General features: G+C 47.3%; 1 protein-coding gene and 1 long non-coding RNA gene across 3 annotated transcripts; both read right to left on the bottom strand.

Annotated features, from left to right (window-relative positions):
• Positions 1-71588: 71588 nt before the first annotated feature.
• On the bottom strand, positions 71589-72759 carry LOC120979099. Its single transcript, XR_005774239.1, has 2 exons — positions 72632-72759; positions 71589-71871 (listed from the first exon to the last, which is right to left on the bottom strand). It is a non-coding gene; the product is annotated as an uncharacterized LOC120979099 (long non-coding RNA).
• A 745-nt stretch (positions 72760-73504) lies between these two features.
• On the bottom strand, positions 73505-143442 carry SHQ1 (SHQ1, H/ACA ribonucleoprotein assembly factor). Of its 2 annotated transcripts, none has more exons than XM_040408224.1 (12): positions 143401-143442; positions 141316-141469; positions 140673-140737; positions 139990-140112; positions 133028-133179; positions 124489-124601; positions 119780-119892; positions 115991-116145; positions 114596-114649; positions 103366-103489; positions 101444-101564; positions 73505-74511 (listed from the first exon to the last, which is right to left on the bottom strand). In XM_040408224.1, exons 2-12 carry the CDS (start codon positions 141456-141458, stop codon positions 73875-73877), a joined length of 1800 nt encoding a protein of 599 aa, XP_040264158.1. In that variant the 5' UTR covers positions 141459-141469; positions 143401-143442; the 3' UTR covers positions 73505-73874. The 2 variants fall into 2 exon arrangements, with proteins under 2 accessions (XP_040264158.1, XP_040264160.1); XM_040408226.1 differs by having other exon boundaries at positions 143328-143426.
• Between the last annotated feature and the right edge of the window lie 737 nt (positions 143443-144179).

The raw sequence follows: 144179 nt of genomic DNA, 5'->3' as shown, positions 1-144179 counted from the left end.
CTTTATCATACAGCATACATTCCAACTCTCCCAGAACGTCTGAGAGGCTCCCAGAAAAAGGGGAGACCTCCTCTACTCCCGGATGTGTTGCAAATCTTCTAGATGCCCCAGAAGAGCCCCCCCCCCCAGCACCTCCCAGAAGCCATCCTCAGCTGGGTCTGGTGCCAGGGCGGCCATCAGACACAGCCCCGGTGTCCAAACACACAGGGGGCGAGGCAGCGTAAAGGGGGCAGGGTCTGCCTTTAAAGGGGGCAGCAGTTGTAAAATGGGAGCGTGTCTAGTCCCCAAAAAATTTGCACACAGCAAACCCTTGTGCCAAAAACTGCCATGTAGGTTATAAAGGTGTCACATACCCACTGCTGTGGAGCTAGCACTGGTTACACCCGAGGTATAGTCTGTCATAGGTCATAGACCTAGGCGCAACCCTCTGTGTAAGCAGAGGCTGACATACCGGCGCAAATCAGAGCATGGCACCAGAAGGACAGGAGAACTCAGTCAGATGACGAAGCATGGCAGGGCAAATAGGCAATATCTAGATAGAGGTCAGGGCAGGCAGAGGGCAAAACGGTGGTCAGTCCTTAGGATAGGTCATCAATGTTTGGCCGGTGAAAATCTTACTTCAAGGACCCCTGCCAATCCTACTTTGCTTTAGAGCTGAACTTTTTTAGCATTCCTTGTGGCCCAACGTATGTAAGAAAGCTTTTTCTGATCATTTGCATTCTTGGAAAGCCCATCCTTTACATCGGGTACTGTACTGTATCTCATTTAGGGAAAACAACCTGCCCCCGGTATTCAAGGAGCTCAGCTAAACTGTTAGAGGTGTGTCTGTCAACAGGATTGTCGACTGTTTCCAATGAGGACCAGCAGAAGTGTGAATTTTTGTTACTTCTGTAGACATACCTGTATGTTTTCAAGTTACTCTGAGTCTTTTGAGTTCCTTTCTGTTGCTTCTTCCACCTAAAGATCTCACGTCTCATTCTCTGTATGTAAATGTGGAGCTCTGTTCATGTCAGCGAATAAATAAATTATGGTATTTAGATAGTGGCAATGGGTTATGTCCCATGAGCATCTCCTTGGGAAAACAAGCTACTATAATTTTTTTCTATAACTACAATTTTTTCGCTGTTGACGTCACCCTTGGGGAGCCTACTGACAACTTACGGAAACGTCTTTGTATTTTTCACAGCTTCCAGGTTTATGAGTAGGGAATTTATGAGTCTTCTTGATCGGGTGGTTACTGATCCATAAGAAGAATCTGGACCCCATACACACAAATGCTCTCAGGCGCTCTTCTCTCATTGCCAGCGATACAGCCTCCCGAGACGCCATCTCCAGACCACAGGTACACGCTGTGCGTCCTTTTTATTCCAACAGGCGTGTGGGGTTCTCCCCACTATTGCTTCCAGCGCATTGATCATATATACATATATATACCATCTTCAATATGTACCCAATTTTTTTTCTTTTTTCTTTCTTTATTTTCTTATATGCACCATTACTTATAGTACTTCATGGAGTGTTTAGGTACTAAGGTGATCATCTTCACACTGTATACCAATTCCATATACTTACCTCTTAAAATCATTGATCACACTTTACACTATATGTACCGATTATATCTCTAGCACCACCTACATACTTACCTCCCTTCCAGCTGCAGTCCACCAAAGGGATTCACTTTATAGATGCTATTGCTTGCCTGTTAAGCCACTTCGGCCAATTGATTATTATTTTGTTTGCTTTAAGTTGTATTTAGGTTTTATCTTTAGTCCAGTTTTTGTTTTATTGACACCTAAGCTCAGAGCTATTTCCTCCGCATACAGATTATACCACTGAGGTAGACCCTTCTGTGCCAAAACGAATGGTGACCTTTACTGTGGATGAATTTACTCTATATTTATGTCTGGATCTGAACTTTTTGATGTTTCTGTAAAATAAAGTGACACTATAATTGCATCATATCATTAGAGTACAGCGATTTTTCTCTAAATTCTCTCATTCTACGTCTTGGACCCCATTATTGGGTTTTTGGCGGACACTTGGGGCCAGCATAATCCTTTACAGCATGAAGTTTTATTATCCTATTTTCCATACACAATGGCCCATGGATCCTATGGCTCTCGTGCCACATATTTTGGGAACAGATAAGACTAATTGGGAAATATGCAGATCACATAAACTGCATTCAATTTTAACATAATTGTCACGGTGCAGTTCACTGTGACAGTTGTGGCTGTGTTGGCTGACTGCATGCCCTCTCGCGTACTGGCTGCAGGCTGCCTCCTGTGCAGGCTGGTTGCTTGGGGCTGCGTGCTGGCTACGGTGTCTTCTGTGAACTGCTACCTGTGAATGTTTGCTCTCCCATGTCTGCTTCTCTGTGCAGTTCTTATCACTGTTGCCGTGTAGGCTGGCTGCAGGTTCCCTCGCGTACTGGCTGCAGGCTGACACCTGTGTATGCTGGTTGCATGGGACTGCATGCTGGCGGCGGTGTAGTGTGTGAACTGTGTCCTGTGCTTATGTATTCCAGTGTCTGCATCTCTGTGGCTCATGTCTCCGGTGCCGTGCAGGCTGGCTGCATGCGCCTTGTTTACTGGCTGTGGGTTTCCCCATGCATGCTGGCTCTGCGATGCGTGCTGGCTGCAGCCTTGGGTGTGAACTGGGTCTAAATTTGGATGCTTCTCTGTTTGTCACTGTGACACGGGTTGTTTGTGCTCTGGCGTGCTGGCTGCGGTGGACTCTGTGTATGCTGGTTGCCAGGGGCAACATCCTGTACTGCAACCTGTGTGTTCTGTGGTGATGGTACTCCTGTTCTGATAGGGTTAACATTCCCTGGTCTGTGCCTGTATCAGGTGCCCTCATTATCCAGCTATTTCCATCTGTGATCTGTGGGGCTTGTGGTCAGTCATTCTGGTGTCTTGCTGGGTGTATCACCTCGCTGCTTACCCAGGAAGTCAGTCTATCTTCTATCCTGTGGCTTACTGGGTGTTGCCCCCTGTTTCTGACCCATGGGTGTTTTACTATCTGCCCTTGTTTGTGGTGTCACCTGGTAATGCTTTGTTGCTGCTTTGTCTAATGTTGTTGGTACCTGTTCTGTGATGGTGTTTGGTGTTATGTCCTAGTCCGATCTGTACCTGGCCTATATGATGTTTATGTTATCCTTGTCTGTTCCTTGTTAGCCTAGAAGTGCTCTACTGCATCTGATAGCCTGGCAGTGCTAAACTGCTTCTGATTGTATCCTGTCCTATGTCCTGCCTGGCAGTGCCTACTGCTTCTGATCGTTCTCTGCCTGTAGTTCCTTTTTGCTTCTGTTCCTGTCCCATGTTTGTCCTGCCTTCGTGAGAGGGTCCCTGGCTTCCCCGGAGGGGGAATCTTTAGTCTGTGGAATCTCTAGTCTGTATGCAGCTCTGCATGAGACCGCCATGCTTCCATTCTGCTTAGGGTCCAGGCATCTGCTTCTGTGCTGGTTCCCGTTCGTCTTGCTGTCTGTTCCATGTGCTGTGTTTGCTTGGGTTCCAGTTTTGTTGTCTTTCCGCTGGTGGTTTCACCAGCCTGGTTCTCTGCAGGTAGGGGCCAAGTGTACCCGGACCTTCCTGGAGGTGCGACCAGTGAGCCCTCGGCCCAGTTCATCTCCACCACCAGGGGCTCTGTGAAGAACGGGGCTCACTGGCTCTCCGCTCTCTGGTTGCCTCTGGTCTACTGGTGCACTTGGTTCTGTGGTTGTGCTACCACTATTGCCTAACCTGCTTACTGTCATGTGCTTTTATTACACTTGTAATAAAGTTCTCTATGGGTCCTTGGTCTGTTTTGCCTGTGTCCTGTTTGCTTGACATCCCGGAGGTCTGCCTTGGGCCTCCGGCACGTGACAATAATACTATAAGGGAAAAAAAGCTCATGTGACTTTAAAAACAATGCTGTAGGTATTTTGATCAAAATACAATTTTTTCCCCTCAATTTATTTATTAATATTTCATAACTGTAAAAAAAAACTAATACAGATCCCCATCTGCCACATCCAATGAGGATTGATCAAAATATAATATTTGATTTCTTGGGACCCTAAGAGGTTTCCCATAATATTTTTAAATACCCCCAGCCCCCTAAAAAGGACTTTACCAGCTCCCTGCCTCCCTGTCTGTCTTCACCGGATCTCCAATCCCGGCATGCAAACTTCCTGCACAGAATGGGTCACATGCACTGCTGCAGTCAATGACTGGCCTCAGCTGTGACATTTCCCCAAGTGGCACTTGACCCAGGAGTGAGATGTGGCTTGGGGACTTGTCATCACTGAGGCCAGTCATTGTCTGCAGTGGAGCACGTAACCCCATATGTACAGGTCAAGTGAAGACAGCCTTGTAGCCACTGACCCCGAATGGAGCATCGAGGAGCAGGTAAGTATAGCTCTTCACAGGTCCTACAGGGTAACACATTTAAGACAATTCTATCATCCTGGACAACCCCTTTAAGGTGTTTTCTGGGGGACTAAAAGGGTGAAAACTAAAAAATAACCATTATTCATTGTTCCCCCATATTGCTCCAGTCCCCGCTGGTCTCCTCTTCCTCATCCCAGCTTGAAACACAGGAAATGGTTGTAAATACCTGCTCAGCCAATCACTGGTCCAGTGGTGCCACACCTCAGCCAGTGATTGGCTAAGCGGATATTTCCATCTATTTCCTGGGTGGAGCTGGGACCAGGAACGGCAACGACCATGAGTAATGCTTCTTTCTTATTTTAAACCCTTTCAGGCCCTATTTAATAGTATATCTTTCCTCCTGAAAAACACTTATAAAAAGCTATGTTTGCATCGTAGAAATGTATTAGTATTTACATTATTGAATAAATTAGGTCGACGTTATATGCATTTCATAAAACTGGCAAACATTCTGATTGAATTTTAGTGTGATAGATATTCTGGACATGAATATTGCCTAAAAATATTGACAACTCAAATGATCGAATTTGGAAAACAATTCAAAAAATTTTTTCCCCCCAGGATCCTCTTTTCGAGCACATCCCCCGTTGTTCTAGTTTAAGTAAGCTTGCCACTTGACACTGCAGCTCGCTGAATACGTCTCCTTTCAGCGTATTCTTTGCCTGACACACAAGATCTGTAATCAATTAGGACTTTTTGTATCTATTCTAGGACACTTCCCGCTGAGGACAAAAGTTAGCGCTTACAATCCTATGGGGCTTTGAAGTCGGAGGAGCCGGCTCGGGATGAATAAATCTATTAACCATTCTGTTCTGCTTTCTAGATGCCACAAGGCACCACGAGACAGGCCGCCAAATGTTTACTTGTTATTGGCATATTGGAACTTGTCCAATTTGCAAGCAAAAATTCTTGACTTCTACTTGTGATAAAATATGAAGAACTCACATGATTCAGAGCTTAAGAAAAAAAATGAGTCACATGAGTAATATAAGCGAGGTCGAGGGTCAAATTTATAACGCAGTGAGCCCCATCATCAATGCGTCCATTTGACCATTGTCACGATGCTTGCTCTGTTGATGACTGTAATAATTTTTGTTAATTAATGTCCATAGGCTGAAAAATCCATCCAGACCAAGTCTTACTTGCATACAACTTTAGTTTGTTACAGTGTATCAGCATAAATCAAAGTCCTGCTAAGGAGGCAGTCAACTGGTCAGAAGACAACTATATTATGCTTACCAAAATTCTTTGAGGCATTTATGCTTCCACGAGTTTCTTTTTTCTTTTTTGGGCTAGGACAAGCCAAATTTTCCAAGATTGTGTCTGTAATTTTGAGGCAGTTCTGGAAAATTTGGGACTGTCGGAGCTATGCTATACACTAAGTACTAGGACAAAGGTAGTTCATGAGGCTACAATGGGGCTCTTGATGATCTACTCCTGGATGGTCCCATCCTATTGCAGAAGCTTCCAGAGGAATTGTCTTGATAGCAAGCAAAGAGTGGAATATTGGCCCAAAGATCATGGAAAGGGACAACAACCATCTGTCCTTTGTGACAAAATGCATCACTATAAAAGTAGGGCATTTTATCCTTGATGAGCTCCACCTCTCTTCTACTTTCTGAACACCTTCTTTACTAAAGCATCTCATTTCTAGGGACCGGCTTCTGGAACATGAGGAGGACAGCTGTTAGGGATCCTTTTGGGAAAGGCGGGATTAATTGCCACTCACTGAACTCCACATGAGTGCTCCAGAGCGAGAGGTACTCAATGAAGCATGAGGATCCTCCTCTATGACGTCCATGAACCACAATACCATATGAACAGGGAATGACCTGATGGGGCAACCTTTGTAAAGGGGTTGTCTAATTCGGGCAGCTGATGAGGTACTAGGATCCCTTTTATTTCTGTAGAAACAATGCTCCATGTGAAATAAAAAATCATTAGGGTATCAATGTGATGGACGGACAAGCCGAGTCTTCCAGAAGGTGAGCTGTCCTTAGGGCAGAAAGGTGAGCTGTCCTTAGGGCAGAAAGTTGCAGCTTTCTGCCCTAATAGAGAGGAGAACTTTCCAAATAGGGTTTTAATTTGGTGACCAGAGGCAGACATCTAGCCCAAACATTAAAGGGGTTGTCCGTTCAAGACCCTTACCTATCAGAGAGTGAAGAATTGCTACTAATAAGAGTGTCTTTTGCTCTAGAGGACTCAGCACTTCCATGCATTACACAGACAATCTATTGATTTCAATAGGTGCTGTGTAATGCTTCAGAAAAATTAAACACTTGCTACCACATCACTTTACCATTTACTTTTGGGAAGAGTAGTTTAGTGCTGTTATTAGGAGAAACAAAATAAGAGTCTTGCAGGTTCTTTTTAACGGAGGTAGGCCAAGGGTTTGATGGCGCAGGTTAACAAGAAGTCTGGGAAAAGGGTATGCAAATGAGCTCTGCCTCTAATACCACTAGATGTAAAGTATAAGTATCCTATAAGTCACTGTTTGACCTTTTAAACAGGCCTTGAGACATGACTCGGATATTAAGTAAGCCAGCATCTCATCTGCAGATAGCTGTTTTGGGGTGATTGCCCCTCATCAGCACAGAGCAGAGAGTACTGGCATAACTGGGTGAGAGGCCGTCTAGGTCAGGATTTGGGGAATACAATATCTTCTTATGGAAAGAGACTAAATGGCGTGAGCAGTGTTAGCAGTGTTAGGCCGGGCAACGCCCCGAAACAGCTGTCTGCAGATGAGATGCTGGCTTAATTATTATTCATGTCATGTCTCAAGGCCTGTTTAAAAGGTCAAACATTGACTTATAGGATAACTGCCTTACATCTGGTGGCATTAGAGGCAGAGCTTGCCTTGCTGAGAGCTCATTTGGATACCCACTTCCCAGAATTCCAGAGGAGCGTTGCCCGGCCTATAAGACTCCTCACGGCATTTAGGCCCTTTCCATAGGGAGATATCATATTTCCCATTTACATCTGATCGCTGTAAGTCCAACCAGCTATTCCACGAATAACCCTTCCCATAAAAGGGATTATTTAAAGTGGAAAACCCCTTTAATTCTAGGACTCTCTTCAGCCAAAATCTTTTGGATAGAAGCTTGTAACCTGTATTATCGCACGTAGCATTGTACTATAGCATCTTTATCAGCAACACATGTTCCAGCCTCTGCTCATTTTAATTACACTTCCACTGGGAACTCACAGGTCCTTAGTCACTGACAATAATGATCGCCCCATTTAGAAGGCGCCCCCTCCTCTCCCCCAGCGCCAGTGATCATTACCTCCAAAAGGACTATAAATGTGTGTTTTCCTTTTCCTCATTTACAGAGAATCCAGAGTCAGCAATTTGTACGAGGACTGGATAGAGTCCAATAGATCTGGATTTATTTCTTCTTTTAACTAAATTTATGTACCCCGTGCCCTCCCCCCATTAGCCAGAGGCTCCATGTGTCATAAAGCTCTTGTCAGATACATTGTTTATACCCTGCTATTTTCTTTCCTTCGTGTTCTGCAAAATAGATTGTGAACGGTTGTATGGAGACTAAAAAAGTTCATAGTCGTTTCCTTTAATTTCAGAATTCCATCAGATCTCAGAGCACAGTATGAGCCATTCCCCTGCAGAATACAGTGGCCGAAATACGGTTATTGTAGAATGTGAGGTCTCATACACTTTTGGACTGTGAAAGGACTTGTACGAGATTAGAAGATGGTCTTTTTCTTACATAAAAAGCACCACCTTTGTCCATAGGCTGTGTTTGGTATTGCCGCTCAGTCCCATTTAAATTAGAGGGGTTGGCTCATCTCATACATTGATGGCATATTGCTAGAATACACCATCAGTGCCAGATAGGTAAAGGTCTTGACCAAGTTTTCACCTCCAGTAGAAGAGGGGATGATCCCAACTAAGACTGGGCCCCCTCTTGCCCTGGGTCCCATAGCAGTTGCATGGTCTGCTGCTATGGTAGTTATGCCCCTGGGCCCCACCTCTGGGACCTGCTCCTATGTCCAGAATGGGTCCCCTGAAGCGAACAGAGAGCAGTCGCACATGTACGGCCACCCTCCATTCACTTCTATTGGAGTTCCCAAAATATCTATTTCTACCAGTTCCAAAGCAGTGAACGGGGATGTGGATGCTCTTGCTAAGTGCACAGTCTGTTCACCTCAATGGGACTTCCCAAAATTGCTGAGTGCCTTAAGGGGCCTAGTTCAGGATATAGGAGCAGGTCCCAGAGGTCCTAGTGATATGCCATCAATGCAGGGGCGTTGCTAGGGTCTCAAAGGATCTGTCTACAGCCACCTCCAAAATACAGTCCCATGTAAATAACATCACCCCCTCTCCACTCTCCTCCAACATACAGTCCCATGTAAATAACATCACTCTCTCCCACAGCCACCAAAATACAGTACATGTAAATAACATCACCCCCTCTCTACTCTCCTCCAACATACAGTCCCATGTAAATAACATCACTCCTCCCCCAGCCACCATCAATATACAGTCCCATGTAAATAACATCACTACCTCCCACAGCCACCATCAATATACAGTCCCATGTAAATAACATCACTACCTCCCACAGCCACAATCAACATACAGCCCCATGTAAATAACATCACTCCTGAACATTTAGTCCCAGTAAAATAACCACAACTCCCAGCATTGCTCTGCCTCTCCCTTCACTTACCTCTCATCACATACAGACATTACCACAGCTTCTTCTCCTCTTCACTGCCATCCTCTCCTGCACTGATCACATAATGGTGACATCATCGCAGGTCCTTCTCAACCACTGCCTGTTTTACTGGTCACATGACCTGTGATGTTATCACAGGTCCTTCAGATCTTGCAGTGCATTAGATTCAATTGTATTGCCGTCCTGAGGACAGCAATACAGTTGTATCTAGCTGGCAAGCAGTATATTCGGGGTCTGGGACAAAACATCAGGGGCCCAGGCCCTGAATGTTTTAGCCTAGCAACGCCCCTGCATCAATGTCTGAGATGAGCCAGTCTAAATGAAATATATCCTGACGTTTTGTGTATACAGCTTAGGGTCCATTCACACTTCAGTTATTTGATCAATTATTTCCATCAGTTATTGTGAGCCAAAACCCGTAATGAAGCCTACTCAGAGATAGGGTATAATGGAAAGATCTGCACCTGTTCTGTGTTATTGACCCGCACTTAGTTTTGGCTCACAATAACTGATGGAAATAACCGACCAAATAACTGAAGTATGAACTCTGCAGATCCATGTACCTGCAGTCTACAAAGGAACCCTATCCAGCCATAATTTCTTCCCACTACTTCATGCAACCCTACATTTGATAGGTAAGCAAGAAGTAGTGGACAGATAGAAGGCACTATGCGGTCTGCAAGATCAGACTACACAGGGTTTGTTTGTAGTCTGTTACCATGGAGATGCATAGATGAGAATGGAGAAGCCTGACTGCAATGGTGCTTCCTGTTTGATATTAGATGCACTGGGACAATACAAAATTATAGTAGATAAGGAGGAACTACTTGAACTCGGGAAAAAATAATTTTTGGGAAACACTTTTGGAAACCAATGGTCATTATAGCTTATGTCATGTGAATACATATTTGCTTAAATTATGTTATGTGACAAGAAATAGGAAAAAGCAGGAGGCAGTATTGGGGGGAGGGCATAATGTTCAGTCAGAAGATTTAAATTTTTTTATGTTAAAAAGTCATGACAAAATAAGCAGAAAAACAAAAATCAAATGGTTTTCTTAGGGGGAGTTCACATCTGCGTTTGAATTTCCGTTCTTCTGTTTCATCTCAGGAATAGAAAGAAAAAAACGTTTCCAGTATTATGCCTATTTAAAAGAATAGGACAAAATGTATGTCAGGATGCCTCCGTTTGCAGGACAAAAAAATCCTGCTTGCACCTTTTTTTTCTCCGGCATAAAAAGATGGAATAAAACGGAAAGCGACGGTTCCGTTTTGTTTTACGTTAAAGTCAATGGCATGACGGATACCTCCAATAGCATCTGTCATTTATTCCGTTTAACGGATCCGTTTTTCTTTGCACGCATGCGCAATAGATAGAACAAAAACGGATCCGTTAAAACAAGATCAAAACGGAAGTATAAATAATACTTTGTTTCTCCATTAGGACGGATCCGTTTAAAATAAGAGAAATTGAGTTTCCGTTTTGACGGATCAGTTAGACGGATCCGTATAAAAATGCGGCAAATTTGCTTCCGTTTAGACGGATCCGTTATTACAGATCTACCAATGCAGATGAAAAAGCCCAGATGAAAAGAGGGAGTGTAGAGCTAAAGTCTTTGGAGAATTGCTGTCGCAAAAGGGCCATTGAGTCCCCATTGCCACCAAGCAGCTTGATCACCTCCGTAAGTAAGATATCCACAACCCACCAAGGAAATTGTGGACTTGTATCTCTGGGGTACGGCAACCTGTTCAATAAAAGTGCAGAGCATAGTCTGACCTTTAGGGCTGTTTCACACGAGCGAGTCCATTGCGGGAATCGCGCGCCGTGTGTGAGTGCGATCCTCCGCTCTGGACTTGCAGGAGCGCACGGCATTATCATGATTTATAATGCTATGTGCCTCTGCATGGCCTTATTTCTACAGAATCATAGCGACATAAAGCTGTCAGTATGATTCTGTAGAAATAAGATCAAGCAGAGGCACATAGCATTATAAATCATGATAATGCCGTGCGCTCCTGCAAGTCCAGAGCGGAGGATCGCACTCACACACGGAGCGCAATTCCCGCAATGGACTCGCTCGTGTGAAACAGCCCTTAGGGTCTGCCCTGTGGTTGCATTGCTTAAAAGGGAAGTGTTACCCCCCATGGCTGGATGCTTATGTCAAAGTCAGATAGAGAAGTGCAGCTTTCTGTTCTTCTGATCCGTCAGAAGAAGAGAGAGAGAGGAAAAAAAAACAGGATCCAGTAAAAAAACGGATCCTGTTGCATCAGTTGTCATCCGTTTGAGCCATTTCCGTCTGAGATCCGTTTTTTACACGGGAAAAAACTGCATGCAGTACTTTTGTTTCCATCTAAAAAAAGTGGATCTCAGACGGAAATGGCTCAAACGGATGACAACTGATACAACAGGATCCGTTTTTTTACCGGATCTTGTAAAAAAAACGGATCCTATGCAATCCTATGCATAAGAACTTGCTCACACGAACGTATGTGTTCCGTTCCGTGCATTGGGCACCGCAATTTGCGGTCCCCAATGCACGGAGAACGTTCGTGCAGGCTCCGGGACGGATCCAGACCCATTCAACTTGAATGGGTCCGCATCCTTCCGTCCCGCAAAAAGATAGAGCAAGTTCTATCTTTTTGCTGAATGAAAGTACGTAACGGAACCCCATGGAAGCCCTCCGTAGTGCTTCCGTAGCGTTCCGTTCCGTGCTTCCGTTCCGCATCACTGGATTTGCGGACCCATTGAAGTGAATGGGTCCGCATCCGTGATGCGGAATTCACACGGAACGGTGTCCGTGTATTGCGGATCCTCCTATGCGGTCCGTAATACGGAAATGGAACCCAAACGTTCGTGTGAACAAGCCCTAACTGATGCAACAGGATCCGTTTTTTTTACAGGATCCTGTTTTTTTTTCTTTCTCTCTCTCTTCTTCTGACGGATCACAAGAACAGAAAGCTAAACGGGGATGTGAATGCACCCTTACCAACACCTTGGCCTATTAACAACCTGGGAAACAGTGTCACCTGTAATAACTGCGAAAAGCGCGTTTGTGAACATCTGCCAGTCCATTGCATGCTGAGAACTGTAACTGATATGCTTCAACTTAATCCTTCAGTAAAGAACTGTTCTGCTGTTATCTAGGCCTCATTATGTCCTGCGCCGCTACTCTGCACCAACAGCTGCACCAACAGACCCTGCCTTGCAGCTCAAAACCTTCAAAACTAAGGGCACCTCCACTGACACCAGGCAGGAGAACCCCAAAATCTGAAAGAGTGCCCAGGGGAACTCCTATACTCTCCTCTCATGCAGTACACTGTAGATGAAGATGTGACTTTTAGGACATTATATATAAAAATCCAATTGGTGAGTATGTGACTGCTGGGAAGTAACCCAACTAATCCTGTGTGTAGGGGCGCTCTGTGATTACCTGTTAAATATCAAGGGGTCCATATACTGTTCTTGCAGAGGAGACCTCAGCTTTTTGTGTTGGCACTTGTTTCCAAGTGGTATCAGGTTGCTCGTTCCTTCTTGAGAGTTGGTCACTCTTCTATGGGATTGCGGAAGTATGAAAGCATTAAGCATGATTGGAGTTCTCTATGTCCTGATATATATTTGCTTGAAAAAGAATAATCTCTGGGTAGTCTGGAGGCCAACCCCTGGAGACCTGGGATGGAGCATTGAAACCTCCTGTGATTTGGAATCCACATGTTTCTTCATATCTCACTTTGAAGAGACAGACAGCTATTAATGAGGCAAAACTCAGCCTGAAGGGTGAAGGATATCCGGTGACAGTTGAGATGATGGAAGAAGTACATAGAGCGTCAAAACTACATCTTTTTCAACACTTGGACCTGAAGAATGGACATTGCAACGTACTGACAAGGTTTTCAGACGCTACTCAAACTGTAAACTAACTTGCCTTTTACAAGCCTGCTAGAACCAGAAGCTAGCTCCAATTTCCCTCGGGCATTTCTGTGGGATGGTCATCAAGCTGGTGGGCCTCACACAAGTTAGTGAACATGTCTAGACTATTAGACGGGTTGTTGTGTTTCATTGACCGGATGAAGAGGCTTTTGAGGAGTGAGGTCAGGCTTCCCTTTGTCTCATAAATCTCCTTTGTTCAGAAACTTCACTAATCACTCACACAAAACCTAATAGTCCACATTCAGTTATAGCCCAGAAGACAATGAAATGGTGTGAAACAATCATCTCCATAATGGAAGAGTGGAGGAGAATTACTGCTACTTTCCCATTCACAGATTTTCGGTGGGACCAGTGGACCATCTACGATGGTGGCCCCCTGTCTCTCCCCTGATGGCAGATATAGGGAGAGAGAAGGACTGGGCAGTTGGATTTCAACATGCCTGATCCTTTTATTCTCTGGGTGTGTGTGCCCGAGCACAGCTATCTCATGTGTATGGTTTTCTTAAGACTCAAACTCATGGAAGATTGTAAATGCATAAGAGACAACCATACAATAATTCTTCTGCCCATGAGTGACCTTAAGATTATGATGGACACATGGCGACTTTTCTGGGTCTGTGAATGGGTACACTGGTGCTGTTACTGTTGGCACTTATGGTAATTGTATGGGCAGTATGGGGTAACTATGGCTGGCGCTCACAGGACCAGAGGCAGGAACACATTGGTTTTTGTCAGAATGCTACGGCTTGCACAATGGGGAGAGGGGAGGGAGAACAGAACAGACGACTGACTGGAGTTCACAACGCGTATGTCAACGTAGCCATAGTCTCTGTTCACACTTCTGTTAAAATTAGGAGCAGAAAAACGATCTGTGCTTGGACTACGAATACTTTTGACCCCTTAGTCTTCAGTTGCACTTGAGACTGATGAAGGAGGATCCCTCTCTGTATCGGGAGTGTTGCCCTTCAGTCTCAGCACAGACATTGCCCCCTGAACACTTTCACGCCTCGTTCACCTGCGCAGAGCGTTGCTGCATCTGAGAGACCTCATGACGCCTCCATTAAATAATTAATTGACGGGAAACAAGCCCTGTTGTATCAATGAATTGATTAAGGCAGCATTAATTAAATCTGAGTTCAGACTGATATTTCACAGCTGACATCATTCAGCTCGATCCTACTGCAAATGAGTTTTGACGGATTGTAGAGCATGGCAGCAGGATGAGCTATTATCTATACGTACCATGGAATACATCCAGTCATTACATGATGCTAATCACTAGGGGGGGGGGAGGGGGGGGGGAAACTTCTACTATACAAACCACCCAGTTCTGCCTCCCACAATGATCAGAGGGATTGACGTCCCATGACTGAGCGTCTGTAAGCTCCAGCATCCAGAAGGGCATCAGTATTAGTAAAGGGAGGCTATTAAATGATAATAAGCCCACCGCGGTGGGATGGTTGGTCCTACCTGTCTTGGAGCTACATACCACTAAGTTCTGTCATCTACTCCCTATATGCAGTCACTTGCATCACAAAAACATCTCCAGAACCTATCCCTTCCCAGGGGCGGACTGTCCATAGACTCTAGAGGGAAATAATCTGGTGGGCTGATGCCCAAGGGGCCGCCAAAGCCCTCCTCATGGCCACTGGTCGGGTACATAAAGTAAGAGCATCAGTTACTCATGCACATGACCGTCAGTCACAGGTGATCTTCCTGAATTCAATTGTATCGCCATCCTCAGGACATTGATACAGCTGAATACTCAGAATTGTGTACTGCACTGTGGTATTTGGCTCTGCTGGGGCAGTATTTTGTTCTCACTGTGGTATTAGGTTCTGCTGGGGCAGTATTTTGTTCTCACTGTGGTATTTGGTTCTGCTGGGGCAGTATTTTGTTCTCACTGTGGTATTTGGTTCTGCTGGGGAGATATTTTGTGCTGCACTGTGGCATTTGGTTCTGCTGGGGTGGTATTTTGTTCTTACTGTGGTATTTTGCTCTGCTGGGGCGGTATTTTGTGCTGCACTGTGGTATTTGGTTCTGCTGGAGCGGTATTTTGTGCTGCACTGTGGTATTTGGCTCTGCTGGAGCGGTATTTTGTGCTGCACTGTGGTATTTGGTTCTGCTGGGGCAGTATATTGTGCTGCACTGTGGTATTTGGTTCTGCTGGGGCGGTATTTTGTGCTGCACTGTGGTATTTGGTTCTGCTGGGGCGGTATTTTGTGCTGCACTGTGGTATTTGGTTCTGCTGGGGCGGTATTTTGTGCTGCACTGTGGTATTTGGTTCTGCTGGGGCAGTATATTGTGCTGCACTGTGGTATTTGGTTCTTCTGGGGCGGTATTTTGTGCTGCACTGTGGTATTTGGTTCTGCTGGGGCGATATTTTGTGCTGCACTGTGGTATTTGGTTCTGCTGGGGCGGTATTTTGTGGTGCACTGTGGTATTTGGTTCTGCTGGGGCGGTATTTTGTGCTGCACTGTGGTATTGTTGGCTTTGCCTACTTCTGTTGTCCCTGCCTACTTGTGCTGTCCCTTCTTCCATCAATCTGGACCCGCCTAGAACATGGGGCCACTTTTAGTTTTTTTCCAAGACCACTCTAAGTTCCCAGTCTTCCTTACTTTGTTTCCCTGGTTACAGCCTTCATTATTGCACCCTTAGTTTCTGTCCACCTCCCACCATAATGTTTGGCCGTTGGCCAATCTTTCCTGATCCATCCGTGCACATATCCAGCAGAGCATGCATGTATTCTGGATGGGAGGAGCTGCTGATAGACATCTCTGGTGGTGGCTTACCTCCCCAAGAACAAAAAGATAAGGCATGTTGAAATCTACCAAACCCAATCCTTATCTCCTAAGACATCTGCCATTAGTGAAGAGAGTCAGGAGGCCACCTGTCACCGCCAGATCTCTGAGAAGTTCTGATAGACGTTCTTCAGTACCTCCTGCATGATGTTCTTTTGTTTTGGTTTCGCTTTGACATCTCTTCTCCCTCTCCTAGCTGTCATCTATTAGCAGTGATTGCCTCCCTATATATCTCCTCCCTATATATCTATATGTCTCCTCCCATATTGCTTCATTTTGCGGTTTATACTACTTCCTGGATTCTGTTCACTGCTTGAAGTTGCTATTGCTGGTTCCTCAGATAAGTCTATTTCTATATTTGTGTTTTCCTGTTGGCTTGATCCTAGGTGACCCTGACTCCCTCCGTATTAAGTGTAGGGAGCCGGTGGTCGTGTCCCCTCACTATTATAGGGTGTTCAGGTGTCACACAGTCGAGGTACGTGGATATGCAACTTTCTATCATTGAGATCTTTGCATGGGCTGAGCAGCCAGGGAGAGCTCTAGGGCTTTAATAGGGCTCACCCTTTTGTTACTTAGTTTGGGAACAAGTCAGTCGGATCTTTATTTGTTACTTCTTGTTTTTTGCAACACCATCCGTGACACCATCATACACCATAGTTGGACTGATATCAGCAGAATTTCCTGTAAACAGTAGGTTTGCAAAAAAAATAAAATTTTTTGTCTTTTTGACCCCATTTAATTCTATTCCAGTGCTTGGAGGAGGCTTGGGAAAGATGATGAGATTTCCTGTGGCCATTTCCCTACGTAGGGCATTGAAATTCTCCACTCATGATTAATTTACAGCACAGATGTGTGAAAAATGTGACGCTTGTACGTTTTCCTGAGTCTATTATGTTCAATGCGAGGAGAACATTCTCCTGGGTGGAAGGGGGGGATGACGGGAGCAGCCTCTGGGGTGTTGTCAGTTATATGAAAATAAAGATGTCCAATCATTCTCTAATGGGAAGGTTAGAGCGGGGCACTCTGAAAGCAGAGACTGGGGCCTAGGGGGATTGGATATGATAAAGTGCTGGACTAATTGGGTTGGTTTACACTTTACAATTACATCATGTCGTGAAGCGCAAAATGAAACATAACTCCCGGGGAGCCTGGGCCTAGCCAAAAAATAATTTATATTTGGGTCAGTTTATAAAGAAGGGTCATATCTGGTGGTAAATCACTGATTTGCATGGAAAATGCACGCATGGATTTTCAATTTATAATTTAATTGATTAATAATTGCTCAAATCACAACAGGGACACATAAATTAAAAGAAATAGTAAAAAGGCATAGAAAATAGTTATTTTTTAGATACAGCATGTCCTTTATGCATTGCAGTAGCTTAAAATAAAAACATCTTTAAATATAATTAAAATTAATTTAGAAAAAAAGGACCAGAAATGTAGTTTTAGTTTTAAATATATCATCTGCAATGTGTAAAATGTGCCCTCTAGTAGTGTAAACATTAAGAAAGTTTTGGTAGTTTTTTTCTTTTTTAGATACAGATAGAAGATAAATATAACAAGGTACATAGATAAGTAGATAATAAATATCAGATATATAGATAATAGATAGCAAATAGATAGTAGAAAGATAATTAGATAGATAATTAGATAGATAGCTAAAGATAGACGATAGGTAGATAAATAGATAATATATATATATGAGATAAATAGATAACAGATGTGCAAAATGTGCCCTCAAGTAGTTTAAACTTAAAAAAGTTAGCTTTTTCAAATAGCAGATAGATAGTAGATAGATAGATAGATACAGTAGATGATAGATACAGTAGATGATAGATAGATAGAAAATATGAGATAGATATATGGATAGATAGGAGCTAGATAGATAGATAATATGAAGTAAAAAGTAGAAGAGCAGCACACAATATGTCAGCAGGTGTATGCTTTATAAGCACCTGACTTTGCACTGAACACTATGGCTTGACAAAGGCTCCATAGAGAGAGCTGAAACGTTGCTGTCCACATATGGGTCAATAAACACCCCTTTTTTTCACGGATTACTTGTGTGCTGCCTTGGATTTTTCCTTTTTTATAGATAGATAGATAGATAGATAGATAGATAGATAATAGATAGATAGATAGATAGATAGATAGATAATAGATAGATAGATAGATAGATAGGAGCTAGATAGATACAGTAGATAGATATGAGATAGATGGATGTCTAATGTGCATGGCAAGTCTCAGGGCCCTTTTAAACTGTCTAAGGATCTGGTCAGTTATCGGGAGCAATCTTTCCTGTGAAGATCAATAGATAGATAGATAATAGATAGATACATAGATAGATAAAAGTTTTTAGAATGCCTATGATAATATTGATTAACAATCGGTGCTGGTCACACCAGGTACACATTCTTTAGGGTAGTCCAGAAGATCAAAATGTTTTTAGTAGGTTGCTCTGGGCAATGACCCACTGAGATACTTAGAGGATCACTCCCAATAGAACCGGCAGACTGTGATGACACAGATTAACTCAATCAATTTTTGTTCAACGAGTCCCCAAAAGTTAAGCTGATCAGAATGCGTCTTACTGCTGGGACCCCCAGTGATCTGTAATCTGTGCTGAAACCCTACAGGGTGCTCAGTATCCCTGCAGCACCTCCACAGGGAAAATGATGTATTACAACATTCCTATGGAAATCACTGGGCTGCTTGTTAAATACACCAACTTGCTGGGTCATCCAAAGTGAGAGGCACTCTCTGGAACCATGTTCCACTCTCCAGCCCGGAGACCTTCTCTATTACCCAGTTCCCTAACAGCTTATTAAAACATGGTTTTCCTCGAGCTGACAACCCCTTTAACTCCTCCAACAATGGTCTTCTGTCAACACGATAGATCAATCTACAGTGAGGAACAGAAGTATTTGAACACCCTGCGATTTTGCAAGTTCTCCCACTTAGAAATCATGGAGGGGTCTGAAATTCACATTGTAGGTGCATTCCCACTCTGAGAGAGAGAATAAAATAAAATAAATTCAGGAAATCACATTGTATGATTTTTAAAGAATGTATTTGTCTTGCACTGCTGAACAGAAGTATTTTAACACCTGAGATGCAGCAAGAATTCTGGCTCTCAAAGACCGGTTACTGTGCCTTTAAAAAGTCCTTCTCTACTCCACTCATTAATCTAACTTAGTAGCACCTGTCTGAGCTCTTTAAAGACCCCTGTCCACCCCACAGTCAGTCAGATGCCAACTACTACCATGGGCAAGACCAAAGAGCTGTCAAAAGACACCAGAGACAAAATTGTGGACCTCCACAAGGCTGGGAAGGGCTACGGGGCAATTGCCAAGCAGCTTGGTGAAATTAGATCAACTGTTGGAGCAATTGTTAGAAAATAAAAAAAATAGGCTAAAGACGACTGTCAGTCTCCCTCGAACCTGGGCTCCATGTAAGATCTCACCTTGTGAGGAATCAGCCCAGAACTACAGGGAAAGAGCTGGTCAATGACATGGAGAGCTGGGACCACAGTTTCAAAGGTCACTGTCGGTAGAACACTACTCCGTCATGGTTTCAAATCATGCATTGCACGGAAGGTTCCCCTGCTCAAGTCATCACATGTCCAGGCCCATCTGAAGTTTGCCAATAACCATCTGGATGATCCAGAGGAGGCATGGGAGAAAGTCATGTGGTCAGATGAGACCATAGTAGAACTTTTTGGTCTAAACTTCACTCGTCGTGTTTGGAGGAAAAAGAAGGATGAGTTGCATCCCAAGAACACCATCCCTACTGTGAAGTATGGGGATGGTAGGATCATGCTTTGGGGGTGCTTTTCTGCGAAGGGGACAGGACGACTGCACTGTATTAAGGAGAGGATGAATGGGGCCATTTATTGTGAGATTTTGAGCAACAACCTTCTTCCCTCAGTCAGAGCATTGAAGATGGGTCGTGGCTGGGTCTTCCAACATGACAACGACCCGAAGCACACAGCCAGGATAACCAAGGAGCGGCTCCGTAAGAAGCATATCAAGGGTCTGGAGTGGCCTAGCCAGTCTCCAGACCTAAATCCAATAGAACATCTTTGGAGGAAGCTCAAACTCAGTGTTGCTCAGCGACAGCCCCGAAACCTGACAGATCTAGAGGAGATCTGTGTGGAGGAGTTGGCCAAAATCCCTGCTGCAGTGTGTGCAAACCTGGTCAAGAAGCACAGGAGACGTCTGACCTCTGTAACTGCAAACAAAGGCTTCTCTACCAAATATTAACACTGATTTTATCAGGTGTTCAAATACTTCTGTTCAGCCGTGCAAGACAAATAAACTCTTTAAAAATCATACAATGTGATTTCCTGAATAAAAAATAATAATTCTGTCTCTCAGAGTGGGAATGCACCTACAATGTAAATTTCAGACCCCTCCATGATTCCTAAGTGGGAGAACTTGCAAAATCGCAGGGTGTTCAAATACTTCTGTTCCTCACTGTATATCAATTTCCAATTTACACACTTCAGGACAAGACATCTTCAAAAGCAATTAACCCATCAAATCAGAAACGTAAGCATCAAAATAAGATTGTAATGTAAGATGTCTTCAGGGTGACATCTGCTGCTGGGGGTCGTCATTAGGAATTAAGTCGCGTATTTAGGATATCCTTTAAATAAAGGGGCACTTGACCGTGACAATAATTGGGATCAGCTGTGTATTTACATGGAAATTAGGAAGACTGAAACACATTTGAATGATTTATCTAACCCTGCTGGGACACTTGCCCGGTATGTAGACTGGAAGGTTATTAACACTTTCATGGCCTTTTACATAGACTGACGATTGTGAATGATCATTCCTAAGATCGTTGCTGGTTTCGCCAGTCTGAAAACCCCCCCAGTGCAACTGACAAACCAGCAAATGCTCACGTATAAGATGATCGAATCTTTATTGGAGCTGCAAAAATAATAATTTACATATATGTAAACTATATGGGGAATGAACAGTCATTAATACGATCATTCACCCCCCTTGAAGTTTGCATCGGCCAGGGTCAAGCCCCTTTAATAAATTAGCGGCGGACGACTTCTAATATCGTCAGTCTGTGCTCATTTTGGCCCTGCATCAAGACATGTAAAAGGTCTAAAGGTCTTAAAACTCTATACTAAAGCTGGCCATACACATTAGATTTTTGTTGGCTCCTGCTAGCCATGTTGATGTACCTAACCCAGGGGTGCACCTAACCTTTCTGCCGCCTGAGGCGAAAACTGATACAGCTCCCCCCGATGCCAATTTCTTAACCTAACCCCTTCCCTTCAACCCGTGGCCCTTCCGCTGCCCCTCCTCTTGCCCCTACCTGGTGCTTCCTTAGGAGATCGCCTCACCTGGCCTCATTGGTGGTGCACCCCTGACCTAACCGATCCCATTCTTGACATACATGGTCTTGCCGCCACTTATTACCCTCTTCTGTTGATATGATGGTTGACTGACCCGATTTATTCTCCACTTTCGAGGAAAGAAATCTGCATTATCATCCAAGGAATTTCTGCCACCTGTAAAGAAATTGATCTTCCACTGCATTTAGATTTTTTTTTTTAAAACATACACCTACGGCACATACCCCTATTGCCATGACCTAATAGGTCTGTTTGGGGTGACAGCTCTGGGCTGTAGGATCATCAGCCAATAGATATCTAATGTTTAAAGGGGTAGTTCTCACTTCAGCAAATGGCATTTATCATGTAGAGAAAGTTAATACAAGGCACTTACTAATGTATTGTGATTGTCCCTATTGTTTCCTTCGCTGGCTTGATTCATTTTTCCATCACATTATACCTTGGTCATATCCAGGGGTTACGACCACCCTGCAATTCAGCACTGGTGGTCGTGCTTGCACACTATAGAAAAAAGCGCCAGCCCCTCTGGTGGTCGGGACTGTAAGAGCGCACGTAGGCACGCATGTGCAGCAGCTCCCGCCCCGACCACCTCGTATCTGCACTGCTTTTATGGTCGTAACCCCTGGACACGATCAGTGTATAATGTGATGAAAAAATTAATCCAGCCAGCAAAGGAAGCAATATGGAGAATCACAATACATTAGTGAGGGCCTGGTATTAACTTTCTCTACATGATAAATGACATTTGCTGAAGTGAGACAACCCCTCATAGATATTGTTTACACCAAATGTCCACCTTGATATCATTAATCAGTCTAAGGGCTCATGCACACAAACGTATTTTTTTTATCTGTGTCCATTCCATTTTTTTTTGCAGCCCATATGCGGAACCATTTACTTCAATGGGGCCACAAAAAAAACCAGAAATGACTCTGTGTGCAGTCCATGTCCGCATACCTATTCCACAAAAAAAAAAAAAAACATGTCTTGTTATTGTCCGCATTACTGACAAGGATAGGACTGTTCTATTATGGGCCAGCTGTTCCATGTGTGGAACGCTCATGACCAGTATCCGTAGTTTGCGGACCGCAAAACAACAACGGTCGTCTGCATGAGCCCTACAAAGCTGATGAATCCAACTCGCTGCTCTCCCCATGTTGTGAGACTACAACCTCTAGCATGATCTGACCACTACAGACCGAAGGTTGGAGACCAAGCAGTCTTTTTTATTTAGCCTGTACCTTCTATGTTCTTGAAATGCAAGACTGGAGAATAAAAATCGGGATGTCTGAGGTTTGGTTACCAGACGTCCAGCAGAAGTCATTCCAGGGCAGTTTTTTTTGGGGGGGTAGAATAAAAGAATTCTAACTTCAGAGCCACCTGCTCGGTTGTAAAGAGGAACAAAGGCTTCAAAGTAAAACTTTCCCTTACTTGACCATAAATCCCCTAAGGCTGAAAACCCAACCTCTAGAACATTTTAATTACAAACAGCCCCTGGCCAAGTGAGGGTTAATGTGTATCGCACTCCCGCTTCTCATATGTAAATGCATGCATGGTTTGTCAAAGGACAAAAAACATTTACAATGACTCATTGGGGAATGCATCCTGATTCTGCATACTCTGTTAACCTAGGAGCTGTAGGGCATGACCTCCGGAGGACTAACCTTAGGTCAGGGTAATAGGGGCATGTGCCGCAGGCGTATGTTTAAAAATTAAAATAAAAATCTGAAATGTAGTGGAAGCTCAATTTCTTTACATGTGGCGAAAATTCCTTGAATGATAGTGCAGATTTATTTCCTCTAAAGTGGAGAATAAATCATGGGCAAAGAGCAGAAGAAAATAATGTTGATTTTGAGGACGCAAATGTAACAGTTAATTTTTTTTTACCGGTTTGGATTGCTAAAATCAAATTGGTTAAAATCTTACCGTCAGAATATTTGGATGAAATTAATAAATAAGTGATTGTAAAATTTATATATCTGCTTTTTTGTTTGATTTTGAAAGCTTTCCCACTTTTTGCCAGTTTCCAATTCCCGCTTTCCCACTTTCTTGCTTTGACACTTTCCACTTCCCGCTTTCCCACATATTAACACTATACATTGTGTGACCTGCGATAGTTTGTTGTGATTTAGGAAGGAGCAGGTCCTGCTCCAAAACACATTAGACATTGAGAATATCAAATACATTTTTTTAAAATCAAAATCTCCTGGTTTCCAAGTAGTTTTCCTCCATTTGCTCAGCACCTACAGGTGATACTTTTTATTTCTGCACCTACCTCATCACTACCAAGACCAATTCATTTGGATCAGTCCATGTTGGCAGTTTCTCATCTACTGAAAAAATGATGCCAGAGCAGCACGATATCAGGGGCGTCTCTGCGCCTGGCATTTATTTTTCGGTTCTGTGTGGTCTGTGGCATCCAGGAGAGAAGTGCGGGAACAGGCAAAATAGAGCGTCTGCACAGCTGGTCTCGAGCCTGTATTAGAGGCTGATCTGAGGTCTGTAGCAAAAGGCGTCTGGGTTGGAGTCTGTAAAAGGGAGGTTGGATTAGGCCTGGGGTCTGTAAAGGGAGGGGTCTGAATAAAGGAGGGGGTAGTCTAGGGACTATGTAAACAAGGGGTCTGGTCTGGGGTATCTATAAAGGAAGGTTCTGATCTTGGGTCTGTATAATGGAAGGCATAGTCTGGGGTCTGTATAAAGAAGGGATCTGGTACTGGTCTGTATAAAGGATGGGTCTTGTCTGGGGTCTGCAAAAGGGAAGGAGCTGGTCTTGGGTCTGTATAATGGAGGGCATGTTCTTAGTGTGTATAAAACAGATCTGTTATAGGTTTGCATAAAGAATGGGTCTGTTACAGGTCTATATAAAGGAGGGATCTGGTACAGGGCTGAATAACTAATGGGTCTGGTCTTGTATCTGTATGAGGCCTCATGCACACGACCGTTTTTTTTTTTTTGCGGTCCGCAAAAACGGGATCTGTAGTTCCGTGATCCGTGTCCGTTTTTTCTTCCGTGGGTCTTCCTTGATTTTTGGAGGATCCACGGACATGAAGGAAAAAGTCGTTTTGGTGTCCGCCTGGCCGTGCGGAGCCAAACGGATCCGTCCTGACTTACAATGCAAGTCAATGGGGACGGATCCGTTTGACGTTGACACAATATGGTGCAATTGCAAACGGATCCATCCCACATTGACTTTCAATGTAAAGTCAGGAGTCCCTATTATACCATCGGATCAGAGTTTTCTCAAATCCGATGGTATATTTTAACTTGAAGCGTCCCCATCACCATGGCAACACCTCTATGTTAAAATATACCCTCACCTAACACAGAGGCATTCCCATAGTGATGGGGATGCTTCAATTTAGAATATACTAAGAACTGTGTACATGTATTAAATTCATTGGTGGCCAGTGCGGCCCCCTCCCTCCCTCCCCTGTATTAAATTCATTGGTGGCCAGTGCGGCCCCCTCCCTCCCTCCTCTGTATTAAATTCATTGGTGGCCAGTGCAATCTCCCCTATCCCTCCCTTCCTAATTAAAATCCCCTTCCCCCCATCATCATTGCACTGGCCCCCAATGAACTTAATACAGGGGATGGAGGGAGGGGGCCGCACTGGCCACCAATGAATGTAATACTGGGGAGGGAGGGGGGTCTGCCCCCTCCTGCCTGGCAGCACCTGATCTCTTACAGGGGGCTATGATACGCACAATTAACCCCTCAGGTGCGGCACCTGAGGGGTTAATTGTGCGGATCACAGCCCCCTGTAAGAGATCGGGTGCTGCCAGGCAGCAGGGGGCAGTCATGTACACAGTTCGTAGTATATTCTAACTTGAAGCGTCCCCATCACTATGGGAATGCCTCTGTGTTAGAATATACTGTCGGATCTGAGTTTTCACAAAGTGAAAGTAGCCTACGGACACGGATCACGGACACGGATGACAATCTTGTGTGCATCCGTGTTTTTTCACGGACCCATTGACTTGAATGGGTCCGTGAACCGTTGTCCGTCAAAAAAATAGGACAGGTCCTATTTTTTTGACGGACAGGAAAAACGGATCACGGACGTGGATGAACAACGGAGCATTTTCCGAGTTTTCAACGGACCCATTGAAAGTCAATGGGTCCGCAGAAAATCACGGAAAACGGAACAACGGACACGGATGCACACAACGGTCGTGTGCATGAGGCCTAAAGGAGGGATCTGGTCTTGGGTCTGTATAATGGAAGGGATAGTCTCAGTCTGGGCAAAGGATGAGTCTGGTCTTGGGTCTGTATAACAGAGGGGATAGTGTAGGGTCTATGTAAATCATGAGACTGGTCTGGAGTCTGTGTAAAAGGAGGGAAATAACCTGGGGTCTCTGTATAGGAGGGAAGTAGTCGAGGGTCTCTATATAGGAGGGAAATAATCAGGGGTCTCTTTATAGGAGGGAAATAGTCAGGGGTCTCTTTATAGGAGGGAAATAGTCAGAGGTCTCTATATAGGCGAGAAGTAGTCAAGGATTTCTATACAGGAGGGAAGTAGTTGGGGGTCTCTATATTAGAGGAAAGTAGTATGGGGTCTCTATATAGGAGGGAAGTAGTTGGGGGTCTCTATATAAGAGAAAAGTAGTCTGAGGTCTCTATATAGGAGGGAAGTAGTTGGGGGTCTCTATATAGGAGGGAAGTAGTCTGAGGTCTCTATATAGGAGGGAAGTAGTTGAGGGTCTCTATATAGGAGAGGTACTTGTCAACTATTTAAATCATATACCACTATAATAGAGAGTTTTATAATGAAAAAAAATATATATGGTTATGTTTATTTTAGTGAAAATATTAGGCTCAATGACCTGCACTGGGACAAATACATATTTCAGCACCTGTAAAATCTATAAATCAAGATTTTGCAGCCAAATCATTTATCTATTTCACATGCAGACGGCCTGATACATAATTCTCTATTTGGATGAGAAAACACGCCTTATAGCGCTTTATATATACATGACAGGTTGCATTGACTATCACCACGGCATGGCAGGGTGACGGTGGGGGAGGAAACATCCCAGGACCTAAGAATTCCAGGTTGACATTAACATCAAGATTTTTTGGTGCTCCTTTTAGAAACCCACCTCGTACTCTGCCCGTGACCCGATCTACCCCAACTTGTTTTGTCTGCTTTTCCTAAAATGACAAAAAAAATTGCTCATTTAAGGAACAAAAATAAATGAATCCCATAATTGTGGGCCGGTTATTTGTGTCCTGGACTGAACCGCGGTATGAAAACTGGAATTGTCTAGAGAAGCATGGACATGCAGATACCTGCAGAGAACAGATAGCGGTAAGAGTTTCGTTCATCGCTGTGATGCTGACATGTCGTATGTGACCCCCGCCAGCTCTGATGGGATTAATGGATTTCTCTTCTTGGCTTTGCTACTAAACCTGCCCCCGGTGTTTCAGACGCCATATACTTTCCTTATGAAGTGAGCTCCATACCGGAGAGCGGTATCGCAACATCTCATCTGGGCCAAAGTTGAAGAGCTGAAGTGGCCTTTTAATGACGGCTCTGCCAATCATTGGGAAGTCTTGCAGGCTCTCTAAACATGTTACACCTCTAGCAGGCGCCCCCTGTGGAGCCTGGCGCTGTGGGATCCTCAATTCAATTATCCGGCCCAGCTGCCCGTCAGCGTGCGGGTGGAGGGGGGAAGAGATTTTCACAAGCTGCTATAAAGAGGTCTTAGCCGCTTCTAAACACATTCGTAGACATGAACCAACAGAGCCAATACAAATAATCTTTGTCTTACACAGGCAACCCCTAGGGGCAGGGGAGCCGTAACATGTGTCACATGCTTAGAAAGGGCTCATTGCTGCCTCCATTCCCCCTCGCGCTTCAACCTAGACATATTTCTTAACAGTTTAGGAGCAGCTTCTGTGTGAACTGTGCAAATTTTCTCCTAATTCTAAATGCACAGAGGGGCAAGCGTACAGAAACAGCGCCACCCTTATCCACGGGCTGTGCCTGGCATTGCAGTACAAGAAGCAGGCTATGGACAAGAGTGTGAGCCTTCATGGACATTTTTCAAGATCTGTCACTATTTTTGACCTATAAGGATAAAGGAACACCCCAGCTCCACCAGTAACACCTGCTTCTAGGTATGGTTTGCATAAGGTCCATCCATTTTTGGTGCCAAGACTATCCTGGCAAATTTTGAATTGTTGGCAACTATGTAATTGTAGTGGTCACTTCATTCTACTGACTGCTTTCTAGGGAGATTAACGGGTTATCCCATGAATAATGTGAAAAATGAAAATCAGACATCATATAGTACACGAGAGTCTCTTTATAACAAAGCTAGAACCAGCCCTGTATCTCACAGGGATCCAGAGATCTCCCCATTTACTGCTCTGCTAGATTTATATCAAGCTGACAGCTGAAGGGGTGTGTCTTTTCTGCTGAAACTAAGGGGGCGTGTCCATGCTCTCCCTATCACAGCTCAGGAGGCAGCTGAAGGATGAAACTGAGCATGTGCGGCCATCTCAGTGAGCAGGTCAAAGAAATAATAAGAAAAAAAAACAGCAGGTGGCGCTATAAAGATCCATTTTATTGAATAACTCAGTGGCTGTGCCAAATTTTTAATTGCATGCAATTACAAAAGTATTCAGATCCATATGCTGGTTTGAAAACTGTAGAGTATTTTTGGTGGGACAACCCCTTTAATGTCCCAAATTCTTTCCTGCTGTTAATGCAAATTAAAGGGTTTCTTCAGACTACATATATTAATTTCCTATCCTCCAGCCAGGTCATCAATTTCAAATCGGTTGGGATCTGAAACCCAGCACCCCCACCAATCAGCTGTTTCAGGAAGCCACGGTGCTGGAAACTGTGCACTGGACAAAGTGGAAGCAGAAGGCTCCATGACTGTGTAGTGTCCATGCTCAGCTCCCATTCAAGCCTATTGCTTCCGCAATGTACACTGTTCGTTTCTGCGACAGTGGCAGCCCAAAACAGCTGATCACGGGGGTTGCCAGGTGTCAGATCCCTATCGATCTGATATGGATGACTTTTAGGATCACAACTTAGACTCAGGATGGGAGCTTAAAGGGTCACCCAGATTTTAACGTCAGCCTTCCACTTTGAACCACAGGGCTGCGATAAATCTTCCCCCTTTAGCTATCTGACAGGGGATCTTAGCTGCCACCACTTGTCATATTAAGCAGACAAGATGCCTTAAACTAGGTAACTCAGAATTAGCCACTGCAACCAACTACTCTCTCTAGCATTTACAGGGTTACTACACCAGTGTACACCATGCTTCTTCTGAGGTCAGGAGCGCGTACAAAAAATATAGTTATCAAAATGTAAAAATGCAATGACTTACAAATACAATGCAACAAATGACAGTTTGAAAATAAAAAGAATAAAAGAAACGGAACTTAATACATTACGAGACAGAAGAAGTCCGGTTGCCTGGGGGTAGCAGGAAATTTGGCCAAATCATCGAATTGCCCCCCAAAGAAATAGCAACTTGCTACAGCGACACATACAACTTAAGAAGATCTGAAGATCTGAAGATTCCTCCATTACCCCCCCCCCCCCTCCGCCTATGATGTCAGGAAGAGGCTAGCGTGTATGCTAATTGCCTCTTTTACAACCAAGTTTTATGAGGTCAGTTCTTGGCTCAGAATCTGTCCACTAAGATACATTTTCTTGTAGGCATCATAGCGACTTCATACCACTTTCATCCAACCCGTCATAATGTTCCGCACATGTGCAAATCAAATATGGAGGGGTTAGAGACAGTACAGAATGCGTTCTCTAATTACCACATCTTGCAGATCCCTGATTGAGGTGACATTAACACCAGTGGCGTCTCTAGCTTTCAAATTTTGGGGGGGCACACTGGGGGCCAGGACAAAAGTAGGGGGGGCAGCTATAACAACGATACATTTACACAAGTACGCTTAGAAATGCTGCGATACTTTACCCAATACCTAAAACCGCAACAGGGAAGAAAAGTCCAGCTGTCTGTGGATGACACTTTTATAGAGAGGGGGATCTGTGGATGACACTGCTATGGGGGGATCTGTGGATGCCACATACCGTATATAGCATCTTATGCTATATGTGTCATCCACAGATCCACCCCATGACAGTGTCATCCCCATTTCCCCCTCCATAACAGTGTCATCCACAGATCTCCCTCCCCGCCTCTCACAGGAGTGTACATATATAAAATAAACATATTTCACATGAACACTTACAATTACTTGGCTTGGCCCTTGGGGATCTCGGACGCCACTTCAACACTTTGGCCGGGGGCTCGGCGGCGCTGATGTTGTGTTTTATCCTAATGAGAAGGATTTCATAATAAGGATTTGGAGAAGGGGCAGAGGGATAGCAGAGCAGGGAGAGGCTGGTGCTGCTACTAGGGGGTCATACTATGGGGGAGTAATAACACCCACCATAATGCCCCCCAGTAGAAATAATTCTCCTTATAATGTGCAAAACATACCCCCTTATGCCCCCAGTTGAGCTAATGTCCCCCATAATGTGCCAGTATAAAATACCCCTATATAGTGCCCTCAGTAAATGCCCCCATAATGCTCCTCTCCCCCCTTCCTGCTAGTGCCCCCCATAATGTACCAGTATAAAATGCCCCATATATCGTGCCCCAGTAGATGCCCTCAGTGTCCCCCATAATTTGCAAGTATAAAATACCCCTTCTTAGTGCCCCCCGTAGATGACTCCATAGTACTCCTCTCTCCCCTTCTCCATAGTACCCACCATAATGTGTCCCAGTATAAAATGCTACTGTACAGAGCCCCCCATATAAAACACCCCTTCTTTGTGGCCTCAGTAGATGCCCCTATAGTGCCCACCAATAATGTGCCAGTAATAAGTGCCATCAATAACGTGCCAGTAACAAGAGCCCCCCAATGTGCCAGTAATAAGCCCCCATCACGTGCCAGTAACAAGAGCCCCCATCATGTGCCAGTAATAAGCCCCCCATCACGTGCCAGTAATAAGCCCCCCATCACGTGCCAGTAATAAGCCCCCCATCACGTGCCAGTAATAAGCCCCCATCACGTGCCAGTATTAAGCCCCCCATGTTCCAGTATTAAGTCCCCCCATCATCATGTGCCAGTATTAAGTCCCCCATCATCATGTCCAGTATTAAGTCCCCCCCATCATCATGTGCTAGTATTAAGTCCCCCCCATCATCATGTGCCAGTATTAAGTCCCCCCCATCATGTGCCAGTATTAAGTCCCCCCCATCATGTGCCAGTATTAAGTCCCCCCATCATCATGTGCCAGTATTAAGTCCCCCCATCATCATGTGCCAGTATAAAGTCCCCCGCATCATCATGTGCCAGTATTGTAATAAGCCCCCCCCAAAGTGCCAGTAACACTATTGTAAAAAAAACCCAAAAAAAAAACACTTATACTTACCTCAGTCTCAGCGATGCGATGCAGCCTCTTCCTGTGTCCCACGCTGTAATATAAGGCTCCGGCGGCATGATGACGTCATTGCGCCGGCCTCTGATAGGCTGCCGGCCTAGTGCCTGCAGCCAGGGGCGTCCATAAAAATCACTGGGCCCCATAGCAGGAATCTAAATTGGGTCCCCATTCCCCTTTTATAGCCCCTCCCTTTGTTCCATGAACTATTCTTGCTGCTGCGTTTTATAATTTATGCCATCAGGGCCGGATTGGGATTACAAAACAGCCCTGGCACACAAAAAAGGTATAATAGATGCAGTGTGTACAGATGTATATTATATACAGCAGTGTACAGTTATGTGAGGTACGCGGTATAATATATGCAGTGTGTACAGGTATATAGTATATTCCGTAGTGTACTGATATGTGAGGTACAGGGTATAATAGATGCAGTGTGTACAGGTATATAGTATATACAGCAGTGTACTGATATGTGAGCTACGGGGTATAATATATGCAGTGTATACAGGTATACAATATACAGTAGTGTAATATGTGAGGTACGAGGTATAATAGATGCAGTGTGTACAGGTATATAGTAAATACAGCAGTGTATTGACACCTCGTACCTCAGATATCAGTACACCGTTATATATACTATATATCTGTACACACTGCATCTATTATACCTTGTACCTCACATATATAGTATATACAGAAGTGTACTGATATCTGTACACACAGCATCTATTATACCTCATACCTCACATATCAGTGCACTGCGGTATATACTATATATCTGTACACACTGCATCTATTATACCTCGTACCTCACATATATAGTATATACAGAAGTGTACTGATATCTGTACACACAGCATCTATTATACCTTGTACCTCACATATCAGTGCACTGCGGTATATACTATATATCTGTACATATTTCATGTATAATACTGTGTAATATATGCAGTGTGTGTGCATGTATGTGTGTGTATCTATATATATATATATATATATATATATATATACAGAGCAGTGTATTGATGTGACACATAGAAGGTATAATACTGTAGATGCAGTGTTTATAGAAATATGTGGTCAGTTATACATTATGGTCACTGTGTGTGTGGTACATGAGGTTGTGGTCACTGTAACTGTCTGAAGTATTATACATGAGTGAGCAATGAGTAAAAACAGGGCATGGAGGGGAGGTAAATGATGAGAAGTGGAGGACCTCCTCTTACCTCTCCATTCCAGTCTGTATGGATCAATACAGAGCTGCTTGCGAACTTCTAATACTGGCTATTAGGGGTTGAAGGACCTGTGAAGATGTCATCACAGGTCCTGGCAGATATACCTTTGAAACCTAGGAACTACACCATTTTTGGTGCAGTTCCTTTGCTAGATTCTGCAGGACCTGTGATGTTGAAGATGATGTCATCACAGGTCCTGGCAGATGCACTGTTCTAACCTGGGAACTACACTTTACACTGTGCAGTTCCCTTACAGGACCTGTGATGACATCATCAAAGGTCCTTTAGCTTTAGAAAGATAAACAGGAGCAATTAGGGGGCGGGGCCTCTCCTCCACTTCGGGGCCTGCCTGCAGCCTATCAGAGGAAGGGGAAGGGACACGCCTCTCCCTCCCCTGCACCCTCCGCTGGCACAGGCAGTTTACAATGGAGATGAGCGCAATGGAAGCGCTCATCTCCCTGTGCCCGGCGGCGGCTCACTAGGTGGGGGCATTTTAGTTGGGGGGGCACAGCATGATGTAGGGGGGGCCGTGGCCCGCTCTGGCCCCCCCCCTGGCGACGCCACTGATTAACACAGGTGATGGTGGTGGATGGCCTAATTCCAATCATGAGCAGAACATGGCCAAGTTATGGATTAGGTCCAGTATTTCTTTGATGAATATTCATCTGTATGGTTTTTGATACATGACCCCCTTCCACGGGTCATAATTTCCTCTACCTGACCTTTCAAATCGCTCCACCAGGTTTAGGGAGCTCCAAGAGGATTCTCTACTGCCAGGATAGGGTTTATGATGTGCAATCTCCTGTCTGTGTGAGGTTTGTTCTGCTTCCTTGGTTCTGTTTAGACAGACCTTGTGTTGTAGTTTTGGGAATTCATGATTTTATGGTCGGCCACAAGAATGTCAGGGGAGTTTTCTCCTACTCTGATATCTACAAGTTATTTTGATGTCTAGGCCACCACAATGACCTATCCTGAGGATAGGTTATCAATATCTGTAGCTCGGAGAACCCCTTTAAGTATGGGGGATCAAATTCTATTTGTCATATGCAACTTTTTAGCCAGGCACATGATAGGCAGGGCTGCTAATTAGTTATGACTGCATGTCATTTTTCATACTTGTGTCGATTAATGCACTAAGGGGGTCTTTAGGGCTCTTCAGGCACCAAGTTTGGGCATACGAATACTATTGCACCCCTATAACTATGTTCCTGGCCAGAAAGTCCCTCTGTCTCACCATGTTTCATAGTTGACATGTAACAGGTTTTTCTGCAGGACCCAGGTGCTTCCAGTGACCCCTCTGTGCTCTCGCACCCTGGTCTCCTGCCAAGTGCCAAGATGTGGCACCAATCCCCTTAACTGCATTCATATGGTTTATAGTGGTAGGCCCATCTCACACATTGGTGGCATATCACTTGGATATGCCCCCAATATCAGAGAGGTGCTGGTCCCACCTCTAGGACCTCCACCTATCTCTATATCACTTCTATGGGAGTTCCGAAAAGAGACGAGCGAGCACTGGCTTGGCTATTTCGGAAATTCCCACAGAAGCGAAAAGAGGGTGGCGGGCACTTGCGCGATGTGCCCTCATTCACTTTGGGGGTCCCATTCTAGAGACAAGTGTGGATTGTGCCCCCTAGAGCATTTGGGACTAGCTATAGTTATCCTTACGCCCTGGCACCATCACTCTTACAAGCTTCTAGTATGGCACTGGCTATGACCATAGGAGCAACGTAACACCAGGGCATAGGAATGGGCTCAGCTGTACCAGGTCCTGATGCCTAAGGAGATGCCAGTATTATAAAAAGATGCAAGCCTCTCCTGGAGCTAAGATGCATAAGAAGATACCAGCCTCTCCTGGGGCCAAGATGCATAAGAAGATGCCAGCTTCTCCTGGGGCCAAGATGCATAAGAAGATGTCAACTTCTGCTGGGTACAAGATGCATAAGAAGATGCCAGCGTCTCCTGGGGCCAAGATGCATAAGAAGATGCCAGCCTCTCCTGAGGCAAAGATGTATTAGACAATGCCAACCTCTCCTTGGTGCAAGATGCATAAGAGGATGCCAGCCTCTCCTGGGGAAAAGATGTATTAGACAATGCCAACCTCTCCTAGGTGCAAGATGCATAAGAAGATGCCAACCTTTCCTGGGTGCAAGATGCATAAGACAATGCCAGTGTTATAAATGGCACATGCAAGGCGGGGGCCCTGTTACAGATTTTGCATCGGGCATCAGAGCTTCAAGTGACGTCTCTGACATAAAGTGAAATGTGGCTGAAGAAAATATTTTGTAAAAAAACACATTTGTTTGCTGCAAACATGGCCGACCCTAAATCACAGCAGGGCACTGACACAATCAACAGCTTATGCTGCCTGTCACGTCCTCCGACCAACAGCACGGTGACCTCATTTCATGTCACAGCCACCGGGCCTAGCGCTGCTCAGAGGACATTTGCTGTCGGGGAAACAAACTGCTCTGCGGGGAAATATTACAGGATTTAATACTTTTTCCTTGATTGCTATGAAAATATTATATCACATTCTCCACAGTGAGAGGCAGTTCTGCAAATCTCTGTAACGTATTATGCGCCGCCATAAGTCCCGCTGGCAGGAATGATTCACTAGGAGGATGAGATAGCAGCGCACAAGTAGCTTATTTAATTCATTGTTATGATTCATTATGTCTGAATCTATAGAGGATTCGGAGGCAGATGTTGTGGTCAGAACCGCTCTTGGCAGCCCGAGTCTCCTTGCTCACTCCGTTCCCCTTGCCAAAAACACGAACTGTATTATCCGAACTGACAGTCTACACCGAGACTCCCGTTTAGAGCGTCACAAGCGATCATTGTCACCATCACACCTGAAGTTATAATGGCCGTGACAAACCCTGACAGGGAGTCTCAGCGGTGTCATGTACTGACAATCTGTCAGCGGGACCAAGGAGGAGATGACAAGGCAGGACTAGGGTGGCCGGACAGTCCGGTTTTCTGGCTCCCTGTCCTCCGTCCTGCGCAGGGCCTGGACGGACACAGGGATGTCCACCCTTGCAGTAGCTCACGCTCAGACAGCAGCACTGTGCTGTCTGAGCGTGAGCGGCAGCAACTGACTGAGGCTTCTCTCACCCCCAGTCAGTCACTAGAGCCTCCTCCACCAGTTTTTTTTCCCGGCCGGCGATGGGGGCGTGGCTTCACTGCGGCTGGCGTGGTTTATCAGTTTGGGGACGTGGCCGGTGAGGTCCAGCTTTCTTGGGTGAAGCCAGTGGCCACTCTAGGGACCAGAGAAAAGACCATCTGTGGCATATTAGGATTTTTAGAAGGAATGGTGATAAATCACTGCATAAGGCCGTTGTTGGCCTGTGCTGCAGACTGAAAATTGCGGTCCGCAATGCACGGGCACTGACCATGTGGTCACTGTATGCAGACGCGGACCTGTTCACTTGCATACACTACTTTTTTGCTGTGTGGAGGCACGGACAGAAAACCCACGGAAGCACTCCATAGTGCTTTCGTTGAGTTTCTTGCCTCCGTTCCGCACTGCACCTTCCGGATTGCAGACCCACTCAAGTGAATGGGTCCACTTCTGTGATGCGGTGCACAAACGACCGGTGCCCGTATATTGCAGACTCATTGTTTGCCAACAACGGCCGTGTGCATGAGGCCTAACTAGGTACTTTTGCCAATCAGGGGTCTGGGAAAGAGGGGTGACAGCTGATGAAGACAGATGTAATGACGGCCATGTCAGTTATCGCTCAGCTTTCCCAGAAACAGATATAAGAAATGACAAAATATTAAAAGGCTTTTCATAAGACGATAATTCAAGAATTGAAAGATGTAGGCTACAGATATAGTAATGTCTGGGGTCTATATTGAGAAGGAGTCTGGTCTGGGGTCTGTACTAATGGGGAGTCTGGTCTGGGGTCTGTGTTAATAGAGAGTCTGGTGTCCAGTTTGTGCTAATGGGGAGTGTGGTGAAAGGTTTGTATTAAGGGGGAGTCTGGTGTCAGGTTAGAAGTGTGGTCTAGGGTCTGTATTAATGGAGAACCTTGTGTCAGGTTTGTATTAATGGGAAGTATGGTCTGGGGTCTGTACTAATGGGGAGTCAGATCTGGAGTCTGTACTAATGGGGAGTTTGGTCCGGGGTCTGTACTAATGGGGAGTCTGGTCTGGGTTCTGTACTAATGGGGAGTCTGGTCTGGGGTCTGTACTAATGGGGAGTCTGGTCTGGGTTCTGTACTAATGGGGAGTCTGGTCTGGGGTCTGTACTAATGGGGAGTCTGGTCTGGGGTCTGTACTGATAGGGAGTCTGGTCTAGAGTCTGTATTAATGGGGAGTCTGGTGTCAGGTTTCTTTTAATGGGGAGTTTGGTCTAGGGTCTGTACTAATGGGGAGTCTGGTCTGGGGTCTGTGTTAATGGAGAGTCTGGTGTCCAGTTTGTACTAATGGGGAGTGTGGTGAAAGGTTTGTATTAAGGGGGAGTCTGGTGTCAGGTTATAAGTGTGGTCTAGGGTCTGTATTAATGGAGAGTCTGATTTGGGGTCTGCATTAATGGAGAACCTGGTGTCAGGTTTGTATTAATGGGAAGTATGGTCTGGGGTCTGTATTAAGGGGGAGTCTGAACTGAGGTCTGTATTAATGGGGAGTCTGATCTGGGGTCTGTATTAAGGGGGGAGTCTGATCTGGCGTCTGTATTAAGGGGGAGTCTCATCTGGCATCTGTATTAATGGGGAGTCTAATCTGGGGTCTGAATTAATGGGGAGTCTGATCTGGGATCTGTACTAATGGGGAGTCAGATCTGGAGTATGTACTAATGGGGAGTCAGATCTGGAGTCTGTACTAATGGGGAGTCTGGTTTGGGGTCTGTACTAATAGGGAGTCTGGTCTGGAGTCTGTATTATTAGGGAGTCTGGTGGCAGGTATGTATTAATGAGGAGTTTGGTCTGGGGTCTGTACTAATGGGGAGTCTGGTCTGGGGTCTGTACTAATGGGGAGTCAGATCTGGAGTCTGTACTAATGAGGAGTCTGGTGTCAGGTATGTATTAATGGGGAGTTTGGTCTGGGGACTGTACTAATGGGGAGTCTGGTGTGAGGTCTGTTTTAATAGGGTGTCTGATCTGTAGTCTGTATTTATGGTCTGGAATCTGTTTCAGTTTAAGGTGGTCTGTGTTCAATTTATTGTACGGTATGATGAATGGGGTCAGTTGCATTATTTGGGACTCAAAAGTGAGTCACCTGACCTCAAGGCTTCCCAGTGTTGGAAAAAAGCCTCAAACAACTTAGACAAATAGCAACAGTCCCAAACATGCCTTAGCTTTCAGCATGACCACTGATGTATCACATGAAGCAGAGTTATTCGTCCTTCCCGCCTTTGCCCAGTTTCTATAATTTTCGGGGTGAGATCATCTTCCGCTGTGGTTAAGCGTCTTACTATGAATCACAAGTTGTGCTGTTTTATGTTATATACTGTAAATATGTACCCATCCGTACAGTGAAATGTGTCAGACGTTCACATTCTCACTTAGGATCCAGAGGCCAAATTTTTTACCCAACGGTCAATTCAATGAATTCACATAGGGAAATTTCTACCGTTATTGAGGTCGAAAATTCTCTTTCGTTTCTAGGAATCCAAATGGTGGGTTCACATATGGCAGTTTTTTGCAGAACTTTCTGCCATACATCTGAATGGGGTTTCTGCATAATGCACATGAATATCCTGCAAAGTCCATTCAGATAATTGGGACTGTCAATGATTGTAACAAATCTGCCATGTGTGAACAAACCTTAGCTGCCTATAAATTAAAGGGATTGTCTAGGTGTTTAATATTGATTACCTATCATCGGGAAAGGTTATCAATATCAGATTGGTGGAGGCCTGACTCCAGGCAACCCTGTCGATCATCTGGATGACGGGCCGAGGTGCTCCTATGAGCGCCTCAGTCTCCTCACAGCGTACTAAGCATAGCGCTGTCCATTGGCTAATGGCTGTGCTTGGTATTGCAGCTTATCCCTGTTCACTCTTATGATAGGCCATCAATATGAAAATCCCAGAAAACCACTTCAAAAGGGTCGTCCTTCTAAAGGTAAAAATACATCTCTATGGAAGTCCACCCCACATCCCAAGCTCCCAAGTGGTTAATTGGCTTATGCAGTGTTATATCATCGGTGTAATTAGACAGATTTGTTAGTGAGTAGTCTAGAAAAGCTGGGTGACAAGCCCCATGGGCGGCCATATTGGTTTTAAACTCCAAAATTAATATTTTAAGAGAGCCTGGCTAATTTTATTTTAATTATTTGGCTGAGCAAGGCTTAATTTATTTGGGGGGGGACATGAAGCACCGCTGATTTATTTATTTTGGGGACCCTGAGCACCATTGATTTATTTATTTGGGGGAGACCTGAAGCCCGCATGATATTATTTATTTTGGGGACCCTGAGCACTTCTGATTTATTTATTTGGGGGGACTTGAAGCACCACTGATTTATTTTTTGAGGGGTACCCTGAGCACCACTGATTTATTTATATTTTTTTGGGGAGGGAGGGGGGTACTGTGAGCACCACTGAGTTATTTATTTGAGGGGTACAGTGAGCACCACTGAGTTATTTATTTGAGGGGTGTACTGTGCGCACCACTGATTTATATTTTAGGGGGTATTTGTTGTTTATTATTTATTTAATGTTATTTATTTAGTTTACAAATATTTTGTATTATGCTAAAGTTCTGTGGTATGAATGAATACTTGTGTATTTGAATTAACATTTGGTGTAAAAATGAACCCTAAATAAGAGACAGGAAGTTCTACAGACTTGGGCAGCTCTTGTCTAGACTTTTCAAACGGTCATAAGACAGGTGCATGTACGAGGGAGTAGGAGAGGGGTATCAAACAGTGATCCCACTCCAAAAATAAAGCCGTCCCTTAATCCTGAAGGTTTAACTTTCCTTAACGGGGATTAACAGAGTGACTTGGGAAAATACATGAATGAATGGGGAACAAGGCTGCTCTTTTGGTGGCATTACACACGCCGGGATCTGTAAGTCATCACGTCTTGGCAGCGACAATTCCACTGAGTGTGTTAATGAGGCCGGGATCGTGACATCACACTTTGGGCTGGTGTGTGAACTGACAGTAAGAGAGTGTGAGATTGTGCACCTGCACTACAGAGGGAATGCGGCTTCTAAGCATTGACCTCTCAGGTCATCCTACCCTTGACCCTTCTAAGAGTTGACCTCTCAGGTCATCCTACCTTTGACTCTCAAGAAAAAGAAAGCATTTCAGCTAAAGTTTTTGGAAAGTTAATTGCTGTTTTTAAGTCTAATTTCACTTGAAATGAAAGAAAATTTCTGGGTGGAATGTTCAACCAATTAGCTCCTTCACAATGTTGACTTTTTTGAGGGTCCTACGTTTCCACATGAGAATAGTGGATTCTTTATATGCTGGGCCTTCATAGCAGGGCGTAACTAAAAAATGCTGGGTCCCATAGCATATTTTCGAACAGGTCCCTCCAGCAACCTCCCCTCAACCCCATCCCATGGCTAGTCATGGCCGCCCATGCTTGCCATAAAACCCTCCACCCAGTTGTTCTTCTCCCTTGTACCCCCACACAGTAGTTATGCCTCCTTAGTCCTCCCTCACAGTAGTGCTCACACTTAGTGCCCCCATAATTAGTTATGCCACCTTATTCCTCCTCACAGTAGTGCCTCCCCTTATATTAGTGAACCCCTGTGGTGTAAATAAAATTAAAAATCAGTAATACTCACCTAGCCCCGTTCCTCCAAGCATGGCTAGGGAATGAGGCCCAGGTCATAAGGGATGACAGACAACCACCACGGCCCAGGCCTTGCCTGACTACATACACAGTAGTCAGAACTGCCACTGCAGTCCCTGAAGCAGCTGCTATAGCTGCTTTAGCGGTAGTTCCACCCCTGCTTCATATGATTCTTCATATCATTGAAAAATGAGAAATAGGGACTCCCCCATCCCCCAGAGGCCCTTCACCATTCTCCATACTGAAGATGCTTGTGGAAATTTCCACTACGTTAGGAAATTCTACACGGTGCTGTAGGACAGCTGAAATGTTAGTGAAGGAATGGGAATGGATATACCAAGTACTGAACATTGTGGCATAATAATCTTCCATGTTAAGGAATATCTAAGAAGTTCTCCATAGAATGTCAAGACATTTGGGAACATGAGGGTGCACTTAAGGACTTCTTTAATGGGCTTCTCAGGGATTGCAACCAGTTGCCATATACTTAGGATAGGCCATTAGTGTCGGTTGTTCAGGGGTCTGCTTCACAGCACATCCAATCAACTGAATGAAGGGGCCGTAGCGCTCCAGCAAGTGCATCCCTTTCTTTGTTCACAGCTCCATACTGTTGGTAGCGTCTGTGCCTGGTACAGCAGCTCAGTTCCATCCATTTGAATGGTACCAAGTTGATGTAAGTTGCATTCCCAGGCACAACCACTCCTCGGTGAAGTTTTGGGAGGTATTAGGAACATAATTTTGATATAAGTTTAGGAGGTTCTAATCATGAGCATACATTTCTCAAGAGAAGTGGATCCTGTAACTGGATCTGTCTAAACAGAGGTGTAGAGTCTAATGAATCTTCCCAGTCTTCATGTGAGAACCTCCTCCAAGAGATATTGTCTTTTCTGGTATTTTCAGGTCATGTTATACTGATTAGTCACCAGCTGGTGGTAAGAGTATGGTAGGAATGTCTGGACTGATCCATAATCAGAATCAAAGTAGAGTCAGAGGTCATCAATTGAAGAGCAGTCAGGATGTGACAAACCAGAGGAAAAGACAAAGACATAACCAGAAGACCAGCCAGGAGTCAAAAGCAGGAGATCGAAGAAGATGCTGAAGGTCAAGGAGTAAAACTTGAAAAAAAATTGGCTTAATTTCTAGGCCAGAATATCCATCTAGATTTAAATCTGCACTGGTTGAGGTCATCAGAGCAGGCATGTCATCCTGGAGAACACGGCTGTGAGCAGAAAGCAGGCAGTTCGGAGCGGGAAAATGGTGCTGGATCAGAAACAGGTGAGAAAACAAACCCCAACAAAGGTCAACTCAATATCAGATGCTAGAAGACGTTGCATATCCACCATCTAACACCCTCAGCATTGTCAAATTATATAGCGGGATGCCAATGTCTGTGTAAGGCAGTGTCACGGTCCCTTCAGTGACAGAGGTTAGAAGATCTGAGAGAATGGCTGCACGTTACGTTATCTGAAAGCCTATCTGTTTTCACTTGTTACAGTGCTGTTGTTGGTAATGACCACACCTCTTGTCTCAGGTGTAGCTTTTGGTCATTACTGCTCCTCTATTTAATCAGAAAAAAGGGAAAAAGACCCCAGGAGTGCCGAAAGGAGAAAGGGGGCTGTGCCCACCCAATGTACCCACAACGACACCCCTGAGAAATAACTCGGCACAAGCTCCCGAGTACAATATCAGAACGGCAAAGAAAATGGAGCTCAAGGTGCCAGATATTAAATGTTGTAAATATAGAATTTTATTATAGCATAGCAAAACATAAAAATTACATACATAAGATGCAGGAGGACAGGGAACAAAAGGGGCAGGGAAAGGGAAGAACGGTGCCACCCTGGGAGGGACACTCCGGTCAGAAATACTTGAATGTATAGGATCAACGGGATGTATATGGAATAATAACCTACCCGCAGATCAACTATATGTACATAGTGAAGGGTGAGTCACAAGATAACTACAAAAACCAAGCACAGGCATAAACAAATATAATAATAATAAAGGGCTGTAAGGTGGAAACAGAATAAACACCATGCCGCACTAGGATATAAGCCTAACAGGTAAGTAGACATCCAGATAGGAAGAAACCATGGGGATGGAAATGCAGATGAGACTCACCAAAAACAGACCAGGAGTGGGACAACCAGGATGGCGCTACCCCAACGCGCGTTTCGGCGTGCCTTTGTCAGGGGGTCCCCCTCCCAGGGTGGCACCGTTCTTCCCTTTCCCTGCCCCTTTTGTTCCCTGTCCTCCTGCATCTTATGTATGTAATTTTTATGTTTTGCTATGCTATAATAAAATTCTATATTTACAACATTTACTATCTGGCACCTTGAGCTCCATTTTCTTTGCCGTTCTGCTCCTCTATTTAGTCTGGACTCTATTTAGTCTAGGTCTCAGGGAGATGCTGGTTCGTTCATCTGGGAATGAACTAGTAGTATCAGACCCTGTCACTAATCCTAGGGATTTTCAGGATTACTAGGGCCTAGGTTTCTGGTGTATGAATATTCCCACCTTCAGGGTCTATTCATACTGACAGGAGTCAGGGCTAGGTTTATTGTTTCCTTAGGTTGTCACCTTTTCCCTTTCCCTAGCCTAGAGGCCTAGTTCCTGGTCATTTTCATTCTGTTGTCATTCTGGTGTTCCTCCCCTCCCCCTACACTGTGACACAAAGTCTACCATGAGGCTTGTTTGACGGGACAGTAACACCTGCATGTTGTCTCAAACCACTCTAGCTTATGAGCAGCCAAAAACCATCAATCCCTTTTCTACGAGGTCATGAAGGAGCCATGCTTGATTCAGAGATTTTCTAACTTTTTGTAAAATTTCCTTACAAGAAGGAAGCCTTCTAATTCTCCTAAACTCTCATTATCTACATATACAAGGTCCAAATCTTGACCTGAACAGTATCTCACCAACTTTCTAAGGCCTTCAAGGTCATTGATTTACTAGACACTTTGTAAAATTTAACGATTTGTGCATTGACCAAGACTACTGGATTTTTGCTCATTTGGTTTTAGATTGTTCATCTATGGGCAGATTAATCAAGTATTTGCTTCCATCCAAGAGCTTCCTGTTCTCAGATTTCACTCCTAAACCTGCGGCTGCTACATTATCTTTGCAGGATTTGATTAAGTGCTGGCTTTGTCTTGTAAACAGCATACAGGTGGCTATTACTTGTCAATTTGTCTTGCTTGTGTAAATCATAAAGAGGTGTCACATTTCCAAAGGTCACGTCCCTGGCTTTCCGGATGGCTCATTAAAGCTAATTAGATTGTCACTATTTGCAATATGGGTGCATCAGATGCAGATTATATGGTACGAGGAAATTTACACATTCACCCAAATGTTCTCCCCTATGAAGATTCAGTAGGTCCAATGCTAAACCATCCCCATCATAGGTAGCTTGTGGGCCCTCTAATGCTGACCATTGAATGACTAGTATGACTCTGCCCACCTATTTTATTATGCCAAATTTTCCACCCAGAAGAGAAGGATCACATTTTCTTTACCCTTGGATGAATTCCCCACAAATCACAGAGAGGTTCTTGCTACCCGATAACAAATGTGAAGGAACCAAGCAGAATAGCCTATTTTCTGCGAGGGGTCCATGATCTGCCACTTAAAGTCTCCTGATATTGATAAACTATCCTCATGATAGGTCATTAATATCCAATCACTGGGGGCCTAACACCCCACATCCCCACCGATCAGCTGGTCCCTGATCATCTCCCATTTGCTTCGCTGCGTAACCCAGCACAGCCAGTACACTTTGAACAGAGATGTGCATCTTGCTCCGTTAAAGAGCTAGACCCAGCTCTTCAGGGAACAGCTGATTGTGAGGGTGCAGGGTGTCAGACCCCCAGCGATCGGATATTAATGACCTATCCTGAGAATAGGTCATCAATATCAGGAGCTTGGAAAACCCCTTTGGGGTGCCCATTCACCGAATGCTCATTTTCCAAAATCTATTCTCCTCCACCTTCCCCTGTACACAAGGGGGAAAAGGGGCGTAAGACCAAGACCGACCATACTTAAATTCAATATGCCCATTCCTTTCTTCCCCCCAACATTATTTGTTGGGGGAGAGTCAGGAGGCAACCATACACATGAGAGAGCTGACTTTTATGTCTATGGGGGCCCTTGATACAGAGCAAAGCACTCCCTCTTTTAGTGTACATTCATGCTACCAACCCCCCTCGCCCCCAATATTCCTGGACTGGCAGATCTAGTACTTTTTTGGCTCTTTTCACTTATCGGGCCCATACACACAAGACCCTGGAGGCTGCTGTCTTCTCTTTGTGGTCCTTATGGAAGGAAGAAGGTGCCAACCATGTCTGATTCTCCATGGGCTGACCTCCATGCAGGGGTCCATCTAGCTTTTCTGCTGCCTGAGGCAAAAACTAAAATGACGCCCCCCCCCCCCCCCCCCCCCCATGTAAAAATCTCAGCCTAACCCCTTCCCTCCAGCCTTACTGTTTAAAGACATACTTGGAAAACATTACATATAGTGCTACAAAACACACTGGTTAATATACCGGTACAGTTGAATATGCAGAGATGAACGCTTCCACAATGAAAACACTCATTGCCCAAGGCCTTTCCGCTACCCCCCACTTGTCCCTACCTGGTGCTGCCTCACCTCGCCTCATTGGCGGTGCACCCCCTTCCTCCATGGGACGTGCATCCTTGACTATAACCGAGTCATGAGTAGTGTCAACTGTACCTGAGGTCCCTGTTCTTACGGACAATATAGCGACTGCAAGGGTTGACCTCTATGGTGCATCCACCCATGAATGAAACCTGCAATCATTTAGATGTCACTGACTAGCCCTACCTAATATCATGGCCGACAATGCCCCTGATAACCCTGGTTATTTTCTGTTGGCAGCAACTCGTAGAAAATTGTCTTCTCATCGTAGTCAATCCCACGACTCCCGAGAGACGCTTCCATGTATTCCAGCACCGCGGCAGGAATCCCTTATACTAACCCAAACCTTGCCGTCTCGCATTAGGACTGTGACAGACTGGAGCAGGCAAGAACAGGATGATTGAGGATGGGTACTAATCGCAGCAATTGATATAAATTACTGTGTCAGCTGTAGGATATAGCAGTCTGTAGGATTTACACCTCATTAGCTTCCAAGTGCTAGATGAATCAAAAGGCTTCCGTAGAACAGTTTTAATTAATAGTTGCAGCGACAGGACGGCGGCGCACCGAGGGAGGATTTTCTTCTCTCTGTCGCAGTTTAACATCTGTAGGAAGAATCATTTGCTGGCATCGGAGTGGGGTCAGCGATATGTTCCCGCTGTCATTCTACATAGGGCTGGCAGAGGGTATAGAGGCGTACAGATACTGACTGACACGTGTCGCCCTACCTGGTAAGCGTGCTTCCCCATCCTGTAGCTTTCCAGCTGTTCCAAAAACTACAACTCCCAGCATGCCCTATCAGTAGATGAGCTTCCTATCGATATACTGTATGCATGAACGTCTGCCATTCAGTTGTATGGGAAATCTACGGTGACATCTAAGGGAGGTAGAAGGATGGCCATATTGGTTGTCAGTCAGATTCTATAGGCACATTAGGCTAAACGTTGTCATATCTGATTTTCTGATCCGCCAAAGGAGAACTGTAACCAAAGACGGCGGAATGTAGATCTGTCACATGACACATGCCATTCATGGGGCTCCATCATCCGTCTTAAAGGGGTTTCTCTTTAATAATGATTTTTTTTTAGCAAGTGCCGCAGCGTGCCATCTGAAAGAGCAAATTCATACTTTCCCCCGCAGTCTCCATCTTCCGGTCCCCGCACTGTTTTCTTTCAGCCAATGCCTGGCTTCAGCGGTGACGTGCTGCTTGTGGCAGCGGGTCATTGGCTGGAGCAGCCCATGCACCGCCGGATGTGAACAGTGTGGGACAGCGGAGGCAGCGAGGAGGACCGGAGCGGCGGGTAAGTATGAATCTTCCGTTTCGGGTGGCAGGCTGCGGGCACTTGCTAAAAAAAAACTTTATTACTTGAAAACCCCCTTAAAGGGGTTGTCATATGTCAGCATTTATGGCATATCGCTAGGCCATGCCACAAATGTTAGACAGACATGGATCCCACCTCTGAGACCTGCTCCTATCTCCAGAACAGGGCCCACGAAGTGAAGGAGAGCCCATTGCGCATGCGCAGTGTCCTCTCTGTTCACTGCAATGGTACTTCCAAAAATAGCTGAACGAGTGCACTCGGCTATTTTCGGAAGTCCCATACCAGGCAATGGAGAGCGCACTGCACATGCACGGCCACCTCTCCATTCACCACAATAGAAATTCTGAAAAATAGCCGAGCGCTGGCTCATCGATTTCCATCAGTACAATTGCGGTGAATGCTTAGATGGCTGTGCAGTGTGCTCTCCATCGCCTGCTATGGGACTTCTGAAAATAGCCGTGTGCGCTTGCTCTATTTTTCGGAAGTACCCCAGCAGTGAATGGAGAGGACACTGCACATGTGCGGTGGGCGCTCCTTCACTTCAGGGGGGGTCTGTTCTGGAGATCCCTAAGGGTCTCAGAGGTGGGTTCTGCACCTGTCTGATGTTTGTGCCATAGCCTAGCGCAGGCATGGCCAACCTGCGGCTCTCTATAAAACTACAACTCCCACCATGCCCTGCTGTAGGCTGCCATCAGACGGAAGTCTGGGCATGCTGGGAGTTGTAGTTTTGCAACAGCTGGAGAGCCTCAGGTTGGCCATCCCTGGCCTAGCGATATACCCTTAATACATGAGATGGGACACAACCCCTTTAAAGGGGAATGTCTCCTGAAGACAGCCTCAAATTTAACCTGACCCACTGTTCACACGCCCTAAAACCGCGGGGGAAGCCGTGGCCGGCCATAAAGGTGAGGTGAACCTAACGTCTGCTCGTTGGCTGCAGTCTGTTGGTCTCTGTTATCAGCCATTTCTGGCTTTGCAGCTTTCTTCAATATAACACTCCATGATTAATTCTGATGCAGGAGGATCCTCGCTATCTTATCGGTGTGATTGATGCGAGGCGTCTCGTCCCTGCAGGCCGCCATTGTCAGATCTCGCTATAATACAGGCATCCACTACAGCCTTCATCTTCATCGCGTAAATTAGTGGCCTCAAAAAAAATCTAAAATCCTTGGCTGGAATCAAGACGGGAGAATACAGGGACTTGTATAACGGCGTCTTCGGCAGCGGCGGAGCACATAAATGGGGGCTGTCAGTCAAAGTATTAGCCGACATACAGCAGTGATTTATCCGCGGGTTGTACGAGCAGCACAGTGTGACAGCTCGCCTCCAAATACCGCCGCCTGGTCCTTCATCAGCTCAGGTGTCTGAGGACTGTGGATAGACATGTGAAGTCAGCGCCGGAGCGAAACTGATGGTTACTGCAGCAACCGATTAGGAGGGACGTTTTATAGCGTCTTATGAACGGGAAGTGTCGGTTACGTAGACTCCAGCTGATTGGGGTGGTGCAGACTGGCATAGGCTTGTGGTGCCCGTCTATCAGGTACTGTTTTTTGGAATCAGAGCAAAAAAAGGGAGATGCCGTCAAATGACAGCTGTTCCTTCTCTCTCTTTTCAGCCTTTTTTTGGTGGTCATATGCATTAAGTGACAGCTGGCTGAACCCGCAGACTTTGGCAGGACCAGCTGATGATTTTGGCGTCAGACACATGACCGTATCCATTTTGCAGTCTGCAAATCACAGATCCGCAAAATGCGCATGGGGTCCGTGTTGCACCCTAATTTTTTGCAGCCCCATAGGATCCGTGGTATACATATTGTGGACTATTAGTGGATATGTTCCGCCTCTTTTCGGAACAGACATAAAAGCACATGGATGATCCATGGGCTTTGTGCATCCGTATGTCCATTCCACAAAAACATAGAATATGTCAGCAAAATGTGGACCCCAGGCCCATTGAAAACAATGGTTCTGCAAATAAAATGCAGGCGGCACATGGACTGCATCTGTATTTTGCAAATCTGTGATTTGCCGACTGCAAAATGGATACGGTCGCGTGCATGAGGCCTAAATGTATATTTCAATATGCCCGATCACTTGTTCAGCAGAGCATGCATGTGTACGGGGGAAGGGCCGTCTGGCTCATCTAGTATATTGGTGGCATATCATTAGAATATGCCATCAGTGTCAAAAGGGTGCAGGTCCCACCTCTTAGACCCGTTCCTATCTCTAGAACTGGGTCCCCCAAAATGAAGGAGAAAACACAGCGCATGCTCTCCATTCACTTCTATGGGAGTTTCAAAAATAGCCAAGCGAGTGCGCTCCAATAGCGGTGGATGGAGGGTGGCTGCGTATGTGCCCTGTGCCCTGTTTCACTTCAGGGAGCCCGTTCTGGAGACAGGAGCAGGTGCCACATTGGTGGCATATTGCTTGGATGTCTAAGATGATGCAACCCCCTTAAGTTTGCCCATGCTGAGCAGAATAGTGTCAGCAGTGTATACATGCAGAAAAATATTGTTAATTTTTATATACATTTTTTTCCACACTGGTAGCGCCCCCTGCTGTTTTTCCTTCTGGTCTACCTTTTCTTGCATTCAGTAGTGGACGGACATGCTCAGTAGCTTCCTTGCTCCCTTCCTCCTCTGTGCCACCATATTGATCTCATAGTGAAGCAGCCCAGAGACCTTTCATTCATTCCTCCCTACTTCTAAATTCATAGAAACATCTTGCTACTATATCTTTCTCTAGACAGTGGAGGAGGACATCACCTATCATAGTGCTATTAATTAATGGGATCGCTGGGGTTGGGTGTGAGGGACTACTTATGACAGGCGCGGCACTATGAAGTGCCTTTTGCGCTATGAAATTAGAAAAATTCTGATATCTCTGACTTTTAGTCTAACCAGACTGTCTATTACTCTGTAATTCCTCTAGCGCCGTTCTATGGAAACAGTAGGTTTAAAGAGCACACCAAATTCTTGAAATAACTTCTTTATTAACTTCAACTTTTCTTCATATAACACTGCCGCCTCCGCAGCAGCAGAAAGTCCATGTACATAACACGTGTTGAAAAGATATCACAAAATGGCGGTATGCATAAGATGGTGGTTCAACTGTTCAATCTTGTCATTCAACATAAAATGGTGGATATATTTCTCTCTTCAGTATCTGTACTCTCACTTTAAGTTATTTAAGCACTTTATGATATCTCTGAGAGGTATATATGAGGTCTAACTAATAGTTCACTTGCTGAATTTGGTCACAATTTGCAGTATGCAGTTAGCAGTAACGATTTGCAGATTGGTTGAGTATGATCTGGTATGGTTGTATGCAATTTGCTTTGCAGTATAGAATTTGAATAGTTGCAATTGATATTTGTAGTTTGCAATTGTATGCTTGCAATTTGTAGCTTGCAATTTGTAGCTTGCAATTTGATTTGGTGGAACTGTAAGTAAATACACATATAACTGGTTCAGTATATAGTTCTAATCACTATACTAACAGTAGGAACATTATATAACTGTTTTAAATACCTATATTGGCCTCTTGTTCCCATAAACTCAGCTCTCAGTGGAGTAAATGTCTCTTAAGCTCCTGTCTCTGGTGAATAATGATTCTAGCAGCAGGAGCTGGGGGAATTCCCAGACAGGCTGTGTGTGAGGCTGGCTGTGATTGGTGAAAACTCTTGCTGTGTGAGAAGCTGGCTGTGATTGGTCTAGACTTCTTCCTAGCAACAACAGATTAACACTATGCTTTCTGTTGTTTCTGCTGTGTCACTGAGCTTACCTTACATTACAAAATGAATATTAAAGGCATATTATCTTTTTCTGCTTCTGTGAACACAAAATATACCAGTTATATGACATCCAAAACATGATGTCACAGTAAATAACTCTGCTTTTGTCTTCAACACATAAACATAGGAACTGTATTAAGGTTATTGGCAGGTTTGGCTGTATACACATATAAGCTATACTAGCAACCTAGGACAGGTCTTAGCTGGCCAGCTACACTACTGTCTATGCAAGGGAGGAAGACAAGAGAAGGGGCTAATAAGAGCTGACTGCAATGCACTCCTGGGAGATGCAGGTGCTTGAGGAGTAAATGTGAGGAGCTGCTGCCCACCCACAGAAACTAAAGAGACCAGAGCTGCAGAGGGGTGAATGAAGAAGCTAAAAAGGGGGAAAATGACACTGGAGAGCAGCATTTGTTGCACTGATATTGTTAAAATTATGTTATGTATTACTCTAGATATATATATTTTTTTTTTTTGGGGGGGGGGGGGGGGATAAACCCTTTAAGCTAGCCATGCACCTTGGGACGTCTACTGGATTTTAACTATCCAAACATTTTGTTTCCAGAGAGATTAGTCACCCCTAGAGGTGTCCGGCAGCGGATCATTCCTCTCTCTCATTCACAACACATGCATGCTCAGCTGAGTTGAGCATGCATGTGTATGGGGGCATTCAAAAGATAGGCGTCAGCCGAACGAACCAGCAGCTGGCTTTTATATGTATGGCCACACCGATAGCAGTCTGAAAGGATGGTGCAAAAGCTGTCAGTTTTTTTAGTCCCTCATGCCAGTTCTTCTTCTAGGGCAGGGATTACCAACCTCCATCACTCCAGCTATGGTTAAACCACGACTCCCAGCATGCACACTTGCTTGGCTGTTGTCAGAAGTCCTATAGAAGTGAATGGAGCACGCTGGGGGTTGTAGTTTTACCACAGCTGGAGAACAGGAGGTCCCTGACCCCTGATCTAGGGCGTCTCCTAGAACACAGGTCGTCTCGCTATAGCTATGGAGAAGCAGGATACCTACCACTGGTGTAACCTACTGGAGAACAGCACATCGTGAGGGATTGCTTGCCTCAGCAGAATGTTATTTCAATAGGACAAGTGGATGCAAGGCACAACTGGTGCCGCTTATCCTGGTGGAAACAACAGGATCAGACAGGTTTTCCCACTGGGAAATGGTGGGGCTCTGCTGAGCAATCTCAATACACTTGACATAGATGGATAATACAAAATGCAGACTAGATGGACCTGCTGGGTCTATCCTTGGCATTGATACTGACATGTCAAGCACGCAAGGTCTCACTGAAACCTGGAATGAAGGAATATGTAGAACAATACAAGAGAAATGAGTGGAGAAGTCACGTCTGCAATAACAGCTCAAGTACAATCAATGCAGGAGTTTGATTCAGACCACTAGTGATGACACCGGCACCACCGGCCCGATCAATACACAGCTGGAGACGCCGAGGCTGCGTTCCTGTGGTTCGCTGACTCTCACAGGACGGAAGTGGCTTCTGGTATATAAAAGACACAAAAACTGCACCCCCCAATTGTGTTGACTCTGCAAACCATCCTGAAGAATAAGAAACGACCAGAAGATTCAAGGTCTCAGCATGGAAACCTCTTCCTTAAATGAAACCACCCTGGTGATTAGCTGCTGGCTAGTCGGTGAATCTCCGATATTCCCATAGGAGGTTGCACTTTTACATATGAATGGACCTAATATATGGCCTGGCCGAAATCTGCCAGAATGGTACGAGAGGGTGCATCCTAAGCATGGCATATGGAAAGGGGTTTTCTTCTTGAGACAGTCCCTCAAAAACCTAATTACACACATGCACCAATAACTTTCTTTGACTGCTGGTGGGTCCTCTCTCCACAAGCACTGGCATATTTTCGGTAGGTCCCCAACTGATGACGTAAACGAAAGGGCCATAACATTTGCAAAGCTCAGTCAACTATGGCCTTACTGCCCATCCTGAGCCAGTACTGGGTCAGAATTGGGTCACTGGGTGGAATTTCCTTCAATGGGGTTTAGGTGCACTTCTCGGGACAGTGCCAGGTGGGGTGTGTGTGGCACTCTTTCGGGAAAATGACAGGAGAGCAGTTGACCTTTTGGTCAGGTTAAGGCAGGATTCACAAGTCTAAAGTCCCAGCCCAACTGCAGGTTTTATGACCCGAACTATTACCCTACTTAAAGGCGTTGTGCCATGAACAATATCCTACATTTTTGAAACCAGCGCCTGTATCTGAATACTTTTGTAATTGCATGTAAATAAAAATGTTGCATGACCAATGAGTTATTCAACAAAATGTATCTGTATAGCGCCACCTTCTGTTTGTTCTTTTCCTTATTTCTCTGTCCACCTCACTGAGCTCAGTTTAAATCCTCAACTGCCACCAGCCATATGTTCTGTTAGAAGCTGTGGCAGTTATAGGGTATGTGCTACAGCATAAAGGACACACCACTGAGAAAGAACATGTCCCCTGAGTTGCCAGCTTGAAATAAATCTAGCAGAACAATTGGAGCAATGAATGGGGAGATCTCTGGATCCATGTGAGGTACAGGGCTGGTTCTAGCTTTGTTAGAAAGAGATCGTCATGTACTATATGATGTCTGATTTTCATGTTTTTACATTAATCATGAGATAACTAGTGTTGAGCGAGCATGCTCGGCCGAGTACCGCATGTGCTTGAGCGCAATGCTCGAGTCTCCCGCCCGCACGTTTCGCGGCTGCTAAGCAGCCAATAAACATGCAGGCAAGTACTGCCCTCACTTTAATGCCAGTAGCCATGTTGACTACTGGCATTACAGTGATTGGCTGGCCGGAACGCGTCATCGGTGCTATATAGCACCCGATGTCGCATGTTCGCCCAATTCGTATTCATGGAGAGCTGTGCATAGGAAGAGACAGACAGTGTAGGGAGTGTAATAGGAAGATTTTTATACAAAAAACTTTTCAGAGACCCAAAAGTTATTTTAAGGACTATTGTGTGTGACAGCAGCAATATATATTTTTAGCACATCCTGCGCAAAATACTGTGTAATAGGCCGCTGCGGAAAGTTAAATTATTCCTACCACATCTCGTGTGTAAATTGTGCGCATCCTTAAAATATCAGTGACATCCAGTGCACTTTTTCTGTAGACGGTGTCCACTGCGGACAGTTAAATTATCCACGCTACATCTCATGTTTAAAGTGTGCGCATCCCTAAAATATCAGTAACATTCAGTACACTTTTTCCGTAGACAGTGTCTGCTGCGGACAGTAAAATTATCCGCGCCACATCTCCTGTTTAAAGTGTGCACATCTCTAAAATATCAAAACCTACCCCAATTTGCCTGAGCTATTGGTGAAGGTGCGCCGCTTGTGTGCACATTTCCGCAAGTCACCGACAGCTTCAGCCGGTCTGTCAACGCTGCAGCAGCGCTTGAAATTGCCAGCTCACCGGGTGTTGTGCGACATGAGCACGCGCTGGAACTTGACGTTCCAAATGTTGGCCAGGCTTTGTGAGCAGCAGAGGCAGTAATAGAATACCAGCTGCAACATGGTCGTCGCCTTTCCAGTCAGCTTCCGCTCTTCACAAGCGACGAGTGGGCATGGATGTCTGACCTCTGTGAGGTTTTAAGAAACTTTGAGGAATCAACACAGATGGTGAGCGGCGATAACGCTATTATCAGCGTAACCACCCCACTTCTGTGTCTACTGAAACGCTCGCTTCTCACAATTAAGAACGACGCTTTGCATGTGGAAGAGGTGGAAATGGGAGAAGACATTACACAGGGTGATAGCCAGACCACCCTCAGTTCGTCTTCTCAGCACGAATTGGATGATGAAGAGGAGGAGCAGGAGACGGTTGCCTCCGCTACAGAGGGTAGTACCCATGGAAGTTTAATTCCATCTGTTCAGCGTGGGTGGGCAGAAGAGGAGGAAGAGGATGAGGAGATTGAGAGTGATCCTCCTGATGAGGACAGCGAAGTCTTGCCTCTTTGTACTCTGGCACACATGGCTGACTTCATTTTAGGCTGCCTATCCAGCGACCCGTGCGTTATATGCATTTTAGACAACACAGATTACTGGTTGTTCACCCTTCTCAACCCCCGCTACAAAGAGAACTTCTCATCTGTCATTCCTATGGTGGAGAGGACGAGTAAAACGGTGCAATACCAGAAGGTCCTTGTTGAAAAATTGCTCCTAAAATTTCCAGCTGACAACGCTGGCGGCAAAGTACGTAGTTCCTCGGCCAACCGAAGAGGGGAGACGAGGGGAACACAGCAGTTCCAACAGAGGCAGGGCAAGACTCTCCAAAGCCTGGGACAGTTTCATGACACCCCGCCAGCACCCTCACCCTGATGCACGGCCTAGTGCCACAAGGAGGGAAAAATTTTGGAAGATGGTGAAGGAGTACGTAGCAGACCGTGTCTGCGTCCTCAATGATCCCTCACTGCCTTACAACTACTGGGTGTCCAAGCTGGACACGTGGCACGAACTGGCGCTCTACGCCTTGGAGGTGCTGGCCTGCCCTGCCGCCAGCGTTTTGTCTGAGCGGTTATTTAGTGCTGCTGGGGGCATTATAACAGATAAGCGTATCCGCCTGTCAACTGAAAATGCTGACCGGTTGACTCTTATAAAAATGAACAAGGCCTGGATTGACCCTGACTTCTCGACTCCACCAGAGGCAAGCGGCTGAACATAAAGGCACTTTAAATGTGTTGTTTATAATGTACTGAATACACTGTATTCCCATGCACCCCTTCCACCACAAACAAGGGTATATGGTTGAATCTTCCTTTTCTCATCCTTCTCCTCTTCCATCATATCAACATGCTTATTCGTCACATATAATGCCCTCACATATATTCCCTTCGCATATAATGTTTTACAGGGTCAGCTCAGCTGCAGGCCCTCGCATATAATTATTTATAGAGGGTCAGCTCACCAGCAGGCCTTCACCTACAAACTTTTATTGGGTCAGCTCACTAGCAGGCCCGCACATAAAATCTTTTACAGGGTCAGCTCACCTGAAGGCCCTCACATTAAATTTTTAGAGGGTCAGCTCAGCTGCAGGCCCTCGCATTAAATTTTTTAGAGGGTCAGCTTAGCTGCAGGCCCTTGCATATAATTTTTTAGAGGGTCAGCTCACCAGCGGGCCCTCACCTACACAAGCTGGCCTTCAACTACAAACTTTTACTGGGTCAGATAACCAGCAGGCCCGCACCTCAAATCTTTTACAGGGTCAGCTCACCTGAAGGCTCTCGCATTTACTTTTTTAGAGAGTCAGCTCACCTGCATGCCCTCGCATATAATGTTTTACAGGGTCAGCTCATCTGAAGGCTCCGCATATAATGTTTTAGAGGGTCAACTCACCAGCAGGCCTGCACCTAAAATCTTTTACATGGTCAGCTCACCAGCAGGCCTGCACCTAAAATCTTTTACATGGTCAGCTCACCAGCAGGCCTGCACCTAAAATCTTTTACAGGGTCAGCTCAGCTGCAGGCCCTCGCATATAATTTTTTAGAGGGTCAGCTCCCCAGCAGGCCCTCATATATAATTTTTTACAGGGTCAGCTCACCAGTAGGCCTTCACCTACAATCTTTTACAGGGTCAACTCACCAGCAGTCCCGCACCTAAAATCTTTTATAGGGTCAGCTCACCTGCAGGCCCTCACCTAATTATACCTAATAGGTAATTTGCGCGCATGCTGCCTTGCTTGGATGTGGTAGACCTAACTGTTTCTCAGGCTCCCTCTCCGTAATTGAACCATGATTCCCCCGTTACCCATGGTCTACATGGTTTGGGCTGAAAATAACATCGAAAGTTGATAGGGCAGACATCCAAATGGATCGTCACCGTCACGGGGACGTGCGATCGGCCCCAGGTGTTTTAGATGGTCAAATCAGCAGGACCTTGCTCCAAATGTTTTTGAGGATCACCAGCAGGCCATCAATCATAATTTTTCAAGGCTGTGTATGATGCCGTCCTTTATGTGTAACAAAGGGCGTATTGTAGTGCCTGTTCCTTGTAATTTGTTGGCAGCCCTTTCGCTTAGTGCATAGGCTTTATGAGTGTAGGAGTCCCACTACCTGAACAATTGTACCACAATGTGAATGAGGCCCTCCTTTATGTGATATACAGGCTGTATCGGAGAGCCTCTTCCTTGTAATTTTTGGCAGCACTTGCACTTTATATACAAGTAAATATACAGGAAAGAATGTTTCCTATCAATGTTTCCTCTAAAATCTATTTTTTTTCTTTGGTTTTGTGCGTATTATTGTCTGTAAAAATGGCGCACTATTCGGACAACATCGTTCCCAGCAGGGACCTGGGAGTCCAAGATGCATCCAGACATCCTCCCCGTGCTGTTCCCGAACCATTTCAGTGGTGTTTCCATCAATTTCTGACCTTCTCCTATGAACCAGGCACCCTCCCCTCTTTAGAGCAGGGGGTGCCTGGTTCAATGCTCGGGCTCTCCCATTGACTTTCATTATACTCGGGTGCTCGGTCGAGCACCCGAACATCCCGATGTTTTCGGCCCGAGCCCCCGAGCACTATGGTGCTCGATCAACACTAGAGATAACTCCTTTAATTAAATTACTTACCGCCAAGACCTCCCAGTTTCAGTCTCCTCTGTAAGGGGCTCTTCATGCGCGTGTACTCCGGATCTAGACAGGTTTAACCGACCCAAGCTCCCTATGATGCCAATCCTTACGGATGGATAATGTGTCTGGAATGCACGTGTGTGAATAGCCTGCATAGGTAGACTTGCTGGAACTTGTAGTTTCCCGGTGAAGAAAAGGACGCCGCTAGGTTTGCATTTCTTCCAAGCCAAGAAATGACATAATTAATTGCTATTTAGTGCATCCACTTCAGGAAGCAACGGGGTTAATTAAGCCAAGATCGGAGATTTATGCAACATAAGCTGCGCAGCTCGTTAATGAGAACTACGGGGAGATGATGAGAGAGTGCTGTACAGACCGCTGAAAGAGCAGTGTAATATAGACTCCGCGCACTAAATTGGCCCCTGGGGGGCTCCTCACAACTTTGTATTGCAGCAGTGTAACACCCCAGAGTGGTACCACTTCTCCACATTGCTAATGTCTTTATTAGTCTAACGGTACCTCATCATTTTATGCATTTATTCCAGGTCCTCCACCCTGTGCATTTCAAATGTTATGTAACTGTTCATTTAATATGCCTGGTTCACCGGCAGGTGGCAGCAAACCCGGCAGAGCTATACTTAGATAGAATGGAACCTTACTTTCCATTCTAACCCCCCCCCCCCTCCTCTGGAGAGAGGTGGGCGAGTCCTACTTCCTGCAGGAAGGGTGGGGCAGAAGTTCTAGTCAGTCTAGTTTACCCCCATCTAGGGGAAGGGTGTGCATTCCAGCCAGAGCACCCTAAGCTCTGCTGGTCATTGAGGCCAAAGCTTAAAGCCTCAGGAGCCAGGAGGAAAGTTCCCTGGCATAACCTAGAGTCAGACTACAGAGAGAAAGTGCAGCATACAGAAGAAGCTGAGTTATACAGCCAGCCTGTCAGTACAGCAGAGTGAGAGAGAAACAGAGACATAGCAGAGTTGAGTTTGCCTGCCAGTTTCATGCTAAAGCCTGCTGGAACCAAGACAAAGCCTGTAAACTGTTTGAAGAAACGTTTACTGGGGTAAAGCTGCCATTGAACTTCATCTCAAGGTCTGGACTCAAGTTCTTCCTTAATCCTTTCAATTTTTCCCTTTATTTATTGCTTCAGAGCCAAAGCCTGGGGTCCAACTGTGTCCAGGTTTAGACCGCAACATACCACTCGGCAATTCCTACACCTGGGACACGTGACATAGAGGGCCCTAGGGGGAGGCCCCTGTTTCAGCAGCGCAGTCTTCCGCTGCCACTCCACAGCCGCTATCCACTATTATGTAGTTAGGAACGGTCAGCACTTTCAACCTCGTGGAACGCCCACACGGGAAGGAAGGAATCCACAATATAGCAAAAAAATCCCAGCGGGCGCTAAATCTTCAATTCATTTATGCTGACGAAGGCTGGACGGGCCGAAACGCGTCCATTGTTACAAAGATGAAATAAAAGATACATGAATTGAAGATTTAGCGCCCGCTGAGATTTCTTTGCTATCCACCATTAGACCCCTCCTGGTCTCTTAAAGGAGTAGAGACTTAAATATCTATAACATCATCTATCACCTGGTGCCGCGAATAACTGGAGCCAAGAGAATAAAAGAAGTAATCAGTTCATGATCCGCTTCTAATTGTGCAAATCGATTTGCCACTGGATGCGTCGCTATAGTGATGAGCTAAGTATTAAAAAATTTGAATCGGTTGCTTCGCTGAATTTTGTAAAAAAATTTGCTTTGTGACGAATTACTTTGCAAGGTAGCGCTCCTGTTACTGTACCCTTCAGATGCCGTTTTCATAGCTCATCGCGGCATCTGACAGTAATAACACGGTGCCGCCATCTTGATTGAATATCTAGCGCAAAATCACTGTCATACGTCATCATGTAGCGCAAGGAAATTCGGCTTCTCGGCTAATCGAATTTTCCCTGAAATTCGGAACGAATTACACCCATAGAACTCTATTGTCTGGCGAGTCGGTAGATCTGGTGATTTGATTGGCTTATCTCTAGCAATAACCACAAGTGGAAAGCTCTAACTGGCGGGGACCACTGTTAATGGTACTGGAGGTACTGGTGCTTGTGGTCCAATCCTTTGTTCGTTTCAAAGATAAATGGTGCCAGTGGTGTCTAGAAGCCACTTATCTCCTCTCTATATCACAAACTTCCTTAACATGTCCTGCATGCCGGATCCGGCATTAATGCCAGACAAAAAAAGTTGCATGCACCAGTCTGTGACCAACCAAAACCCGGCATTTATGCCAGAAAGAGGTCGGATCACAGCCAGACCCCATTATAGTCAATGTGGATATGGGGTTGAACTGTAGAATCCAGTGATGCCGGATCCTGAGAAATCCAGCAGACTGCTATCTGCCGGGACAGTCTCCGGATCCTCTGCGGCAGATGTGCACAGCACCTTACAGCATGCATGGTTATGGGGGAATCAGGAGAGAAAGCTGTCTAATTGCCAGCTTAAAGTGAATGCCCACCATATATTTTTTATGACCACCATTTTTTGCCAGTTAGTTTCTTAATATATTATTATTATAGATGAGCGAATCGAAGCTGACGAAGTGGAATTCGATCCGAATTTCAGGAATTATTCGATTTGCACCGAATCCGAATTTCATCACGCTTCGTGGTAACAAATCGCATTTTTTTCTAAAATGGCTGCTGCGCATGTTAGGACATAGAGCAAGGAACTCTGGGAACGAGGGATCACCCACAATGCCATGCATGCAGCCAATCAGCAGCCAGCCAGCCCTGTGATGTCACATCCCTATAAATAGCCTCAGCCATCATGGATTCAGCCATTTTCCAGTGTACTTAGTGCAGGGAGAGACGTCAGCAGGCGCTAGGGACAGTGCTAGGAAAGACTTTAAAACTTTTATTTTGCTCAATAGAAGTTCTGGGTATGAGCATTAGAAGTGTAGGGAAAGGAAAGGGAGGAATTATTCCACAGTATTGAAGCAGAACAGGGTTCAATAGGGGAGTGTACAGCCTGGGTAATAGGAATACTCCTATTACACCTTGCTGCACTGACTGCAGATTCAAATGCCATTATACTGCTGCTCATTTCAGGTTTGCAATACCTCTGTAATTCCAGCAAACCGTTCTTGTAATTGGAGTCTTATTAGCCTTTGTGCGGTGCAGTTATATATATGTTCTAAAGCCTTTTTGTTGTTGTGTATTAGTGGGGGGGGGGGCTTATTAGCCGTTGTGTGTTGAAGTGAGAAAATTACAGCCCTTTTTGGCATGTATTAGTGGCAAAAATAAAACCTTTTATATGTTCTAAAGCCTTTTTTTGGCATGTATTAGTGGGGAAAAAGAAAAAGGGCTTATTAGCCGTTGTGTAGTGAAGTGGGAAAATTACAGCCCTTTTTGGCGTGTATTAGTGGCAAAAAAAAAAAATTATTTGCCGTTCAGTGGTGAAGTTCCATTGTACTACAGCCATTTACAGGATGTATTAATAGAATAGATACGTATATCCTATTAGCCGTGCTGCGGTGAATTGGGTTTGTTATATTTCTTTTTTTGGGGTGTATTAATAGGAAAAAGAATACGTCTTATTAGCCGGTCTGAAGTGAACCGACATTGTTATACAGCCATTGTTGGGGTGTATTAATAGGAAAAATAAGTACGTGTTATTAGCCGTTCTGCGGTGAATTCACATGGTCATTCAGTTGTGAAATTTGTTTGTGATACAGCCTTTTTTGGGAAAATTGGTGTCACGGATGGTGTTGCAGAAAGCTGGAACTTATAAATAAACATCCGACTGGCTTGATCACAAACTAAGGAGCATATGGGTGAGCCCTATAAAACCCCTAGAGCTCTCCCTGACTGCTATGCCCATGCAAAGATCTTTATGGTAGACGATTGCATGCCCACGTACCTTATACTGTGTGACCTGAAAACACTATAATAGTGAGGGGACACGACTACCGGCTCCCTGCACTTAATACGGACGGAGTCAGGGTCACCTAGAATCAAGCCAGCAAGGAAACACAAATAACGGAAAAGGACTTATCTGAGGAATCAGCAGTAGCAGCCTTCAACAGTGAACAACTCATCCAGGAAGAAGTATAAACCGCAAAGTGAGGCAGTATGGGAGGGAATATAAAGGGAGACAATTAGTGTAAATAGGTGACAGCTGGGAGAAGGAAAGGAGATGACAAAGTGAAACCAAAACAAAGAACCTCATGCAAGAGGTAGAGAAGAACGTCTAACAGACCTTCTCACAGAACTGGCGGTGACAATTGGTCGGTGAATGTAGACTTTCTTCTGTAGTGACTGAATAATTGCATCGATTAGCCATTCAGTGGTTAAATATTTTTGTGATACAGCCTTTTTTGGGAAAATTGGTCGGTGAATGTAGACTTTCTTCTGTAGTGACTGAATAATTGCATCGATTAGCCATTCAGTGGTGAAATTTGTTTGGGATACAGCCTTTTTTGGGAAAATTGGTCGGTAGCTGTAACTACGGTCAAGGACAATATATGTCCTTTACAGCCCACTGGGTAAATGTGGTTCCTGCCCAGCCACACCAGCAGTTTGGCCAGGTGACGCCGCTTCCGCCTCCACGTTCTCACGCTGTTGGTCCTGCAACAATGTCCGCCTCTGCCTCCTCATCCTCCACTGTGTCCTCAGCCTCCACTGCAGGGACAATTCACAGTGCCCCTCCAGCATACAACTTGTGCAGGGCATGGCGGTGTCACGCTGTTCTACACCTCGTTTGCCTAGGCGAACTGAGTCACACAGGGGAGGAACTGCTCCGTGTCCTTCATCAAGAAATCAAATCCTGACTTTCTCTGCGACAACTCAAAATCAGAACCATGGTGACCGACAACGGGAAGAACATGGTGTCGGAGCTGCGTCAAGGAAGGCTGAGCCATGGGCCCTGCATGGCGCACGTGTTCAAGCTGGTTGTAAAGCGGTTCCTGAAGTCTTCCACGCATCTGCAAGACATCCTAAAAATAGCCAGTAAACTTTGGAGCCAGTCTTCAGCCACTCGTACACCGCCAAACACACCCTCCTTGAGCTGCAGCGGCAGAAAGGCATCCTCCAACATAGGCAACATTTCCACCCGTTGGAATTCCACCCGCCATATGTTGGACCGACTATACGAACAGAGAAAGGCGATAAACGGTTTCTTAATGATCCAAGCGGACAGAGATACTCCCCTGTGTAACTTCGATGTTAGCCAGTGGCAGTAAATCATCTTTTCCAGGATATGAATCAGTGGAATGACGTTGTTCATCCCATAGTCTTGGCGACTGACAAATAAAGTGGCCTCCTCAAAGGGCACGATTAAACGGGGGGAGACAGAAGTACCAGCTCCATCAGCAGCAGCCTGAGTCTAGAGTCGCTGATGAGCAGCTTTCTTCACCCACATAGTGAAGAAACTACTCACCAGCAGCTAGACATAGAGCAGAACCTGAACCAGCAGGTGGTGGCATACTTGGAGTGCACCCTGCCACCCGTCATCGAAGATCCGCTGGACTACTGGGCAGCCAAACTGGATTTGTGGCCGCAACTGGCAGAGTTTGCCCTGGAAAAGCTGTCCTGCCCGGCCAGTAGTGTGGCATCAGAGTGGGTGTTTAGTGTGGCGGGGGCCATAGTTACCCCAAGGAGAACTCGCTTGTCCACCCAAAATCTGGAGAGACTGACCTTTGTCAAGATGAATCAGCCAAGTGGTTACACCCACCATCGTCAGCAGGTACTGTTATTGCCAACCACCTCCCCACTCTGTCACTGGGTCACTTTGTGGTCTCCTCATGCTGCTGCTGCTGCCACCTCCAAACTATGTCACCTTTCCACTCTGTGGTCTCCTCATGCTGCTTCCACCTCACCACTATGTCATTGGGCCACTTTGTGGACTTCTCATGCTGTTCCCACCCTCCCCACTTCATGAATGGGCCACTATTTTGCCTTTTTAGCCTGGCTGACATCACCATTTATTTGACCCTGATCTCTCAGAAGGAAGGAAAAATGAGACGAACAATGGATCCTATCTGTGTAGCAGCTGTAAGGCCTGTATGGTCCCATCAGAATTGGCTTACGATTTGGTAGCCAAAAGCAGGAGTGGATACAAAACACAGAAGACATGCAAATATTCCATTCACGTGTCATCTCTGTTTTGGATCGACTCCTGTTTTTTTGGGCATTAGCAATACTGATGGATTACTGACCAAATGCTGACCGAGTGAAGGTGGATGCTCCACAGACAGGATCCGTTTTTTTTGGGGGTTCTTGTTCTGACGGATCAGAGGAAGGGCAAAATAATCAGAGACGTCAACACAAATTTACTGCTGACACCCTCTCCACTCTGTCGGGGGGGGGGGCACTACTTGTATAAGCGTTTTATAGAACAGGTTCTGTAGACATCTATGTGTAATCAGCTGACGACGGTGTAAAAGGAGCGCGCTTCTTTTTGGCGCTAACATCGACCTATAAGGAGTTCATGCTTGAGTTATTTGGTCAGTTTTGGCCCCATAACTGGCCAAATAGGTGAAGTGTGCAGTGATTCTGAGTGACACCTGTGATCTGCATGTCATACTGACTCACAGTATTGTTTCACTACCACAGCAGACTCCCTTTGCGTGTTACTCCAAGGCACAGTGTTCTACACCACTATACAGGCTCTCTTCTCAGTTCGAATCGTTTCGGAAAAATTCAGCGAACCGGCCGAATCAAATTTTTGAAAAATTCACTCATCTCTAATTATTATAGTGGCGCATAGACAGAGTTAAATAATAGAAATCTGGATACCTGCAGCCACCACTAGGGGGAGCTCAAGAGCTTGCTGCATACCGTTTTATGTATCGACCTCTATAATAACAAAGTATGCCATGAGTGCCTAAGCTCCCCCTAGTGGTGACTGACAGAACTAATTTAACTCTACATCTATGCTGGAGATTTTGGAGCCGTGCATCAACAGAGCATCAACTGTGAAAGATATTTTCAGAAATGAAATCAGCAGAGAATGTTGGATTTAAAGGTTTTCCAATCTTATCAAATAACAGCTTATTAATATATGCCGTCACTTTGTGATCAGCGAGGGTCTGACCTCGGGGACCCCCACAGGTCCTCAGAATTAAAGGGCCACAAATCTAGACTAGCATTTTGCCTTTTTCCCTGTAAGGAAAAACAGTAAAGGGGACATAGTGCTGTATCAGGGCTGTAGAACATTCATTTTTAGGATCAGTGAGGATCCCAGCAATCAGACCCCCATCGATCATAAAGTGATGGTTTATAGCGGCATATCCTGCGATGGGAATATCTCTTTAAAACATCAGACATATTTTACTTTAAAGTTGTTTTTTTAGGGGCCAACCTTTTGAAGAGCTATCCATAGGATAGGTCATCAATATCAGATTGGCAGTTCTGGAAGTAAACAGTGTATCAGCTGGAACACACCAGCACCATACTGTGACCGCTGCAGTACCCAAGAACGGCCACTACACAGTGTATGGCGCTGTGGCTTCATACACTGTTGACTTGCAGAACTGCGTTTGCTGTTAACCCCTGATCGATGGAGGTTCCAGGGTGGATAGGTCATTTATATGTTAGTCCTCGAAAACCCCCTTCTTCCATAGACATGGGATTTTTGTTGGCCTTCAATCCTTGACCGTCCACTTTGTTGCAAAACTACAACTCTCATCATGCTCCCACAGCCTGTGACTGCCAGAGCTATCGCACTGGATGGCGACTAGAGGTACTGGTCCTGATCCACAGTAGGTACGTGTATACTTCCGCCTTCAGGCTGCAGCACACCCGGTAGATGGTGACATCCTTTCCCCGACACCTGCAGGATCTCCGCTCCGACTTCTGTTTCCCAGAGCTGCGGCGCCCCACGGCTGCGCGCCGAGCTGCACGCTTGTAATACACATAATTAGGGAATTGGGTGGAAAATGAACCAGATCATTGCGGGCTGGTGTTACGTGCTGCGAGGAGTCGAAGGATTGTGCCGGCGGAGGATGGCGGTTTAGGGACCAGGGTGGAAATACAATACAGCATCTTACTGAGCAGAATGCAGACCACAACCACAGCATGAAATACATGAAAGCTTTGACTACAGCATGAAGGCTTAGACCCGGGGAGATGTAAGCTCACGGGACCAGGACATCGGCTCATATTAAAGGGACAGTAAACTGAAGCTGCTCATACCGCAGATATTCGTCGCCAGATCCCATTGATTTCAAGAGGCCGATGATTATCAGATATGCGTAGAAACTGCCCCGCTGTACCCCAACAACACAACATTAACCCCTTCAGTCCTTTGCTTGGAGTTACATTAGTCTTTGTTGCCTCTAGCAACCGATCAGAATGCAACTTCAGAAAGAAATACCGATCTCCGGTTGGTTGCCATGGGCAACAGAAATGTTCTTTTTGTTACATTGTTAATGAACCAAACAGACCTTAGCTTCACTATCTTCAAGGGAGTTTACCATCTTAAAGGGAAAGTGTCTTACTCTAATGTCTGTAAAGTGCTGCGGAATATAGTACCGCTATATAAGTGCATAAAATAATATTAGAAAAAAAATGTTTTAAATTAATTAATTTTGGTCAATGAAAGCTATATTTTTTTTCTGTTTTACAATTTTCTTACACGTTCACCCCATAGTGGAAAAAAATAAAAATAAAATACATATAATAACATTCCCTTAATCCGGCATCAATGACTTCTTAATTATTAGATCCTGATCCATCACAGAACTGTGTGTAAGGAGCTGTTCACACGTGCTCTATTGAGAGACTGCACAGTGTGAACACAACCTAAGGCTACATTCACGCGACCGTATGTGTTTTGTAGTCCGCAATACCCGGATATGCATTTTGCGGAACGCACACTGCCAGCCCTATGATAGAAATGCCTATTCTTGTCCACAATTGCGGACAGGAATAAGACATGCTCCGGCTTTTTTTGCGGGGCAGCGGAACGGAACTACGGATGCGGACGGCACACAGTGTGCTGTCTCTGCATCTTTTGTGGCCCAATTGAAATTAATGTACCCTAAGACTCACTTGGGGTAGAAAGCAGGAACAAGTGCTAGATTATATAAAACGTTCTGGATTATCAGATGCTGGATCAATACTAACACTGATCAGCCATGACGTTAAAAAAGTAAAGCGTGAATATCACTGACGTTGATGTATAGGAAGCAGGAAAAATCTGCAAGCGTCAGGATCTGTGCGACTTTGACTGGGTCAGAGCATCAATAGCCTTGCGGGGTGTTCCCAGTATACAGTAGTTAGTGCCAACCACCCAAAAGTGGTCCAAGGAAGGACAACTGGTGAACTGGTCGGCATCATGGCACACGAGACTCCCTGATGTGCGTCGGATCCCAGGAGACCGCTCTTCATAACTTACAGAACCTCGAGGATCTGCTGCTGGCGTGGAGCCTACGCCTCAGGGCCCGTGCACACGACCGTATGCCCTCTGAGCGGGCCATATGTCCCAGAGCGGCATTGATCGTGTGCAGGGGAGCGCGCAGCATCATAGATTACAATGATGCTGTGCACATCGGGCCGCCCGCAGGGCTATTGTCCCGCACTCATAAGATCCCACGGGCGGCCCGACGTGCACAGCGTCATTGTAATCTATCATGCTGTGCGCACGACCAATGCGGCTCCGGGACATTCGGCCCGCATGTCGCGGAGGGCATACGGTCATGTGCAAGGGCCCTCAATCTGTTTTGGCGGCACAAGGGTGACTTACACAACTTAAGGTTTTAACGTGTAATGGCTAATCGATTATTTCTTCAATTTATCTTAATTTAGATTATTTCTTCATGAATATATTTCATTTTTTGTGAGCTTTTGTTACATTTCTCGGAAAGCGACCAGAAAAAAACACGAAATAATGGTAACATTTTAAATTCAGCATGAAAACAGCCCCAGCGAGAATTCCTCATCCGTTACACATTGGTAACAGTTACAATATAAATTGAAATTGGTTATCAGGAATTGTCCCTGCTGGGTATGAGCGATTGTCCTCGGGCCCGGGAAATGGACTCCTGTGGAGCGGTAGAATAACCAGCTATTTGCAGCCACAGCAGGAGGCCGCTCTTTAGACACACGAGAAGACCAGTAAAGTGATATTGTCTTAAGCTGGGGGCCTGTGTACACAGAACGACAGGTCATGAGACTCGCTCCGTGCAAACGAGATCTAACGACAGGTTAATCGGAGAGTTGATCTCCACACCTGTTGGCCTCGGTGGTCCATCAGTAAAGGACTAATCCTGAAGAACGAACAAATGAATGGAATCATTGTAAGGCCTCATGCACACGACTGTTGTTTGGGTCTGCATCCGAGCCGCCGTTTTGGCGGCTCGGATGCGGACCCATTCACTTCAATGGGGCCGCAAAAGATGCGGACAGCACTCCGTGTGCTGTCCACATCCGTTGCTCCGTTCCGCGGCCCCGCTAAAAAAATATAACATGTCCTATTCTTGTCCGCACTTTGCGGACAAGAATAAGCATTTATATTTCCGGCGCCCGTTCCGCAGATTGCCTTCTGTTTTTTGCGGATCCGCGGTTGGCGGACCGCAAAAAAACGGAACGGTCGTGTGCATGAGGCCTAAATGGCCTTATCTCTGTGTAGGGAAGGGATGAGCGGGGGTTACAAACATAGGGCGCCTCTTATCTCAAAGAAACAAATCACCAAGGTCAAGAGATAAAAATGCAACCTGTCGTATCTGCCATCATTGAGGATCAAGCACGGAGTTTGGCCATAAAAAAATTGCCCAAAACATTTAAGGAATCTTGAAAGTCTTAGGCTGGGTTCAGTCCTGAGCGTATTTGATATGCGGGTTTAACGCGCGTTTTTGTCGCGCGTCTTTTGCAATAGTAAACGCGCGTTTGTGTGATTGACTGCAGTGTCCTATGGCCACAAACGCGCGTCAAAACGCCCCAAAGAAGCTCAAGAACTTGTCTGAGCGTAGGGCGTTTTTCAGCGCGTTCAAACGCGCTGTAAAACGCTCAAGTGAGAACCAGGGCCATAGGGAAGCATTGGTTTTCATGTGTTGAGCGTTTTACAGCGCGTTTGAACGCGCTGTAAAACGCTCAAGTGTGAACCCAGCCTTAGGCCTCTTTCACACGGGCGTTGCGGGAAAATGTGCGGGTGTGTTACGGGAACACCCGCGATTTTTCCGCGCGAGTGCAAAACATTGTAATGCGTTTTGCACTCGCGTGAGAAAAATCGTGCATGTTTGGTACCCAAACCCGAACTTCTTCACAGAAGTTCGGGCCTGGGATCGGTGTTCTGTAGATTGTATTATTTCCCCTTATAACATAGTTATAAGGGAAAATAATAGCACTCTGAATACAGAATGCATAGTAAACTAGCGCTGGAGGGGTTAAAAAAAATAATAATAATTTAACTCACCTTAGTCCACTTGATCGCGATGCCCGGCATCTCCTTCTGTCTCCTTTACTGAACAGGACCTGTGGTGAGCATTCATTACAGGTCAAGGACCTGTGGTGACGTCACTTCGGTCATCACATGATCCATCACCATGGTAAAAGATCATGTGACGTACCATGATGTGATGACCGGAGTGACGTCACCACAGGTCCTTTACCTGTAATGAATGCTCACCACAGGTCCTGTTCAGTAAAGGAGACAGAAGGAGATGCCGGCTCCGCGATCAAGTGGACTAAGGTGAGTTAAATTATTTTTATTTATTTTTTAACCCCTCCAGCGCTAGTTTACTATGCATTCTGTATTCAGAATGCTATTATTTTCCCATATAACCATGTTATAAGGAAAAAAATTATGATCGGGTCTCCATCCCAACCGTGCGTGAAAATCGCACCGCATCCGCACTTGCTTGCGGATGCTTGCGATTTTCACACAACCCCTTATATGGGGCCTGCGTTGCGTGAAAAACGCAGAATATAGAGCATGCTGTGATTTTCACGCAACGCACAAGTGAGGCGTGAAAATCACCGCTCATGTGAACAGCCCCATAGAAATGAATGGGTCGGTATTCAGTGCGGGTGCAATGCGTTCAACTCACGCATCGCATCCGTGCGGAATACTCGTCCGTGTGAAAGGGGCCTTAGGGCCCCATTCACACGTCCGCAACTGTTTTGCGGTCCGCAAATGGCCGGCACTATAATAGAAATGCCTTTTCTTGTCCGTGTCTGCGGACAAGAAGAGGACATGTTCTATTTTTTTGCGGGGCCACTGAAAATTGCGGAACGGATGCGGACCCATTTTGTGGACATGTGACTGGACCCTTAACGGGATTGTCCATTTCATCAGTGAGGTCTTTTGATGGTCCTGGCCAAAAGTGAGTAAATCTGCCCTACCGGTATTTGCCTATTTAAAGGGAGCACACTTCATGTCACTTTGCTTAAAAAGGGGTGTTTCTGGGTGCGGCGGGGGCTGTGGAATGGGGCAGGGGCTTAAAGGGGTATTTCAGCTAAAAACATTTATTCTTTGTTTGCTCATTCTAGCTGCTCCTGGCCATCGCTGTGCTGGGGGGAGGGGCCGGGACTAGAAGGCAAATAACGGAAATTGCCTGGACACCGCACGTTTGACGTAAAGCCAGGAAAAGCCAAATATATCCATAGGCCTCCATTCACCCCGCAGAGGTAAAAAAAACGTCTCAGTAAATCCTCATTCACACGAACGTGTCCAAAACCGTGAAAAGGGAGGTCAGTGATTCCTCCGTGAAGGAGCCGTGTGCAGCTGAAAAATTATTTTCATAAGCTTCTCTTCCTATATAGTATTTAGAGATGAGCGAATTTCATATTTTGAAATTTGTTTGCGCTTTGTTTGGTGGTAAAAGCAGAATTACGTTATGGATTCAGTTACCACGGACCATAATGCAATTCTATGACGGAGTGCCTTTAGGGGCACTCCGTCATAATACAAGTCTATGGGCTGCAAAACGGATCCGTCCCGTTTCAGTTATGCAGGGGAGTCCTCTCCTGCATAATGGAAACCGGACGGATCCGTTTTGCAGCCCATAGACTTCTAACTTCTATTTGGCATTCCGTTATAGAATTGCGTTACGATCCGTGGTAACGGAATCCATAACGCAATTCTGCTTTTACCACCAAACGAATTTTAGAACATGAAATTCGCTCATCCCTAATGACATCCATGTTGCATCCGTAGTTTTCACAGACCCATAGACTATAATGGGCGTGACAAAATAGAGCGTGCATCCGTGCTAAAAACACGGATTGTGGTAAAGCGAATGGGTATGTGCGCTGTGCATGGAGAACACATACGTGGAACACTGTTGTGTGTGAATGAGGCTTAATACAGTACCGTGATAAACACCATATGGCGGCACAGGGAGTCCTCTGTGCGGATTGGCGGCCACTCTACGGGAACTGCAGCATTACATGCCGGTCATAAATAACCAGCCGTGAAATAAACGTACAGGCTAGGTTTCCCAGAGGGCAGGCCGTCCGTTGGCGTCCACTGGTTTGGTTGTCCTTCAGGGGAGCAGCTTATCAAAGAAGGAAATATTACTCACCTGCTACAGGTCTGATCCCGGGGGCTTCCGGTCCCCGTCAGACCAGAAGTGAAGATGTCCTCCCCACTGCTCACATGACCACTCCGCTGAGGTCAGGGGAGCAATGGACATGACATCATCATTTCCTGTCCGAGGGGGGGTGAGAGCGGCAGTGCCGAAATGGAGGGAAACCTAGCAGCTATTGATTTTAGAAGTCCCTCTGCTTCCCTGACTTTTAAAAAAAAATAAACTCCTGGATAATCCCTTTAAAGAAAAGGGAGACCATCTAAAAAAAATAAAAAAATATTTTTTTAAAAGGATGCAAAACAGCCAGAAAATTGATGCAGAAATGGTTTAAAAGGGCCACGAAAAATGGAGAGTGTCAGTTTTTCACTGTCATGTGACTGTAGCCTAACAGTACTGTGACACCTGTCATTCTGATTCTGTTTTTGAAGCCAACAGTGGACTGTAAAGCGATGGAAATTATACAAGAAAGACACTTTTTTTTCTCATCTCAAAAGCATCCTTAAAGGGGTTGTCCCACGAGAAATATTCTAGCTTTCAAACCAGCACCTGAATCCTTTTGTAAATGCATGCAATTAAAAATTTAGCACAGCCACTGAGTTATTCAATAAAAAAAGTATCTGTATAGCGCCACCTGCTGTTTGTTTGTTTCTTATTCCTTCGTCCGGTTCACTGGGAAGGCCGCACATGCTCAGTTTCATCCTTCAACGGCTTCCCGAGTTGTGACAGGGACACGTCCCCTTAGATGCAGCAGAAAGGACGCTCCCCCTGACCTGGCAGCTTGATATAAATCTAGCAGAGCAATGAATGGGGAGATCTCTGGATCCATGCAAGGTCCAGGGCTGGTTCTAGCTTTGTTAGAAATAGGTCGTCATGTATTATAGGAGGTCTGATTTGAATTTTTTACATTAGTCTTGGGATAATCCCTTTAAAGGGTCACTGAGTTTTGAGAAAAATCTTGCTATGCCAAAAAAATTTTCATTGGTGAGCGCTGAAAGCCCCACTGATTGCTAGAATGAGGAGAGAGAGGGGCTCATGTATTGTGCTCTCCTCGCCACAGGAGATGGGCTCATGTATTGTGCTCTCCTCGCCGCAGGAGATGGGCTCAATAGAAAGTCTACGGGATCGTCTCCATTCACTATGCGGGCACTTCTCCTTCGGTGGGGGTCTCAGCACTGCACCAATCAAAACTTTGAACTTGCGTCTCTATGACATATCAAAAGTTTTCTCAAAACTATTTAAAGAGCCGTTAAAGAGACGCTCCCTCTAAGGGGATTAGATAAGAAATGGAAACATTCTGGAATCGGTCATGGTAGATCTAGCGACCGCACAAGAGCCGTTCCTAATTGCCTGCAGCGAGGAGCTGCGTTCACCCCCCTCCGGCTTATCTCGAGTTGCAGCTCCATTGCTTATCTTGCAGACAAATGGCCTGCGCGCACAACTCAAACAGCTCAGGCATTTATCTCTCGGACATGTGTGTCCCTGTTTGTTTTCTGCAGCCTTGAGACATCAGCTCAATCTTCTGCCATTATTTAAGCTGTGTCTGCCGGCAGGGTAATGCTCCCCAGTCGCTTCCTGACGTATTAATCAATTTCCTTGGCGCATTTATCACTGAGCGCAATAAATCCGCGCAGATCAATGTCTATCGCCGGCTCTGACGCCTGCAGAAATCTGCAGGAAAAAATACTCTGAGAAAAAAAACGGAAAAGAGACAAGAGGAATGGCGCTTTAATCCTGTTTGTTACCACGTCGTCGCCCTCCTCGCTTCTGGTGTCAAAGCCGATAAAAAGGGAGTCAATAGCACGGATTCCCTTTCAGACTTTCTTCTCCATGGATTTCCTCTGATTGTGACTGGAAAAAAACACTGTAATATAATTATAGATAAGAATTAACGAGAGTGGTAAAAATCCGATAATCTGGATTGGCAGCACCGTGGCGGTTCAGATTAACCTTTCGCATACACACAGATGTGTCTGCACCAGTTTTACGATGATGTACCAATGCCAGGTAGATCTCCAACAGTGAGTGACGATTTTCAGCACCACATGTATAGCTAAATTCCTTTAATCCAGCAATCTCGATTTATAGACCGTCATGAAAGGTCTATGAAAAACCACATGTAAGGCTATGTTCGCACATCGGCTTAAAATCTGCTGTGAATTCTTCCTGGCAGAAACCCAATCGGACCCACAGATCACCCGAGAGAGTATTCGCCTCATTGTCGTTCAGTTCAGCAGATTCGCAGCTTTTCCAAATAACCACAGGAGGATATCCAGCATCTGTATGAGCGCCACCATGCCAGAGGCACAGCCTGTACTGCAGTATTAAGGTGACCTCAACAGATACCAAGAAGCTGCAGAACCCAAAGTAAAGGGGCACCACCTTGGTGATGTCATCATTGACCAAGCACCACGAGCAGTTTATACTCTGTCAATCGCAATAAGTTTTCCATGTGTTTTTTTTTTTTAGAGAGAAGAGAGAGCGAGCAGTGAGCGAGCGAGGAGAGCGAGCAGTGAGCGAGCGAGAAGAGAGAGCGAGCAGTGAGCGAGCGAGAAGAGAGAGCGAGCAGTGAGCGAGCGAGAAGAGAGAGCGAGCAGTGAGCGAGCGAGAAGAGAGAGCGAGCAGTGAGCGAGCGAGCAGAGAGAGCGAGCAGTGAGCGAGCAGAGAGAGCGAGCAGTGAGCGAGCAGAGAGAGCGAGCAGAGAGAGAGCAGTGAGCGAGAAGAGAGCGAGCAGTGAGCAAGCGAGAAGAGAGCGAGCAGTGAGCAAGCGAGAAGAGAGCGAGCAGTGAGCAAGCGAGAAGAGAGCGAGCAGTGAGCAAGCGAGAAGAGAGCGAGCAGTGAGCAAGCGAGAAGAGAGCGAGCAGTGAGCAAGCGAGAAGAGAGCGAGCAGTGAGCAAGCGAGAAGAGAGCGAGCAGTGAGCAAGCGAGAAGAGAGCGAGCAGTGAGCAAGCGAGAAGAGAGCGATCAGTGAGCAAGCGAGAAGAGAGCGATCAGTGAGCAAGCGAGAAGAGAGAGCGAGCAGTGAGCGAGCAGAGAGAGCGAGCAGTGAGCGAGCGAGAAGAGAGAGAGCAGTGAGCGAGGAGAGCGAGGTGACCTCAACAGATACCAAGAAGCTGCAGAACCCAAAGTAAAGGGGCACCACCTTGGTGATGTCATCATTGACCAAGCACCACGAGCAGTTTATACTCTGTCAATCGCAATAAGTTTTCCATGTGTTTTTTTTTTTTTTTTTTTTAGAGAGAAGAGAGAGCGAGCAGTGAGCGAGCGAGGAGAGCGAGCAGTGAGCGAGCGAGAAGAGAGAGCGAGCAGTGAGCGAGAAGAGAGAGCGAGCAGTGAGCGAGCAGAGAGAGCGAGCAGTGAGCGAGCAGAGAGAGCGAGCAGTGAGCGAGCAGAGAGAGCGAGCAGAGAGAGCGAGCAGTGAGCGAGAAGAGAGCGCGAGCAGTGAGCGAGAAGAGAGCGCGAGCAGTGAGCGAGAAGAGAGCGCGAGCAGTGAGCGAGAAGAGAGCGCGAGCAGTGAGCGAGAAGAGAGCGCGAGCAGTGAGCGAGAAGAGAGCGCGAGCAGTGAGCGAGAAGAGAGCGAGCAGTGAGCGAGAAGAGAGCGAGCAGTGAGCGAGAAGAGAGCGAGCAGTGAGCGAGAAGAGAGCGAGCAGTGAGCGAGAAGAGAGCGAGCAGTGAGCGAGAAGAGAGCGAGCAGTGAGCGAGAAGAGAGCGAGCAGAGAGCGAGAAGAGAGCGAGCAGAGAGCGAGAAGAGAGCGAGCAGTGAGCAAGCGAGAAGAGAGCGAGCAGTGAGCAAGCAAGAAGAGAGCGAGCAGTGAGCAAGTGAGAAGAGAGAGCGAGCAGAGAGAGAGCAGTGAGCGAGGAGAGCGAGCAGAGAGCGAGCGGAGAGCGAGCGAGCAGAGAGCGAGCGGAGAGCGAGCGGTGAGCGAGCGAGAAGAGAGTGAGCGAGCAGAGAGTGAGCGGTGAGCGAGAGAGCGGTGAGCGAGCGAGCAGAGAGAGCGAGCGGTGAGCGAGCGAGAGAGCGGTGAGCGAACGAGAAGAGAGAGCGAGCAGTGAGCAAGTATGAGCGGGCCAGAGGGATGAGCTGTGAGCGAGCGAGGTTAACGAGAAAGACGAGAGATGAGTAAGAGAGAGATGACAGAGAGAGATGAGCGAGCAAGAGAGCGATGAGAAATATTTCTTACTTACAGTGTAATAAATCAGATAGAACATGCTTCGCTCACTAACAGTTCTCAGGTATCCATCTATTTAATAGATAACACTGATTTTGCTGATCTATAAAAAATACGATGAAGCATTAAAATAGTCACAGTATAAATCCATCGTTCATCCAGAGGAGACTAACCCACAGATAGCAGCTTATCATCTCCCTCCTCCTCCTCCTCCTGTACCCCTACAATGTGCAGACGATTCATCATCCCCAGATCCACCTCTAAGAACTCCCTGGTCGGACGCTTTGGTTCAGTACATGGCGTACAGTCTGCTGTGTTCTGGTCTTGGGACTTGTCCGTGGTAACAGCAGGAGCGTGGCGGTGGCTGTTGGGAGTCTCCGGGCTGGTAATTGCCTCTTGCACCTTCTCCTCTGTGCTCATCGGTGCTTGTAAGGGAACAGATGTGACCCCGGGATGAGACTCCGTATCGGCAGCTGTATTGTCCACAACCTGTATGAGAGGTGCCGCCGTCTCCCCTTGGAGGGTCTCAGACGAGTCTTGCAATTCATTTTCCTCACCGCTGCTGCTCTCGTCCTCCTCGTCTGACGAGGTGCATTCAGTCTCTGATGAGTCAGAGCTGCTCGATGCCTCGGATGTAACCTGCGCTGCCGGCTGTCGGGGAGCTTCGTCTAACGCCTCCAGCAGTTTCTCTTCCTCTTGAACCAAAATGGCAGCTTCCTCCAGCTCTTCCAGCTCAAGGCCCAGATCTGCCTTGGAGACGGCCGTCGCTTTCAGGCAATCTAACAAGCCAGACACTTTCTTAGATCTAGTTTAGAAATAGAAGAAAAAAATAAAATAAATGTAAAAATTTTCCAGCAGTCAGTGTTCCAAAAAATAAACATTAAACAACTATAAGACTACCATCACGTTAAAAGTCTTATGGCTGCCAATGTTGTGGAGAACCAGGAATTGGCTGTGTTTTTTCTTAATTCGATGTCTGAAATAGATTTTCCTGAGCATTATGTTATTTTTAGGTCCACACCCCTGCACAGACATAGAATTAAATGATAGATGCCTACAGCCACCACTAGAGGGAGCTCAGTGCATACTGAGCTCAAAGTATAAACCGTATGCAGTAAGCTCTTGAACGCCCCCTAGTGGTGACTGCAGGCAGCAGAAATTATTCTAATTCTAGATCTATGCAGGAGATTTCGAGCTCTATATCAGAAAAAAAAAGGAGCTCTGAGCGCTATCAAGATATATTAGGGAATTGATTAGCGCAGATTTCTGGATCTATTTAGTGTTTCGGTCTAGAAATTTACTCTAAGGGCGGTCATAAATAGGCAGATCTATAATCGACGCAGTTGGGCGACCTATACAAGACTACCTTTTTAGGCGGCCACAACTCCATAATCAGACTCCAATGATTTCTGGCCAAGAGAACCCAACAATGCTCTCTCATCATAGGTCTGGGACCTACCTTTCATGACATAGGTGACTCCTCCATTATACCCCTCCCCACAGGAGATTGCCCCCCACATTTTCTGGACTTCTGATTGTCCTATTCCCTTGAGCAGGTAGAGATACATGCATTGAGTACATGATTAGGTAGACCTGCCAGTTACAATCTGAAAGAAAGGATTGGGGGGGCAATGCACAAGAACCTAACTCAACCGGTTCGGTCACGAGCAAATGCCATAACAGAAACACAGATTTGAATTTTTTTTTTGCTTCCTCCTGGCACATGGGTTCCTCCGCAGGGGTAATTGACAGTTGGCACGTGAGTAGTTGTGAAGGGTGTGAGCCTTAACAAGGTGACGCACCTCGCCCCGGTTATACATTAACCCCCACCATGTGTATACACAAGGACAGCAGGACGCTTCCTGCCCAATGTAAACAGCTGCGGCCTCTGGGGTTTAGTTCACCACATGCGTCTCGTCTCCGATAAGATGTATGAAACACCGACAATCTAAATCTGTCAAAAGCCAAAAAGCAGACGATCGGTTTAAAGGGACACTAAAAACTGTAAAAAAAAATATATATAAAGATGCTAGAAACTCTGTCCGGTCACCTAATGTCATATCATGGCTTTCTGTATCTATCCTCGGCCTCTGGTCTGCCCCTTCCCAGCTTTTAGCCTTGCTGCTGGAGGAACCATTGCCTTCTGCATTGGCAGACCAGAGAAGCCGGGCCCCTGGGGACAAGGAGGAAAGTGCTTTCTCCAAGATGGTTTGCTTTAGAGGCTTGCAGAAGGTGTCACAGGGTAAAAAATACAGGGGTGAAAGGTTTTATTCTCTTCTTATTCTAATTCGTTTAAGGTTTTTGCATCCCTTTAAAGATGTTGTCCTATACAATAGTATGCGACTGACCATACTGGCCAGACCCTCACGCTGATGTTAAAAGCTGAGACTTTCGCCAATATATTCCAGTCAGGAACATATCGGAGCCCTGCGCACCCCGTCAAGGTATCTCAGCGTGGCGTGGGTCCTACCGCTAAACTACCTATCGTGTGTGAACACAGTCTGGTAGGTGCTAAGGACCGACTCACAGCCAAGCACCTACATACCTCCATAGTTCACATGATAGGTAGTTTAGCGGTAGGACACACGCCACACTGAGATACCTTGACGGGGTGCGCAGGGCTCCGATATGTTCCTGACTGGGATATATTGGCTAAAGTCTCATCTTTTAACATCAGCGTGAGGGTCTGGGCAGTCTGGTCAGTCGCATATTATTGTGGTGCACCTTTTTTCAGTGATTTATGTATTCTTATATTTTCATCCGCACATTATTTCATCTTGTGTAGGATGTTTTTGTGGTGCATGTGGTCCGCTGCCGGCATCCTCCATTGTATGCATTTTTGCTGGGGGTTGCAGTTAGCAACGGATCACTTGCGGAGGAATTGCTCCCCCGATTATAAACACGCTACAGTGTTTGGGGTTGAGCATTTCCTCCCATTTAGGCCACTTTACTCAGTGATTTTTCCTATAGGACAACTCCTGGCCTGTAACAGGCCTGCTGGAGAACGCAACGCAACACTTTATTACATGGGCACCCACTGGTTTCCATGGATTTTTACAACTCCATCTGTCACCACTATGTGCGATAGGCTGGAGGCCAGTGTCCGCCACTGTCCTGGGCGGTCGGGGGGGGCTTCGCTCCACTCTCCCTGTGTATATTGGGTTTATAGTATCTAGTAACCAGCAAAGGTGTGATCTCCTGTCTGACTACCCATGTACCGAACCTAGTCTGTTATCTGGAATATGCACGTACTCCGCTTGCCCAGACCTTGGACTGTATTCAGACTACCTCTTTAGCCTGGTCCCCCGGGGGGTCAGCAGCTAACTACACCAGGACCATTCCAGGAGGTAGCGGCCCGGTTGTTTCCCTGCAGCCAAGTCTAGAGAGGTTGAATACCAGGGAATTGCTAGGACAACGCCCTTAAACTAGTTAGTTGGCACAATTACAATGTTTCCGTTACAGTGTGCAACGGTTGGCAGCTGTCCATCCGCACTTTTAAGATGAGTCCCTTGCCCTATCTGGCATCTTCATGCGTTCCGTCAATCCTAAGATACTTTTTATATTATATACAATAAGTTACTCCCTAGGTGCAATAAGGGTGGCACCCAGTGGCTCCCTTCTGTCTATGCCACCCCCCCCCCCCCCCACCTCTGTGCTGTACTGGCCGGATAGTCCCTGAAGTCTTGCGGGGTTGCATTCTGTACATGCGCAGTAGAGAGATGGAGATTACCGGGCAGATGGGCAATCTACCTTCCCTTTACTGCGCATGTACAGAATGCGATTCCGTGAGACTGCCTGCCGGTACATCGGAGGTTGGGGCATGGCAAAGCAGATTGGAGGAGGAGCTTCTGGGTGCACCACCACCACCATCATTGCACCAAGGGGGCAATTTACATATTATAAGAAGTCTGACGGAAGCCATGAAAATGCCAGAGAGGACATGGGACTCATAGGTGCAAATGGACAGTGGTATGTGGTGACAGGTGCCCTTTAAGAATCATTTTGTGTATGCTAATGAGAATTACTATTGATAATTCAGATTATGTAAATGAGCATGTACTTTAAGGGTCCATTCACACGTCCGCAATTTTGTTTCGCATTTTGCGGAACGGAATTGCGGACCCATTTATTTCTATGGGGCAGCACGATGTGCTGCCCGGATACGGAATTGCGGATCCGCACTTCCAATCCCGAAAAAAAATAGAACATGTCCTATTCTTGTCCGCAATTGCGGACAAGAATAGGCATTTTCTATTAAGTGCCGCCGATGTCCGTGTTTTGCGGATCCGCAAAACACACACGGACGTGTGAATGGACCCTAAAGCAGCTGCACACATTAGACAAATGTCAGCCAAACCCGGACAACCATCTAATATGTGAGAGGCTCTCCCAATCTACCGATGTCGGGCGACAGGAGGATCAGGCATATTGGATTTCAACATCCCTGATCATTTTTTATCATGACTTATTCCCCTCTCTCTGTTGGAGAACACATGCATGGGGGGGGAGAAGAGAGGCCTAGTTGTCTACAGAACAGTGCCTTGGTAACGCAAGTTTAAGGTAACGGTTACCATACCGCTGTGTCTACAAAAGCCATTGGTGATGCTGCAGTGCAAAGCATGGGGGAAAGGGAGAGCAGCGGCAAGAGGCAATCATAAGACAGGAGGGAGATTTCATACTACTACGAATTACACATACTGTAAGTTCAAATCTTTACTTGCCGCCCAGGACCTGAAAGAATCTAGTACAGTTCAATGGAATTGGCACAAGAGGAGCCCAAAACGAGGGTTTTTCCCACCTCATTTGCAGGTCGGTGGGGGTCCGGCTGCTGCTCCCCTCTGGACTTTTTCCAGACTCGCTGGCGCTCAGCATGCTCAGATCCCTGGCGGGGGATTATCCACCTCCTGTCAATCTGATACCTAATGTCCTAAACTGCACTTTTCCCCCTCGGCGGGCGAGCGCAGGGATCTGTTTGCACTTATAAGCAGCTGGATGTATCCGCACAATCACAGGCAGCCGCTCCTCCGGGAGAGCGGGGGGGAGCAGGGTTTTCATCTCCCTTCCCTCTCATTCCATTCCTGTGACATTAGTGAATTGGAAATAAAATAAAAATGAACTGAACGGGGAAGAAAACAAACAATGTGCAGCCCCGATCCAGCAAAAGTGAGCGGTTAACCTCTTGTCGGCTGAAAGTGGTGGGGCGGCACCATCGTTACTGCCTGGTCTGAACTAGAAGACCAGCAGTTAAAATATAACAGGGCTGCACCATCTGACCCTTACCCCCATGTACAGATTTCCAAGCAGATCCAGCACCCCCCCCCCCCCCCTCCCAATAACATTAGGTCATTGACAGATCCCATTGCAAACAGCAGGATCTGTCAACAGCAATGTAATGTGCATGGACACGTAGGACAGCACGTCTGACACCAATCAATCTCTGCAGGGAAAAAAAGGGACTGAACAAGAAAAATCCAGTCCAATCTATATATTTGTTTTCATTTTCATCAATACACCTGCTTGCTGTCAATGAACAAAACACTAGAGCAGTGGTTGAGCATGCACACTGCTCCTCCATTCATCTCTATAGGACTGTAGGTGATCTGGGCACAGCGTTCTGCAACATGCATCCCTGTCAGAAGTATTTTCCCATATATAAAAAAAATAAAAATAAGCCCATGGATACATTTAAATGGATTTTACGTTTTTTTTTATATTGATGACCTATCAAGATAGGTCATCGATCCCTGATTGGTGGAGGTCGGACACCCAGCACCCCTGCTGACCAGCGGCGCTTGGGTTGCTGCCTGCTCACAACTTACCAAGCACAGCACCATCCACTGGATAGTGGCTGTGCTTGGTATTGCAGCTCAGTTCCATTCACTTGAATGAGACCGAGCTTCACCTAGGCCATGTGACTAATGAATGTGATGTCACTGGACTAAGAAGAGGGTGCAGCGCTCACAGATCGCCCCAGCCTCTTCAAACAGCGGGTATTGGACCTGCACCGATCAGATACTGATGACCTATTCTGAGAATAGGCCATCAGTATAAGGGCTCACTCACACCGCCGCATGAATGGGTCAGCATCCGCTCTGCAATTTTGCGGAACGGGTGCGGACCCATTCATTTCAATGGGGCCGCAAAAGATGCAGACAGAACACCGTGTGCTATCCGCATTAGTTGCTCTGCAAAATAGATAGAGCATGTCCTATTGTTGTCCGTTTTGCGGACTGCAAAACACCACGCAGTCGTCTGAATGAGCCCTTAAACGCCTGGAAAACCCCTTTAATGCACCCGTCAGGAGCTTGCAGGGGAAATTGCACTGTCCATTTGGATGACCGTTATCTCCCACGACCCCATATAGATGGATGTCTGTTTACTTCAATAGGGAGAGGATAACATGCAGGCACCAGACATCTCTGGCGCCGCTTATCCTCCAGGACCTGCACCCCTACCAAATATACAGACTATACTCATCGACACAGGGGCTGTCATGAAAAATAGTCTACAGATCCTGCCCCTGGATCTGAATGCTTTTCTAATTGGATGTAATCAAACATTTAGTATAGTCAATAAAACGTATCTGTGTAGCGCCACCTGCTGTTTTTTTTTTTTTCTAATTTCTTTGTCCTGCTCACTCACTGAGATGGCCGCACATGCTCCTTTTACCCTTTAACTGCCTCCTAAGCTGTAATAGGGAGAGAGCTGCAACAGAACGGACCCCCCCCCCCCCCGAGCAGCAGCAGAAAGGACATGTCCCTTGAGCTGTCAGCTTGATATAAATCTAGCAGAGCAGTAAATGGGGAGATCTCTGGATCCATGTGAGGGGCAGGGCTGGTTCTAGCTTTGTTAGAAAGAGACTCTCATGTACTGTAGGATGTCTGATTTTCATTCTTTGACATGGGACAACCCCTTTAAGGATGACAAGTGAGTCTCTGGAGTGCGGGAAGAAATCCACATTTGTGATAAGACTGAAGGGAGAAGCAGCCGCCCAGCGCTGACAATAGAAATTCCAGGGCGTCAAAGTAAAAAGTGGTTATTTTTATCTCGCTTATAGTGTGCGAAGGGCAAGGATCTGTTTGTAAAGCTATGGGGGGGGGGCACCTTTCTTAAAAAAACAAAACAAAAAAAACCACAACAACATCCTTGTGAATGCTAAGGCTCAGGCTACAGAAGCCCCTGCATCGCCCCTTCTGTTCTGTTTTTTTTTAAATTAAGGGCGTTTTACAGTGCGTTCGTGCGCGCTGTAAAACGCTCAGGTGAGAACCATGCCCATAGGGAATCATTGGTTCTTGCCTGTTGAGCGTTTTAGAGCGCGTAGGAACGAGCTGTAAAACGCTCAGGTGTGACCCTTTACAGTGGCCAGAGAGGTTGTCACGCGGCTTTCCACTGCCCCTGAAAGGCACGTACGGTACGTTGCCTCTACCTGTGCACTTTTGATGCCACTGACCACAAGAATAAGCCCCATGTGCCCAGTCATCCCCCATTACAACTCTGTTATCTTTGTTTCACCCCGTTTGCAATATCTCAGCTTGCCATCAGTGTATGGAAACATTCTGGTTTGCATCCGGAGGCTGTAAGGATTAGTACTGACATGATGCAGTTTAGGTCGGGCAGAGACACACAGAATTATAAATCCTAACACTGGAGTCCGGCTGAAGGAGTAGAGTTCACTACAGGAATTCACGCCCCCGCACGGAGAGCGTTTCATGCAGAGAACACCCTCGTTTGAAACTGACCGCAGGGGGGGGATTTACTAAGCAAATTGAGCCAAAAATCTGTCGTACATGCCGTTTACCAAATTTATTATGGGTGTTAGACGCCTTACACCTTTGAAAAGTGCCTAAGAAAAGAAGTGTGGTTAAAGGGGTTGTTCAGGGTAAGAAAAACCTGGCTGCTTTATTTCATGGCCCCATTTACTTCAAGGGAGCCGAAAAATAAGAAAAAGCAACCATGTTTTTCTAATTCTGGACAACCCCTTTAAGTGGAGTCATAGCGCAGTTTGTAGCTGGAGCCACGGAAAAGGAGGACACCCAAGTGGACAGGGAGCCAGGAAACCGGACTGTCCGACCCAAAGCCTCATACGTATCTGCCTTCTAAATTTAGGATGATGGTAAGACATGAACATGGCCTATAGGCCGGGGTCACACACTGGGCAAAGCTGTCTAACACAAAAACTGGCTTCGTTGCCCATAGCAACCAATCATAGCTCAGCTTTCACTTCTTAACCTGCTGTGAAAAAATGAAAGCCAAGCTGTGATTGGCTGCTAGGGCCGACAAGGCTAGGCTTTTGAATTCAACAGCTTTAAATCATGGAGGAAATCGAACAAGTGTTATAAGGGGGGCCATAACCTGCCAATATCTGAAAAGCTACTTATAGGAAATGTTCGACTCCGCCCCCAATCTGGTCATGGCCATTTTGGCGTACATTTGTATAAACCATTTCCCCCTGTGGGCAAAAAACATGACGGGTGGGAAAAAGGGTATTAAAACCACAATAAAAAAAAAAGTAGAATAAATCATGCGCAATTTGTAATAAACTTGCTTGGTAACTCTCCCTCCATGTTTCCTATAATCAGGCATGTCCTCCGGCAGAATCTGCGCCGTCGCCGCACGTCGTCTGCCGCCATGTTGCTGCCAGGCACCGGATTCAGATGAAAGAACTGTTTTCTGTGTAGATAATTACCGCACAATGACAACGCTGCCAATCAATGCCCCTGGGTGCCAGGTGGCTTCAGATGAGTCGAAACACGAGGCACGCGCAGGTTGTCTGGTCTCGGCAACGCATCAGGGACCTAAAGAGGATGCAATGTATAGCAATGTCCACAAGAAGATGGCAGCAGTGGTGATGGAGGAAGGAGCCAGCTCTGCAATAATCCATGTATAACAGAACATGATGGGCAATGCCAAGGCAGAGGGATTGTGGGTAATGCTGGGTATACGACACGATCAGGAGAGGCGGTCTGCTTAGTGACGGTAGCGGTAAGGGGGAAGTCATTTTCACAGATGAGTAATATGGCCCATATACTCCTGTCCACCACAGAGCCCAATGGGTCCGGTGTTACTGTCCAAGTGGTATGTATCAGTGGGTTGGTGGAAAGGCCGCCGCCGCCATACTGTTTCACCGATTTGCATCAGCTCGTAGTGGGCCTCCGATCCGGAATCACCAGAAAATAATCTTAGACCCTACATACTTACCAACGTTCCAGTTGGTAAAAACCCGGACATATAAGCCCCGCCCCCGGAAGCGCCCCGAACCTGCCTGGGGTTTGTATTAGCCCCCCCACCATTTTTGACCCGGGACAGCGCAAATTTGGACCCTTTTGTAGCCCTACAGCAGGCACCAGCAGCCTCCCATAGGCCAGCTGTTGAGGAACTACAACACCCAGAATACTACAATCACTTCTATGGGCGTGCTAAGAACAGCAGAGTAAGTGTGCATGCTGGGGGATGTAGTTTACAATGGCTGGAGTACAATATACAGTCGATGCTCCAGTAGCAGAAGCGGAGGCTCTGCACTTGTGCTGGCACAAGACTGTCATGGCCGGCCCTGATGTCAATCGGCAGGGGAAGAGTCTTCAGCTGCGGGTTCACCCTCTAGCAGGTGCGATCGATTCGCTCATTTCTAGTCTGTACAGATCACTTTTCATCATTATAATCCCACGCAGGTTTACAACGACAGGTATCACCTGTCTATAGATAACACAGGATCCACCATTCACATTAGGTGACATCACAGCTTATCTCCTCCCTCCTGACCTCTGCACAGGTCACAGAGCATGCCTAGAAAACTCTCCCTTAGAAGTCAGCGAGGTCCTCTCCTGCCCATGCTGGCTGCCGTAAAGCAATTCTCTAAATGCTGTTAACAGCAGCTCAAACAAGATGGCCGCCCTAATAATCATGTTCAGGAAAAAAAAAAAAAAAAAATCTAAAACCAGAAAATAAAAAAAAAAATGAGAAAAAGGGTATCTGGTTTTAATTGGCAGGAAAAAAATATTCCTAGACGCATTCACTTTGTAATGTGATTTTAAGGTTACGGCTCGTTCTTGCTAAAACGGTGAGCGGATTCAAGGTAAAAAACGGAAACCTCTGTAAGGGCTCATGCACACGAACGTATGTATTTTTGCAGTCCGCCAAAAACAGATCTGCAAAAAATACGGATGACGTCCGTGTGCATTCAGTATTTTGGGGAACGGAACAGCCGGCCCCTAATAGAACAGTACTATCCTTGTCCGTAATGCCGACAATAATAGGACATGCTCTATTTTTTTGCGGAACGGAAATACGGACACATGAAAACAAAATGCACACAGAGTAACTTCCGTTGTTTTTTGAGGACCCCTTGAAATTAGTGGTTCCGCATACAGTCCACAAAAAAACGGAACGGACACGGGAAAGAACATACGCTCGTGTGCATGAGCCCTAAATCAAAGAAATAATAAGGCACGAATGCAGGGAGATGGAAACATTCGCCATATTGATGAAGGCTTATCACCAAGCATTTACGAGACCCGGCCGTACACCGCCACCTGCTGAACGCGCACCCACCTTATACAACTTTCTAATGCAATTCGTTTTCATTGCATCACCGTCTTAATATCTGTGCTTACTACCAGTGAATGCAAACATCCATTGGCTCCTATCGGACCCAATGCGTCTCCCACTTTATTATAACGTGTCCAGTCCAGGCAGCTAAGCCTCCGCTGACACACTGTAGCAAAAAGGACGGATGACAGATTTGTGCCGCTTGATATATGTACTCAGATTAGACTGTCTAGACCAGGGGGTCAGCAACCTTTGGCACTCCAGCTGTTGGGAAACTACAACTCCCAGCATGCTCAATTCACTTCTATGGGAGTTCTGAGAAGGGCCAAGCAATTGTGCATGCTGGGAGTCGTAGTTTCACCGCTGTTGGAGTGCTGAAGGTTGCCGATTCCTGGTCTAGACTCCAAACTCTCAAATGTGAACGCTAGAAGGCAAGACTGGATGCATACAAGTTTTCGCACGCACTGCCGGCAAGCAGAGATCTTGAAAATGGCAATGAATAGAAAGACACAGTATGTTAGAACTTTTTAAGACACGCTGATCAGTGGCAATCACCATATTGCAGCATACTTCTGAACATGTATACGCCAAGTCACATTACGGTTGTCCTCAATGGGTTAATCAGTTACGATGGTGATAAGCGGCGAACAGGAAACCACGTGAGCGGTATTGTAGTAGATAGGGACATCCTGCTTGTGTCTACCGTCCATTGTAACCCACAGACCAAAGACGACGTCCTGCAGCGCCAGATCTCGTTCATTTCCTCTGCAGCAGCCCTCGGTAACCTCCGAGGCGAGGCACGCTGACAGCCGAGCAGTCAGCACATTAAGTAATAGACAAGTCCCGGGAGGACGCGGCGGAGGGGCACGCTCTCTCGGCTGAATGGCTTTTAAAAGCTTCATATTTTTCTCTCCCGGGAGGATAATCATTTTACATTGTCACAAACTTTGCGCTCTACAGTCTAATAGGATTTTTGCTCTTCTCCGCGATCTCGGCTTAGGAGCGCAGCTCTTGCAGCCAGGGTTTATATCAACAGCCGCGCCAAGAAAGGGCATATACGTTAAAGGCACGGTGTCCGCTTGTGGTTTAGCTGGGGTTAAACCGCGAGTGGGTCAGCAGGATTCACACTGAAAAGCTTGGCAAAATCTGCTGTGTGAACGGGGCATAAAATAGACACAAAAAACATCACCATAAAGCCTATAAAGGCAGGTAACGGTCAACTGATCATGCCATCTGGTCTCAAAAGGAAAGTCCGCTTTTCAGGGGCAAAATGATATCACGATTAATTTGTTTGCTAGATTATCAGTCAGAGCTCCACTCTTCTGATACAAAGCTCCAAATCCCCTGCAGAGACAGAATTAAATGATACTATTCTTTCGAGATGCAGCCACCACTAGAGGGAGCTCATTTATAATTCTGGCTGCCTGCAGCCACCACTAGAGGGAGCTCACTTATAATTATGTCTACCTGCCTGCAGCCACCACTAGAGGGAGCTCACTTATAAATCTGTCTGCCTGCAGCCACCACTAGAGGGAGCTCACTTATAATTATGTCTACCTGCCTGCAGCTACCACTAGAGAGAGCTCACTTATAATTCTGTCTGCCTGCAGCCACCACTAGGAGGGAGCTCATTTATAATTCTGGCTGCCTGCAGCCACCACTGGAGGGAGCTCATTTATAATTATGTCTACCTGCATGCTTGCAGCCAACATTTGCTTACAGGAGCTTACCGCATACTGCTTTATTATTGGGTTCAATGCATAAAGGGCATGCAGAGCTCCCTCTAGTGGTGGCTGAATGCAGTCATAATTGATAACTTTTAACTCTGTCTACGCAGAGAATTTGGTGCTGCAGCTCTGACTGCTACAAAGATAAAGTAAGAAATGATGGTAATTGGCACAGAATTTTAGACTTAGACAAAAATGGTGGTGTTAAAAGCCAGAGATTTGGTTTAGCCAAGAATAGGGGCTGTGCAGCGAGAGGGAGCATCGGGGAAAACATGATTTACTTACAGCATAAAGCACAGCTCTTCAAAAGGTACCATGAACATAGGGGGTTACTTCTGGATGGACTTCCCCTTTAACAAGTACATTTTTTCTCTGCATGCTTGCCAAGCAGGCGAGTTCTTCCTGTACTGATGTTAGTGGTGTCCTCCCCTCTGATGCTCCCTCTCCCCTCTCACAGCATAAGGCCTCCTGCACACAAATGTTTTTTTTTTTCAGTTTAAATGGCTCCACAAAAAAAACAGAAGGTACTCCGTATGCCTTCCGTTTCCGTATTTACGTTCAAGGATAGAACATGTCCTATTATTATCCGCATAACGGACAAGGATACTACTGTTCTATTAGGGGCCAGATGTTCTGCTCCACAAGAAATGGAATGCACACGGATGTCATCCGTATTTTTTGCGGATCTGTTTTTTGCAGACCGCAAAATACTGAAAAAGCCGTACGGTCGTGTGAAGGAGGCCTAAGTCTCATACATACGGTGAGGCAAAGAGAATGTAAAGTTATTCACGACCCCCTCATTCTCACACGGACACTGAGGGAGGACTACAGCTGCAGCATATCCCCCTCCTCTCCCCTCCTCCATGGTTTTGGTGACTGAGGAGGTTGCTGAACATTTACAGACAGGCAGGGAAGCGGCGGCACTACAGGCTGCTGGAAGGTGAAGTGAATAAAAGGCTAATAAAACATTATTATATCTTTCCAGTAAAGTAACGTGGACGAGGCTTTTGTGAGCCGTCGGCTGCATCCGTTTTACAGGGATCAGGCCAGGTTATGCTTTTCAGAAACACATCTTATATCATAAAGGGACTGTTCTGGGGGGGGGGGGGAACCTCCCACCATAATCAAATGCAGTTGTTCCTCGGTTTGGCTATTTAATTTGAATTTAATGAGGTTAGGTGAGGACAATGCGAGGTACACATGTAACCAATTTACAATTCTGAATGGTACCTTTTAGCCAGACAGGAAGATATCCCCCCCCCCCCCCAACCCCTTTCTTTTCAGGATAAAAAAAAAAAAAGAAAAAAAAAGAAATCAACCTCATGGCTTCCTCGATAAATCTCTGCCATCACTGATAACAATTTTGCATAAAATCACACGTAATTAAAGGGAAAACACCTTCTTCAGAAAATGTCAATTAAATATAATTTACTATATTTGCCTCAAAATGAAATTGCTAGTTCCACAAAACAAAAATGACAGTGAATATTTACAGTTAATATTTTTATTTATTTTTTTATTTATTTGCTCGGCATAAAAACTAGGTTAGGCTGGGTTCACACATATGCGCTTTGAACTCCGGCAGAGGAACAGACTACCGGAGTTCACCGTGTCCGATACAGCCGGATACCGCCGTACACCGCCAGATCCCCATTCACTTTAGTAGGATCCGTCTGCTTTCCGGCATACATGGCTGTTTTTCGGCTGCTCAAAAAAATGCCGGAACAGACTGCTGACGTTCAAAGCGCGTATGTGAACCCAGCCTTAAAAGGGGTTATCTGATATCTAAAATATTCCCCCCAATGTCTGGGCCCCCCGTATGGAATTATACTTACCTGCTCCCCAGCACCCACGTCACTCCGGATCCCCCCCCCCCAATGCCGGGCCCCTTGTACGAATTATACTTACCTGCTCCCCAGCACCCACGTCGCTCCGGATCCCTGCACAGCCGCCGCTGCATCTCCCCATCACTCGGATCAAAACATCCAGAGGAGGGGGGCAGCCAATAGCAGGCCACCACGGTGACCAGCCTCAAGGGGGCTCGTCCCCGCAGTGGCTTTCTATTGGCTGCTTCCTCTGTCACCGGAGCGATGAAGAGAAGCGGTGGTGGCCGTGCAGGGATCCGGTGCGACACAGGGACTGGGGAGCAGGTAAGTATAATTCTTACAAGGGGCCCGGGCATCGGGGTGGATTTTTCAGATATCGGATAACCCCTTTAATAATACAGGGGGTAAGCCTAAAATTGATTTTCTGTTTTGAAATGAAGCTCCATGGTGAACAATGGCTACACTGTCATCAAAATAATCCTTGTAAATATACAGGTCCTTCTCAAAAATTTAGCATATTGTGATAAAGTTCATTATTTTCTGTAATGTACTGATAAACATTAGACTTTCATATATTTTAGATTCATTACACACAACTGAAGTAGTTCAAGTAGTTTTCTTGTTTTAATATTGATGATTTTGGCATACAGCTCATGAAAACCCAAAATTCCTATCTCAAAAAATTAGCATATCATGAAAAGGTTCTCTAAACGAGCTATTAACCTAATCATCTGAATCAACTAATTAACTCTAAACACCTGCAAAAGATTCCTGAGGCTTTTAAAAACTCCCAGCCTGGTTCATTACTCAAAACCGCAATCATGGGTAAGACTGCCGGCCTGACTGCTGTCCAGAAGGCCATCATTGACACCCTCAAGCAAGAGGGTAAGACACAGAAAGAAATTTCTGAACGAATAGGCTGTTCCCAGAGTGCTGTATCAAGGCACCTCAGTGGGAAGTCTGTGGGAAGGAAAAAGTGTGGCAGAAAACGCTGCACAACGAGAAGAGGTGACCGGACCCTGAGGAAGATTGTGGAGAAGGACCGATTCCAGACCTTGGGGGACCTGCGGAAGCAGTGGACTGAGTCTGGAGTAGAAACATCCAGAGCCACCGTGTACAGGCGTGTGCAGGAAATGGGCTACAGGTGCCGCATTCCCCAGGTCAAGCCACTTTTGAACCAGAAACAGCGGCAGAAGCGCCTGACCTGGGCTACAGAGAAGCTTTTTTCGGATGAAAGCAAGTTTTGCATGTCATTCGGAAATCAAGGTGCCAGAGTCTGGAGGAAAACTGTGGAGAGGGAAATGCCAAAATGCCTGAAGTCCAGTGTCAAGTACCCACAGTCAGTGATGGTCTGGGGTGCCATGTCAGCTGCTGGTGTTGGTCCACTGTGTTTTATCAAGGGCAGGGTCAATGCAGCTAGCTAGCAGGAGATTTTGGAGCACTTCATGCTTCCATCTGCTGAAAAGCTTTATGGAGATGAAGATTTCATTTTTCAGCACGACCTGGCACCTGCTCACAGTGCCAAAACCACTGGTAAATGGTTTACTGACCATGGTATTACTGTGCTCAATTGGCCTGCCAACTCTCCTGACCTGAACCCCATAGAGAATCTGTGGGATATTGGGAAGAGAAAGTTGAGAGATGCAAGACCCAACACTCTGGATGAGTTTAAGGCCGCTATCGAAGCATCCTCCATAACACCTCAGCAGTGCCACAGGCTGATTGCCTCCATGCCACATTGCCGCATTGAAGCAGTCATTTCTGCAAAAGGATTCCCGACCAAGTATTGAGTGCATAACTGAACTTAATTATTTGAAGGTTGACTTTTTTTGTATTAAAAACGCTTTTCTTTTATTGGTCGGATGAAATATGCAAATTTTTTGAGATAGGAATTTGGGGTTTTCATGAGCTGTATGCCAAAATCATCAATATTAAAACAAGAAAAGGCTTGAACTACTTCAGTTGTGTGTAATGAATCTAAAATATATGAAAGTCTAATGTTTATCAGTACATTACAGAAAATAATGAACTTTATCACAATATGCTAATTTTTTGAGAAGGACCTGTATTGCTGTTATCTTTACTCTCCTTTAACTGCCTGGAAACCATCAGCAAGTTGATCTTGACGGATCTGAAATTCTCACGGCATCTTTCTGCTGAGAACGGGGGTCTGATCTGATGATTAATGGGGTTGTCCCAAACTGACAATTTATCTGTGCAGGTGATAGGTGTCCAATTGGTGAGGGGACTCCCTCCGACCATGAGGTCCTGTGCTTGGCAGTGCCACTCCATTGAAAGCCTATAGGACTGATGAAGTGCTCAGCATGGACCCCTTGTTCTTGTGATTTAAGACCTTCACCAATCATACTTTTCACCTATACTAGGAAAGGGGGTAAATTGAAATCTGGGACATCCCCTTTAACGGCACATGACAATTGTTGGGATTGCACAAGATTAGATGCTTTTTTCCAGAAACGGCGCTAAATATGTCCATGGGTTTTATCTGCTATGCATGTCAGCATTCAGAAACAAGTCACCATTTAAAAATAAGCCGGGAAAGGGGAGAAGAGTCGTCAGAAAATTAAGGTAAAGTAGGATCCATAAATAGCAACTAGCCTACTTGTTGATGGGCTCTCATATTTTTTTTTCTACAAAGCAAAAGAAAAAAAAAAGAAAAAAATCTGACAAATGACTAACTTTAATCTATGGACAAGACTAAAATCAGATTACTGGAAGACGGCAGAGGTCCGCAATCCATATGTGCATTTTTTTTTTGTTTTCTTCTGGATGAACACGTCCCTAGTGCATTGCGGATCCGCAATACACCCGGCCGGCACCCCCATAGAAATGCCTATTCTTGTTCGCAATTGTGGACAAGAATAGGACATGTTCTATTTTTTTCCGGAGCTGCGGACGCGCTCCGGAAACGAGGATGCGGAGAGCACATAGCTGCGCTTTTCGCATCCATCCCTGCCCCATTGAGAATGAATGGGTCCGCACCCGTTCCGCAAAATTGCAGAACGGACCCATTTGCGGACGTGTGAATGGAGCCCAACAGGCAGAACTGGATAGACGGGTGTCTTTTTTTTTCAGCCTTACAAACAACGTTATGATGAAATATCAGTGTGGCTCAGGTTGCAGGAAGCAGCGCAGGAAGCCCGCCGAGCACTTCTGCATCCATATACCACTGTCGCCAGGTCTCCACCGCTGGTGGTTACTCTCTATAAAAAGTTCTAATTCCCCGGGGCACAATGAAGGTTAGCAGGTTACCACCACCAAGGTCAGCGCACGGTAATAAAGCTCCAGAAGCAATTAGTGTCCATTAAAAGACGAGTCTTAAATGCCGGCTCACTATTTTCCATTCCAGCAGCGGAGTCACTCTGCCCCGGAGCCCAGATCATAGCAAAGTGACCATGACTGGATCCAAAAGTGAAGAACGGGTCGTAGAAAACTGCAGTATAGTCCTACATGGGTACAGTGATTTGCTAGCATTTTTCACCATCAGTTTTTTTCTTACCAAAAAAAAATGACACCACACTGCAGTACCAGATGCAGCCTGCAAACAAGGGTGGCGCTGCTTCTGCAAAAAAAAAAAAAATTTTTTTTTTTTCTAATCCCATAGAGAGGAGTATATGCTGAAAGATATTGGCCATGGATTGTTCAGATCTTTCTAAAGAGCCTTCAAATGCATTTCCTCAAATACTCCTACAATTATTAATGAAGTGGTCGCCATGAAGTGCCCTGCGTCCACTGCAGGGGAAATGTATAGCTGGGTGTTTCTATCCACACTGTCTGTTTTCCGAAGATGATAAAATACGCAAAATCAAAAGAATCAGGTTTTTTGTCAACCCGAAGAAGGGTTTGCTTCATGAGTTAACTCCCTTAGGGGTTTCCGAGAAATTGATATTGACCTTTAGGATCGGTCATCAATATCAGATCAGTGGGGGTCTGACAGTCTGCACCCCACCGATCAGCTGATGTCACGTTCATCGGTCACATGTCCCTATGTGCAACTCAGCCCCATTCAAGTGAATGAGCCTAGACTACAATACCAAGCACAGCCACCATACAATGTGCGGCGCTGTGTTTGGTATGCTGTGAGCAGGCTGCAGTGCTCACCGGAACGCAGCGGCTCCTTCAAACAGCTGATAGGCGGGGGTGCCAGGTGTCACACCCCCACTGATCAGATACTGATGACCTATCCTGGAAAACCCCTTTAAGTGAAAAAATAAAATAAAAAAAACCTCCGGCGTTAAAAGATATCTGTACTAATGAAATGTTGTTATTTTCTGGCTACCACCACTAGGGGGAGCTAATTGCATACAGATGTATACAGTTCCCATTCCACTCAATGGCAAATGTAAAAAAAAAATAAAAAATCCTAAACTCACCCCTGTCAGTGTATTAGGGTGGAAGCAAAGCAAAAACCAGCAATTTACATGTAGCTGTAGCTCTGGTTATATTCAAACTAAGGATCCTGTTACATGAGCCTTTCACACACCCAATGCATGGGGGAATGAATGATCGTACTTACGATCATTCCTCATTCACTTTTTTATACAGTCAGCAGCACATCCCTTGTTTAAATGATGTATTCAGATGCTGCTTGAAAGATGCAATTATATGACAAGTGTTTGACTCGTCATGCACATTAGACATCTATCTCATCTCCACACACACACTCACACACACACCTCTCTCTCACACTCCTCTCTCTCTCTCACACACACACCTCTCACACTCCTCTCTCTCTCTCACACACACACCTCTCACACTCCTCTCTCTCTCACACACACACACACTCACACACCTCTCTCACACACACACACACACACACACACCTCTCTCTCTCTCTCACCTCTCACACACACACACACACCTCTCTCTCACACACACACACACACACACACACCTCTCTCTCACACACACACACACACCTCTCTCTCACACACACACACACACACCTCTCTCTCACACACACACACACACCTCTCTCTCTCACACACACACACCTCTCTCTCACACACACACACCTCACTCACACACACACACACACCTCTCTCTCACACACACACACCTCTCTCACACACACACACACCTCTCTCACACACACACACACCTCTCTCACACACACACACACACCTCTCTCCTACACACACACACACACACACCTCTCTCTCACACACACACACCCTCTCACCCACCCCCCTCACACACCCCCACACACCCCCCCTCTCTCACACACACACACACACACACCTCTCTCACACATACACAAACACACCTCACACACACACCTCTCTCTCACTCACACACCTCTCTCTCACTCACACACCTCTCTCTCACTCACACACCTCTCTCTCACTCACACACCTCTCTCTCACTCACACACCTCTCTCTCACTCACACACCTCTCTCTCACTCACACACCTCTCTCTCACTCACACACCTCTCTCTCACTCACACACCTCTCTCTCACTCACACACCTCTCTCTCTCACATACACACCTCTCTCTCACATACACACCTCTCTCTCACATACACACACCTCTCTCACATACACACACCTCTCTCACACACACAAACACACCTCACACACACACCTCTCTCACACACCTCTCTCTCTCACACACCTCAAATTCTTATTACTAGATGGTTATTACTAAATACAGACAAGTCAGCTTTAAGAAGCTGTTAAAGGGTTTTTCTAAGAAAACCCTGATGTCCTATCCTCAGGAGAGACCCCACTGGGACCCCCACAGATCAGCGGATCACATAACGGGGCTAGGCTGCAGTATCAGACAGTCCCTGTAATATATCACACGATCAATAAGCCTGTCTGTCGTCTACCTGAAAACCACAGCTGCTCAGGCGCCCAATGTCTATAGGGCAAAAAAATGATGCTGGAATTCCTTTAATCTGGCAGCGTCTGATAATCGGACACTTGTCTCTTGAAAAATGATCTAGAATCAGCACAATCCGAAAATGATCAATGACAATAATCCCGAATATTTGATAAACCATCGTGTCCGGTGACTACCGTTACCTCCACAATACGGTATTATATGATGTGACTGTTCCGATTAGCCTGATCCAGATATACGTCGGGGAAATCCGCTCGCTGCGGGCAGCTTTGGATTGGATATCAGTTGTACGTATATCTCTGTAGCCACCCACCACGATCAGATCCAGGGCCGGATACCACGGAGCGTCCGTCCAGCGCTCACATACATGACGCGCCGAGCTTCCCTGCCAAATGCACTTGTAATGAAAGCTCTCGCACAGCTCGCAACTTACGCTGCCAAATCCATCTTCCTCACACAAGCAGCGTCTTGTGTCCATGCCAAGGTAAATACGTCTGTATGAAGTGCGAACCTCCAATACAGAGACACGCTGCAAGGTGATGGCGGCAGCCACAGCAAGAAGCACCGCCGAGGCGGGGATATGACGGGCGATAATGTATCTGCAGCAGAGGGAGTAATGACCTCCACCAAGACAGCGGATCAACAATCCCATCAATGCAACCAAATCGTGTAAGGATTAGAGAGATTACTATGTATCGGATAGAAAGCTTAATGTGTGCGAGCGCTCCGGCCGTGGTAACCACATGCGGCTTCTCTTCTCTCATATCTATCTAATACACCATAGACATACACCATTTACATTCTAGGAGGAATAAAAGAGGAACATCACAGCACAGTGCTCTAGGACAAGATGCTCCAAAATTCAGCTTTAAGAAGCTGTTAAAGGGGTTTTCTAAGAAAACACTGCTGGCCTATCCTCGGGAGAGACCCCACCCCCACAGGTCACATATTGGGCTGATCTGCAGTATCAGACACTGCGACTCCGCGGTGCTCCCCTTCGACGAGCCTCTCCCCGGCCTAAACCAGCTGATAACAGAGAGCACCAGCCTGCGCTCAGAGCAAATAAACCCCCTTTAGAAGAAAACCCTATGAACAAATGTCACGTACTCGGCTCAGAAGGAATAAAATGTGGATTTCCAGAAGAATTTGCAGAGACTGAGGTTCCGTTTCAGTGTATTATGTAAATGTAGGTGGTGGAGGTGGCGGGGAGGGGGGGTTTGATAAGCTCACTTAGCGGGAAGATGGAACGAAGCAATGACATTCCACCGTGACCTCGGGGGTTAAGGATGCAATTTTCCATCTGGTGAAACCTGGCTGCGGCGCACAGGCTGCCACCACCTGCTGTTCAGCGCTGGAGGATCTGAGGAATCAATCCGCTGACAATGAAATCGCTGCCGAAGCCGCCGTTCCACTTCAGTCATTTCCTTGAACAAATCAGCTTATCTGTATGCGCGCAGGCGATGCCGGATAGATTTCCATACCGTATCATCAACGTCCTGGGATTTTTACAAGAAAAGGGGAACAGCTAATCACATTCTTGTACTCAGCGCCTTCTCAAAACTGCTTTTTTTTTTTAGTTCATCACTGTTCTCAAAAGGTCTGCTTGCTGTCAGTGAATAAAAAAAAAAAAAAATGTAAAAAAGTTTACATCCGGAGACCGAAAACCTGCTCTGATCGCGTCCAAATGCTTGGCGATTTATTTTGTTAACCAAATGCAGGGAGGGGGTGGGGGAGAACTTTCCAGCTGCAGACACTTCACAATCAACAAACAGTTGGAGGGCCCTGGTTGTGGCGCGCGGGGGGGTCCAATCCAGCACTTAGCACCTAGCCTCATAATTGAAGACGAGTGGAAATGATCATTTATGGCCATCAGTGGCACCATTGCTTGGAGGGGATCTACAATGTTACCAAATAGACCACTAAGCCCAACACACGGAGGTCCTATTCTCAGGATCGGTGGTGGTCCCTGCAATCGGACCACATCTAGTGATCAGTGGTGGTCCCTGCAGTGAGAATTAATCTCAAGGTCAGTGTGGGTCCCAGAAGTCAGACCTCATCTCATGATTGGTGGGGGACCCTGCAGTCGAACCCCATCTCATGCTTGGTGGGTGGGGGTTCCTAGAATTCAGGCCCATTTCCCTGTGAGGGTCCCTGCAATCACATATAGTGATCAGTGGTGATTCCAGCTGTCAGACCCCATCTCATGGTCAGTGCAGGTCCCAGAAATCAGGCCCTCTTCTCATGATCAGCAGGTAGGGGTTCCAGCAGTCAGTCCTATTTCCTGATGGGTGAGAGTCCCTACAGTCAGACACCATCTAGTGATCAGTGGTGATCCCAGCAGTCACATCCCATCTCATGATCGTGAGGGCTGCAGCAGTTGTACCCCATCTTATGCTCAGTGGGGGCCCCAACAATCACACCCATTCTCCTGATGAGCGAGGGTCCCTGCAATCAGACCACATTTAGTGACTGGTGGTGTGGTGATCCGAATAGTCAGATCCAGGGCTTTTTTTTCTGGCGGAACACACCGGAACGGCGTTCCGCCACCTTTTTACATCGCAGCCTGCCGTGCTCCAGCATTGCAGGCTGCGATGTATCAGCGGAGAGGGACTGGGAGGAGGAGGTGGGGGCCGGTGCGTTCACTGTGCTCCGGCCCCGCCGCTCCAGTACAGTTATACAATGTGTAATTCAATTAATAATGATTCATGCTGCCCCCTCTGTAGTATAACATTCACTATATCCTACTCACAGGGCTACTGTTATATCGTAATGCAGGCCGGCCGGGCAGACGAGCGGCAGAGTGACTGACTGACGTCACGTGCCTGCTTCATTGATAAAGTAGGCCGGGCAGGCAGGTGACGTCAGTCAGTCACTCTGCCGCTCGTCTGCCCGGCCGGCCTGCATTACGATATAACAGTAGCCCTGTGAGTAGGATATATTGAATGTTATACTACAGAGGGGGCAGCATGAATCATTATTAATTGAATTACACATTTTATAACTGTACTGGAGCGGCAATGGGGGGTCTGTGGATGGCACTGTTATGGGGTGGGGGGGGTCTGTGGATGGCACTGTTATGGGGTGGGGGGGGGGTCTGTGGATGGCACTGTTATGGGGTGGGGGGGGGTCTGTGGATGGCACTGTTATGGGGTGGGGGGGGTCTGTGGATGGCACTGTTATGGGGTGGGGGGGGTCTGTGGATGGCACTGTTATGCGGTAGGGGGGGTCTGTGGATGGCACTGTTATGCGGTAGGGGGGGTCTGTGGATGGCACTGTTATGCGGTAGGGGGGGTCTGTGGATGGCACTGTTATGGGGTGGGGGGGGTCTGTGGATGGCACTGTTATGGGGTGGGGGGGGGTCTGTGGATGGCACTGTTATGGGGTGGGGGGGGGGTCTGTGGATGGCACTGTTATGGGGTGGGGGGGGGGGGTCTGTGGATGGCAATGTTATGGGGTGGGGGGGGGGGTCTGTGGATGGCACTGTTATGGGGTGGGGGGGGTCTGTGGATGGCACTGTTATGGGGTGGGGGGGGGGTCTGTGGATGGCACTGTTATAGGATGGGGGATCTGTGGATGCCATCCACAGATCCCCCATAACAGTGCCATCCACAGACCCCCGCCCCACCGAGGGCCATCCACAGACCCCCCCCACCCCATAACAGTGCCATCCACAGACCCCCCATTGCCGCTACAGTACAGTTATAAAATGTGTAATTCAATTAATAATGATTCATGCTGCCCCCTCTGTAGTATAACATTCAATATATCCTACTCACAGGGCTACTGTTATATCGTAATGCAGGCCGGCCGGGCAGACGAGCGGCAGAGTGACTGACTGACGTCACGTGCCTGCTTCATTGATAAAGTAGGCCGGGCAGGCAGGTGACGTCAGTCAGTCACTCTGCCGCTCGTCTGCCCAGTCGGCCTGCATTACGATATAACAGTAGCCCTGTGAGTAGGATATATTGAATGTTATACTACAGAGGGGGCAGCATGAATCATTATTAATTGAATTACACATTTTATAACTGTACTGGAGCGGCAATGGGGGGTCTGTGGATGGCACTGTTATGGGGTGGGGGGGGTCTGTGGATGGCACTGTTATGGGGTGGGGGGGGTCTGTGGATGGCACTGTTATGGGGTAGGGGGGGTCTGTGGATGGCACTGTTATGCGGTAGGGGGGGTCTGTGGATGGCACTGTTATGCGGTAGGGGGGGTCTGTGGATGGCACTGTTATGCGGTAGGGGGGGTCTGTGGATGGCACTGTTATGGGGTGGGGGGGGGGTCTGTGGATGGCACTGTTATGGGGTGGGGGGGGGTCTGTGGATGGCACTGTTATGGGGTGGGGGGGGGGTCTGTGGATGGCACTGTTATGGGGTGGGGGGGGGTCTGTGGATGGCACTGTTATGGGGTGGGGGGGGTCTGTGGATGGCACTGTTATGGGGTGGGGGGGGGTCTGTGGATGGCACTGTTATAGGATGGGGGATCTGTGGATGCCATCCACAGATCCCCCATAACAGTGCCATCCACAGATCCTCCCCCCCATAACAGTGCCATCCACAGATCCTCCACCCCATAACCGTGCCATCCACAGATCCCTCATTAACAGTACCATCCCCAGATCCCCCATTAACAGCGCCATCCCCAGATCCCCCATTAACAGCGCCATCCCCATCTGGGGGGTTTCTTTGCTGGGCTGGGCTGGACTTTTATAGCCCCCCCAAATTTTACTTGCATCCCTGTTCTCTAAACGGGCGGTTTTAGGGGGCGGTCCTAGGGGTGGGTAGGGGCGTGGCCAGGGGAGGGGGGGTGAGTGCCACCACCTTTTCTCTGAGAAAAAAAGCCCTGGTCAGATCCCATCTTGAGATCAGTGGGGGTCCCTGAAGACAGACCCATCTTGTGATCGATGGGGACCCCAGTAGTCAAACCCTATCTGATCCTATGATCAGCAGGGGTCCCTCCAGTCTGACCCATTTTCCTGATGGGCGACGGTCCCTGCAATTCACATCTAGTGATTGGTGGCATTCCCAGTAGTCAGAACACCATCTCACGATCAGTGGAGATCCCAGTAGTCAGACCTATTCTCATGAATGTACTGGTGTCAGGAGTCCCATTCTTGTGTTTGGTGGGATCCCAACAGTCGGAGCCAATCTTGTGCTCAGTGGAGGCCCCAACAATCACACCGATTCTCCTTATGGGGGGAGGGCCCCTACAATCAGACCACATCTAGTGACTGGTGGTGTTCCCAGCAGTCAGACCCCATCTCACCATCAGTGGAGATCCCAGAAGCCAGACAGACATTCTCATGATCAGCAGGGGCCCCAGCAGTCAGACCTGTTCTCCGATCACTGGGGGGTCCCAGCAGTGTAATGCATCATCAATTACTATTAGTACAGAATCCATTCAGCCGCCTCTTGTGACTTTCATTTGGGGCTTGCAGATGACAAACACATTTGCTGCTATTCCGATCATCTGAAGGAAGAACATCCTGGACAGAAGTCCTATTAGAAGAGCCGGGGCATTTACACTTCACATTATGCAGTGAAGTTTCTGCTATAGTATTTAAGGCAAAAAAGAAAAAAAAAAAGGGTCTCATTTTGGAAACAGCTGCTCCTCCCGCGCTGCACGGAATATATGGAGTGCGTCTGTCTGTGTAAAATTGGCTTCCACAAAGCTTTTCCCCCTGGAGAGAATGCAAGTGAAAAGCTGTAGTTTTGCACAACGTCTGCCAAGCAATGGTCCTAATCGACACTGAAAACATTAGCTGACAATACGGAGGCGCGCCGAGATCACTCAGGAGCGGCAAAGAATCCCTTTACCGATAAACAAAGACGTTTCCGCTGAGCGCTGCAGACTTAACCCGTGAGATGCTCACAGACCTATCCAAGGGTCTCCCCCCCCCCCTAATCCTCCTATTCAAGATGTTCCTCATTAACAGAGTTAACCTTCGGATGAGGCCACCCAGCTCGTCATTAAAAAGATACTGGAGACGTCTCCGTAACCATTACCCCTCTAACCGCCGTGGATCCTGCACGGTAGAATGGAAGAAGAACTGCGCCACCTAGTGGCCAAACTATGGTGAAAACTGGAAGAAAGTCTGATACTCCAGAAACGAGGCTGGATTTAAATGGAATGAGAAGGATGCAATTAAAAGGGACTTCTCACCACAGATGCAAACAAACAACCACTTTTATAAGGGAACGGAGACAGCAATCAGCTAATTTTTGCCAGGGACGCCATGACTTGCTGATATCAGTGGTGGGAGCTGGGAACTTTTTTTTAGGCAGGTTTAATTAATATCATTTTAAAAAGATGCAAAAAGAAAGGGATGCTTTCCAATGCAAGAATAGCGCCACCCTTATCCATAGGCTGTGTCTGGTATTGCAGCCTGTGTACAGCTAGGCTAAATATGCATGTCAATCCATTAGGGCAGAGGATGAGCGGCAGCTGCCGCTTAGCCCTGGGGAAAACCACAGGATTGGAAATGTATAAAATTCATCCCGCCTGACCCTTTTTCCCCATATAATAGACAGCAGACCCCACACACCATCACTAATGGGGTCCGCTAATCTAATGTCTATGGCCACCATTTGTTCCAGCCTGCCTGGCGTATCGTTTGCAAGCCCTAAATAATTCTTCATCTACAGATACGCTCACCTCCCTCCCCCCACAGCTTCCCTGCATATAGCAGAGCCTGAAGTCCTCGGAGATGCCGAGGTTCCATCCCGGCTCCCGGCAGCTCCTTGCGCTGGAAACGTTTCATATTTCATCTCTCTCCGGCGTCTCCGCACAAAACAACCCAACTTGCACTTGTCACTGTGACAGCCAGAGTTAGAGCAGCAATCTGCCATGTGTCTCTCTGGGGGAAGCGAGCTCTGCGCGAGAACCTGCTCTGCGAACCCCCTGAGCTGGCGCGCTGCGCAGATGGCTGGTGCTGATACTCGCTGTCAGTGTATTATCGCACACTCCCGCTCTGCGGGAAGACGGGACAGAGGCCGGATCCCAAGCTGACCGCGCACTAAATAGCTGCGCTTGCAGATAAAGATGAATGCAAAAGTCATTCTGTACTGCAGTGGTCTGCAAACCTACGGTCTTACATTTGTTGCCAAAGTACAACTCCCAGCATACTCAATACTAGGTGATGTAGTTTCGCAACAGCTGCGTAGCCACCCGTTGAAGACCATCGCTACTTTGTAATGGTTTATTGCAACGTAGTGGCAGCTATTAGAGAGGGGGAAGATAATAGGCTTAAAGGGGTCTTCCAGTACTTAAACACTGATGACCTATTATTAGGATGGGTTATCAATATGAGATTAAAGAGGGTCTGCCTCCCGGAAACTGCAAAGAAGGCACAGCACCGTACAGTGCCCGAACCTGGTTCTGCATGTCTGTCCCATACAGGTAAATGGGGGAGAGCTGCAGTAACCAGGCACGGCCACTACACAGTGGATGGCGCTGTGCCAGGTTCCGATGTCCTGCATGCTCTGCAATCAGCTGATCAGCAGGAGCTCCGGGAGATCGGAAATTGATTGACGTATCCCAAGGATAGATAAATAAAAAGTCCTGCAAACCCATTTAAAGTAAATGCCCACCCTTGAATAATATAAATTTTTAGCGGATTCATTTTGTAATAGAGCTTTCTGACACAGAGCTCCAAATCCCAGGCATAGACGGACTAAAAATGTACTCTTGCTGCCAGCGGCCACCACTAGGGGGAGCTGACTGCATAAGGAATTCAATATCACAATATGCAGTCAGATCCTATTAAGACTTACTTGACTTTCTGAATCCAGATACAGTAGTCTGTAATATACAGGTCATTAAGAACGTAGGCGGGGTCGTTCTCTTGAAATACGGCATGGATGTCCAGCAGACACTTCAGGATAGCTGCTTTACCTTAAGAAAAAGAAAAGAATTAAACTTTGCACGTCACAATACTGAAACCTTATCAGCTGGAAAACAATCATATCATCAACGTAAATTAAAGGGGTCCTCCCAAGATTTAAATGTGTCCCCTATCTACAAATAAGCCGGGGCTGCAGGCAATACAACAGCGACCCCTGCAGGCCACATTGTCATGTAAAATAGTGCTTTGCTTAGCTGACTCTGGATGCAGCAATCCCTCAGGGAGAAATTACTACCTAATGGAATACCCTAATCAATGTCCTGCTGGCTCCTCCATCAGGATTCAAGCTATGTCTACAGCATCATGTATCCCGTCACTGGACCTTACATGGGGGAGTCCTGATTGATAATGTTCTAGGAGTTAAAAATTAGTGACCTCCCCTCCTCTCTCCCCTGACTGAGGCTCTGCTGCCGCCTCCTCGTCCTGTGCCGTCATGTCCATTGGTCACGTTGAAATTAATAAGACTTGCAATACCAAGAACAGCCACTACACAATGTACGGCGCTTTGCTGGGTATACAATGAAAAGTCTTCTTTTTTTTCATTTTTTTTTCTCTAGATCTTTGATGACCCCTTTAATTGCCCTTGCACCAGGTTTATAGGCAGACACTGCCTGCATCCATGTGTAAACATATAGCGGCAGTCGCTGCCCTTTGGATGTCTCCGGAGCTCGCCGCTGCATATTCCTGGCTCCGTTACCCGCAGGAGATAAAAATAACAGAGATTGTCGTCTAAACTGAAATGTCTTTTTGGCATTCCTCGGTGCGCTCACATTTTTTGCAATCCCTTCTCTTGGCAGGCGACGCGCTGGGAGAAAACGATATCCAGATTGTGTTAAATAAAACACACATTTTTCTCTCTAACGCAAAACCCACAACCTCCCCACAAAAGGCACAAGCAGAAACCCCCCGAACTGTATGTGGTTCCCTGCGTCCCGCCGACCTCCCCACTGGGGTGCTGCCTGGCGAGCCGACACAGGGATGGTGCTGGTACTGACACTGCAGATAAACGCATAGGCATCTGCCAAAGTCAACTGAATTTAAAGGGGTTTTCTAGGCTAACGGTGTTGGTGACCTTGTCCTCGGGATCAGTGTGGGTCCGATATCCAGCAGCCTCACTGATCAGCTTTTACCTGCAGCCGGCAATGGAACTACAAAGCACAGCTCTGTTCAAAAGGTAATGGCTGTGACGGGTTCCACGTGACTGCCTTAGTGATGCTGAAGTGCTCTGGACAGAATCCATCTCCTTCCCCCTCTGGCAGCTGACAGCACAGTCCCTTCTTACTTCCTTAGCTATACTGCCACTTTACTGCAAAGATTATGCTACTCTCCTGACAAGCAGGCAGAAAGCCATTTCTGTTGGCTGCCCTGCAGTTAAAGGAGGATGACTGAGCATGTGTGCCCACTAGTACTCCGCTCAAAGGACGTGCACATTGCTATACACTTTTGAACACCAGGTGGTGCCATACGTATGAACTGTGCAATGAATGGAATATTTAAAGGGGTATTCCCATGGCAGCCATTCATTCCTGAGATCGGAAAACTAATTGTATATGGCGGCCAGTGGTAGGTGGGGTTACAAAAACACCCACCCTAGCGGGCTGCGCTACAGGAGTCAATAGGAGCTCCAGAAACAGCATAGTGAGTAGTTTTATGAAGTTTGGGAGGCATGACATAATTTCCATGGCTTCCATCCACCTTCGGGTCTATGGAAACGGTGCGGCACAAACCGTTAGTCTGTTTCTGCAACTCCATATCTGTTGCCTACGGCTACAAAGGGATCAAATATCTTACCGAGTCGGAGCAGAGCGCAGGTGTCCTCTATCGCCTTGGTCACCAGGCAGAAGTTTCTATACAGTGGATAGCACAAAGCGCGTCTCCCAAATGACACCAGGACGTCCATGGCTGACCTGTAGTTCTAAGCAAGGGAAAGCAAAGGGTTAAAAGGAGTACAGATCAAAGCCTCACGCACACATCCGCATCCGTTTTTCGCAGTCCACAAAATGGCAGATCCGGAAAAAATACGGATGCAGTTCATGTGCATTCCGCATTTTTTTTATAATTTTTTTTTTTTGCGGACCCTTTGGCTTCAATGGGTCCGTGGTCTGCATTTTGTGGATATATTCTATCTTGAGGAACGGACATACGGATGATGTCCTTTCCGAATCCGCATGCCTGTTCCGCAAAAAGATAGAACATGTCCTTTAATTGGCCCTCAAAAAAAAAAAAACGCGGACCCGCTGAAGTCAATGGGTCTGCAAAAAATCACGGATGGTATTGCGGACCGCAAAATACATACGGTCGTGTGCATGAGGCCTTAGTCTAACACTGTGCAATCAATAGTCAGACATCAAAAATTCTGAAAAAAAAGACAAAAAGACACAAAAAAAGAACAAATCTACCATCAGCATGGGACGACCTACAGCAAAGCAAAAACATAAAGGAGGAAGATGGAGAGAAGCTAAAGACCTTTCAACACACACACACACCAGTGCGGGCAGCACGAAAAACGATGGCGACTGGCGGGGTAAAAATAAAAAAAATTCTAACCAATTTTCCGGATCCTTCTTTTCCACCATCGGGAGGAGAAGTCGGAATACCGCCATGGCCGTTCTAATTCAGAGTCCTTAAAAGGTGGGGGGGGGGGGTCTTCCCTTCAGGACCCCCCTCTATTAGCCAACGTGAGGACAGTGACAAAGGACGCTGTAGGACAGTAAACAAACTGCAGTGTAATGCTTCCTTTCTCCTGCGACGGCGCTGCAGGACGGCGGGAGTCCAGCACCCTGCCGATCCGGTGCAGTGGACAGAGCTCGCTACTGAATGTCAGCAGCACGGCAGGGAGTAGACCCCCCGGATCAGATGGTGAGGAGTTGAAAAACCTCTTTTTAAGAGGACCAGTCTGCTCTTTTGATACGTCTCTCTTAATATTCCCCGATCCTCTGTTATTCCTCCTAGAAAGGTATGAATAAACAGACAACTGGGTGTCGCCATTCCCCTTGCGTGCCCTGCAAAGCCTGACATCCAGTGACAACCTCTAGTGGCAATCTGGAAAGGAAGGCGATACAAAGATCAACGCAGCAAACGTCCCCCTCAAGCCGCTGTAATAACCCCGTAAGATTCAGGACTGGAGCTCGCAATCTATTTCAGTCTTCAAAACGCGTGGTGCTTACAGAAGACGTGTGTACATCGCTGATCTTTAAAGATGACTTATGAGAACGTTTCCCAGAAATTCTGGGTTGACGAGAGGGGGGGGGGGATGGGCGCAGCATAATACGGCGGCTGAGCATTGTACGCCGCAGAGCGAGAAGAGCCAGAGGTGATTGTGCCGTAGCCGAGTCTTCGAGGAGGCAATTAGTCAATGGCGGGGACGGATTCTGCGCATAAAACGAGTGTTTATTAGACATCGACATTTACCGCAGATTAAAAATTAAACCTTTGCGGGCCCAGCGGAGGCTCTCAGCGCCCGCCATGAATATTTCACTTGTGTGGAAGCGGCACCCTTTCATTGCCATACGATGACTGTTTGTAAAACCAGCCCATGGGTTAAAGGGGCTGTGAGGATTAGAGAACATGGCTCTTAATTCTAAAATAAAAAAGTGCCACCCCTGTCCACAGGTTGTCTCTGGAACTGCATTGGAGTGAATTGGACTGGGCTGCAATACTACACACAACCTGTGGACTGGGGAGGCGCTGTCTACAAAAGAAATCAGCCACGTTTACGTAATTCCATGGAGTCACTTTTTACATAAAACCTGATGTTGGGAAAGCCGGAGGACAACAAATATGGCTACCAATAAAGCCCCAACACGGGGGGGGGGGGGGGGGTCATCCAGCTCTCCTATAGTAATGAACAGCACAGGCAGCAACATGGGAGCAGCGATCGCCCCACAGCTAATCCTAATCGCCATTCAGGGTTTTAGGAAAGGCCGCGTGTAAAGCAGCCCCTATGGACGGTCACTCCGTTTTCCCAGGCATAGATTTAACCGCAAAATAGAATTAAACCCCCCGTAAATGTATGTGTGTATATATATATATATATATATATATATATATATATATATATATATATATATTCATTAGGGAATGCAATGCTCTTTATTAGCCAGTACTACCAGCGCATTAACCCCCGAGAGACTGAAGCCGACTACTGAACATGTGTATAATCCACTGATATCCACTGCAACTGGAGAAGCGGCATCCCGCCATACCTCATAAGTGCTGCAACCCATCTGCGTCTCCTGAAGGCCTCTTAAATAAATGATCACAGCCGCTCTTCCGTGCCAAGACACAGCTCCCGGTGAAGGCTGCGAGCAATTCAACCCTTTCTGAGCTTTTTTTTTTCCCAGCAACAAAACGATAAAACTGAATTAGAGACTTAATACAACTAACAGCGCCGACGAAACAGCGAAGGAACCTCGTGGACCAGATAGTCATAGTCCAAATTAGAAGCTTTAACACCATTATTACCAGTACTAGTTAACGTGTTGTTTACTGAAGCCATATTTACCGTATACAGCATCAGTTGAGCTCAACATTAAGTCTGTATGCAGCAAGCTCCCCCTAGTGGTGGCTGAATAAAGCCAGAATGTTATGAACAGAGGCATGTGCGAATGATGGAGCCCACTTTTACGTTTTTCCTGCACAGCAATGCTCCCGTGCAAAGCAGGTGGCTGAGTCAGGACAGTGCAGGGACAAAAACATTGATGGGACACAGTGCTACACCACCAATGCGGCCCTTTTTTAGTGGGGGTCCTAGTGATATGCCATCACTCCCTTTAACGACCTGGTCCTCTAGGCTTAATAGCCACACAGCCTATCTAAGGACCTTGCTGCCACCTTCATCCAATGAGCCAAGATGGACACATATGGTCCCAAGTCTGCAATGGTGTTCCATGGGTGCAGTAGCCATGAAAGTCCAATGAACTCAATATTAAATCCGTATGCAGCAAGCTCCCCCTAGTGGTCGCATCTGGCAGCCAGAATGTCGTGAAAGGAGACCTGTGCGATCTCTGGGATTTCCACTTAAGCATGATGGCGCTAAAACACTAGCCTCCTTCCATTCATTAACTCCCTTTAATGACGGCATATCACTAAGGTCTGACTTCTAGGACCACCACTCCTATCTAAGGACCTTGTTGCCACGTTCATGAGACAAGATGGGCGCATATGGGCCTAATTCAGCCATGATGCCCCAGGGGTGCAGTGGCCGACCAGCTTAACTGTAATATCTAACAAATGCATTTTGGGCTATTTTAATACAGGCAAGACCTATAGGATTTCTGGAGTACAGAATTCCAGACTAAAGGAATTGTATTTCTTCTCTTTGGTAAGGCTCGAATTTCTTTTTCTTTTTTTTTGCTTTCTTCTCTAGAACAGAATGTGATTTTTTTTTTAAATGTAATCCATCACAATCGACGCTGTTCCCTTTTATTGTCAGGCTCCGAGCATCAAAAGGAGACATGGCCGAGTCACATGCGTTCTGCGCACCGCTGCACATTGGGGATTCCTCTGGCAAGATTTCAAAGCACAACAAGGTCTATCACATACTGTGCGAGTGTCGCTCCGGGCACAGATAAGATCGCACTTTGATAATCCCACAAAAGAGATGGCACGGTGCCAGCAGCACCGGGGAAAAAAGTGCTAGACAAGACTGGCATCGGCACCGGAAAGGACGGAGGAAAGTGAGAGTGGTGGAAAATACGTTGCAGATGTTATACAAGGAGATCACATGTCAACCAGAGGGTGAACCCTCGGCTAGGACGTCGCACCAGCATTTATTATACCGCAACCCAAAGACAATCTGCTAAAGAGATGGGATCTACCAGATTATCTAATAATCCGGGGCACAGTGTATATGTATAGCTGCTCATCCTTATTAATGGTTTAACTGACCCCCAAACCCCGGGGGAGGAGAGAGCATAAAGTGGACGCCATTGCGCCCATACCCACAGCCCCTACAGGGATGTTAAAGAGGTATTCCCATTTTATAAAGTGATGGTATATCACTAGGCTATGCCATCACTTTATGATAGGTGGGTGTCCGACCCCTGGGACCCCTAGCAATCCTTAGAATGATGCGCTGGGCCCCCATTGTTATTCCCTGCACAGAAGCGCTGCTTGCCACCCAACTATGCAAGGAATCGCAACCATCTCAAGTCACTTGAATGGAGCCGTGCTGTAGTTCCACGGAGCGGCAGGTGGTTGGGGTGGCGCTGTTTAGTTAAAGAATCAGCTCTGCCACCCCTTCATTCTCAGGATGAGTGGGGGGTCCCAGAGGTCAGACCCCCAGGAAATAAAGTGATGGCATATCCTGGCAACATGGGAATTCCCCATTAAACCATTAGAGTCCGACAATACGCCTTTTTCAGGCGGCCACCAACGGGTCTTAGGCTCAGCCTAGTCGAAGCGCGCCACAGGATCTTGGCTCTCACAGGAGGGCCAGGGTCCTGCTCTAACAGCAGAAGCACTGATCAGGGATGTTTAACACCTTTTCTGCTGCAGTCAATAGCAACCGCAGCATCTAAGTGGCGTAGATAGAGGGAGGAGGCTCAGTCTCTCAGGCATCGGCAACCCACAAATGAGATACTGGGGTGCCCATGTCTTCACATGGCAGCCGGGGACTTAAAGAATACCTACCAGGCTGTGCCTCTCTGGAGCATCCTGATGGTACCAGTCAGTATAGTACTGACCGTACAATACACTGTACTACATAAGCAGTACAGTGTATTATTGAAGCAATCAGAAGATCAACTGTCAAAGTCCTTATGGGAGTAGTACATGGTTAAAAGTTAAATAAATAAAGTTTTATGAAATAAAAAAATCTCAACGTTAATAAAATACACCTTTTTCCATAGAAAAATGCTTATCAATGGAAAAAAAAACTTCAAAAACCCCCTCCACGTATTTTCTATTGCTGCGCCCATAAAGACTTGCACCACACAATTATCACGTAAATTTATCCTGTATGGTGAACGCCTAAAAAAAAAAAAAAAAGGCCAGAATTGCTGTTTTTTGCTTATCCGCCTCAAAAATATAAATAAAAACTTATGAAAAGCTTTATGTATCCCAAAATGATACCAATAAAAACTACAAGTCGTCCTGTAAATATCACTCACACAGCTCTGTGTAAAAGTAGTAAAATGTAAGAAAAAAAAAAACAATATGCATTTGGAATCGCTGGGATCGCACTGACCCAGAAAATACATTCATCGTGTTATTCATGACAAAAAATGAACGTCACAAAATTTATAAAAGTAAAAACTCATTGCCATTTTTTTTTTCTTCTTCCCACTTCAGAGCTAATAAAAGTTAATCAGTAAGTTATGTGTACCCCAAAGTGGTGCCATTAAAAACTACAACTTGTTCCACAAAAAAAAACACAACACACAAAAAAAATACGGCTATATCGACCGAACAAAAAAAAAAAAAAGTTATAGTTCTTGGAAGGCCAGGATGAAAATATAAAAAATTGCTTGATCACTAAAGCCCGAAACAGGACAGGCTGGTGACCGAGGGGTTAAATAATATGTGTACTGTTAACTGAACACCGTTCTGTGTGTACAGGTCTTATAAAGAACGGTAGCTCCGCAGTCAGGTTAGAACTGACGCTGCCGTCGTGTGCCATCGCCTTCTGCCTCTTCTTCCTACCCTACAGTCAGTATAAGGGCCTATTCACAAGACCGTATCAGTTTTTGTGGACTACGCAAAACACAGATACTGGCCATGTGCGTCCTTCCCTATGATAGAAATGCCTATTCTTGTCTGCAAAAATGGACAAGGACCGGGCGTGTTCTATCTTTTTTGCGGGGCCGCCGCCACGGAGTGATGTCCGCGTCTTTTGCAGCCCCATTGAAATGAACGGGTCCGCATCCCATCCGCATAATTGCGGAACAGATGCGGACAGAAAAATACAGTTGTGTAAATGGGCCCATAGGATGGGTTCACATTATGTTTTTTGCCATATATGTTGGATGCAAAAGTGTAGCAGACCACGGTTTTCTATCCTGCAGAGTCCGGTAAAAAAAAACGTATACGTTAACTTTTTCGTTTTTTTTACAACGGAATTCTATGGTGAACGGATGCCACTGTAGGTCATCCGTCGGAGACATCCGTTAACATACATTTTTGTATATGTTAAACGGATGGAAAAAAAAACATGATGGGAACCCGGCCTAAGAGGGAGAGATGGAGCCGAAAATGTATTAGTGGAGAAGCTGGGAGACCATTCTAGCTGCTGCTGCTCTCACAGATTCACCCAGCTTTTCCAGACATGTTTAATCACCCCCCACTGGTACACAAATAGGCAGGCAGAGATCAGTAAAGCTGTGTGCGGCCCCCTGTGGAAGCCGTCATGGTGGTCATAGTGGTCGCGGCACAGCTTCCCAGGCTCCAGAGCTGACACTCATATGTTCTCTGGATGAAATCTTGCAGGACTTGGGAACGTTAGGTTTTTGCATCAACAATTTCTATTGCCAAGTAAAGCACAGAACAGGACTGGATCCGGCACAGACATGTTGATATTTCTTCAGCCAGAAGATGCAGCGCCGGCGGTCACGCGTCTTTCCTATTGCCGAAACACGATATTATTATTGCTGGAATTAACTCGAGCAGCTTGAGACCCTGGATGCCAAAATTGTACATTTGTCACATTAACCCATCACTAACAGTCTTTACAGAGTCTAATATGGTGGAAAACAAAGGCGGTAACCAGGATTAGAAAACAGGTTCTTCTTCCCCCAGAAACAGCACCACTCTTTTCTAGAGTCTATATCCGGTACTGCAGCTAGTATTCACAGAAAAAATAAGAAAAGTATGAACTGCAGAACCAGAAACAGGCCACAGGCATGTGTCAGCGGGGCGGCGGCACGCCCGGCGCAGAGGCCGTGAGGCGGCACACCCGGCGCAGATACAGGTGATGCTACTATTGCCTGAGTACCCATTTAGATCCACACACAGATTCTCAATTAAAGAACTGTTGAGGCAATCCAGCTGGTTAAACACATGCATGGTTTACTTACCAATCTTGGAGTATGTGCTGCCAAAGCAAGCACCAATAAGGTCATGCAGCTTCTGCCAACACTTGCATACGGAGCATTGGTAAGGAGAGGAGACAAGGCCCCATCCAGCTGCTGACTGTTTCAGACGCACTGAGGCGCGATCCTGCTGAACTCCATTAAGGACCAGTGGATCTAAGCTCCATGAACCCATAGCCGTCCATAGTGAGGTAACCAGCAGCTGCATTACCCACTTCATCAGGGTTAGGAACAAGCCAGGGAACCTCCACGTAAGAAGTACTGGCACGGCCACCTATAGGCTCGGACTCCACCAGTTGGGTCCCGGGCTGCTAAGGGACCTCTACCCCGAGAGGTGTTAGCAAGGCTATTCGAGACCTGGAAGGAGAGGCCGGACACCCCCCCCCCCCCCCCCCCCGATCCTAGTCCCAGCCTTAGGCCCTAAAAGTTCTTGTAGAATCTCTTCAACCCTAGGGCAGGGAACCTCTCTGCGTCTATCCCCTGTAGGGACAGGAAGAACCCCGGAGGGTGGAGGTGGGAGGGAAACATACAATGTGTCGGCAGATAAGAACCATTTGGCCCATCTAGTCTGCCCAATATACTGAATACTATGAATAGCCCCTGGCCCTATCTTATATGAAGGACGGCCTTATGCCTATCCCATGCATGCTTAAACTCCTTCACTGTATTTGCAGCTACCACTTCTGCAGGAAGGCTATTCCATGCATCCACTACTCTCTCAGTAAAGTAATACTTCCTGATATTACTTTTAAACCTTTGCCCCTCTAATTTAAAACTATGTCCTCTTGTAGCAGTTTTTCTTCTTTTAAATATTCTCTCCTCTTTTACCTTGTTGATTCCCTTTATGTATTTAGCAGTTTCTATCATATCCCCTCTGTCTAGTCTTTCTTCCAAGTAGGGGTGGGCGGTATAGGCGATATGCGATATAAATTTGGGCCACGATATGGATTTTCGCCATATCGCCAAACCGCGATATGATCGCGTCTCTGCGCGCACCATTTTCTCCTGAGCCGGCCGGCACAGTGGAGGGAGTCCCTCCCTCCCCACTGTGCGCGGCTGCCGCTGAACACCAATGAGGACAGAGTAGGAGGAGGAGGGGGGGGGCTGTGGCCACTGCACCACCAATAATTGTGCCGGCCATATCCCACAGGGTCCCCCCCCCCATCATTGGTGGCAGTGGGCAGTTCCGATCAGAGTCCCAGCAGTGTAATGCTGGGGCTCCGATCGGTTACCATGGCAGCCAGGAGTCACACTACTGAAGTCCTGGCTGCCATGGTATGTTAGTGAGCAGCATTATACTCACGTTCGCCGTGGCCACCGGTCGCTCCTTCTTCTCATAGGTCTGTGCGGCACATTTTTAATGCTATAAGCATTAGCAATGAGCCGCACAGACAGAAGGAGCAACCGGTGGCCACGGCGCACGTGAGTATAATGCTACTCACTAACATACCATCGCAGCCAGGACTTCAGTAGCGTCCTGGCTGCCATGGTAACCGATCGGAGCCCCAGCATTACACTGCTGGGACTCCGATCGGAACTGCCCACTGCCACCAATGATGGGGGGGGGGGGACCCTGTGGCCACTGCCACCAATGATGGGGGGGGACCCTGTGGCCACTGCCACCAATAATTAATACTGGGGAGGGAGGGGGGTGGGTTTGAGTTACCAGAGGGGACGGATCAGAGGCTGGGGGGCAGATCAGAGGCTGGGGGGGGCAGATCAGAGGCTGGGGGGGGGCAGATCAGAGGCTGGCTGCCATTGTCAGCTCCCTGCTGTTGTGTGCACAAAGCACAGGGCAGCAGGGAGAGTGTAAAGTCCTATTCACCCTAATAGAGCTCTATTAGGGTGAATATGACAAGGTTTCTAGCCCTTAAGGAGGCTAATAGTTATTAAATAAAAAGTAAAAAAAAAAAAAGTTTAAACCCCACCCCCCAATATAGAAAACAATATATCGCAATATATATCGCACATGCTTAAAATTATATTGCAATATAGATTTTAGGCCATATCGCCCACCCCTACTTCCAAGCTATACATGTTAAGGTCCTTTAATCTTTTTCGCATGAGCGCCTCCCTCTGTCTACTGGTAATGCCTCTCCCTATACACCCCAGCATTCTGCTAGCATCTCCTGCTGCTCTATGACATTGTCTGCCTACCTTTAAGTCTTCCGAAATAATGACCCCTAAATCCCTTTCCTCAGATACTGAGGTTAGGACTGTATCACTGACTTTATATTCTGCTCTTGGGTTTTTACGCCCCAGGTGCATCATCTTGCACTTATCAACATTAAATTTTAACGGATCCGTCCCAATTGACTAACATTGCGTGTCAGAACGGATCCGTCTTGCTCCGCACCACATCGCGGACAGAAAAACGCTGCTTGCAGCATTTTTTCTGTCTGCGATGGGGACGCAACCAAACGGAACGGAATGCATTTTGGTGCGTTCCGTTTCGTTCAGTTCTGTCCCCGTTGACAATGAATGGGGACAAAACTGAAGTGTTTTCTTCCGCTATTGAGATCCTATGGCGGATCCCACTAGAGGAATTGAAAACGCTAGTGTGAAAGTAGCCTAATCCTGTACAACCCCTGTAGCGGAGGGGTAGCACGATCCACATGGTCTCCGCTGGTAGACAGGAAAAGCAGGCAATGATCCAAATAGGCCGGCACAGCATACAATCCTTCCCTCCCAAGAACTGTAACGGAACGCCTAGCACCCCGACCGGGTAACTCCGTCGGTAGTGCTTCCAGAGGACTCCAAGCACTCCACTTGACCCCGTCAGCACTGCAGACCCCACAAACCGCCGAAGCTTGGTGGAGGTCTCGTCGTCTCCTACCCACCCTGGACCTATGACAAGGCTCCAGTGGGTGAAGCTCTCCTAAATCCAGAGACAGGAACCAGGAGCAAGCTCTTACAAGAGCTAGGAGTTATAGCCAGGGGAGTATACAGCGTATAGCAATCCCCATACACATGAGACGAGGCTCTATGTTGAGTGTAAGGCAGGAACTCTCTTTATTTTAACACACAAGCATTTTATACACATCTTCCAACAAAGCTACCACCCCAGGGTTTTGTAAAAACAGCCAATAACCACGTACAATACACTCAGACACTCCCACACAAAATCCTCCCCTCTGTCCGTGATAGAATTACCTCACACTGGGTTGATGCAATCATCACAGACAGACGAATACACAATATCCTCTGTCCTGGAGACAACCGAGAAGTAATTCAATTATCTCTCAGGACAAAGGACATCGCCAATACACACAGAGAGACAACAGGACAGGAATCCCCACCCAAACACACAATGTCACACCCTCCCAGCAAACACAGACATTAACATATCCCAGATAGCTCAAGTCTGAGGGCATATCATTAGGTGAATGCCGCTCAGAATACACAAATACAATACAATTAGCTATCTGGGTGCCCTCACATAACAACATCCAATTGCATGAATTGGTTCTTTAAAGTGGCATACACATATGCAATAACATCGTACATACAGGAATGACAATATACAGTGGCTGGGTTTGCCACAACCCCGTTAACAGCGCCCCGTGTGCCTGGCTGATTGTAAGACAGAGGTAGGAACACCACAACGATGGCATACAGTGGGCAGTAAGTGGCATCTTCCGATTTGCCAGAGAGGGCCAAATACCCATCAGGCAAGAAGTGCTACTGCCGAAGAGGTCAAAGTACAATGAATTACCTTTACATTCAATACTACAACCCTCTGCGCCAATCCCTGCCCCCGGGATTTATTATACGTACGTCTATCCTGCGTCCGGCGCGTTACACAGGGTACAGACTCATCCATGGGAATACACTGAATTGTATTGTTCATGAGAAGACGCCACTTATGACAGCGGCGCTCCTATTTTTATATGTGTGCGGGAGAATGAAAACCTTTGCAGCACGATTCACGCAACAGACGCATCAAGGATTGCACAACTGATGTCGAAGTCTCGTCTGAAGCATTTACTCACCTCAAACCAGCTCAGGGTCCCACTCAACTTCCTTATGTTCCATGCCGACTCAACCTACATCATAGAAACCGGTAAAGGAGGTAAATGCATTAGAAGGAAAATGCTTAACCAACAATTCCCTAATGTAATATTACCTCAGCTTGCCCTCCCTTAGTGGTGGAGTACTGAAGACAGCTATGGTGAGGGGAATGTTTAATTAACCCCTTGTATGTGTTTATCAGAAAGCTTTCAGAGCTAGCAGCTGACTATTAGGGACTTGCTAGTTTATGCATATGCTTATCTGAGCATCAGTTACATATAGACAAATCAATAGGTCACAAACACATTATCAGTGATCCTGTATTATACTCCAGAGCTGCACTCACTATTCTGCTGGTGCAGTCACTGTGTACATACATTACTTATCCTGTACTGATCCTGAGTTACATCCTGTGTTATACTCCAGAGCTGCACTCACTATTCAGGATGCAACTCAGGATCAGTACAGGATAAGTAATGTAATGTATGTACACAGTGACTGCACCAGCAGAATAGTGAGTGCAGCTCTGGAGTATAATACAGGATGTAACTCAGGATCAGTGCAGGATAAGTAATGTAATGTATGTACACAGTGACTGCCCCAGCAGAATAGTGAGTGCAGCTCTGGAGTATAATACAGGATGTAACTCAGGATCAGTACAGGATTAGTAATGTAATGTATGTACACAGTGACTGCCCCAGCAGAATAGTGAGTGCAGCTCTGGAGTATAATACAGGATGTAACTCAGGATCAGTACAGGATAAGTAATGTATGTACACAGTGACTCCACCTGCAGAATAGTGAGTTCAGCTCTGGAGTATAATACAGGATATAACTCAGGATGAATACAGGATATGTAATTTATGTATATTATACCTACATTTTTGGACTGATGGAGATAGTCTGAATGAGTAAACTATAAACTACTAAGCAAAATGTGGATTTCTTTAACCTTATCCTGCAAAAACAGTCTTCGCTGCAGCCAGGACATGATGTACAGCGCCGTTATACGGCATCAATATATGGTATACACACACCCCACAGCTTTGCTAGGATATATTTTTCAGTTACGTGCCGCCAGGCAATTCAGGAGGCAGGTGGTGAAGTCAGAATGGGCAGGGAGCGCTCCTCGCTATCTGGTAAATCTACTGCAAAATACTTCTAACAGCAGCCTTCAGCCTTATCCTCTGAAGGAGTGGGACTCATTTTTCACCTGTCAGATTATTCCTCGCTCGTTGTCTGCGCGCCTCGCCTGTCAGGAGGGGAGGCGTGAGGCGCACAATAGAAGACTATTACAGCAGAATCCTCTTGGCAGGAGTATTCTCCAGACAGAAGACTGAGCCAGAGCGAGAGGGGAGGGAAAGAAACCCACTCACATTTCTCTCTCCTTCAGTAACGCGGACCTCGTAGCAGTAAGCCAGCAGCAGATCGATCAGGCTCAGGTACACCGCCTGCTCGCTTTTCTTCTCCAGCAAATACGACTTGTTCGTGAATTTTCTCAGCTGTTCCTTCTCCTTTTCTGTAAATTTTACTAGAAGGGGGAGGGGGGGTTAAAAATTAGAACCTGGTCCCGTGTCATCGCTACAAATTCTATTACATCTGTATCTGGGAAAGCTGTTTGACACCAACAGGGTCACCATTTCTACATCTGCAAGAGTGGTCACCCAGCTTTCCTAGAGTGCTGACGAGTGCATCGGCCTAGCTACACAGCAACATGAAAGAAAAAGGTATGTATGACCGCTGTGGGGACTCGCTCTGGTAGACAGGATTAGCGGACGCAGTATAGAGGCAACAACAAGTTCTTTGGATCAAACAGTTCAGTGTTTTATTCACACTTTAGGCAAGTGACAAAACAAGTAAAAAGTCACCTTGCGGTGTTGGTGGTAATTCACACCATAGCAGCACCAACCTGTTTTCACGCCAAACAGGTAGCAAGCCTTCATCCTGACACAAGGCTCCCAGATCCCAACACAGAGACCTGGCTTCTGAGCCCAGCTGCCTATTTAAGGACAGCCAGGTGCTGCCAAAACCCGGACCGGCACTTAAAATCTGGCCTGGTATTTGACCTCACCTGGCTATAAATCAGCCCAGCAGCACATGCTGGGTGGAAAATACCTGTTTTTCCCAGACCAAACCTCTCACTGTCTCACATACACCCCCCACCCCCCACCCTTCAATAGCGGAGAGATTCTAGCGCCCACTTGATGGCCAGGCACTCTCTCTCTCTCCACTATACTATAGCGGGTCTTGGCTGGGGTGAGCTTACCGCTGAGGAAGACAACAGGATGCTCCTCCCCATGGACTTCCTGAGACAGTACAGCACCGAGGCCTACTTCGGAGGCATCGGTCTGTACTATAAACTCCCTCTTGAAGTCGGGCGTCACCTAAACCAGTGACCCGCACAGGACTGACTTCAACGCGGAAAATGCCTCTTCCGTCCGATCATCCCAGCGAACCATCATTGACTTGCGTCCCTTCAAGAGTCCTGTCAAGGGCGCGGCTAGAGTAGCAAAATGGGGAACAAACCTCATGTAATAGGCCACCATTCCCAGGAATGACTATTTGCCTAGTGGTGACAGGTCGGGCCAATTCCAGATCACCTCTATTTTGTTCACTTGGGGTTTGATGGCTCCGCGCACAATGACATACCCCAGGTACTTAGTCTCTTCTAACTCTATCGGGCATTTCTTTGGGTTAGCGGTCAGTCCAGCCTTCCTAAGGGAGTCCACTACAGCCTGCACTTTGGGTAGATGACTTTCCCAGTCGGTACTGTGGATTACGATATCGTCCAGGTAAGCCGAAGCGTACCGATGATGTGGACAAAGCACGATGTCCATTAGTCGCTGAAAAGTGGCGGGGGCGCCATGCAGACCAAAGGGTAAGACCTTATATTGACACAGCCCCTCAGGCGTGATGAAGGCAGTTTTCTCTTTGGCAGCCTCCGTTAAGGGCACATGCCAGTACTCTTTCGTGAAGTCCTAAACAGACAAATATCGGGCTTGTCCTAACCTCTCGATGAACACTGGCTCTATCCGATCTTTCATCTGGGTAACGAACTCAATGACACTTTTATGTTGAGTGGGTTGTTGTTCCCACGTCTCTTTGGCCACGTCCAAGAGGAGGCGAGGGTGTCTACCACTTCCACCTGATACAAATGATCTAGAGACTCTGGGGCACCTGTTGCACAAAGCCTCCTGGCATTAGGCGACTGACGGTAGCCATAGTTAGTGTCCATGGGCTCAACCCGATGGGGACAGTCAGTCCTTAAATGGCCAGGCTCCTGACACCGCCAGCAGACTATCAGAGCCAGGTCCGCCGTGAGTACATCCCAGGCGGGTTTTATCAGCTCAAATCTCCGGGCCTGGGGTGGAGATTTGCGGGGTTTGCCGACCCCCCTCCCGACAGAATCCTCCTTTAGATTCCTGGTAGCTTCATAGCGTTCCACCAGGTCCACCATCTCAAGGGCATTGCCAGGAGACACCCGACTGATCCAGTGCTGGAGAGGGTATGGCAAAGCCCTCCAGAAAATATCGGCTAACATACGATCCAGCATAGCAGTGGGACTCAGCACATCAGGCTGTAGCCATTTTTGCAAGAGGTGCAGTAAGTTATAATACTGGGGTCTTGCAGGCTCAGCCGGGTTGAACCCCCACTGATGCACCCGCTGGGCCCAGACCAACACATTCACCCCCAGTCTTGCCAGAATCTCACCATTGACTTTTTGGTAGTCGGCCGCTTGAGCGTCCGGCAAGTTGAAATGCACCCGTTGGGAATCGTATGCCAGGAACGGAGCGACGACCTCAGCCCACTGGGTAGCTTTTCCCTGATGGCCACTTTCTGCGGGGGTAATCTTAGGAATCGCGGTACGGACTGCTTTCCAGGCATCATGGACGCTCGGGGTTGCTCCTGCTGTCTGCAAAGCCATCACATGTTGTAGCAGCAACTGGTTAGTCTCCTGCTGCTGCTTATTAGCCTCGCGTTGCTGCAGGTTTGTCTCTCGCTGCTGCAGATTAGCCTCCATGAGAGCCTTCACAACAGCCTCCATTTTGTCGTGGGGCACTGGTTGTGATACAGCTGGTTTAATGTACGACATACAACCGTGACTGAAAAATGCAGAAACCAAAAATATCGGCATTCACGTCAGCCTCACTGCTCTTGCCCGCATCCTCAACCAATTGTGGGGTTTCACTCTGGTAGACAGGATTAGCGGACGCAGTATAGAGGCAACAACAAGTTCTTTGGATCAAACAGTTCAGTGTTTTATTCACACTTTAGGCAAGTGACAAAACAAGCAAAAAGTCACCTTGCGGTGTTGGTGATAATTCACACCATGCGGCAATTCTGCCTCAAAGAGTCCTTGACCATAGCAGCACCAACCTGTTTTCACGCCAAACAGGTAGCAAGCCTTCATCCAGACACAAGGCTCCCAGATCCCAACACAGAGACCTGGCTTCTAAGCCCAGCTGCCTATTTAAGGACAGCCAGGTGCTGACAAAACCCGGTCCGGCACTTGAAATCCGGTCCTGTATTTGTCCTCACCTGGCTGTAAATCAGCCCAGCAGCACATGCTGGGAGGAAAATACCTGTTTTCCCAGACAAAACCTCTCACTGTGTCACACCGCCAAACTGTGCATGTATGCTGTTCAGGACTCCGGGAAAGCTGGGTGACACTACCTGTTGTAATGGTGGTTTTCCTGCAGTTTTGAAACCCTCTCAAGAGAGCTCCTAGCACAGACCACCAACTCGCTTGCTCCAAAGGGCTTCGGGGAAGATATATATACACAGCTGCCTGATACAGTGGCGCCGCTTATCTCAGGGAAACAATAGAATGGATCAGGTTGAAATCCAGCCTGTTTCCTCTGGCATAAGTGTGCCATCCGCAAGTCCTCCGAGACATTGATTCTCGGCAGATCCCACTGGAAATTGGGAGTTGTCCTCCGAGAAAAAAAAAGGTCTACGATGAGCCTTACAAATGGCGTGCTTTTCCAGCGATTACAACACCATGGCTCTTCTCCTGTTGGCTTAAATCAGTCATTTTTATCAAGGAGCAACTGCTCTGAGAAATCCATGTTCCGTGCGGTCTGTTCCGAGATCACGAAACGTCCTGAAGAGAACACGGTTGTTGTTCAATGAAAACGTCTCCCATAAAGGGCAGATGGTCTCACCTCTGGAGTCCTGACTGTCAGGCGATGCGCCGCTTGCTCCCTTCTGGACCTCCACCCACCACGGCTTGTACTTCAGCAAATGTTGAATGGCATTGTCCTCAAAGAGATCCGCTCTGGGGAAGAAACGTGGAATAAGTGAGTCAGGCAGAAACAGTCAGCAGGCAGGAAACAGTCTACGCACAATAATTACTGCCCACCTTAAAGGGGTTGTCCGATTTTTTTCTATTGATGATCTATTCTCTGGATAGGTCATCAATATAAGATCGGAGGGAAGGATGACTCCCAGCACCCCCGCAAATCTAGTGACTAGGATGAAGCCGCCCCATAAAAGTAAACGGGGACGCCATAGTTGTAATTACAATGCTTGCCACTACAGTTGCGACGGTGAGCAAGTAAACGGAGAAGAGAAGGCAGCGCTAGTACAAACCGCAGATCTGCCGGGGTGCTAGGTGTCAGCCCCAGCCGATCTGATCTTGATGAACTATCCTGAGGACAACCCCTTCAAAGACATGAGCAGCTATGCTTCTCATCATAGTCATGTGTATGGAAAAGTGGAAGACAATCGCCACTGGGAGCGTGTCAATCACTATAACGGTGGCCCCGAGCCCCTTCTTCCTTCTCACTCTACGACCGCAGTGAGAAGTAGTTTGGGTGGAGCAGCTGTTGAGCAGGAGCGCCGCTGCTCCACTCAATGTCTATAGGGCTAACAAAAAAAGGCAAGCATTGTATTCTCCGTCTCCTACGTTTCCATGAAAAATGAATGGCGCGCACGTGCATAACCAGGTGACACAGGACCCCCATTTTCATGATCGGTGCAAGCAATCTTAGGCTACTTTCACACTAGCGGCAGCCTTCTCCGAGAGGCAGGCTAAAAAAAATTAAAAAAAAATACTAAACTCCGGCCCGCCCCCTTTATAGTCAACGGGGCCAGAGCGGACCTCAGGCGGTAAGCATGCACTAGCGGCAGCACCGATCCGGCAGGCTGTTTACCCACCGGACCAGCCTGCCGGAGAAGGATGCCGCTAGTGTGAAAGTAGTCTAAGGCTACTTTCACATCTGCGCTTTCCCTTTCCGCTATTGAGACCCATCACAGGATCTCAATAGTGGGGGAAAACGCTTCCGTTTTTTTCCCCATTCATTGTCAACGGGGATAAAACTGAACTGACCGAGACGGAGTGCACCAGAATGCATTCTGTTACGTTTGGTTGCATCCCTATCGTGGACAGAACAACGCTGCAAGCGATGGGATGCGGAGCAAGACGGATCCGGCATGACCCACAATGTAAGTCAATGGGGACGGAACCGTTTTCTCAGACACAATAGAAAATGGATCTGTTCCCCCATTGACTTTCAATGGTCTTAATGACCGATCAGTCATTGCTATTTTAAAGATAATACAACCGGATCCGTTCAGAACAGGTGCAGGCGGCTGCATTATTATGATGGAAGTAGCCTAAACCGCACTGATCAGAAACGTATATCCGCTATGTCCATCATGGGACGCGTCGCGTGTTGCCCAGAATGGAGAGATGACTGCGCATGTGTGGGCTCTCTCCATTAACCTCTGAAAGTGGTCAAGCGTGCTTACTCGGCTATTTCCAGAAGTCCAGGAGGTGAATGGAGAGGAATACACTCTTTACTACTGGCGATGTAAGATGGAGCTCCGTTCCAGAGATAGGAGTGGGTGCCAGAGGTGGGACGCGCACCCATGGGTATATTCCGAGACGAAAATACCTCTTTAAGCGCCCAGAACCGAGCAGGAACACGGGCTAGAATGCCAGCGGCAGGACAGAAAGAGTTAAAGTAGTTAAGTGTGGAGCCGGAAAGAAGCGAATGGTGAATTGCTCTCTGTCTCTGCAATAAGTCCACCGCCTCCATTACCGCGAGCGCTCTCCCAGGTGGAGAACAGCATTAGTAGTGCTACCTGACACCAGGCGTACTCTCAAGCGCTCAGAAATCTTGCCGCTGCCTGTTGCTCGAGAAAACTATAAAAAAAATAAAAATAAATGACTGACAGCGAGTTCTGGAACGAGAAGCCGACGACTGGGAATTCGGAATTAGTGGCAGGACGGGAGAATCGATTCAACAGAGTTCAGATTGGCAGGGAATCCGAATTATTTGCTTCTTGAATGAACCAAGAAAGAAATGCTCAGACGAAAACGCTGGAAGAGATTCCGATCTCCGGAGAAACAGCGCCACTCTTAGGCCTCGTTCACATCTCCATCAAGCAGATCTGGCAGGCTGTTCCGGAAGAGAACAGCCAGTCGGATTTCGCCGGATCGTGGATTCTCTAGTTCACTGCCGGATCCTCATCGACTGTAATAAAGGGTCTGGCGGTGATCCGTCCGCTAAAAACCTTGCGTGCTGCCGGATCTGCTTGACGGAGACATGAACGAGGTCTAACCCGCAGGCTGCCTTTGGCATTGCGGTATTCAAGTAAATGGAGCTGAGCTGCAATACCAGACACGGTCTACAGACAAGAGGGGGGGCTCTTTCAAGATAAAACAGATCATAATTACACACAACCTCTATGGGGGCTCGATCACGGGGCAGAATCCAAAAAGGTCAGAATCTTGAGACCCTGGACTACGTCAAAAACAGGAGCAGAGTGAGGCCTTATGCACACGAGCATGTCTGCACTGCGGTCCTCAAGGCACGGATTTGCAAAATATAGACACTTCCACATTTTTCTCAGTCCCATTACAAAAAAATTACTACTCGTCCACAATACGGACAAGAACAGGACATGTTCTATCAGTTGCAGAACGGGCACACGGATGTGGACAGCACACAGCCATGACATCTATGTGCTGTCCGTTTTTTTTCTTGTGAAAATGAATGGATCCGTGTGCCATCCACAAAAAATGTGGATTGAACACAGATGCAAAATGCGGTCGTGTGCATGAGGCCCGAGGCTTTGCTATTAAAGGGTTCATAATGTGATGTCAATATTGGAGTCTCTATCTGTATGGGCAGGACGTGACATCACTAGAAACGAAATTGCGACGCGCAGCGAATGGTTGCCACAGTCACGTGCCACATTCGCAAACAATGTGGTCCTTGGCCTTAGGCCTGGAGGAGATTTGCAGCCCTTTTTGCTCCATTTTCTTGAATCTGAAAGGATGGTGGTTCAGATAAAAACAACATAGAAGGGAATAGGTAGTAGGGCAAATCCCCAATACAGCGATGCAATTGGTGGCGTGTCACTTTAAGGAGAGCAGACTATTATTTATGTAATTGTTATAGCAGAGTAATAGGCCAAGTTCGCTGTATTGCCTCTGGTGTCAGGGCAGGGCTCCTTTAAATCGCCCCTTTAAGAGAAAAGCATCATGGCAATAAAAATAGAAAAACAAGCAGCACTAGGAGAGCAGCCAGTTGGCTCCGGCGGACGGACGGATGAATGAATGATGTCAGCGGCAACTGCAGAGAATTCCTCTGGTGTTCATCAAGCAGATTAGGCTGAACCGCGCAGGATCGCTCTGCTGGGACGGAGCCCAGTAAGTCATGGATGGACAGCGATCCCTCCGAGGCGTCGGATGGCAGGCACGGCTTAGAGGAGCACCGTTTTCAGGCTCCAGATGATAGGACGGAGGTGCTGTAGCCATAGAGACACCAAGGGCAGAGGAAGGATGGGGATCAGGGAGATGAAAGACGGGCGACAGCAAAAACAACAGCTGCAGCGCACGCAACGTACAGGAAGGAGCAGCGCTCACTGACACTGGAGGAGGAGACGGCAGGAGAATGAATGTGTACGTGCATGGAGAAAAACGGGGAAGAGACTGGAAGTAGACGAGCAAGCGAACGAAGCAGGGCAAACGAGCAACTAATGAATGTGTACGTGCATGGAGGAAAACGGGGAAGAGACTGGAAGTAGACGAGCAAGCGAACGAAGCAGGGCAAACGAGCAACTAATGAATGTGTACGTGCATGGCGGAAAGATGTTCAGTGGTTCATCTGTGAAGATGTGCATGAATTCATTTGTTTGGTCCACGAGTCCTCCGCACTCCACGTATCCTGCTAGGCTGAACATTAGTTTCCAGAGCATCTCCTACCAATGGTCCGTGAAAAAAATCACTGACAGAACACAGATGCCATTCATATTGCGTCAGCGGTCTTCACGGACTCAGAGACTTCAATGGCCGAGGGGGGAGGGCAGAGCCAGAGACCCGGGCCGAGGGGGGAGGGCAGAGCCAGAGACCCGGGCCGAGGGGGGAGGGCAGAGCCAGAGACCCGGGCCGAGGGGGGAGGGCAGAGCCAGAGACCCGGGCCGAGGGGGGAGGGCAGAGCCAGAGACCCGGGCCGAGGGGGGAGGGCAGAGCCAGAGACCCGGGCCGAGGGGGGAGGGCAGAGCCAGAGACCCGGGCCGAGGGGGGAGGGCAGAGCCAGAGACCCGGGCCGAGGGGGGAGGGCAGAGCCAGAGACCCGGGCCGAGGGGGGAGGGCAGAGCCAGAGACCCGGGCCGAGGGGGGAGGGCAGAGCCAGAGACCCGGGCCGAGGGGGTTGGCACACCTCTAAGCGACATCTTTTCAAAATATTATGAGATGTTCAGGTTGTAGAGGAAAAGCATAATATACAGAAAATAAAAGGAAAAAGAAAAAGAAAAAAAAGTCAGACGCCAGATCTCAGAGGATCAAATCCAGGGGCGGCCATAAAGTGATGTCAATCCTTCTGGGGAATGTGCTGCTTCACAGACATTAAAAGGCACTTACAGGTAATGATCGGGGTCAAACTTGGCGGTTTCAGCTGCCAGACGCCTCTGCGTGCGCTCCGAGGTCGGGGTGACGTCTGGATCTCTTAAGTCAATAACATCGTTCAGTTCCTCCTGAAAAAGCAGAGAGCAGCGCGTCACCCGGGGGCCCCGACACAAAGGCTGAATAAAATCGTACGCAGCCACACACAGAGGAGAACACGTCTCCTGTGTGACCGCTCAGTCCTGCAGAATATAAAATGGCCATTATAGTGAGGATTATACACGGCAGACAGTAACCACAGACCACTTACCATACCAACACCTGTCACCTGTATGTAAGGGGGCGGCCATGTTCAGGGTTAAAAGCGTTTTCCCATCTGGACAACACTTTCTCTAACTGGGACCCGCTGGTGCTCACTTGATCAGCATGGTGGAAGCTGCAGTGGCCACTACAGGTAAAAAGTGGTACTACATGGCGTCCATCCAAATGAATGGGCAAAATATAATACACGGCCATGCTGAATCGGATGGAGTGATAGTTGCAGTTTGCTGAAGCTCTCTTCTTAGGCTAATAGAAGGGGCCAAGGGCTGGTGAACCCCCTTCATGATGTCCGTATGCCATAACAGGGTATATAGACAGAGGCGTCCAGCAACCTCTACATCCTTCTACAATTTCGGGGAGATTTTTTAACCCCTTAAGGAGCGGGCCATTTTTCACCTTAAGGACCAGACTGATTTTTGCAAATCTGACCAGTGTCACTTTATGTGGTGATAACTTTAAAACACTAACTTATCCAGGCCATTCTGAGATTGTTTTCTCGTCACATATTGTACTTCAGGGGTAAATTTGAATCAAAATAAGGAGATTTTTTGTGAAACTCACCTGTAAAATCTTTTTCTCGTGTTTTCCATTGGGGGACACAGACCATGGGTATAGCTTAGGCCATAACTAGGAGGAGATGCAAATAATAAAAAACAGCTCCTCCTCCACTGGCTATACCCCCATGCTCCAACAGGAGGACCTCAGTGCGTGCAAAAGCAGTAGGAGAAGGAGATCAGAAACCAAATATTAACAAAGAAAAGCAGAACCAAGGAACACCGCCATCGGGCCGTTAACCATAAGGTTCCACTAGAATAGAACCAACCCCTCCTGCAACAGACAAGAATGTGTGGGAGCTGTGTCCCCCAATGGAAAAGACTAGAAAAAGATTTTACAGGCGAGTTTCATAAAAAAAATCTCCTTTTTTTCACCCATTCCATTGGGGGACACAGACCATGGGACGTCCTAGAGCAGTCCATGGGGTGGGAAGACCAGCACCTCCAGAGGGAAAATGTCCAACGGTTAAACAGGAACCACAGCCTGCAATACCTTGCGCCCTAGGGCAGCATCAGCCGACGCCAAAGAGTGCAGCTGGTAGAACTTTGTAAAGGTATGCAAGGACGACCAGGTGGCCACCTTACAAAGTTGTGATATAGAGGCTCGATTGCGCCTAGCCCAGGAGGCCCCCACCGCCCTGGTGGAGTGCGCGGTAACCCCCGCTGGGGGAACCCTACCCCGGGACCGATAGGCCATGGCAATAGTCGACCGAATCCACCGAGCCACAGTGACCTTGGAGGCCGCCAGACCCTTATGAGGCCCCTCGGGAACCACAAAAAGGGAGTCCGAGCGGCGAAATGGGGCAGTAACCAACAGGTACACCCTAAAGCACGGCCAACATCCAGAGAATGGAGAGCGCGCTCCTTGGGGTTTGCCGGAGCAGGGCAAAAGGATGGCAGGACTATGTCCTCATTAAGGTGGAAGGCGGAAACCACCTTGGGCAAAAAGGAAGGGACAGGGCGCAGTACCACCTTGTCCTTGTGGAAGACAAAAAGGGCTCTCTAACGGAAAAGGCGGCCAGCTCCGATACCCTCCTGATAGAGGTGATGGCCACCAAAAAGACCACCTTCCAGGTGAGAAAGCTCAGGGAAATATTCCTCAGGGGCTCAAAAGGAGCCGCCTGGAGGGAAGACAGAACCAGGTTCAGATCCCAGGGGGGCAGAGGAAGGACATACGGAGGACCGAATGCGCCACCCCCTGCAGGAAGGTCCTCACCGGACCTAGCAGAGCCAGAGAGCACTGAAAGAAAATGGCCAGAGCGGAGACCTGACCCTTCAGAAAGCTCAGGGACATTCCCATCTCAAGACCCAACTGGAGAAAGGAGAGGACCACCGGAACGGAGAAATGAAGGGGAAAAACGCCTATCTTCTCACAAAGGCAAGAAAGGCCTTCCAGGTACGATAGTATATCCGGGAGGAAGCTGGTTTCCTGGCTTTGATCATGGTCTTCACGACAGAGTCCGAGAAGCCCCTCTTCTTCAAGATGGTGGTCTCAACAGCCACACCGTTAAACTAAGTGGTTGTAAATTCTGGTGGAAGAGAGGTCCTTGAGACATTAGGTCCTCCCTGAGAGGAAGAGGCCATGGAACGTCCGCCAGCATCCGAGTGACCTCCGAGAACCAGGCGCGGCGAGGTCAATCGGGAGCGATGAGGATGGTCTGGATTCCTTCTGTCGCGACCCTCCGAAAAACCTTTGGGGGTATAGGCAGGGGTGGGAAGACAGAGGAGTGCGAAGTCTTGCCACGGAGACACCAGAGCGTCCACCCCGTACGCCTCCGGATCCCGAGCTCGGGCCAGGAACGTGGGAACCTTGTTGTTGAACCTGGACGCCATCAAGTCCACGTCCAGGCGGCCCCAACAGCGACAGACGTCCTCGAATACGTCCGGATGCAGAGACCACTCTCCCGGATCCACCCTGTTGCGGCTGAGAAAGTCCGCCGTCCCGTCTTCGACCCCTGGGATGTAAACTGCAGACAATATTGGAACGTGAGCCTCCGCCCACTGGAGGATCCTCTTCACCTCCTGCATCACCGGCCGGCTGCGGGTTCCGCCCTGATGATTGATGTAGGCCACGGCTACGGCATTGTCCGACTGGATCCTTACCGGGAGACCCGTTAGGAGGGGGGGGGTCCAATGAGACAGAGAGAGGAAAATTGCTCTGAGCTCCAATATGTTGATCGGAAGGCGGGCTTCCACTTCTGACCACACCCCCTGAACCGTCCGAGCCCGGAAAACGCTGCCCCAACCCAGGGGACTGGTATCGGTGGTGACGACTGTCCGGGAGATTGGGAGGAAGGATTTCCCCGAAGTCAGATTCTGAGGGGACAGCCACCACGGGAGGTTCATGCGAACCCGAGGAGGAAGGCGGATCAGAGAGTCCAGACCCTTCGATGTCCTGTCCCAGAAAGACAGGATCGCCTGCTGCAGAGGCAGAGTGTGAAACTGGGCAAAGGGGGACTGCCTCGAAGGAGGCCACCATAAGCCCCAGAACCTGCATGCACTCCCGGATGGAGAGACCCAGGGAATGCAGAAGGCGAGACACAGACTCCCGTATCCGTGAGAACTTGCAATCCGGGAGGAATACCCGGGCTACAGTAGTGTCCATAATCATCCCCAGGAAGGTCACCCTCTGGGAAGGTTGGAGAGAGGACTTCAGGAAGTTGATCAGCCAGCCGAACTGTTGCAGAGTCTGAACAGTGATCCTGACGCTGTCTTCGGCCTGGGGACGAGAGGGAGCCTTTATCAGTATGTCGTCCAGGTAGGGCAGCAGAGATATGCCCCTGGTACGGAGAAGCGCCAAGATCTTTGTAAATACCCGCGGGGCTGTCGCCAGACCAAAGGGAAGGGTGACGAACTGATAATGACGGTCGCCAATGGCAAAGCGCAGGAACCTATGGTGAGATTCTGCGATAGGGACATGCAGATAGGCGTCCCGGATGTTCACCGACGCGAGGAACTCCCCTGGAAGAAGAGAAGCAATAACGGAGCGGAGGGATTCCATCCGGAACCTCCGCACCCGCAGGGACTTGTTTAATAGCTTCAGGTCTAGGACCGGACGCACTGATCCCTCCTTCTTTGAGGAAAGAAACGTTCCGGAGGTCTGGAAACGAATTCTATCTTGTAACCAGAAGTTAAAATTTCCAGGGCCCAGGCGTCTTGAACGTGAGTCCTCCAGACATGCTGAAAGGAGAGCAGACGGCACCCCACCGCAAGCGGTGGGGGGCGCCCCTTCAGGCGGAGGACTGCTTGGGAACCGCGGGGCGGGCAGAACTCCCCTGGAACTGTGCCCGCGGGCGCCAGGAAGGTTGAGGCTTAAAGGAAGGCTTCTTGCGGGAGTCCTGAGAGCCGCCGGAGGAGGGGGCTGTCGCAGACCTGGAGGAGGAGAAGCGTCGAAAGGACTGGTTTCTAGAGCCAGAGGGGCGAGCTCTGAAGGCGCGCTTGGATCTAGATTGGGGCAGGTGTGTACTCTTGCCCCCCGGAGCGTCAGAGATAATCTCCTCCAGCTTAGCACCGAAGAGCCTGGAGCCCGCAAATGGGAGGTTAGTGAGGGAGCGCTTGGAGGAAGCGTCGGCGTCCCAGACCTTCAACCAGACCTCCCTGCGCTGCGTGACCGAGAGGGCTGAAATCCGCGCAAAGAGAGTGCTGACGTCCAATGAGGCCTCACAGAGAAATGTGGTTGCCTGGGACATCTGGAGGATGAAGTTTAGGGTGTCTGCAGAGGCATCCTGCTCCGCGAGGTCCTGATGATGGCGCTGCAACCACACCGAAAGCACCCTGGCTACCCAGGCCCAGGCGAACGCGGGCCGCAGACCTGTGCCCGCCAGAGAGAATATGGCTTTGGAAAGAGTCCAAACGCCTGTCAACGGAGTCCTGTAGGGCGGACCCGTCCAGGACTGGTATTGCCGTATTACCAGTCCAGGACTAGTACTGCCGACCTTAGGAGGAGAAGACCACTGCTGCACGTTATCTGCCGGGAAAGGATAAAGAGTATCCATGCGCCTTGTAGCAGAAAAAACGGTGATTAGGGCGTTCCCAAGCCTTAGAAAAGGACCTTGGCGAACTCACCATGAATGGGGAATGTGACTGCCTCCGGTTATCTGGAATGGAAGAGGGGGAATTCCTGGCTACTAGTAGAAGGAGGTTCCCCCTGGATGTCAAAGGTGTCACATACCGCCGTGACCAAGTCCGCCACCATGGTGGAGAGCTTAGGTGAGGGTTCCGGCTCTGTGTCCTCGTCCGAGCCGGACCTTTCCCCTTCAGACCTGTAATCCCTGCGAGAGGGAGAGGCTGAACACGCCTCCAGGCGAGGGGGGGAAGCAGAGTCATCCGAGGAGGGATGCTGCTGCGTACGCTGCCTCTTAACGGTCGAGTGTCCTCTGTGGGGGGCACCATAAAGGCCATGGCCAAGTCCGTGGCCGCCCTAGCTATGGCAGAGGCCCAGGAGGGCTCCGCGGGCTCCGAAAAGGGGGAAGGAGGGACTGGGCTGGTTTGGTGGAGGGGGAGGAGGAGGTGGATGATCCTGTCCCGAGGCAAGGCAAGAGTCACAGGAGCCTGTAACCGATAGTGGCAAGCAGCAGACCTTACAGGATCCCAGTGGGACCTGAGGTGTCGCTTTAGATTTTTGGGGGGCCCCAGGTCTTGGCATGATGACGGCAATCCCGGAGTCAGGGTCTCCTACAGCTTTGCGGAACACTATTTGTCCTACCGTGACCTGTGAGGAGCTGGAGTAGCATTCAAGCGTAGAGAGGCGCTGAGGCAAAGCGGAAGCGCCGGAGCTGACGCGATAGGCTCAGCCCCCCAGTCACGTCACAGATCTCGCGAAAAAACTGTGTGGAAAAAAAAACGCGCGCGCGCAATGAAAAAAGGCAGACCCCGGCTCCGAAAATGGCGCCCACCGCCAGAATGCAGGGAACAAGAAGGAATCCCTCCTCCCTCTCAACCAGCCGGCCCTCCCAGATCCACAGGTAAGCCCTAAACAATCGTGTCACAGTGTAAGCACGGGGGGAGGGGGAGCTGCAGGAGAGCCGATGTACTTATCCGAGTCCTGCAGTCTTCACCCTCTGTACCGGACCAGCAGGGGGTCACCTCTTCAGTCATCTGGCACAAGGAGTGGCAGTGCACTGGATAGAGGGCAGGACTAGGTGACCCTGGATCTGGTAGGCCACCGGAGCTGCAGGTCGAGCCCGGTTCCACTTATCTTCTGGGGGGAAAGGGAGGTAGCCGGGGACGTCCATTCGACCCCGGCGCTCGCTCCACTGAGAGACCAGGTACGCCATGCGACCCTGCGTCCTCTGTTTAGAAAAAAACAAACAGGAGAAGAAAAAACTACAGGGACAACCCTGCAGGAGCAGGAGTGTCACCTCCTTATCCGCCACTAAGCTAAAACTGAGGTCCTCCTGTTGGAGCCTGGGGGTATAGCCAGTGGAGGAGGAGCGGCTTTTTATTATTTGCATAGTGTCTCCTCCTAGTAATAACCTAAGCTATACCCATGGTCTGTGTCCCCCAATGGAATGGGCGAGAAATGTTAATTTTTATTTATAAAGAAAAATACCAAATTAAGCAAAAATTTGTAAAAATTCGCAACTTTTCAAATTTTAATTTCTCTGCTTCTAAAACAGATACCTCATATAATAGTTATTACTTTACATTCCCCATATGTCTACTTCATGTTTGGATCATTTTGTAAATTACATTTTCTTTTTTTGGGATGTTAAAACGTTATTAACCCTTTAGGTGTTCCACAAGAATTAAAGGGAACCTGTCACCTCCAAAAACCATCCCAAGCCGCCAGCAGTACCTGACAGTAGCTAGCAGCGCGTTTCTGACAATTTTCTTCCTGAAGGCCGATGCGGCTAAAGCTCAGAAAACGTTATTTTATCCCCCGCCGGCGCGCTTCTCTCGTCATGCTTGAAGTCAAGGGGGCCGTGGCCTGCTTGCTTCAAGTCAAGATAATCACGCCCTCTTCCCGGCAAAGTTTTTATTTTTTGTTATTTACAATGTTCATCTGACAGGTTAGAACATGAGCTATTTTTATAGAGAAGGTTGTTACTGACGCAACAATACCAAATATAACTAATTTTCTGTTTGTTTAAGTTTTACATCATAAAGCATTTTTGAAAAAAAAAAAAAAAGTATGAGAGCCATAGTTTTTTTTTTTATTGGGCGATTGTCCTATGTAGGAGCTCATTTTTTGCGGGATGAGGTTACGGTTAGATTGACACTATTTTTGGGGGCATACGCCTTTTTCAACGCTTGGTGTTGCACTTTTAGTTATGTAAGGTGACAAAAATTGCTTTTTTTTAAACTTTTTTATGGTGTCTATCGGACGGGGTGGATCAGGTTATATATTTATAGAGCCGGTTGTTACGGATGCGGAGATACCTAATGTGTGTTTTTTCTTTTTCTATTTTTTTATTTATAAAATCAGGGGAAAGGGGTGTTTTTTTTTCTTTTTTGTTTTTTTTAACTTGAAACTTTTATTTTTTATTGAAAACACATTTTTTTTCTTTTTTAACTTTATTTCTGTCCCACTCTGGGACGTCAACATTTGGGGGTCTGATCCCCTCTGCAATGCATTGCAATACATCTGCATTGTAATGCATTGCCTGTTAGTGTATTACACCGAGTCATACACTAACAGGTTGCCTAGGAGACCGGGCCTGAGGCTGGATCTCCTGGGCACCCGTAGAAGGCAGGTCCCCATGCCGTGCAAGGCATTGGGCAACCTCTGCACGGCATCGGGCTGCACTGTCACACATCGGGTCCCCGCCACAGCAGCGCTCCTTCACCCGCTGCAAACCACTTCTATGTCGCGGTCAGCACTGACCGCGGCATAGAAGGGGTTAATCCGCCGGCATCGCTGCAAACAGCGATGCCGGCGGATACAGCAGGGGCCCGGCTACCAGGGACTGCCGAACACCTGGAGTGATCGGGCGGGCACAGCTCCTGCATCCGCCCGATCAGCCCGCCGTGCATGTACGGTGAAATGCGTTCTGGCACAGCATCCCCCGCCGTACATGCACAGCATTTTGCATTAAGGAGTTAAGATTGGCGTTTTATACGTCTATAATTTGCATCAATTTCCATGGTTTTAGTAAATTTGCCGAACCAACAAACGCCACGCCCATTCCCAGCTAACCCCACTTTCGTAAAGTCAAAAAACAAATCAAAAAGTTGCAAACTACTGCACAAATATAATGTACATCATTCATTGCCCCCTGTTTTAATTCCTCCTCTTACTGTTAGCGAATGGGAATATTCTTGTTTACATCTGGAACCTAAGAACCTCTCCAGGCCTCGTCCTGCTCACGGCAGAGGGTTTGCCACAATGCATCCAATCCTGGCAAACAACCTGCATTTTTAGTCTCTGGATGCAAACAAGAAGATTCCCATTCGCTGAAAGCAAGCAGAGATCCTGAAATTGGCAAGAAATTAAAATCAAGAGAAATTAAAATGCAAAGTAGATTAGAAACCTGAAATTTACAAGTAATTTTACGCCAGAAATTTCCCCCCAAATTTGCATGTTTTCCCGCGGCAAATCAAGAGACTGAAATCAGCAACTACTGAGACATGTCACAACCGAGGAGTGGTAATATAGCCTGGCAGATCAGGACGGCATCACCGCGGCTCCATCATACACGGCACGCCTATTCAGGGCCATTCTGTGCACACACATCCCGTACCTGGAGTCGCCCGAACACGCCGACCCGCAAATTCCCAAACCCATAGCCACAATGTGCATTAGTGGCATCGCTGGACGGCTCTTCATAGGGCGTCTGCTCGATCTGCCAGTCAAATTCCTCCTCATCGTCTTCAAGGGCCTCATTTGCAGAACCTCAATTAGAAAAATAAATAAAAATGAGAAGGAAATGAATGGTTGTCACAGACCTTCTGATAAAACTCTTCCTAATTTCCAGGGATTCAGCAACGTCAGGCCCTCCAATCACTGCGCTTATTTTCAAACATGGCTTCTGTACCTCGGGGGCGGGGCCATTATAGAAGCGAACAAGCGGGCATAAAAAAGCACTGCTTTCCTCCTGGCAGGTGGAGGGTCGGACGCCCAGCAGCACAGAATTGGATTGGTGGGAAAGTCTTCCCCTAATCCAAGTCCATGATGCCAGGCATCCATTCTGTACCTGTGCCCGCTCAATCAAATTCAGTACTGGTCACAGTCCTAGCCGCTGGGCTGGCACATGTTACACATAGGTGTAGCCCTATACATAGAGGCATCAGTCCTGCCCAAATAATCTGCCCCGTCATAAACACCAATATAGCCAATGGAAGATCTATGTGTATGGCGGGCCTGGCAGTGAGGGTCTTATCTGCAGACACTGCACTGGTTAGACGCCAACTCATAACCATACGTATAATAGCTGGCGTCGGCTCCAGAATTAATTCTTTACATTGCCTGTTCTTACGAAGGTGAATCTCACAAAAACTGCATGCCTTCTCCCTGGCTGTGAAGCGATCCGCCATTAATAGCACAGTGTCACAGCGAGGGAGAAGTCAGAGTCCACTGAGAGCGGAGGTCTCCTTTACTGAAGATTTACATATTCGGCGCCAGGGTGTAGAGGGTGCTGGAGGGGGTGTGCCCAGGCCATGTGACCTATGGTCGTTACGTCACTGGCCTACGGGACGCAGCCAGATGGATGCGGTGCTACTGGGGGGTCTTCTCAAACAGCTGATCACCTATCTAAAGGATAGACCAGGGGTACTCAACTGGCGGACCGCGGTCCAAATACGGACCGCGGCCGCCAGTTGTCCGGACCCCGGCCATCCTTCAGAGCGCTGCTCCTCTCCTGCACACTGTGCCGTGCAGGAGGAGGAGCTTACCGGCGCACTTCCACCTGTCCCACAGCGCAGTGAGACAGGGCTTCCTCCACATGTAGCGCTCCTCCTCCTGCACACTCTGGCAGCTCTGCTCAATACAGCGGCGGCACAGGAGCTGATCGTTCTCAGCAGCGCAGGAGGAGTCTCTCCCTCCCCCCTGTGCTGCTGCTGTCCCCGCCGCTGCCAATAAGAAGAGGCAGGAGGAGGAGGGGAGGGGCTGTGGCCACTGCGCCACCAATGAAGAAAACCGACCTGTATTACAAATACAGGAGGCGGGTGCTGGAATCAAATAGCCGACACCCGACCTCTATGACAGGGAGCTGCGATCAGCTGCAGTTGAGTTAACCCTTCAGGTGCGGTACCTGAGGGGTTAATTGTAGCTGATCGCAGCTCCCTGTCACAAAGGTCGGGTGCCGGCTATTTGATACCGGCACCCGCCTCCTGTATTTGTATAAGAAACGTTGGTGGCACAGTGCGCCCCCCCCCCCCCCCCAGTATAATAAACGTTGGTGGCACAGTGCGCCCCCCCCCCCAGTATAAGAAACGTTGGTGGCACAGTGCGCCCCCCCACCCCCAGTATAAGAAACGTTGGTGGCACAGTGCGCCCCCCCACCCCCTAGTATAAGAAACGTTGGTGGCACTGTGCGCCCCCCCCTTCCCCATTATAATAAACATTGGTGGCGCAGTGCGCCCCCTTCCCCCCTTCCCCATTATAATAAACATTGGTGGCTCAGTGGGAAGTGCCAATGAGGGTTAAAAATAATAAAAGAAAATTAACTCACCTCCACATGGCCCATTACCATGGTGATGGATCATGTGATGAGCTCAGTGATGTCACCACAGGTCTTGAAGAAAGAAGTAAGAACTGGAGACCGGCAGTTACGCGATCAAATGGAGGAGGTGAGTAAATTATTTTTTAACCCTCATTGGCACTGCCCACTGCACCACCAATGTTTATTATATTGGGGGGGGCGCACTGCGCCACCAATGTTTATTATACTGGGGTGATGGGGGGGGGGGCGCACTGCACCACCAATGTTTATTATATTGGGGGGGGCGCACTGCGCCACCAATGTTTATTATACTGGGGTGATGGGGGGGGGGGCGCACTGCGCCACCAATGTTTATTATATTGGGGGGCACACTGCGCCACCAATGTTTATTATATTGGGGGGGCGCACTGCGCCACCAATGTTTATTATATTGAGGGGGGGCGCACTGCGCCACCAATGTTTATTATATTGGGGGGCACACTGCGCCACCAATGTTTATTATATTGAGGGGGGGCGCACTGCGCCACCAATGTTTATTATATTGAGGGGGGGCACACTGCGCCACCAATGTTTATTATATTGAGGGGGGGCGCACTGCGCCACCAATGTTTATTATATTGAGGGGGGGCGCACTGCGCCACCAATGTTTATTATATTGAGGGGGGGCGCACTGCGCCACCAATGTTTATTATATTGAGGGGGGGCGCACTGCGCCACCAATGTTTATTATATTGAGGGGGGGCGCACTGCGCCACCAATGTTTATTATATTGAGGGGGGGCGCACTGCGCCACCAATGTTTATTATACTGGGGTGATGGGGGGGCGCACTGCGCCACCAATGTTTATTATACTGGGGTGATGGGGGGGGGGCACACTGCGCCACCAATGTTTATTATACTGGGGTGATGGGGGGGCGCACTGCGCCACCAATGTTTATTATACTGGGGTGATGGGGGGGCACACTGCGCCACCAATGTTTATTATACTGGGGTGATGGGGGGGCGCACTGCGCCACCAATGTTTATTATATTGAGGGGGGGTGCACTGCGCCACCAATGTTTATTGTGATGGGGGGGTGCACTGCGCCACCAATGTTTATTATTTTGAGGGGGGCGCACTGCGCCACCAATGTTTATTATATTGAGGGGGCCGCCAGAAAAAAAAGTCGGACATGTAGTACTTTTAGTCTGGCGGCCTCTCACCGTGCTGCGCCGTAACTCTGCCCCCATCCCCATTATAGTCGATGGGCACAGAGCAGCGGCACGGCGAAGTAGTGGCAAGATGGATCTGACGGGGTGAGCAGCCTGTCGGATCCGTCCTGCTGCAAGTGTGAAAGTACCCTTACTAATGAGCGCTTCCATCATGGAACGCCCATTAGTACAGCATTTACCTCCACCGCTACTTGTGCTAGTAAAAAAAAATATATATTACGCCTACGGTACCTCCACCTCCATTTGCTCACGCTGTGGAGAGCACTCCCTGCTGACTAGAAGCTCAGGACAGGACCTACAAGACGTCATCACGTTAGAGCACCGTTCCTGAGCTTGCAGTCAGCAGCGAATGTTCACCGCAGCCAGGTGAATGCAAATTTTATATTTTTTTTTGCAAAAGCAGAGAAGGGGGGCAATACTCTTACTGGGGGCACTAATGGGGACATTATTCTTACTGGGGCACTAATGTGGCCATTACTAATTCTGGGACTTACCCGGGGCGCTCCACTATAACGTCAGAGCGCCCCACGCGCATGTATCACATGATCGCATGGCATCTTTACTGTTGGCGTTCAGCTTGGACCTTCACCTGACTGCAGACCCTGGTATGTGGACCTTTAATAAAACTAGTTGAGTACCCCTGGGATAGACCATCAGTCTGAAAAAGGCAGATGACCCCTTTCTGAGAGAAAAAAAAAACCTCTCAGGCTATGAGCGGAGCGCTGTGATTGGCCAGCGCTACAGCCTGGGAGAAGGAGACGCCGGCAGGCTCAACTGGGTGGAACCGAACATATGAAGATACCGGAGCCTATACCGGGAGAACGGAGCGGCGCCCAGGTATAACCGTAAGTGCAGGGAGATCCCTGGGCGCCGCTCTCCATGTCTGTATGCTTAGTTTAGATTTTTTATTCTAGTGAAAGGTCCTCTTTAAGTCTCGGAAAAACCCTTTCATTGCGTTTTCGCTGAAATTTGCCTAAAACGCAGCCTGCAATCCCCCTCCTCAGCCACTTGGTGGCACTGTTGCAATTGCTGCAGTGGGATCGTTCACTTGTGTACCACCCCTTCATTAAACGTAGAGCCGGAGCCGGCAGGACCAGTCTATGGAGCTCTGCTTATTCTTGATGGATTGCTATACTTTCATTTTCTCTGCAAGAACTGCAAAACCGACACCTAGAAGGCTCTCCCAGAGGTGGCATCCACTTCCCCAGTTAAGCAGCACAATTGATATGTTGCTTTAGCCAGCGCACGCTTCTACGCACGAGCAAAATGCGGCGCTGCACTGTGTATATCCCTGGGGCTTAATGCCAGTTTGCAGTCAATCGCGGTCTCCATCCTTAACTATCCCTAGGGTCAGACTGTGACTCCGGAGAAGCGAGTGGAGCAGCACTACTACGCTGTGTGCACCTGAATCACTCCTGCGGAATAAGCTTCCCCCCTCGGGGAACATCATATAGGCAGAAAACTGCAGTGCACCGCGCTTCTCCGAGACAGAATATTAATCCCTAGACATGAATTATATAGTTTATCTGCAAAACATGTAAACTATCAAAACCAGATAGGACCCTGTCCCACCCCAAACCCTACAGGAAACATAGAAAGAAGGCTACAGCAGCAAACAGACAGTATAACAGCTGGCTGATACTCCGTACATAAAGAGCTGGGTCCTTTTTTTGGGATCCACCTGTAGCTTTAAACACATATGCAGTCGGCAGCATTGTCTGCCTCGCTCACAGCAGGAGATCCAAGCACTGCCAGCTGAGTCACGTGTCGCCAATCTGTGGTGGGACTCTCAGCCTCCTAATAACCTCCCGAAGTCTAAGCAAGATGGCAATCACTAACCTGGTCCAAAGAAAGGTTGCACACTAGAAAAATGGTAAACGGTTAAGGCTACTTTCACACTAGTGTTTCTGCTGGATCCGTCATGGATCAGCAAAAGCGTTTTAGTCACCGATAATCCAACCGTCTGCATCCGTTATGAACGGATCCGTTTGTATTATCTTTAACATAACAATGACGGATCCGTCACAAACACCATTGAAAGTCAATGGGGGACAGATCCATTTTCTATTGTCTCAGAGAAAACGGATTCGTCTCCATTGACTAACATTGTGTGATCCGTCTTGCTCCGCACCACATCGCGGACATAAAAACGCTGCTTGCAGTGTTTTTCTGTCCGCGATGGGGACGCAACCAAAAATGAACGGAATGCATTTCGGTGCATTCCGTTTCGTCCCCATTGACAATGAATGGGGACAAAACGGAAGCGTTTTTCCCCCGCTATTGAGATCCTATGACGGATCTCAATAGCGGAAAGGTAAAACGCTGGTGTGAAAGTGGCTGGTTTCACGGGTGCGTTGCGGGAAAAGATGCGGGTGCATTGTGGGAACATGAACGATTTTTCCGCGCGAGTGCAAAACATTGTAATGCGTTTTGCACTCACGTGAGAAAAATCAGCATGTTTGGTACCCAGACCCGAACTTCTTCACAGAAGTTCGGGTTTGGGATCGGTGTTCTGTAGATTGTATTATTTTCCCTTATAACATGGGTATAAGGGAAAATAATACATTCTTAATACAGAATGCAGAGTACAATAGCGCTGGAGGGGTAAAAAAAAATTTTTATTAAATAATTTAACTTACCTTAATCCACTTGTTCGCGCAGCCCGGCTTCTCTTCTGTCTTCATCTGTGAGGAAAAGGACCTGTGGTGACGTCACTGCGCTCATCACATGGTCCATCACCATGGTGATGGATCATGTGACAGACCATGTGATGAGCACAGGGACGTCACCACAGGTCTTTTTCCTGTGCACAACAAAGATGAAGAAAGAAGAGAAGCCGGCTGCGCGAACAAGTGGATTAAGGGGAGTTAAATTATTTTATAAATTTTTTTTAACCCCTCCAGCCCTATTGTACTATGTTTTCTGTATTAAGAATCCTATTATTTTCCCTTATAACCATGTTATAAGGGAAAATAATAATGATCGGGTCCCCATCCCGATCGTCACCTAGCAACCGTGCGTGAAAATTGCACCGCATCCGCACTTGCTTGCGATTTTCACGCAGCCCTATTCACTTCTATGGGGCCTGCATTGCGTGAAAAACGCACAAATGACGCGTGAAAATCACAGCTCATGTGCACAGCCCCATAGAAATGAACGGGTCCGGATTCAGTGCGGGTGCAATGCGTTCACCTCACGCATTGCACCCACACGGAAATCTTGCGTGTGTGAAAGAGGCCTCAAAGGGGTGTTCCATTCATGGCTAAGATCTGAATACCTGTCATATGCAGTGACCAGAGCCGAGCAGGCTGAGGCTGTTTCTGCAACCCTGATCGCCACCTGCGACGACTGAATGGGTGAGATGGCAATACTTCTTTAATTCTCTTTATAATGTACAGCTCATTAATCCTTATAATAGACACCTCAGCTGCTGCAGATCCTCTTTTTGAAGAGGAAAAAGGGAAAATTCATCTCCCGCCATTGATTAACTTGAAATAGCTTCATTTTTATAAATAAGATCTGCAGCAGCTGAGATGTGCATTACGCTGTTCTGCAGCAGCTGGGCCACACTACTGGGTAATGCACACTGCAGCTGCTGAAGAACCTCATATTTATTTATTTATTTTTGTAAAAGAAACGCAGCACTACATGTCAGTCCACCAGCAGTTGGTACACGAGACGGAACGTCCAGCAAAACCAATCTGCGTCAGACCTCCGCTACAGAAGAGATAAGCAGTGCTTCATGCATTGCCGCTTATCTCTGCATAATCAGGTTCTGTCATAAGAAGGTGATGTCTATACAAAGATTATTAAGAATGGGAAGCGCTCACCTATCTCTTCAATCAGAGGTTTACAGGTCCGTGCTCCCTTAGGTGCTAGCAGGGACGTCAGCAGGTTCAGGCCCTCAAACTGCTCTCCTGGGGTCTCTTTAGGCACTTGGACAGTGAAAATACCTGAGAAGGAAAGAGAATAATGTACCAGATCACAAAGAGGGGAGAGGTCCCCTGTATGGAGAAATATTCGGCTGGGTTCACTGGAAAAGCTTCCTAAATGCGTCCATAGGGGTCCATCAGTCAGACAGAGGCCAATATACCACAAAAAAGGATGGAATAGTACAGTAGACTCTACTATTCCATCCCGCAAAGAGTGGAGCTGTCCACTAAGGGTAGGTTCACACAGAGTATTTTCAGTGTCGGCACCAGGTTCTTTTTTCAGGGCATTTTTTTTATGCGGTTTTGGAGTGGATTTTTATTCCTGCCTAATATAAATGGGGATTCTGGACACGGAATCAGAGTCAACACTGGACAGGACACTTCCTTTATCAGTGGTGTGGTTTAAAAAATGGCAAGCAGGGAAATAAAGCGCAGTCAAAATTAACATGCGGGAGATCTGAACGCGTTCTTGTCGGGGAATACACACGAAAAATCCATTGTGTGAACATAGCCTCAGTGATGAGTGTGTGGAAGCATCGGCAATGTACAAGGCGTACATGAAGCATGGGATCTGCTCTTACCATCTTCTGCGTTGTACGTGGCCTTTTGTTTTCCATCTTCCACTATCCTCCCAGGCAGCGTCAATCTAAAGACAGAAGAGAATCATGAAGCTGTGGCGCCCAGCACGGGACAAAATGCAATGATCTGAGCTTAACGTGCACCTATCATTTCAGGGAGCAGCACTAGGTCTGACCATCATAGCACTCGTTTTCTCCTCTACAGGCTCCATCTCTAATTCTCAGGTCCCTGAAAGACTCCTGTACAGAGCACAGATGGAAGTGGAGAGAAGATCCTGTCCCCCTATCTCTCAAGCAGCATGTGGCTGTGAATCCTGCACTGGGGTGAGACAGAAAACTTACTAGAGCCTGCAGAAGTGCCTCTGTCTCCCTCTGGCTGCTCACTTTTATAGGCAGCAAAAGCTGAATTCATTAATTCACTAATGCCGACCATACACATCCAGTAGCGGTTCGTCCCTGTACACATGCCCACTTGGTTTGGCAGACAGTGCATGCATTTTGTTTTTTTGTATTTTTACTAGCTGCTGATTTTTTTTCTATTAGAAATGGACAACCCTAAAATGAACCGAAAAGGTCTAAATTTTTGCAGGATGTAGTCATCATCCCAATCCGTTGGTACTAATATTATTTGCCCTTTTTACGTCACCTGAGAAAATAAGGCTTGGCGTAGAACTTGAAGTCATCTCCATCAATGTAGAGGTCGACCTCTGATATCCTGGCATAGGGAACTTTAATGGTTATGATGAGAAAGTCAGAATCCTGAGTGAGGTCAAAGGCCGGAGTGATCATTGTGAATCCCCCTAGAAGAGAATAGGAGTATTACTGACTGACCTTAGAGGGGGATTCCTATGTAAAATATTACCGGGACACACACACACACACACAAACACACTCCTATCGGGGAAATCAGTGCTGAATCCGGGTATAGGGAATGAGAGGCGGGCGTGCACACCACACTATGCATTCATGTCTCATTATGTTGGATGTAGCAGCCTAACCAACCCGGAGAATAGGGGTCAGGGGGGCTCCTTGTTCTCTTCATAGCTGAGGATCCCAGAGAGGCAGGACCCCCACCTGTCAGACATCTATGGGCTAGAATGTAATAATCACATTCTACCATCCATACTACATAAACCCCAGCCCAGCCGTGGGTCTACATGAACTGACAGATCCCTGCGATGCCGTTAGTCTGGGTCAATGGACTCACGGTGTGGCCGGGAATTGCGGCTGTAATACGGATATGCCCACTTGACATCCAATGGTACGTCCACAGGTGCTCATTTTCCGCAGCATTTTTGGCAAAACCTGTATTTTACATGGAGACGGGTTGCGGATTCTGCGGTGGATTTGCCAAGGATTTCACCCAATGCATTGGAAAGGGTAAAACCTGCGGCATAAATGAACACGACGCAGGATTCAAATCCGCGCCACGGGTCAATCTCCGCTGCAGTTTTTTTGTTTTGTTTTTTCAAAGCAAAAAAACCTGCAGCATTTCCAAAAACAACGTGATAGAAAATATAGGGATAGGAGTCAGGCGGGTTAACTTGCCCTCTATCAGATCGTTAGGTTAGGCTAATTTCACGCTGTCGTTTTGGCTTTCCGTTTGTGAGATCCGTTCAGGGCTCTCAGTAGCGGTCCAAAACGGATCAGTTTTGCCCTAATGCATACTGAATGGAAAAGGATCCGCTCAGAATGCATCAGTTTGCCTCCGATCCGTCTCCATTCCGCTCTGGAGGCGGACACCAAAACCTGCGAGATAAGCAGCGCCATGGGGGTCATTTAGATTTAGGGTCATTTTATGGGGTTTTAAACACCGGTCTTAAAAGCCCCTTCAGCTGGTGGTGGATCTGCCGAAGTGATGAAGCGGCGCCGGCCTCTCCATAACTTTGGCACATCCAGCGCCAGTTCTAAATGTAAGACGGCTTCCTTGCTGTCCTGTATTTAGACCATTTTCTATGCCTAAAACAGGCGCTGAAAGGGGTCTGCCTGCCCGTCCCCTTCACTGCCCACAATTTTAGACCTGGCGTGAGCAGGGAAAAGCAGCACACATATCCTTTGCGCCGCAACGTGCGCCAGAAATACGCCTAATACAGGCGTATTTCTAATCATAAATGACCCCCATTTGTATCCGCAGACGCTTATGGTACATACACTCAATTAACAGGGCACACAAAACCAAGCCGAAAGGATAGGGAAGAGTCCGGGCAAAACAGGGGGCTATGTAGGACCCCCTCATGGTTGACATGAATGGAGGCCATTCTAGGTACCCGTCAGAGACAACCTTCACAGGGTTTGACCGGCAGTACTGATAGTAAAAATAAACTGCCCGACCTGCTGACTCCAGAACCATTATCTCACAAAAAAAAAAAAAAATGGTGAAAAATTTGCTTAATTGTCGATAGCAACCAATCAGATTCCACCTTTCATCTTCCAAAGGAGGTCTGAGAAATAAAAGGTCAAATCTGATTGGTTGCTATGGGCACCTTAAGTCAGTTTTCCTTTGCATCCCACAACAACAGTCCCAGCTTGCAGACCATGGCTAGCCTGGGCAGAAGACACCAACTACTCAGGACCCATGTGCAACGGTCTGCGCCTCTGAGGTATGAGGCATAAACCGTCACCAGGCTCCCGGTACCTCATGGCTGGGCCCGGTCTTACCGTCAGGGTTGTGCAGCCGCCTCCTTTACTGTGTCTAGTAAACAGAGCGGAGCCCATGTATAAACAGCCTCACCTGCGCCACACACTCCACACGCGCCGAGCTGAAGGTTTCCTACTTCCGGGTCTACACGTGTTACAGAATGAGACCAAAACGAGCTCACCGATTGGACGAGTGGCCAACGAGTCCCCTCCCCTTAGCCAATGAGAGTCTAGATTAGAAAACCCGCGGGCGGAGATTGGCCGCTGACTGCCAATATGGGGCGGGGCGGTCAGGCGCGTTGTGACTGGCGGAAAGGAACGTGCGGAGGGGGGGCGGAGTAAATAAAAAGTGACAACCAACCAAGCGTCGTCGTTGTCATAGCAACTGAACCAACCTGAGCGCGACACGATATAGCTATAGAGGCTTTATATACTGCAGGATATGGCTAGCTGCTGTCAGGGCATGTTGGGAGTTGTAGTCTTGCATCAAGTTATCAACCAGTGTGCTTGTGCGTGCTGAGATTATCCATCATTCTGAAGCTTCTTAGTACAAATGGGGAAAATTCCATTAACTGACAGCAAGCAGAGATATTGAAAATGGCCGAAAGCTGAAATAAAAAGCCTACTAGGAAGTGGTGTAAAGAGGGCCTGCGGCTCAGTAGGTCATCAGTATCTGATTGGTGGGGGTCCGACACTAGGGACCCCCTGCCAATCAGCTATTTCAGGAAGCTGAGGCGCTACCAAGCACAGCAACTGAATTGCAGGTCCGCAAAACACGGATGCCAGCCACGTGCGTTCCGCATTTTTCACTATGATAGAAATGCCTTTTCTTTTCTAGAAAGGTGCCGCGGAACGGAAGTACGGATGCGGAAG

This window comes from Bufo bufo, chromosome 9 (assembly GCF_905171765.1).
Source record: "Bufo bufo chromosome 9, aBufBuf1.1, whole genome shotgun sequence".
Classification (NCBI taxonomy): domain Eukaryota; kingdom Metazoa; phylum Chordata; class Amphibia; order Anura; family Bufonidae; genus Bufo; species Bufo bufo.
Note: the sequence above shows the minus strand (reverse complement) of the source record. Positions and strands in the feature narration are given on the sequence as shown.

Excerpts from the sequence above, each read along its gene's own strand:
- SHQ1 (XM_040408224.1), bottom strand. The coding sequence starts at position 141,458 with ATGATCACTCCGGCCTTTGACCTCACTCAGGATTCTGACTTTCTCATC. Across the intron at positions 124,602-133,027 it reads GCGTGTTCGGGCGACTCCAG|GAGGAACTGAACGATGTTAT; the intron begins GTACGGGATGTG and ends CTGCTTTTTCAG. Across the intron at positions 119,893-124,488 it reads TTTGACCCCGATCATTACCT|AGCGGATCTCTTTGAGGACA; the intron begins GTAAGTGCCTTT and ends TTTCTTCCCCAG.